Here is a 136,853-nt window from a genome sequence, read left to right on the forward strand (position 1 = left end):
CCGCAGCGAAGGCTTCAATCTTTCCAGACAGATTCGGCACGTATTGGTCAACCTAAAAGAAACAGAACATCTTAACAATAGAACCAACAGTACCCAAGATTAAGTCAAAACTGGTTTGCGCATCTGCGACATCCAATGACCTCATCTCCTCTTGCCGTAAAAAAATACTCACAAACTTGGCCACCACGGGCCACTTGGCACTGAAGTATCCCTTGCCGTTCTGGAAGATGTTGCAGGCGGCATTCCGCGATAGCTTCCACAGATCGACGCTGGTCTTAACCACGGGCTCGGCATACGGCGGCACATTCACCTCCGCCCACTTGTAGCCACGAGCACCAGCACCCATGACCGTGTACCAAGTTTTTTCCACATGAGGCAGAACTCCAGCGTTCTTCAGCACCTTACCGGTGGCCGATTTCTCGAATACGCCCTTGCCGTTGGTCTCCGTGTCGTAGTACAGAGCACCGGCGATCAAGGCCACGATAAAGAGGCTGCCCAGCGTCCATTTGCAGCATCCGCACTTCTTTTTCTGTGCCGCCGCATTCTGTTTGTTCTTCTTCTGTTGAGCACTGCTCTTCTCCTGGACGCTCTTTAAAGTAGGGGTAGAAAAATTGTCATTGTTATCATTTCGTTTTTACCTATTTTTTATATTTATTTTTTTTTGTGTTTACCTTCTTGGTAGCGGGAGCTGGTTTGCCACCCTGTTTGTTACTTTTCGGTTTAACCTGAGCCATTTTCTACTTTAATTTCAGTTAGTTTCGATTAGCAAAGAGTATTTGAGATATGCCTCAGCTGTTCACGAAAGATATTTAATTAATTATTGTTTTTATGAGACTGACTGAAGCGGGCTTTGCGAAGCTTTCAACTCAAGCTTTCAAAAGGAAAAGTACGAAGATTGCGAATACTTTTTGAACGGATAAGAGCGCGATGACCTAAGAAATCGCAAATGGCAGTAATTAAAACACGTATTCGTGCGCTTTCAATAGATTCAACAAAATATTTCACGTATGGATATATAATAAAAACATAATTAAAAATTGCCGGAAAAAGAAACTAAGCTCACAATAAAAACTATATTTTATATTTTTTTTTTATAAAAGCTGCTAGACAACTAGCTGGAAAGCTAACAAGTTGAATGAACTATGGCCTAAACGAACTTTAAAATTCTTTTGTGCGTTTTGAAACGCAAGAAAGAAAGGCAATCCAATGCCGAAGGGAGAAAGAAGAAAATCAGGGTCACTGTGGACATGCCACGTGTTGAAAGCAACCTAAATTGGGAGCTCTTCTGCTGCTGGTGCCGCTGCCGATGCCGCGGTTGCTGCTTTCGTTCTCTCTCTGCTTCTTCTTTGGCTTATGAAGGTTTGGTGGTTCTTGTTTGGACTTTCGATTCGCTATCGTGGCAATAATGCGTGTTTTTGGCTGGCAAGAAAAATGCCAAAATTGCATTAAGAGTGAAAAGAGGGCGGTGGTGGTGTGCGCATAATCAAAAACGGGAGAGAATGAGACGGAGACGGCAGGGCAGCAGGGTGGTGGAGAAAGGGAGGCGGCCAATCGCAGCTGGAACACATCAGTCAATAAGAGAAGAAGTGACGCCGAGACTAGCAGCGCCGGCGGCCAGCCAGATCATCGAATTGGGGCGCGGGCCGCGATGGCTGATAATACCGGAGTCGTATGTTAACTGATAAAAGTACACACTAATATATGATCCCGAGATGCCGATGGATGCCTTCTAATCTTTATTTTTTCGAAAGCAACACGTCCGGTCGAAGAAATTTAGCGGCAATTGGACGGATGGACGGATGGACGGCTGGACGGTGGCCCGCATGGCAACGCTATGGGAAAACTGCAGCTAACACACATACATACGCACAGACACGCATACAGACACAACCGTTAAAGATGACGAGCACACCTAGGGCTCCAAAACGAAGCGCACTTTGCACAGTAACTGCACGATAATTAAGGTGCGGACCATTAATTTATGCGCACAGAAAATAAGCTGAACCAGAGATGAAAAGCCAGTTGAGAGAGAGAGAAATTTTGAGGCGAATGCCGGCCAGCAATCAAGTTGGGTCGGCTTCTGACGCGTTGGCTTTGCGTCCCCATCTGAACTTTCTTATTGCCGTGAAGAACTTTAATTATTTGTCTGCTTCCATGAATTTACTAACACCTTTAGTTTTAGCTTAAGCCCGCTTCAGTCTTTTTGGTACCGTTTTCAGTAAATTATTCGCTTCGAAATTCCAATTCAAAAATTTTATACCTTAGTTTTTCTTTTCACTGAAGCAATGTGACCAGACTGAATTACTAGCACAATACTATGCCAACACAAAAATAATCAGACATTAGTGTGACCAAGCTTGACAAATAAGCCCGGGATATATAAACGGACAAACCAGATTCTAATTTGAAATTATATTTTAAATAATGGCTCAAATTAAAATATTAAAAAAAAATAATTATACGGTTCAGTACTTACCTCCAGTACTTCTTTCAGGCTGTCTAAACTGCTGTCTTTTCGTTTGCTGCCCTCCAATTCTTCGTTCAGGTTGTGCAAGTCTTGTAGGAATGAGTGGTAAGCTGAAGATGATGCTAATTCCTTGGTGGAACCGGACCAATTGTCATCTGCAAAATGAATCAAGATTATTAGGCTTTTAAACCATTATAAGAAGGGAAGATCTTTACGTACTTATAGCTTTTAAAAGCAAAAGACTCGGCACCTGTTGCTTTTTGTAGTTCATGCGCCACACTCGGAGGCAGTCGTCCCTCCCACTACTTAGCAGACAGCTAATACAGCCTTCGATCTCGTTGTTATGCTTAGAGGTAGCGCTTATATCGCGAAATAATGTCAGAAAAATATTGGCATGCTTTACGGGGCTATTGATATAACTTTGCTGGAAATAAAATCGTGATATTTAAAAAGATACAAATCATTTGAGTATAATCTTATCTAAAACTTACCAGCAATCCACTAGCACTGCGTTTCAGACTTTGTTGTTGCTCCTTGGGCAGATTAATGTACGTGGCGTTCAGAGCGTTATAGGCGGCGAAGAATTCTTGCTGATTTAACAGCAACGGATCCTCCTTTTTTCTTGCCGACGACTCCTTCAGTACTTTCTCGATGTATTCAACAACGAACTTGGAATACTGCTTCAGTTCCAGATTAGGCAGCATAAGGTTTTGCCAAACACGCACACCCTCATTCAACGACTGATAACCGCCCTGTCCAACAGCCCACAAGATGCTTAGGCAAATATTGCTACGATTTTGGTAGGAGTTCCGCAAAAGTGCAGTCTTAGCCAGGTACTTGGAGCAAATTTCAGGCCAGTTTTGGCCAATCAATTGTAGCAGCAGTTTGTACCCAATCACTGTCTGATTGTTGTTCAGTTCCGTAGCCATACTGTCCATCAAAGAATGGTAGAAGTATGCGAGATTTGTTTCCCCCACGCTGCCAAGGAACTCCACAATCAGAAACTTGAGGGACGGACTGGCCAGGTTACTGGGATATTGAGTCGATCGGCGGAGAATATGGGATCGCACTCGTAGGACAGGGCTCCATTGAAGAATAGTGTAATCTTTGCAGGAATATAGACGATTATTAGCTTAAAATGTAATTATTTTATCAATTTAACTCACATGACTTAACCAACGAAGCTCGGAATCGGGACAACTGAGTTTGACCTGCTCCACTTGAGCAGAAAAATCATCCGGTGTGATGTTCTTAAGAGCCTGCTCCAGAGTTTTTGGCTTTGTCGACGTGGGCTTTTTAGCGCCAGCTGCACCTGCAGTGCCCGCATTTTTTGCAGTGTTTTTCTTTACCGGTGATTTAGTTTTCGACGACGATGAGCCACTAGAACTGGATTTAGCCGGTGAAGAGGACTTGTAGTTATTATTGTTGCTAGAGCTGAATAACTGCGCTCGATGAGTTGGCACTAGAATGGCAGTTGGTTGGATTAATGGCAATCGGCTTAGATGCACTCAGCCTAAAATCTTACACAGTTCCTCCAGTTTGGGCAATTGGGCTGCAAGCCGCTTCTTCTCTGTGTGGGCTACTACCTTTTTATCCAGGTTTTTTTGTTTACGCGACTTGGTTACTACTTCCCATTGCTCCGACATGATGATTGCAATTGTTTAATAAATGAAATTAAATTAAATTAAGCAAATCAGGGTCTGCCGGCACGAATAAATACGCATTTAGAGTGGCCAAACTTTTTGTATCCTCCGTTTTGAATCATACGCCTCCAACTCGTTTTGCTCGAGTCGCCCTGTGTCGTCCTATCCTAAGTGTCTCAAACTATTCTTAATTTATGTTATACAATTTACAGTTTTCTATCAAGAAATTAACAAAAAATAAAATAATAAATAAACTATTTAGAAGACTAAATAGAGTTCAATTTTTTATAAAAATTTTAAAAACTAGGGCTGCAGTAATCATGGACAATTGAAACTATCTGGGGAGTTGACCGTAGGACAGCGTTGCCAGATGAATTATACTAATGCGGCTTGTTTACATTCGTAAACTCTCTGAAAATAACAAAAATATTTAATTAGTCCCTAAAAATAACATTAAAACATGGCTGCTTCTCGTTCCCGCCGCAATAATGCTGGCAATAAGATAGCAAAACTACTAGACGAGGAAGAGGAGGACGATTTCTACAAAACCTCATATGGCGGGTTTCAGGACGAAGAGGAAGACAAGGAATACGAGTAGGTCTTTGATTTTAATTGAAAATTTCCCATATTAACGTTGTTAAATACCATCTTCAGACAAAAAGACGAAGAGGAGGATGTGGTGGACTCGGACTTCAGTATCGATGAACAGGATGAGCCCATTTCCGACCAGGAGGAGGCTCCCGAAAAGAAGAGAAAGCGCGGCGGTGTCAACACAAAGGCCTACAAGGTAGAGCCTCTGTAATTATATTTTAAGAACTCTAAACATGAAATGATTTTTGCAGGAAACCAAGCCAATGGCCAAGAAAGAAACAAAGCCTACGCCGGCTCTTCACAAAAAACGTGGCGGTGGTGGCGTCGTCAAGCGACGGGTACTTCCTCGTTTCACTGTCCTCGACTCTGGCCGAAAATCAATTCGCACATCGACAGCGATCAAGACACAGGCCACAAAAATCCGCCTCAAGGAAATGGACGATGCTCGCAAACGTAAAAAGAAGAAGGTGCGGGTCGAGGACTATATGCCCACTCAAGAGGAGCTGCTGGAAGAGGCCAAAATCACAGAGGAAGAGAACATCAAGTCACTGGGTGGGTATCTTAAAAAACTAAAAAATATATCTATCTTATACATGTCTGTTCCATTTTAGAAAAATTCCAAAAAATGGAATTGGAAAAGAAGAAAACCCGTCCCACAAAGCGGACCTTTACTGGGCCAACAATACGATACCATTCACTGACTATGCCAGTGCTACGAAAACCTACGCGTGGTGGTGTTCCAAACGACACAAAAATGATAAAAGAACCACCGCGAAGTGCGAGAGGACTTTTGTTACTGTCGATAATGATTTTAACGATAAAGTGTTCCAGAGCATATTCCGCCCAAAAATCTTACCAAAAGCCAGCAATGGTATTTGTCCGATCACTAGACTGCCAGCCCGCTACTTCGATCCGGTAACGCAACAGCCGTATTATAGCATTCAAGCCTTCAAAATCCTGCGCGAAGCTTACTACATGCAGCTGGAGCAACAGGGTAATGGCAGCGACCAGCCCGAGTTGGCCAAATGGTTGGAGTGGCGTAAAATGGTCAAAGATAATCGTCTCAAGGCCACCAAAAGCGGAGATAACTAATAAAGTAACAAAATTTATTAAAATAATTCTATATATTTTTAGAATAAAGATATTGGATTTGGAAAATTTCAGAATGAAATTGGATTTAGATAGTTTGATACGTTCGTACAGAATGTTTGAATTTGAGGTAAGAAATTTTTGAAGTAACCCTCGAGGCAAACAAGATTCACTCAAGGCATGCTCCAAAATAAACCAATTGTCCCAAATTGTATATAGGGTATTTCCCAAACGTAATCACTAAATTGTTATTAATAATCTAGACACCGTCTGTTTTCATTAGAGAGTACATAAAGCTATGTACGTATTATTTATATAAGCTGACGTTTTGGGGTACAAGAGCAGCATCCGGATTATTGACTTTGCATATGATAACAAGGTTTACTTACAAAAAAAATCTATTCTAAAAAGGTACAAGAATGTATAATATATTTAAAAGGTTTATTAATTTTAATAGAAATTTAAGAATTATATTTAAAAGAAGGGGCATTTTAGAGTCGACTTTATTTTGAAAAGTTTTAGAAAATGTTTTTATTTTTATTTTTTTTCATTTCCGTAAACGGTCTAAATGATAACCAAGTGACCCCCAACTAGAATGCTGTGGTTCCGACAAGGTTTCATCATCTTGAGAATACAAATACACTAGTGGAACTCTATTTTGTAATTTTATGATTTTAATTCATTCAATAAAATATATTCATCGCGATAATATAAGAACATATATTTAATATAAAGATTATAGTAAGAAAGGGAATTAGTACTTCGAACCAGGCCGCACTTATTGTGATCTATACGTTTTGTCCACTTATCAAAAAAAATAAACACGCGCCTACTTTTTGGTCTGGATGGATGAGCAAGGTACTCTCATGACCAACGTTTAGTCAGATCTGAGATCTCAGGTTATACGAACGTCTCCGTTTTCGAAATGAGGCAATTTTTTGTGATTTTACTACTCCTGGTGGTGGGATGGCAGTGCTGTGGGGTGGCTCGGGCCGACAGTGATAGCGACAGTAGCAGCAGCAGTGGCGAGCACAAGCACAAGGGCAAAGGACATAAATACAACAACCCCGCCTACCCTGCTCCATACGGCTATGGCCCTTATACCTACCCATATCCGTATAATCCTTACGCCTACAATCAGATTATGCCGCAATACCCGCCGCCTGGATATAACCCCTATCCGTATAATCCCTACATGCAGCCTCCCCCACCACCGCCACCGATGCCCGGCTACCCACCCCAGGCCCCTCAAGGCTATCCAGGTCAGCCAGGCGGTTACCCGTCCCAGCCGGGAAACCCGAGCCAACAGAATCCCAGCCAACCTTGGAATGCCAACGCGCCTTCTAATCCGTCACAACCACAGCAGCCCAATGCCGGAGCTGGACAACCTCCAGCATATCCGCCACCAGCCTCAAGTGTCATTAATCACTCCCTTAAAGTCAATAAGGAGTACAATGAGGATGGACACCACAGAACATAAATAAGAAACTAGTTTCATGTGTAACTTGTATCCGTTTTCGACAAAATATTTCAAATAAAATAAAAATATATACATATTATCCTAATCCCTCAACTAATCCTCAATATTATAGGTCTATAATATAGACCAACACCTGTTGGTCTAGTCTAGAATCTAGTTGGAATGTATTTACAAATCACAGTGCGCTTTTATTTCAGTTACTCGTCTGTTCTACCACCGTGCTGTGATTATACAAATGTACATGGTATGCGTAACTATTCATACACTTCTGGATGCTGAGCACAAAGGGCTCGAATGGGTGCCAAATAAAGGCGCATAACTCCCGGGGTGACAGTGCGTTGGTTGGTCGACGCGCCTTGGCGTAAAGCCGAAACTTTACACTCTTCGTCATCCGATCTCTAAATACAATGGGTTCAGTGGAACAGGGATTTGGACGCTCTAGGGGCGATATGTGCCGGTCATCGTAGCTGAAGTCGTTGAACTGAAGATACGGCGATGGGGATAGGCTCTGGGAGCTGACAGGAACACTTGGATTGAAGCGCAATGCTGCATGCCGGATGAATGGTATGGATTCGCTGGCATCTGCAAAGTTTTGCTTGAGAAAAAAGTGCAGCGGCAGGGAGGGAGCATCTCCTGTTTGCATGGATCGAACATTGCTCATCTGGTCGTAAAATTGGAGTATGATCTGCAGCAAGTCAACGGAATCATCATGGTAGACCCCCACCACCTCCTCGCTGGCTATATTGTAAAAAACATACAAGCGGCGAGGAGTTGGTGTCAGAGGCATAACATCGCTGTCTTTTTGGCGTTCTTCGTAGCGCAACAGGAGGAGTTCCTTGTTCACCAATTGCATCCTTTCCATAATCATGTATTCCACCTGAGGGAGGAAATAATTAGATTAGAAAATAAACTAAGAGACAAACTAACAAATTCAAAGATCTTGTAAAAATCTTGCAGCTTCTGCCTCGCTGAAGGACTCTCCCCATAAATTTGGCGGTACAGAAAGCTTAGGACCCTTTGTTTAATGTGAGTAATTGGCATAACCGTTGTAGCGTCCAGGTTGCCAACATCCATGGACGCATTCTCGATGAAGTCTCTCGGCCGGGGACCAATCGTCTCCTGTTCAACCAAACGACCCTCCACTAGCTCGTAAACATAGATGCACTGATGCAGCCTGGACATGATTGCAATTGTAGAACCAAACACCGAGATGCCATGGTTATGGGCTATCACTATGGAGTCCTGCGACAAGAAGAGTCTGTGGGTGACACAACCCTGTTCCAGGTCGACCACGAAGAACACGTAAGAGTAGGCGTCTAGTTTGTCAAACAAATCCGGGTAGAGGATGTAAGACATGGTGGGCAGGGCGTTTCTCAAGACGGACATTGCAGCCAGTAGAACGTAACGGCCGTTCTCCAGGAACACGCTGAACTCCCGGTGCAGATAATACCGTCCGCTTTCGCCCTGACAGAGACGCAGGACAGTGGCATCCTTTGTGGCGAACAATCGGTCGAAGATCTGGTTCTGTACGTTGCTTTCCTGGCTCTTGAAGCATTCTCCAGTGCCCACATTCGCTTCCCGGATCAACTCTCCCACCGCCGCCGAGCCGAAGCCCTTGTACTTGTAAATATGCAGGCTGCGCTGATCCTGCGAGAAAGCCAGTAACTTGCTGCCATCTGGTGTAAACTTCCGCAGGTAAACTTGCGGAATCGAAATGGAATCAATGGTCAAGCAGGGAGTGATGCACTTGTAGAACTTTCGCTCGTGGGCAAACTGGGGGGTCCTGCTGGCAGAAGTTCCGGGAGCAAGGAAGCCTGATTCTCGATTCTGGAGCAGGTGCACGAGGTTCTGCGATTGCAGCCTCTCGCTGTAGGCCATTATTTCCACAGGTGTTTGTTTACAGACATTTTTCGCGTTTTCCAGCACTTAAAAGCAAAGGCCGTTTATGCGTGAATTCATTTTACGATCTTGTTTAAATAACTCCATTTTCACAAATTGTAATGCTAAATAACATAATTACGATTGATTTTTCAACTAAAACATTTAAACAATGGTTCAATAAGAAAAAAACATAAGCCCGGTATTCCAATCTGAAAGCTCACCAATAAAATAACAATAATGCTTTAATAAGCTATAAACACTATAATGCAAGATAATGATAGTGCTACACCGCTAGAAATTATCACCAAGCACTTATGAGTAACTATCGTGATTGATAAAAACAAGTTTAGATTCTTTATTAATATTTTAAAGCGCAAAAAGCAAACGATTGCGAGTTTGCTGATGATTGTTATCATCTCTCCCAACATCTTAACCCACTGCGAGCCAGAAACTACGATAATTATAGAAATTTGTATTCTGCTTTTAAATAAAGGGCATTCGAATAACTACTTTGTTTACCTGGTTTGGTTATCTTGCAGAGGAAACACTATTTAAATACTATCGTATTATTCCACTTTATTCAGTGTCGAAATGTTCACAATTAAGATTTTTTCAATCATTCCAAAAACTGCCAAGCATAGACTATAGTAAATTTAGACATTGTATCCCACAATGTGGCGTTTGCCGATGCACTCGCCAATGTAGAACCAGAAAATGACCTCAGCGGTCACCAAGGTGTTAAGCCAGGCCTCGCGAACGGTGAGGTTCTTGTAGGCACCGGTCTTGGCTCCCTTGATGATGTTGCCAAGTCCCTGACGGATGGCCGGAATGTCGGCTGGCGTTGGGGGCGTAAGCTCCACCTTGGCGTACTTCAGGAACACATCCAGCTGTGGCCTGGCCTGTGTAAGAAGCCCTGCAAAAAAATATTACATAATTTTTGATCAGTATGCGAAATGGCAAATCAAAAACAAGTTAGTTTTCGTTTGGAGAAACTTACTGTTTACAAGTCCTGATCCCTTAGTAGCCAAACTCGCCATTTTTCCGTATCGTTTCTGCAATCACTTCAAATTATAAAAGAGAAAAATAAGCGAAATGTGTAAAACCATACCTAATGTGCTATGAAACAGAGATGTTATGCATTGGCCAGGGCTGGATAAGAAGTTATCGAAAAGTATCTGTGTATTTTTTAGTATTTTTTTAGAGGTACTCTGCTGAAACATATAAAATCAAACAGTATAAGACATATAATTTAATAATAAATAAGATAAATCATCAGTCTTATTTTTAAAAGATAATCGTTTCAAATAAAATTATTTTACCCATTTTGTATGGATAGCTCCTAGATATATCGATAAAATGCACAAAATTTCCACTTCGAGCCAAACATAAAGTTGTTGACCCCCGGAAAACATTTGCAAAATGGCATTAGTTAGATATAAGTAGAAGCTTTACAATTCTAAAGAAAATGAATAATATAGTTGCATAAATGTGGAAGAATTTAAATTTAGCGCACTTTGGTAGTAGTTGCATCGAAAAACAGTGTTGAAAAACGGATGTAGACTTAGAAAGACCAAATGAAAAATACCAGAATTTAGCTGAAAAAAAATACTACGATATAATATTTAGGTGAAAACATCGATATTTCGATATAAATATACAACAAAGGTGTGGAAATCTAAGTTTCCACAAAAACGAGCAAATATTTGCATTTTTCAAGCCCCGAATCGGCTAATTAGAGTTTTTCGTCGGAACGGGAACCGATCTAACAGCGACCATCGGCAGCGGAAGTGGCTGATTAATGTTTTTTGTTGTGACTGGCGTGAAACGAGAAGTGTGACGGGCGGTGAGTGAATGAGCAATGCAATAAAGTCAGGAATAGAAAGTGCTTGCAGAAAAAATCTGTGTATTATTGCCATTTAGTTGCAAAGGCCCGACTGCAAACGCAGAGAATCGCGTGAAAATTAGTAATAAGAGCCACATACACACATAGAGGGGCAAGCGCACCTTCGTGTGTGCCCCACAAAACGGGCAGCTCGGCTCTTGCTTGGCACCCTGAATATCTAATTTGCGTTGGTGGGGGCCGCGATGTGTACGCGTACTTGGCGTATGTAGGTGCCACCACGTAAAGTGAAGTCTTTGAGCGATAAAGCCACTGAAGCGGCCACTTTATCGACTTATCTCGCCTCGGACTGTGAATGAATCTTGAAGGGGGTGGGATTTGGGCGTAGCGCTCTTATCACCAAACAGTGAATATACGTATATCCATGGGACCATGGGGTGTGGTCCAGACGGCAAACACATAAGCCGCGCATATCACAAAATATTTCAAGATAAAAAAAATGCACATCGAGTCTTGAATGAAGCCTGTGTTTTAGCCAATTAGAAGGGTCCTATTAATGGGTTATAATAAATAAACAAAAACTATAACTTAAAATTGACAATTAAGTCTTAGTTCTTTGAAAATAATTAATTTAATTTAAATTCCAATAAAAGAAAAGTCATAAAAAATTAATTCAATTTATAATTTTGTATATTTTTGTTCATTTTAGTCAATGAGGACACACTAATTCAGTGGTAAAGTTGGAGTTAATTGTCTATTGCGCCCGACCATGCCACTGCCGAAGCGATCGATAGAGCCCGTACATGTGGCCCGCTCCGTCTACCAGCAGGATGAGCTGCAGTCCGTGGAGCTGGAGACGGTGACCAACACCACCCTTACGAACATCATTCGCCAGTTATCCTCTTTGTCAAAGCACGCTGAGGATGTGTTCGGAGAGCTGGCCCGCGATGTCGCCAATATCGGGGATCGGGCCAACTCCTTGCAGGCCCGCATCGATCGGCTAGCCATCAAGGTCACCCAGCTGGATAGTACTGTGGAGGAGGTACCCCTGACGGACATCACGCGCAAGAAGGCCTTCAAGTCGGCCAAGGTGTTCGATCAGCAGATCTTCTCGCGCGCCACCATGCCAGCACCGATGCTGGAAACATACGCCCAGTGCGACAAGCCGCCGCCGCTGGACAAGCTGAATGTGTATCGGGACGATGGCAAGGACGGTCTCAAGTTCTACACCGATCCCAATTACTTCTTTGAGCTGTGGCGTCAGGAAATGCTCAAGGACACCGAACGGGTGATGCACGACAAGGGCAAGAAGATGAATCGACCACGGCAGGATGGCGGAGCCGGAGGTGCTGCTGGGCGTAGCAACAAGAAGCAAAAGACCAAAATAAGACAGCCCCACAATACGCGCGAGAAACAGCGTCAGCTCGTCCTGGTGCACGGCGAGACCTTGATGCCCAACAATGTTATATACCGGACACCGAATTCCATGGTCAACGAGGAAGCCGGCTACGGAAGTGAGTACATAGGACAGACTTCAAATCTAGCTAGAAGAATTGTTGAAATATTTCAGATATGGATAGTATCTGTAATCTATAAAGTGTCTATCTATTTCAACAATCTAAAATATAGAATGAATCCAAGTACTCAGTGCGAAGCCAATTGATGAATAGATTTTGAAATTGGAAAGCTCTTACCACGCACTGAATATTTGCACTTGTTTAGCATTTGATAAATGGAATCTATTTAATTATGAATTATGTACTGTCTGCTCGTGTAGTTCAGCTAGTCAAAATACAAACTGTGAGCGAGTCTGACACCGATGCCCACCACCAAGTTGTCGGTAATGTTAATGACGTAGGTACGATGATGGGCCCATGTGACATGCATTACCTACCAGCCGATCGATCTCCCATGTCCATTCCATGTCCATTTACTTTTACTTCTACTTCACTCCAAAGCGTCCCAGAACGATGTATTATTACGCCTTGTTGCTGTTACTTAAGCATTAACCTCCATAATCATTAGTCAGAGAAGGAACTATCTTAAAAGAAAGATTTATTATAATACTTTAAGTATTTTTCGAAAGAACTCTGATTAGAATCGACTCCCGATCATGTCCAAAGACTACTCACTGCTTAGTTTTGATTGCATGCCGTTTATTTATTGACTTATTTTAGTTATTGTAATTAGATCGGTAATCTTGTATGGATCAAACACGCATAATCATCTCATTTACAGATACAGTAAAGCCTTATAATATGCTTTCGCATTTGGAGAATAACAGTAATGTCACAAAGCAAACCGCCGTTGCGATTGCAGGTTAGACATCTTCACACCTTTAAGCAAGCCTCAGTAACTCTGACTATAAGTGTTATTTCACACGCTTCTATTCTTCTATATATACTATATATATATACATATATATTTACTAGCAATCCTATTTTTTTTTGTTAACTATATTAACTATGTATGTATGTATGTAAAACCAATGAATTCTGGATGAACTTTGATGGTAATTTTTGGAATTCATTGGCTAACCGCGCGATTCGTCATTGAGTTGCCAATTTTTGTTTAGGATCCTAAATACCTTTCTGTTGTAGTTCTCCGTCTTTACAATATCGTACACCTCACTCTAGAGCTTTACTAATTCCTTTCTGTCGCCACATCTTATCCTCTGATACTTTCTCCAATTCTCAAAATTCATTTCTGTGCGCAGAGCAGAGTCTTGAAAAAATTTCCAATCGGTTTTTGTTTTTTTTTTACTAAATTATCTGACTAATTGGCCTAAAAATGGAGTCTCGTCTGCACAGAAAGTCTCAATTGCTTGTAATTACATGTCCTAATTTAGTTTAAAAGTGTAATTACACAATAATTGGCGTGTTTTTAAATGAGATGTGTGTCCTGTATGAAGAATAGGCTTATAAGGTGCGATTCTAACTCTCATCTCGTCCACCCTTCTAGATATGGGAGTATACGACACACGCCCACCGCGTCCCAACTCGATCGAATTGCGTCACAGCTACCAGTCGGAGCAGATCGATAGTAGCACCTACGACCAGGTCAACCCACAGATGGGCAGCCAGTATGCGCCCTCGTTCGGCGCCAATGGAATGGGTGGAGGCCAGCCGATGCATATGCAGCACCAGCAGCAGATGTACGACGCCGGGTTGTACCAATCCCACTCCCTGTACGGTCAGACGGGGCAGGGGGTTATGTCACCGGAGCCGATTTACGGCCCGGGCACCCCGTCGCGCAACAAGCCGCGTCCCTCGCAACCGCCGCCGGCACCTCCATCGAACGGTAGCGGTGGAGGCACACCCACAGCCTCGAATGCCAATACTCCGACCCGTGGAAGGAGTATGTCGACCAGCCGGGACGCCTTGCCACCGCCTCCGCCGGTACCGGACGCCATGTCGCCCATGTCCGTTATGAATGGCGCCAACAGCGGACACATTGCGGCCAAGCTGCTGGGCCGGGCGAACAGTACATCGCGAGCTGGATCTCCGCAGATGACTCCGAACAATGTTCAGAGCGCCAACGACATGGTTATGACGCAGCTAAGCAATACATTCAACAACATGGGAATGGGAATGGGAGGCAACCAGTTGAACTCCCTTAGCGACTTGCCGCCCCCGCCTCCAGTGCCAGATCAGGTTCGTAACTCATGACTCCTCGCCAGATTCATGGAAATTAATAAATTTATGTTTCCCAACAGCACTCACCAAAAATGTCGCCTCCAAATGCTGCACCACCCCCGCCGCCACCGCCGCCGCCAGTCGAGGATGGAATGGGCGGTGGTAGTAACAACCAGCACACCATGCGGCCACACCAGATTCTACCCAAATCCCTGGCCAATGGCGAAATGCCAGGTCAGCAGAACGGTGTACCGCATATTGTGGCTGCTAAGAAGCTATTGCCTCCATTCCATGACCCACGCAACGACTTGATGAAGGCCATTCGAGATGGTAAGTAACAACTACCTACCCAGATGATAAATCTTGATATTAAAACATGTATTATTTTAAAGGCATTACCCTGCGAAAGGTGGAAAAGTCGGAACAGAAAGAATTTGAACGCAATACGGCACCGCTGGATGTAGCCTCGATCTTGGCCAGGCGGGTGGCAATAGAACTATCCGAGTCCGAGGACTCGGACAGCGATGACGACAGCGAGGGGTGGATGGAGCCCAACGAGACATCGGCTTGATCCCTGATGAACTCGCTAAAGCCGGAAATAATTCTAAAAAATAAAAAGAAAAAATAATTCCAAAGAGAATTAATCCATACGATGGTCTAAACCAGGAGTGGTATAAAATTGGATTACACAAAAGCACCAAAGCTTTTCTACCACCACCCTTCATTATAATATAATAAACCTAAACTAATTCCTAAATATTATACATATATCTAAAATCAAAACAACAAATTAATTGAATTGTAAATACATACACACCAGGACGAGTAATTATCGTTAAAGTAATCGCTATAGTAAACGCATTTGAATTTTGAAGCCTAGATGATGCTCCAAGAGGATTGATAATGGATGGATAGAACCAGGACCAGCACCCAGCATTAGCACCGCGTTTTATCAATTCTTTCGGAGTCTAGCTCTAAGTAAAGCTCTAGGGCTTCTGTATCATAGTAGTCGGTGTTTGGATATTATATTATAAATATTCGATATTATTACTAAACTCAATCCTAAACCCCCCCTACTTGCAATCGATACGATTAATACAACACACATTTATCCAAAACGAAACTTTAGAATTTTGTAAATACAATAATATATAAAATTAAAAAATTATACGCAGCCGTAGTAGCATTTCAATATACTCAACCAGCTATGATTATTCCCGAGAGATCGAAATGCCTATAATGACTATAAGGTGCATTTCACAAATCCATACATGGTTGCATGTATTTCTTTACAAAAAGTATAATATTTAATATAAACAATAAAATAATTGTACTCCAAAAATTAAACCCACTCGTTTCTTTTCAGATTAATATTTTTGTTTTTAATAAACAAAATGGTTTAGTAAGTAAATGAGATAGAAGGAAAGCAAAAAATTACATTCTTTTCAACGTAAAATGAAACTTGTTCTTCTTTAACTTAAAAAGAAGGGTTAACTTTATCTTAAACTAGTACGAGAGTATTTAATTATAGGTAATAGAACTTCTTCTCCAAGGCGTTTTGCGGAATGGCGTGTAAGTTGGTGCCCACAAGGGTGGCCAGCTTCTTGGCATACTGGCAGACGGCCGGAACACGGGTAGTGCCCGACCAGTTGTAGTACAAATGGCACATTTTGTAGGTCAACTTTTGGATTTGGTCGGGACTGAGACGAATGTTGCTATAGAGCACGTTGTAGGAGGTGGGCGACACTGAGCCCTGACGAACCTGCTGCGACACCAAATAGAAATCATAGCGTTCCGGGAGCGTGACAATGTCATCGACAACAGTGCCCGGCGGGGGGTTTCGGCCGTTGTTGAAGAAGCGGGTGTTCATCGACTTGGTGACCACAACGTAGGCCAGCATCGGTGGTCCGCAGTTGGCGCGCTTGTACTCCGCATCGAGCTTCTCCACAATGTCCTTTACTTCGAATTCAAAAAGCTGCTTCAGTGATCCCGGGCTCACACCGTCACGATAGAAAATAATGCGAGTTGGAAGCTTTTGATGTTCTCGTTGGTATTGGCGGAGAGCCTTTGCAATCATCGGCCAAAGATTATTGCCCAGGGTGTCGAAGGCACTGCACTCCGAGACCGTGCTGAAGTAGGTGGAGTTTTGCTGCAGATCCATGGATGCCACCAATGCCCCGTAAGCCCTCTTGCGATCGCGAGTGCTTTTGGCAATGTCGAATCCCAGGGTCATTAAGCCCGAAAGGGGCACTTCCACCATCCAGGGTGTATATCCCAGCTTGCAGTTGATCTGAATGGCTATCTTGGTGGCAATGCTCATCAAACCGCGATTCTTGGCAGTTTTAATCGTGACCACTTGGGTGGGAACGGCTCTATCTACATAGCCACGCTTCTTAATGGCCGAGTATCTGCAATATATAAGAGATTTTTTGAGTTCTAATAAAAATATATAAAGATATTCCCAACCTGTCAGCATTATTATTAGGAACCAGGCAAAGGATTAGCTTTGGATCCATTCGAGAGCAGTCATCCATGGCTCGTATGTATGTTGCCGTGCGATCGTCATATATTTTCATTCTGAAGAAAAAATTACCATGAAACAATGTCAATATAACCAGATTACACTATCTTACTCCTGGGGGGTCCTGATACGCAGACCCATTCCGCTGGCAGCTCGGAACAGACTTTCCATCAAGTTCCTTAGATCATAGGAGTTGCGTTCCGGAGCAATGACTGCCCAGCGATCGATACCATCACTCGGAGTGGTAAGCATACGCTGGTCCCGGAAGTATCGCGTCCAGTCAGCAGTTTCCCCAGCAGAAACCCTAAAATACATGACTCTTAATCAAAGAGTACAATTACCATAAAGCCGACATACTTTTGATTGTTGAACACAATTTTTTGCGGTGAAATGATACGACCAGCAACCTCAATGAGATTCTGGTCAAGATTCATGTTCCAATCTTTCAGAACTTTGACGCTTTCAGAAGTGGTTTGCAAACGACTATTAAAACGACGTAGCCGGTCGATGCGACGATCGGGATTCATTCGGGTATGTTCCGACATGGCACGCATCAATCTGGGAAATGGTTTAAATATTTTATTCCAATACCATGTCAGTATGGATACAATCTTACTTAAAGTCAGAACGCATGCTGTCTGTGAGGCCAGTCACTCGGCACAGTTCAGGAATGAGAACCACTATTTCACTAGCGTTTGCTTTCTGGGCCTTATCCCGGCTCTTCGATATAAGCAGCGGCTGGTTCTGGTCCCTGATGCGAATGTTGTATCTCTAAAATATATAAATAATTTATCCAAACTTTGTCCAAATAGGTTTGGGAAGCATTTTCGACTTACAGTCAAGTAGTACTCCACAAAGCTAATATCCTTTCCCTTGCAGCTGAAGGTGGACTTGGGTGTTTGACCAAAGTCGACATCATTGATGCGGTATGTCTTGTTATTATAGTCCGTCAGTACGACCATATCCAGCACATTCATACGGAAATCGTCCTGATGACGGGAAGGGTTTTGGGAGCACCGCTTCAAGATTTCATAGACAGTTTCCGTACGCATTACTTTGTGAGTGATTTCGGTGCACAAAAGGATGTCCTTTTCGTGCTGGCGAATGGAAGTCTCGTATCCAGGCCATAGCTCCATTTGGAACTCTCGAATGGGAATCTAAATCGATATTAACATTATTTTATAAAGATAGTTCCTATACACAAAAATGTATCTAGTACCTTGGCATGTGGATCGAACAGATTGCGGCCAACTAACTCTAGCTTGAGACCTTTCATTGATCGACGCAGTATGAGATTGAGAACTTGTAGGAACCGCGTCTCTGATGTCGATATGTATCCCACAAACTTGATCGTAATAGTGTATTCGGTGCCGAGCTTCGACTGTACCCGCAACACCGTCACATCCTGTGGATACTTTCGGGCCGAGAACAGCTGCATTCCATCGAACAGATACCCTTGCCCCAAGAAATTCGATTGGTCGGATAATATACCCATTCGTACGCGAACATTTTCAATAGGTGGCTCGAACTCCACATGGTAGTGAACGATTCGCCACTCCGGCACGGTCTTGAGTCGGAAGAAGTTCGACTGCAGTCGGATGGGGACTCCATCGGAGCCCTTCTTCGAGACCACATCCGCCGGACGAGTGGCCACAATGTCATAGCGATCACGGCGATCGGTGGGTCCAGCTCCTTCACGTTTTACATGTCCAGACGATCCAGCTTCCGATGGCGGCTTATCCTCGGGTGCAGCCCGTGGATCTCCTCTACGGGGATCGGTTGGCCCCTTGAATATTTTGGCACGCTATTTAGAAAATAAACAACAAATTTAATGAAATATTTTTTATCTTTCGTATAACGGATTGTTAGAATAGAAGAGTATATTGAAATATGGAGTATAGAGCATGAATACAGGGTATCATCACTAACCATACAGCATATAGACAAAAATTTCTTGCGACAGGCCCCAGCAGGCCGCAGAGCGAGTTCTTACTCTCTTTCCTTCGCTCATCATTCGTTCATCTTACGCTCATATTCTCATTGAATGCCTTTCTTTTTCTGTCTCTGTCTCTGAAAGGAGCACGACGAAGAATGTTGGTCTGCGCTTGGATTTTTCTTTGTATGTATGCGTGTCACACATTCACATACACGGGGGCATGTTTGCGTGCGATTTCGTTTCGAAGGAAGAGCTATAATAGCTTCCATAGGAGCTATTAACTAGAAACTTTGGGCCCTTTTTTTAAGTCCTAGGATTGTTCAAAAGTGTACATACATAAGTGTGCGTAGTATATATGTACATATGTACAAAAAAAAAATATTCTGTTATTATTTACCAATTTCCGACCCGATATTTTTTTTACGTTCCTTTTCACATAAAGAATACATACATACAAACATAGGCATATAAAATCGTAAATTAAAGACGGCGGACCAAGAAATATATTCCTCTGCTTCCTAAAAAGTTGCTTGCGCAGCAGATATTCGAGATGCCATGCTTCGCGCCCAAGCACACATACTTCCCTCTCGCTCTTTGTTTCTAAAATACAATGTTTGCTAAAATGGTTTCTTCAAGTACAAGCTTAAAGATGTGCTTTTTTTCTCAAAAAAACAAACGATTTCAGAAATTTGACGCCAATTTTTGTTTATTTCAGTATAGAATTGTCTGAAGCACCCACACAAAGAAGGCTTTAACGCTTGCATTCTAACGGAACTTACGCAGCCGCTTTAAGAAAATGCTTTCAAAAATAATGAAAAAGCTATAGGTTTATTCACCTTTGCAACAGTAAGATTTCAAAACTTTATTAGAAAATCGTCACCTACCGGCTCCTCTCGTGCCTCACGGGAAGTTGATGGTCCATCATCCTCAAGTGGACGCCTGCGCCCACGTCCTTGATCTTCGGCCATAATTTTCACTTTGATTTTCAGCGAAACACTCGGAAAGGAAGAGCTTTAAAAGAGAATGGCGGTCGAATTGAATGTTGCCACACTGACCGCGAATTGAATGTTTTGCAGAGTGACCGCGATGAACTCAGAGAAAATAATACCACCAATTGAAAGAAATGAAAAAAACATTTTATCATAAAAATAAATTTTAATATAAGGTTTATATCTTGGAATACTTTTAGTTTCTTATTTAAGCGTTTCTAGCAGCCTAGAATGGGAGTTTAGAATATTGGTTTTAAATATATTCTGTACTATTTAACTAATAACTACCCTATACAACCTACTGAAGAAGGCTTCTTTAATATATATCTATTTTATAAATCAATTTTTTATTTATTTCTATAAAAATCTTTAGCTATAACATGATTGTAATCGAATAAGAAGTCGTTGCAAGCGCCCTAATATATATTCAAATCTTTTTGGAATTTATCGATAATTCCATCGACGCTTATCCATCTCTAATCTGTAAAGACAACAAAACTTACAGATATGAGGGACTTACAAACCTTTGACCGGTCTTTAAAAGATTTGGAATACTTTGCCGACTTTCGAAGATTCTTGAGCGGCAAGGGCAAAGCTAGAAAGGTCGCTAGAGTGAGAAAAAGGCAAGCACGGTTCAATCCGTTAACTGATTTGAATGAAAATCAGTTTCGCATTAAATATCGGTATACAAAGGAAAATTTGCGCCGAATAATTGAAATTGTGCGAGATGATCTGGAAATTGATTATTACGAACCTCTGAAGAAGGAGCAAGTGCCAATAGATCTACAAATTTTATCCGCAATCCGGTTGTGGGGGGGAACAGAAGTAAGTTTTGTCCAATTGGAAAAGTTTGTGTATGTACAACAAAATGTTTGGCGCGAAAGCCCCCATAATTTGAAATTCCATATAATCATAAAATGTTTTGTTCCTTTTTAGCACCCTCAGTTGACTGCAATGGCTCATGGCGTTAGCTTGCGTACCTTGGGAAAAATCACTCGTCGAGTAGCTTCAGTTTTGTCGTCGAAAGCCTCGCGCTATATCAGAATGCCGGCTACTCTCTCAGAAAAAGAACGAATCATGTGTTCATTTCAAGGAGTTGCTAATATGCCGCAGGTGATTGGTGCTTTGCTTCAGACAACCGTGAGATTTCGGCCGGGAAACTCTGTTCCTAACGATTATGAGGATTTGTTTGAGGATATTCCACTCAACACAAGCGAACATCTTCATCTTCAAATAGTTTGTGATTCAGCACACAAGGTACGAGATCTAGATGTCCGATTGATCGAGGAAAACACCTTAGGTTCCGACATGGAAATGTGTGCACAGTCAAAAATAAAAGATCGATTTGAACAAAACGAGTTTCGTGGCCGTATCCTTTTGGGAAACGAGACGGTTCGATGCTCTTCGTCACTCTTTACTCCAGTGCAATTTCCAAGAACGCAGTCCGAGGAACTCTATAACCATTCCCATTCAGTCACATATGCCTCGGCATGGAAATGTCTGAACTTACTCATAAATCGGTTCGGCATCCTGGGAACTGAAATAATTGGATCTCATGGTTCGGCCAAGCAAACCATTACAGCTCTGTTCATTCTTCACAATATGGCAATGGAATGGGCTGATCCCAGTATAGGTGAGGTTTTAATAATATTTTTTAAATTTTTCGATTAATTAATTATATCCTTCTCTTTTAGACATGGAACTTAATATTTCGCCATTGAAATCATACTTTTTTAATCCTTTTAATAGTGAATTAAAAAAGGGTGAGGAAAGCAACCGAACCCAGTTTATAAAAACGCATTTTTCAAATAAATAAAAGTATTTAAATACGGTTTTGTATTATTCTTTATTATATATAAAAATAGCTTCCTGAAACCTGACCTTGATCTATTTATATGCCATCTGATTTTGACTTACTTTTCTTATCAAAGTTATCGAAGTCCTTTTATGGTCCAGATAGTCAGACGGATTATTAATTTTATGTTTGAAGTAAATGTAAAATTAAGAACTCTGTTAAAATACAATGAAATAGTTTATATCCTTAAGCAGGTTGCATCTTAAAATTCTGAAAACTTTAAGAATATCGATATATTGATAGTTCGATATCGACATAGCTAAAATATCTCAAAATACACATCTCTAGAAATGTGCACATGTGCACAGAAACATCTCAAAATAAAGTAGTTTAGTTTTTTTTTGTCGTAGGCTGTGAAATGTTTTAGTGAAAGAATTTGATTAAAAAAATTTCAACTGGAAGATACTATATAAGGAAACAACAACAATATACCCAACCGTGCATTTGCTATTAGTTTATTTTATAGGTATGCTATCGCATGTCGCATGTAACGCTGTAATTGCTGTCCTAACGAAACGAATGTTTCTTGTAACTATTTTTCAGTTTGCCTCTTTATACTTGGCGCAATTTTGGAGCTGGAAATGTAATCACATCTTGCTGGCTCACAATTGCTAGTGACCTAAATTACAGGAAACACTAAACCAAACCACCAATTCGAGCCTGTCCTGTGACCGAGTGTCATCGAGTTCTCGTCACCGTTGTCGTCGTCGTCCTTAAATCCCTTCCAGAGCGGCGAACAACAACAAAGTAAAGGTCACACGAGTCGCGAAGCAAGTGAGTTTTGGTTGTTTTTTTTTTTTTTTCTGCATTTGACCTGGTTTACGGAGTGAAGAGCCTGTGTGCGGGTGCCAGTGTGGGGGTATTTGTGGGGTTAATGTATACTATATACAGTTTGTTAAGTAATTTTGAAGGTGGAAATTCAAATAACACAAGTTTGTGCATTTTCTGATATGTGAGTGTGTGTTTTGTATTCACTTTAAATGAAAAATGTATTGAAACTAAACGTGCCATCAGCTAGTGGCACTTGGAGGAGTCTAGGTAATTTCCAAATATATAGTTTAAGGGACACCCACTTATGAATCACTTGACAGACTGTATGGGTATATTGTTTACCATCTGCATCCAGGCACCATCATGTGACTACTGACTACTTGCATTCTCTCTATCCACCAGATATGTTTAATCTGCATCAGTAATAATAACGCCAATCAAAAATCATTCACAGCTTAGGCTAATTTTAAGAGTTTTGTGTGTTTAGCCTGGTGAGAAGGCAACGGGAACGAGCTTATTACCACTTCCCATCCAAGAGTATTATAGCACCTGACATGCGTAACAACAGTGGCTATAGCCTAGCCAGCAGTAATGTGAACAACAACAACAACCATAACCATAACCACAATTACAACAACAGCAACGGCGCCAAAAACGTTCGCTACTGCAATGTGGACAATACATTTTACTATTATAACTATAACGACTATGACTGTAACTTGAGTCCACCCACGTGGAGTCGCCAAAATCAAAATCAGAATTTAAATCTTAGCCAGAATCAAAATCTCAGCCATCCGTCGAAGCGAATACCCACCAAGCCATCGGCAAGATTGCAATATCAGCAGCCAGCAGCTAATTCCGCACCGGACTCATCACTCTTCGCGGATGCATTTGGCCAACAGTGTTTGGTGAACCAGCGGATAGCTGGGGGGAACAAGAGCTGCGAGTATGTCTACCAGCCGATGCGGCGAATCGAGGATCAGTACCCCAATGCCAAGGGAGAGTTGAAATATCGGCAACAGCAACAGCAACAGCAGCCGTCGCATCAACAAATGCTACCACAGTCATCTCTCGTTTATCTCGATACGGATGTAAAAAAGCGAAAGCCACAGAGGGCCGGCCGCGTCACCGAATATTTGGACAATGGTCCGGATCGGTATCGTGGCCGTAATTCTCCCACGCCGGAGCAGACATGGGATGCTATACTGTAATTTTGAAAATGCATTTTTGTTAATTGTCCTGCTTGTTCAAATTACATATTACAATCTCCAGTACACGCACATTAACACGTATTTTGTTGTTGCTGTTGTGTTCGAGAATTCAAAAGTAAAGTTAAAGTTTTGGACAAAACAACCGATAGAAAACCACACACAAAGTTCTAGTTGCGAGTAAATAGCTCCTATATACCCAAACATATACCCCACATACATACACTCATTAAACCTACAAACAGACATGCATACATACATTTGTGTGTAAACAATACTATTCGATATCCCTATTGTTTATCCAGACAATATTAACCGATGCTCTGATTTCTTTTTTCAGCTCTGAACGTGCCGTGCAGTACCCGACAACGAATCAGCACTATCAGCATTATTTTTCGTATTTTTACAATCGTGGAGCTGAGAAGTTGTCGAAGCCGTCGTTTGCCGTCGTCAATAGCCGCAAACTGCCAATGAGTAAAGTTCAAAAGCCAGACTCCAGTCGACGGGATTCGAGGGACTTTGGTGACTCTATCACCATCTTTGGTCGGCCAGATGCTGCGGAGGACAGGAACTGGCAGAAATCGGAGAAGAACGTGCTGAAGGAGAAGCTGCCGAGCAATGACTTGAAACAGGGTTATATCGACGATGGATGGGGCGAGACGCTGGTCGGCAACGGCAACTCGTTGCGACTGAAGGCTGGGGAGGATTTGAGGGACATTAACGATGGCTACGATTCCCCATCCCTAGATGATGACGACCAATTCGAGCAGGTCCATCGTCGCTATTGCAAAGTTTCCGAGAACACCGCCCTAGACGCTGCCGGAGATCCCATAGTCAACAACAATAACAATGAGCTGAAACTTGTCCGCAAGCCAGTAGACCCGCTGCCAATGCCTCGCCTGCCGATGACACCGAGACGGGTCAAAGGTGGCACTGTATCCGCTAAGAAACCCCAACCCACGGTGCACCGAGTTCTGCTGTACAGCACCCAGAGCCCCAGGATGGGACGCAAGCAGCCAAACCAACGGAGTCTCAGCCAGAAATCAAAGTCGTTGGGTGGCGGGGACGAGGGCCAGACGGTTATTCTGCTGGAACCAGAAGCCAAGCCCGAGGATCGACGCACTCCCATCGACTTTGACAACAACGAGGACTTTGACGATGACGACGACCTCGACAATCGTGAGTATAGTGTTTGTTGAATTCTAAATCCAATCAGAAATAAAAATATCCACTCTTTACAGTTTCGAATTTTGATGAAAGCGATACGGCAAGTATTTTGTCGGACACCGAAGACGGTTATCGTGCCTATGCCTACAAGCTAACACACTCCGTGGATCGCTTTGCCTCGTCGCACAGCACCCCGAGCTTCGTGTCTTCCCAAAATTCTGATGAAGATCTCAAGAACCCTGACTCGCTGCTGGTGCCCAGCCTGTTTCCCTACGTTCCCCCATATCTGTCGTTCTCGTCGAACACTAAGAAGGGCCCCAAGGTGCCGCCCGAGCTTCATCGAGTGCTCAAATGGCGTGTTACGAACATAATGCCCAAGGTGGTTCGTCTCATCTTAGCGAACAGTGGGATGCGAATGTTAAAGAGTGAGATTTTCAATCTATAGATACCTTCCTATTTAATAAACCATTTTTTTAACAGAAACCAACGATTGGATGGGTGTCTGGGGCAAGCATTTAAAGTCGCCATGTTTCAAGACGATTCGGTCGTATCAGAAAATCAATCACTTACCGGGCTCCTTTCGCATCGGCCGCAAGGATTCGTGTTGGAAAAACCTGCAAAGGCAGATGATGAAACACAGTAACAAGGAGTTTGGCTTCATGCCACGCACCTACATTATTCCCAATGATTTGGGGGCGTTGCGACGTCACTGGCCGCGGTATGCCCAGCGGAACACGAAATGGATTATAAAGCCGCCAGCCAGTGCTCGTGGGGCCGGAATTAGGGTAATAAATCGATGGGGACAGATTCCCAAACGCAGGCCACTCATTGTACAAAAGTGAGTCATACTTTATTTTGTGAGATAATTATTATTTAAAGGTAATATTTCTTGCAGGTATATTGAACGTCCTCTTCTTATAAATGGTAGTAAATTCGACTTGCGCCTTTATGTGCTCGTAACATCCGTGAATCCACTGCGAGTGTTTATGTATCATAATGGACTAGCACGATTTGCTTCAGGTAATTATAGAGCTGGATATTTATGCTATAATTTTACTATTTACTTTATGTATCCTCAGTGAAATATAGTGCCAAGACGGACACCCTGAATGATCGTTGCATGCATTTGACTAACTATAGCATCAATAAATTCTCTTCGAACTATTCCAAGAACGAAGATGTGAATGCATGCCACGGTCACAAGTGGACGATCAAGTCTCTGTGGACTTATTTGGCCAATCGAGGCGTACGTACCGACTGCCTTTGGGAAGCTCTCCGCGGTTTAGTTCTCAGAACGATTTTATCTGGCGAGAATGGAATTAATAGTATGATCAGAGCTAACGTTGAGTCCAAATACAGTTGCTTCGAGCTTTTTGGCTTCGATGTGATTCTGGACGCTGATCTAGTTCCCTGGCTGTTGGAAGTGAACATATCGCCGAGCTTGCACTCTGAACTGCCATTAGATGCTCATGTGAAGGCACCTTTGGTGCAGGGTGTTCTCAACACGGCCTTGTATAATGTGAGATGTTTATTTTTAATATTATTAAATTATTTAAATATTTATTTTTATACTTCTATATAGGTACCTCCCAAGTTATCGCTGGATAAACAAAAAGAACTGGCCGCTGAATTTTCGTTTCCCCCTGGAACCCAAATGTGTTATGATAAACGGCTTTATATCAATTATCTATCCCGCGAGGAGAAAGTGAAACACAACACCTTCACAAGAAAGACCATGGAAGATCGTAATGAGGTAAGCTTAACACACAACACAATGATTTGGTTTCTAAAATATATTTATAATTTCAATAGTATGTTGATGCGATCTTGACTAACCTCACTCCCGATGATGTACGCTGCCTCATTATCGCCGAGGATGAACTGGCGCGATGTGCTCCTCTGGAACGCATTTTTCCAACCGATCAAACGTACAAGTACCTTAAATATAACGATAGTCCGCGGTATTATAACCGTCTGTTGGATGCCTGGGAGTCCCGGTATGCCAACAATCGTACAGAAGGCATTGCGTTGCTGCGAGACCTCTGCCAAAATAAATATCATCTTCAGGTTCCATCACCGCCAGCCAAAAGGTGAGATCTCTATTCATCAATGGTGCACACGCTTTTCACAAGACTCATTTGAAATTATCGTGAATACAATACTTGGAAAGGGGTATACTATTCATTAAGCAGATATTAATTTTGTTTTTCAGCTTATTATTTCTGCCAAAATTTAAAGAAAATATTTACTTTAGTTTTTATCCTTATACAACCGAGTGCATCTCGCACTAGGTTTGTATTATTTTTCCTATAGATTTTATACAATTTCTTATCAACCAATTATTTTATACACCAAAAATTATATGAAACGAACTACAAAAAGAAAAAAATCAGTTTAATATAAAAACATAAATTCTTGACTTTTGTTAAATTTTGAGGGCTGTTGGAGATTGATACAATCGTTCTTTTGGCGCTGCCGTGCTTTTTGCCATCGTAAGTTTTATCTGTTGACCATTCAGGGTCAGCCTCAAATCCTCAAATTAAAAACTCCAATATTAGTAGATAGAGAGAAAACCAGTAAGCTTGTTATAATATCGTATTGTCTTTATTTGAAATGATATATCCAGAGGACTACAAAGTGTATTTGTCATCTCTACCGGTTAACTAAAATAACGTAAAAATCTTTTGTTTTCTTTACCAGTAATGCCTAGGTAAATAACAAAGCTTAAATTAAATTTTAAATGTAGAGGGATGGTGAAATAGTGTTGTTCTCTATTGCCGCGAGGCCCCCCCATACTTAGTTTCTAAATCCAAAATATTCTTTGTAATCAATAAATGTTTTCATAGAAGTTTGAATAAAATTAAAAATAAAATTCACCGAAGCCATACATATATGTATTGCATAGAATTAAACCATTTTATGTTTTTTCGGTATCACTATAATTTCTTTTTATGTCTCCTATTATGTATGTACATGTATTTGAAGTATATTGAAGGTGATCACACTGCATACTCTTTACACATGAGCCCCGAACAAGAATTTCTTTCGACGCCAGGTGGGTTTTTCGATCAGTAATTCAAATGCAAACGGCTACCCATTCCTAGCTTTATCAATGCTGACCTCGGATCCATCACAATAGGCATATGAATGTACATTTTGTAATCAAGGAGCTTTACTAAACAAACAAAATGCGCCCCAAAATCTAAATCCATCGCCAAAGTAGTATATTATTTGTAATTTTAACTTTTCATTAAAATTCATTAAATGGAAAACTAATCTAGGAATTTATTTATACTGGATCTTGTAGAAATGAAATTTTTAATTTTATTTTATTTAAAATTGTAATCGTCTGAATAGCTTGAAAAGCATTTAAAAATAGTAACACCACAACATGGGCTAAAGATTAGATTACTGCAGTTTTAGCTAAAAAATTTTTAAACTTCAAAGCTATAATTGAAAATCATTCATTCAGATTTTAAGAAAATTTTAGCTTAGTTTGAACTCTGTTATTATTTTTTTTTTTTTATTTTTTTTTTCATGAAAATTAATAGTTTATTCCTCTCATAACCTTTTAAAAATGATAGCACTGCTGCTAATCTCCCAATTCCAATATCCTCCAACATAAACATCCACATATTCTTAAAAATAATCATTAACTTTACGTAATCCTCAAATCATTGCAAATATTCGTTTGATTTTTCTCTAATATATACAAAGTTAACTAGTACTTGTATTATCTAAAGTTGGATCCAAATAACAACAATATGTTTTGTGTGTAATTGTGAAATTGCAGGATTACTTCATCAAGTTTATGAGATGGATATTAAAGTGACAGTCGCTGCCATCGTATTATTGGTAGTCATTATTGTTATTGTTAGTGCAATTACCTTAGTGATAATAAAATATGTATATATTTGATATTTATACCCTTGCAGAGGGTATTATAATTTTGGTCAAAAGTGTGCAACGCAGTGAAGGAGACATCTCCGACCCTATAAAGTATATATATTCTTGATCAGGATCACCTCCTGAGTTGATATGAGCATGTCCGTCTGTCCGTCTGTCCGTCTGTCCGTCTGTCCGTCTGTCCGTCTGTCTGTCCGTCTGTCTGTTTCTACGCGAACTAGTCTCTCAGTTTTAAAGCTATCGTCTTGAAACTTTGCACACACCCTTCTTTCCTTTGCACGCAGTATATAAGTCGGAACGGCCCGGATCGGCCGACTATATCCTATAGCTGCCATATAACTGATTGATCGGAAATGGTATAACTTTGGTGTTTTTAGAGTTAGAGAGTTCAAATTTGACATGTGAGCTATTTTTGGCAAAACATTACGTCATGCCAAATTTCATAAGGATCGGCCGACTATATCCTATAGCTGCCATATAACTGAACGATCGGAAATGACCCAACTTTCGTGTTTTTGAAGATAGAAAGCTGGAACTTAGTACAGATTTAATTCTTGGTCAGTTGATCCAACCTACCAAATTTCATTAGGATCGGCCGACTATATCCCATAGCTGCCATATAACTGAACGATCGGAAATGGTATTTGGTAGAAATATCAACTTTCGTATTTTTGAAGATAGAAGTTTGGGACTTTTTTTAGATTTTGTATTGTAATAAATTGGATTATATATTCCTATTCCCATAAGGATCGGCCAACTATATCCGATGTTTGCGATATATATCCGGTTTTAACTGCAAGGGTATATAAACTTCGGCTCCGCCCGAAGTTAGCTTTCCTTTCTTGTTATTATTAATATTAATAAATTCAAAAATATTTGTAAATAGGTTATTGAAATATATAAGCCAGAATGATGTACTGTGTTTTGGGATATTTGCCCAATTGCGTAATTCGTAACTAAATTGTGATTCCCGTTTTTTGTAATAGATTGGACTAGTATTATTTCTATAAATGAATTTACTATAAAATTCTTAGATATTACTAAATTAATGAATATGTTGTAATCAATTAATTGTAGTAAACTGCCAATCATTTAAACCCAAAAAGATTGATGTATTTAAATTTAAAAAAATATGAAAATTTAATGAAATTAAATAAACTTCAACATTTGCGTTATAAGTAAAAAAAAAATATTGTAAAAAGCTTCAAAATTATGTTTTAAATTTTAATCTTTATTAAGATTGTTGAAAAACACATTTTTTTTTATTCTGGTTTTAATTTTTTAAAAGGGTCAGAAAATTCTGTAGTATATTAAGTATTTTTTCATTTTTCTAATAATTTTTAAGGCAAGAAAGGTTGAAAAAATTAAATCGATTTTAATGTTCTTAGAAACAAGATTTTCGATTATTTTAAAAAAAAATCTACACCTTTTTAAAAAGGGGACTTTGTCTAAATATTGTAAGAGTTAAGGTAAAAAAAAAAAAAATTTAAATATTTGGTAAGTATTATGTTTTAGTTGTTATTTTAAATGTTATGTTATCAGGCTAAAATAAATAGTCGTACCATATTTGATTTAATTTTGAAAATTTTGTAATCATACAATGGCGGCTACTTTGCTTATCACTTTATTCCCTTGATGTAAAAACTATAGTGAACTAATCTTTCATCTATTATCCTACTATCCAATATGTATTTACTTTTTTTTATCCCATTATTTCACTTTCCTAGTAGTATTTATATGTTGCAATTTTAGAATTATCTATAAACATATAGCTTATTTTTAAATATGTGTGTTATATTAATAGTAAATTTTAATTTTGGCTTGTTTTTACTCCTTTCTATCAAGCATGCACCAAATATGAAAAAGCTCGTTTATGACATATATTTTTCATATTGGCTCTAAATCAGAAACATACCTACATTTGTTTAAACTTTAAACTTTAGATGTAAAAACATCGGAATTCCGATGGTACCTTTATACTCTTCATTCCTCTTAATATTCATTATTTTTGTCTTAGTTATTGTAATTAACATTTGAAATTTTAAATTTAGGAATCGAACGTTGAAGAGAACGAGACTAAAGATACACCAACTACTGCTACTGCTTTTAACCAGGAAGATGCAAATTGTTAGCATCGGCATTTAAAATAATTTATAAACGTCACTGACATGCTCAGTTGTGCAGGCAAGTTATAATATTAATATTAATATTCTTAAATAATTAATTAATTAACCAATTAATTAATTTTATTATATTTATAGATACCATTGGGATAAACTTTTCCTACAAAATAGCATTTGGCGTAAACACCTTGAATTTTTAAGTGTAGAAGAATTCCGATATTTTCCCCATGTTCGGCACCGTAGAAATTAGAAATGTACCTAATGTATTTAGTAAGATGTTGATATATCCGAATTATTAAATTGTATGTTACAAAAAATAAAAGTCTTTTCTCATTTAGTAATCTAAGTAATATGAAAGAAACAAGTTTACAAATCAAAAAACTCATTTTATTCGTCGTTATCAAAATCAAAGGTCACACTTTATGTTTCTAAAAAATGTCCTTTATCTCAAAATCAATATAAAAACGTAAAAAAATAATCAGTTCTGTCTGATATGTGTCGTACGAGTACGCTCATCGTGATTAGTTATAAAAGTAGAATGGAATGATAAATGTTTAGTTGCCTTTCCAAAGGCAAAATGTTAATGATTACAAAAAGTATAGCTGGTTCTCCAATCCAGACGACGGCGAGCGATTGATGCTCTCGGCAACAAGGAACGCTAGCTTATGGGCGTACTGGCACACCGATGGAACACGGCAGGTTCCAGAGTAATTGTAGTACATGTGAGTCATCTTGTAGGCCAGCATCTGCAACTTGTCGGCACTCAGACCCATGTTGTCCTGAATGACGTTGTAGTTGGTGGGCGACACAGTTCCCTGGCGAACGGCCTGCGACACCAAAAAGAAGTCATAGCGCTCCGGGAGTGTAATGACGTCGTCAACGACCGTTCCTGGTACAGGATTCCGCTTGTTCATGAAGTAGCGAGTGTTGATGCGCTTGGCCACAACGATAAAGGCCATGCGGCAGCCATCCTCCTTACCAGCCGACTTGTAAATTTCGTCCAGTTTTGCCTTCAAAAACTTCACCTCGGTATTCACCACCTGGTACAACTGTCCATCACCGACACCATCGCGGAAGAACAGGATACGCTCGGGCAATGAACCGTGGTGCTCACGATAGGCCTTAAGAGCGTATGTCATGTTCATAGCCATCTGATCGGACAACTCTTGTCCCTTCATGTGCTCGGTCACAGACGAGAAGTAGCGAGTAGAGGTCTTCATGTCCATCGTCGCCACCAGAGCTCCGTACGACTTGTTCTTATTCTTGGACGAGTGGCACACATCGAAGCCAACGGTCATTAAACCCCGAACCGGAAGCTCAATCATCCAAGGAGCGCCCATTAGCTTGGCATTCATCTGGATTACCACTTTGGTGGCAATAGACATCAAGCCAGCTGCTTTCTCCTGGCGCGGAGCAATGGTTTTCAATGTCACCACTTGAGATGGCACCGGGCGATCAACGCAGGTGCGTTTCTTGATGCAAGAGTACCTGCCACATAAGGAAATGTTAATAAGTTTACCTTTTACCAATCAAGGAATGGTTACATACTTCTCCTCGTTGGGGGCCTTGAGAACGAGCATTACAATTTGCGGATCCTTGGCCACGGCATTGTCAATGGCTTGAGAATAGTTGCTGTTGCGATCGTCGGCGATTTCCTCACTGCAGAGAATTAAAATAAGTTACCTTCATACCTTAATTGATTTATGAACCAAACTTACTATCGTGGCTCGGCGATGCGCATTTTCATGCCGCTGGCTGAGCGGATGCACATCTTCACAAACTCCTGAGTCTCGCGCGAATTACGACGTGGTGTGATCACGTACCACCTCTTGATGTCCACATGGCTGAACATCGAAGATTGACGGAACTCACCAGTCCAATCGGCACGAGAATCGCACAAGTATCTCTTACCATCACCGAAAACAATACGCTCAGGGGGAAGAATTCGAGCCGGAATCTCCACCAAGGCAGAGTCGAGCTCAATGTTCCAAGACCGCATAACTTCCGTGCTCTCCTTGGATTGCTTCAAGCGCTGGTTGAACGCACGCAGGCGCTCAATACGGCGATCAGGAGTCAAGCGGGTATGTTCGCTCATTGCCTTCATCAAACTAGTAATATAATATTATTAAAAACTAAAGTCTAAGAAATAATCTATTTTGAAACAAACCGAAAATTGGCACGCATGGCATCAGTCATTCCAGTAGCCCGAGCCAGCTCGGGAATCAGCATAATTAGCTGATCTAAGCCGCTACGAATGTTCTTCTCAGTGGGACGAGACACAATAAGCGGTTGCTTGTAGTCTCGAATAATAATATTATAACGCTGTAATATATATATTATTAGATTTTTTTTTTTTCTATTTATTTTCATTTTTAAAATGTACCTTTTTATAATATTCTACGTAAGAAATTTTGCCCTCCTTGGTTTCGAATTTGGACAAAGGCGAAGATGAAAAGTCAACATCGTCCACACGGTAAGTCTTGTTATTGTAGTCAGTCAACACCACCATGCCTGAATATTGGAATTATTTTTTGTAACTTTCCATAAAATAAAATTAAAATTAAAACTCACCCATAACATTACGCTTGAAAGCATTTTGATAATCGTCGCTATCTCGAATATTTTCGGACAAAATGTTGTACAAGGTATCGGTACGCATCACCTTGTGAGCAATCTCAGCGCAAAGCAAGATATCATTCTCATGCTGACGAATCGACGTCTGATATCCTGGCCAGAGTTCCATGCGATAGTTTTCTAGGTTTATCTGAAAGACAACAAACATAATGATACTGTAATATAATTTAAACTTCATTTTGATTGTGTCTTCGTACCTTTGCTTGGGGATCGAAGAAATTACGAGCCACCAACTGCAAGTTTAAACCTTCCATGGCTCTACGCAAAATAAGATTAAGCACTTGAAACTGCTGGTTGTCGGCAGCCTCCACAGAACCGACATGCTTTATCTTAATTTCGATATATTCGCCAGCCCGATTCTTGGTAACAAGCTCCTGAACATAGTTACTATTCGGCAGCTGTTTAAATTGGTTGCAGCAGAATAGAATAGTTCCATCAAAGATGTAGCCACCAAAAAGTTGTTTATGCTCGTTCATATAGGCACGACGAAGGCGAGTATTGTCCACCTCAGGAACAAAATCAACGCGATACTGGTATATAGTCCAGCTCGGGCGCTTCATCACCCTATAGTAGTTGGTCTGAACCGTTACTTTGGTTCCAGAGCTACCATTTTTGGAAGCACATCCAGGAGGACGAGAGGGAACCACATCGGTGATCACACGACGACCACGGACGGAGCCACGTGGATCACCTGAATGCAATTAGAACATAAAATAACAAATATTTTCATAAATTTGACGATTTGGCGGCACATACCTTCGGAAGTAGGTGGCTCAGTTTCTCCAGAGCCTCCTGCAGATCTCAGCGTCTCCATAGATTTCAGATTTTCCTTAGCCCTTGCCAAATCCGAAAATTTCTTCATTTCGCCAGACTGAATAGTTTCCGCAGCCCTCTGAGTCTGCCGATCTCTCGGAAAATCTCTAGCTGCTTCACTACGAGATGTCTGCGACGAATGATCCGACCCTTGATCACCCTAAAATAAATGTTTTATTTTAAATTAAATTTGAAACAAAGCTTTCTACCAATTTTTAAAACATGGCGTAATGCCACATGAAACATGAACGGTCATGTTTGTAAAACAGCCAAGAACTGGCAACCATGGACGGCGTCTTCATTTTGACTTTTCCTTCTCCATTTTAAAACGTGTGTGTGTGTGTGTGTACCCACTGTTCCATTCCATTTCGTTTCATATTGCGCGACGAGGAAGCATCACAACTTTCCAAGCACTTGGATTTTTCTCAAAATTTGCACATTTTTTATCGAGTTTTTAAAATGTATTTAATGTTCATATGAGCGAGTATTGGATGTTTACATCTTTTCAGATACATTTTTTGGGTTTCTCTTTTTAATTCATTGAAATATGATCGGCGTAGTCATAATTTTTTTTTTTTATTATGATGCCGCAAGGCTAATGCCACTAAAACTTCTTTGTTGATCCGCACAATTTTTACAAAAAAACATAAATACATACATACATATGTATGATTGATGTATGTATGAATGTATGAATATATGGATGTATGTATGTATGTATGATGTATGTGTGTGCATTTGCATGTGGGATCACAAAATTATCTTTCTCTCTTCCACACTTTTTTGAATTTTCTTAATTATTAAGTTCGGTATAAGACTTGATGATCATTAAAATATTGTGGTAGGAATATTTAACTCGTAAGAACTTGAAGCACGCATTAAAGATGATGATTTTTCACGACAAAACGTAAGTTACAGAAGCTTATGTTCATTTTGGCGAAGATGAAACGTGTGGAACGTTAGGAATAGGAAAAACGGTACTGTGTGTGCGTGATGAAATCAGATTTTTTTTTCTGTTCAAGGTTACTTTATGAAAATCTTTTGAAAATGCAAGATTTAATAACCACGCTGACTGATTGTACAAGAACACTTCACTTCATTTTATCATGATTTTTATTTTTAATTTGAAAATTTAAACTTACAAGCATAGCAATACCGCGGTTGGCCTCATCCTTGTTCTTGTTACCTCGTCCTCGTCCACGTGAAGTACCAGCAGTTGGGGGCAAATTCATCTTCACTTCACTTAACTTCTTTACTTTTTTATTTTTTTTTTTGAAAAAGTTTTTTTCTTGCTCAGCTTTTTTTCTTATTTGCTCCCGTTCTTGCTTCCGCGCCGGTTGTCAAATAATGCATAGAAGGATGGAATATTCGATTCAAGAATCGAGTGCTTTTCTTGATATCGATAATCGATATGAGGAATTTTGGCACGACGGTTGATGCACCCTGTGCATAATAGCGATTATCCAATACATCTTTTCCAACACTAAATAATTAAATTTTCAAATATTTAGATTGCCCGGTAAATAACAGTTTTTTATTTAAAATATATATATTTAAATATAATAATTTGTGAAAAAACCTAATAAATTATTTTGTTCTAGGTTTTTCCTACAGAATAATTGGGAATAATAATTGGATCTTAAAATCGTTTTTTTGTATTCTGCTAAAGATCGGATAGGTACATAAATTAAATTAAATATAGGCCAATCGATCGATTTTCCACCAAACTGCATCAACATTTTTTTTTTTAGATTTTTTGTCAAATTTTTTGGGCAGTCCCCTTCAAAATGTTGAAAAATACATGGGGTACCAATATGAGCCACAGCGATGGCCATATCTTTGTCAATATTAATCCGATCGTTCAGCGGAATATCTTAAATGATTTGTAGATCGATTTTGCATCAATCTACATCAAAATCTGGGAAGAAATTATTTTTTAGATTTTTTGTCAAATTTTCTTGGGGATCCCCTTAAAAATGTTGAAAAATGCATGGGGTTTCCAATATGAGCCACACCGATGGCCATATCTTTGCCAATATTAATCCGATCCTTGAACGGAGTATCTTAAACGATTTGTAGATCGATTTTGCATCAATCTGCATCAAAATCTGGGAAGAAATTATTTTTTAGATTTTTTGTCAAATTTTCTTGGGGATCCCCTTAAAAATGTTGAAAAATGCATGGGGGTACCAATATGAGCCACAGCGATGGCCATATCTTTGTGAATATTAATTTGATCCTTGAGCGGAGTATCTTAAACGATTTGTAGATCGATTTTCCATCAATCTGCATCAAAATCTGGGAAGAAATTATTTTTTAGATTTTTTGTCAAATTTTCTTGGGGATCCCCTTAAAAATGTTGAAAAATGCATGGGGGTACCAATATGAGCCACAGCAATGGCCATATCTTTGCCAATATTAATCCGATCCTTGAACGGAGTATCTTAAACGATTTGTAGATCGATTTTGCATCAATCTGCATCAAAATCTGGGAAGAAATTATTTTTTAGATTTTTTGTCAAATTTTCTTGGGGATCCCCTTAAAAATGTTGAAAAATGCATGGGGGTACCAATATGAGCCACAGCGATGGCCATATCTTTGTGAATATTAATTTGATCCTTGAGCGGAGTATCTTAAACGATTTGTAGATCGATTTTCCATCAATCTGCATCAAATTCTGGCAGGGAATTATTTTTTAGATTTTTTGTCAAATTTTCTGGGGTCCCCTTCAAAATGTTGAAAAATGCATGGGGTACCAATATGAGCCACAGCCGATGTCCATATCTTTGCCAATATTAATCCGATCCTTGAGCGGAATACCTTAAACGATTTGTAGATCGATTTTGCATCAATCTGCATCAAAATCTGGCAGGGAATTATTTTTTAGATTTTTTGTCAAATTTTCTTGGGGATCCCCTTAAAAACGTTGAAAAATGCATGGGGTTCCAATATGAGCCACAGCGATGGCCATATCTTTGCCAATATTAATCCGATTAGAGCGGAGTATCTGGAACGATTTCCCACCTAACTGCACCAATTTGATCAATTTATCTGAGGGATCCTTTCCAAAATGGTGAGGAAACCATGGAAGGGACTATATGGCTCACAACCAAATGATCTTTGATCATTTTATTCTTAAGCGGAATACCTTAAACGGTATGAAAAGGTATGGGAATAAAAATATCAGCCTCAACAATGGCTGTTACTGTCAATATTCGATCAATATACACTTTTAAGAACCTATTGATGCTAAACTCCCATATTTAAGAGTTTCCAGCTGATGTAGAGTTATTTCATCTTGATTGTTAATGAATAAAAAAAGACTGATTAAGATTAGACAGATATTCATCCTTATTGAAAGTTTCGGCCGTTGGTTTTTATTAACATTTTAGGTAGAAACACAATATAAAAGTCTAAGCTTCCACTTTCACAACGGTTGTCTTCTCGGACACGTACAGACCGTCAAGGAATTTACGGATATCCTTGTTCTTAACGGTGGTGGACTGTTGGATGAGAGCGGCAGATCCGGAGACAGCTTCGATGTCGTTGCCCTCCACGATGAGCTCGTCCTTTTGGGCAGTCGAGTTGACGACGGTCACACCGGGTGCCATCTCAACGCGACGAATGTACTTCTCGCCCAAGAAGTTACGGATCTCAATGACTGTGTTTTGCTCAGAGGTGACGCAGTTGATGGGGAAATGGGCATACACAGCGCGCATTTTGTACTGGAAGCCGAAGGTGACTCCTGCAAGATAAATAAATTATTTAATTTAGGCAAAACTTTCCCAAAGACTGCTCCAAGACTTACCCTTGATCATGTTCTCGATGTGGCTGCAGACGGTGCGCACAGCGGCCAGCTCCTTCTTGGTGCCGAACCACTTCTCCACTTTCAGGGTGCGCTTGTCGGGCATGTACATGTCCAGAGCCAGATGCTTGAAGCTACGCTTCAGCGTGCCGCGAGTGCCGGTGATGGTCACGACACGGGCCTTGACTGTGGCCTTGATGTCCTTGGGGATCTTCACGCACTGGTTGGAGTTGATCGTTCGCATCTTGATGACAAACTAACGAAGAAATAGAAGTGATTAGACTCATTGTCTATGACATGGCATAAAACAAAGTATTTGCCCATCCAATCAACAGGTGAAATTTCGCATTTCACTCAATTCCACTGTTTATTCCATAATCACAACGAATCTTATTTATACATATTCGCACATTGCATGTCCATATGTACGCATGTCGGTCGTCCCAACCAAAAACAGACTCATAGTCGCTTTAAAGGGAAAATACACACAAAAAACGAATCCTGGCCATTTGCGCTTCCACATGACGCCCCAGGCGTTGACTCGGGTGCACAATTTCATCGAGAAAAGCCAATTTTTTACACAAATAACCCACGTGGAGCATAAATGCACATACCTAGCCGGAAACGAGAACCGAAAAGAAGGAAAATAGTGTGGCAGTAGCTAGGCCAGTATTGCCAGGTTGTGTCCAAAAATTTGCCCCATCTAGTATTTTTTTATTCCTAAAAATTATAATTTCTTGTGGGTATTTTTTTTAATTTGTCATTTATATTTGTTTTTACTTTGAATAAAATTATATAAATATTAAGAATAAATGTGGACAAAAATGTTTTCTGGAATTCCAAAGCACAAAGCAGGAAATCATTGATATGGCAGCATCGTTGGTTTTAAACAAAATTTAGTTGGCAACACTAAACCTAAAAACAATGTCAGTTTTCAAATATTTCTAAATACATATATTTAAAATAGAAACAAAACACTTAACTGAGCTTTTATGTACTTATAAACCATTAGCTTTATGTTTATCTGAAACGATTTTGGTATATTATTCATTTTATTAATATAAGGGACGGCTTTAAAAAAAACTATATTAAATTAGTTACTTACTAAAAAAATAATAAATAAATAGATTGTTTTTGTTACTCTTCATTTTAAAATAAAACTATTTAAAACAGATACTGTCGTTGTTTTACGCAAAAAGATACTATCGTAGCCATGGCGCAAAATCCCGAAATTAGTGTTGAAAAGGGTGGCAACATTTGCCTAAATGTCTCACCTTTAGGCGGGAGCGTGGGTTAGAGCTGGAAAAACATCGATGTTGGCCACAATCGATGTTGTCGATGTTTTGGGATGAAAACATCGATTATAATCGATTATCGAAAAAAAAAAACAAATATTTTTTTTGCCGTTTAAATTAATATTATTTAATTGAGATCAGAAAGGAAACTGTTTTTGTTCAAAAATAACAACTTATTCACTATATTTGGTTTTAGAGAACTCCTACGCTCACTAATGACTTGACCAGCTTTGCTGAAGATCCTCTCGGACGCCGTGGAGGATGCTGGAACGCAAAAGTATTGCTTCGCTATGCTTTTTAAAGCTTCCATGGAATCTGGGCATGTCTATAAAAAATAACCATTAGATTTAAAAGGATAAATTGTACAATTTCAAACCTTGTAGAACTCTAGGGGCTCGACGTTTTCCGGGGAATTTGGGGCCTCCAAATACTGCCTCAGAGCTATAATAGCGTCTGTCCTGGTCGACTTCGATTTAACAGCTACTTTTTGCTGTAGGAACGTAAATTTTTTCTTTTCCGGTTCTGGATTTGGTGGTGTTGGAGGATCGTGCTGTGTTTTGGACAATGTGTTGAACAACTCGTTTTCTAAAGCCTTAGCCGCTTGGTCTGCATTTGATTGAGACAGAAACCCATCTTTTTTAAACCTTGAGTCCAGAATAGTTGCCACTCTTGGGACTGTTCTTGCTTCATAATGGGCGAAACGCTCTGGCATACGAGCCGTTAAAAAATCGAAAATTGATTTCCCCTCTGTAGTTTTAATGTTTGGCTTAATATCAACCATCTTTTTATTTAATTCGCAAATGACAGGAATTAATATTGATATTGAAGCGTTCTTTTCTTGGGAAATTGACCTTGTAGCGTGCTCAAAAGGCTCCAAAATGTTTGCAAAGTCTTCTAAAAAAAAGATGTCCTCTGCTGAGAACGGCTGTGGGGCTTTTGGTGTGACCAGAAGCACTGTTGAAATGTGGTCATTTGTGGCTAATATGCGCTGCACCATGTAAAGAGCAGAGTTCCAGCGGGTGGGAACCTCTTGGACTAAGCTATATGCTTTTTTAGAACCTTGGGCCTGCTTAAACTTTTCATAAGCAATCGTGCTGCTTTTAAAAAAAGACACTATACGTTTACATTTTGATATGGACGGAGACACCATTGGGAGCTTCAGCACTTCCTGGACCAGCAGGTTAATGGTATGTGCGAAGCATGGCAAGTGCTTTAACTCCAAATTTCTACAGGCCTTTACCATGCTCGCGTCATTATCAGTGACAATAGTTGTCACTTTTCTAAGTAAATCCCACTCGGTTAATACGCTTTTTAAAGAAGCCGCTATTGTATCGGCTGAATGGCTTGTTGGAGTTATCAACTTATCCGTTGATAAAACTGCCGATTGGAGATCAAATTTGGATGAAATAAAGTGAACAGTCACTGTAATATACCCTTCATTGGCTTTTGACGTCCAGCAATCCGTTGTAATGCCAACGTGCTCCACTTGGTTTAAAACGTCTTGGAGTTTGATCCTTAAGGCCTCGTATTCGCTTTTAAGGGTAACATTACGCATATGCGTTTTGCTTGGCAGCTTATACATCGGATCCAAGGTTTTTACCAGGTATATAAAACCTGGATCCGTTACTACGCTAAATGGTTGCACATCTTTGGCTATCATTTTTAAAACAGCTTTGTCAATTGCAGCCTTCCGTGCAGAGCCATTTTCATATTGCTTCGTTTTGTTTAAGAACTTGTCCATACATGGCGACAGCGAACTGGGATTGTTTTGCACACTGTCTAAATGATGAGCAGTATTTAAGTGCTGCATTAAATTGCTAGTATTTCCCGAAGTCTTATAGACTTTACCACATTTCAAACAAGTCGCTGTTTGATTTGACCCTTTTTTGAAAAATTCCCATACCTTTGATATTTCCTTTTTTGTCCGCTTGGGACTCGGTATGTTTTCATCGTTCTCGTTGTCCAACACAGTTCCGGTTCCTGTATTAAAAGAAATAAGTGTTAATTAGTTAATTAAAGAATGTATGTACATATAATCCGTGTACTACATATGTACACGTATGTGAAAAAGGGAGAATACATACATACTCGCATGTACATGTACACATGCATGCATGCAAGTTTATTCGCACACTAACATATACATACATATACATACATGTGTACGCATTTTGCATAAAATTATGTATATTTCAGTTAACTTACTTTTAATGAACTTGTCCATAACGCAAGCACTTTGCCACCAACACCACCAATATAGTTCACTATAAAATCACTATAAATTCAAGTAAAATAGATTAGTTTTTGTAAAAATTGCGCAAAGATTTTTTCTCTGCTTACCACGCTTTCTGTTTCTCGCTTGCAAGTGACGATAATCGATGTTTCCAGAAAACAATCGATGTTAAAAATATTTTTGGCAACATCGATAACATCGATGTTACATCGATGTTTTTTCCACCTCTAGCGTGGGTACATTATCATTACCGGCCTTACACTACGAATTTGGACGGTTTATCACCGGCTTACAATATTTATTTACTGTCGTGCTTCGCCCAGTCCGCCCACTTTAAGTCTCCAAACGCTCCGCCACAAAAAACAATAACACAATGGCCGCAACACAGTCGCAGCCCGACTTTCTGACGACGGCGGGAAATATGCTGGAATTCCACGAAAATATGGACAGGAACAAGCCGGGACTCCTTGAAGTGAGTGCAGCGTGGGTATCTTTAGTATACCACTAATACTAATTAATTATTTTCCTGCAGCTAACAGGTGTCAGTCAACACGGCAGAGCGACAACCAGCGGGCTTAATGATTACGACTACCAAAGCCTTACATTCATGAAATCGGACGAAACACATAACCTACAACAACTGCGAACGATTAGCAAGTCCAGTATACCCAACGAGATCCTGGAACACTTCAAACGTACGAATAATTAAATTAAAAATGTAATTTTTGGTAAAAAACCATATAATTTCTTGCAGACATAAAATGCCACTGTACAATGGGACTCTTCCCGGAAATCGGTCGCGCCTGGCTAACCATTGACTCGGAGATATACATTTGGACCTTTAATCAAGCCCGGGATGTCGCCTACTACGATGGCCTAAGCCACCTAATCGTTAGTGTGGGTCTGGTCAAGCCAAGAGACGGGGTTTTTGTGAATGACGTGAAGTACCTCTTGGTGCTTACCACACCCATCGAGGTAATTGTACTGGGCGTCACCTTTGCGGAGAACGCTTACAAAGAAATGCAACTGATGAACAGGCCTATATTCGTCGTTGGTACGGACAACGTTTCCATCAGTGTAATCAAGGGATCCGAGGACGGACGAATTTTTATGGGTGGTCGCGATGGATGTCTGTATGAGTTTTTCTACCAGGCAGAGTCCACTTGGTTCGGCAAACGTTGTAAAAAGGTCAATCTCTCACAGGGATACGTGTCTCTCATGGTCCCCAGCTTTCTGAAAGTTTTTTCGGTAAATAATCTTAAAAAAAAACTATTTCTTCCATGATTTTGATTGATTATTTTGTAGGAAACGGATCCCATTGAACGCATTGAGATTGATAATAGCAGAAAGCTGCTTTATTTGCTCACGGAAAAAGGATCGATCGAAGCCTGGGATATTGGAAGGGATTACACGCATGCCAGAAGGCTGGGAAGAATGACACAAAACGATATGGCAAGCCAAGCAGTTGGTTTAATAACGTACGTTTTGTGGTGTCTATTTCATTGAGCAAAAGTAACTTTTTCTTCATTTTAGTACCTTGGATCCATCCATATTCAAGAGTGTCAAAGCCATTTGCCCTCTCACCGCCGATGACTCAGACAAACTGCACCTCATGGCCGTCACACAGTGTGGTGTGGGGCTATATTTCTCCACAAAATCGCTAAATGCACAAACCGGCCCGCCATCAGATAATGTCCTCTATGGTCAGTCCAACCAAGTATCAATATTGGCAGAAACAGAACCTCCAAAAGGACTATACTTGTATCATGTACGGCTCCCGCCCGGGCACACGCCCAACGCCACCACCAACAAACCAAAGCAAGTACATGCCGCATTTTACACGGAGGGCACCATGCTGATGATCACAACGCAACAGCAAGAGCAGGATCTGCTGTGGTCAGTTAGCTCGGCACCGTCAGTGAACTTCCCTTACCTGGTAGAATCCACGGCGCTGGAGAGCCTGGACGGAGTGGTTTGGGGTATGGCTGAAGTCGAAGAGCCGTCGCAGTCAAAGCTAAAGTCCCCTTTGAACAGCGCAAGATCCTCGAGGAAAGTGGCATTGTTGACCAATCAGGGCACCCAAATCATAGAGCTGCTGAAAATGGCCGACATCCTAATGCAGATCCTGCTGGCGTGTAATGGTCCTCATCACGAAGAGGTTAAAATGTTCTTCCACTCAAAGAACCAGCGCGAGGCCTGCGTTACCGCTCTTCTGCTGGCCACATCGGAGCGGTATCGCGGCGGTGAAATCCACCTGTGGGCCACCCAAGCGTTTATGCTGTACGGCGGTGAACCGTGCTTCCAGCACCAAAAGTTCGCCAGCGCCAATAACCGCAATGTGGCCAACCAAACCCTCGGTCCAAGTCCCAACGTTTCGGTCGCAAGGGATCGTTTACTTATGTACATGTCTACGCCCATGCCAAATACCGGAGCGGCTGGCAATTCTTTTCCAGCTTCGCAGTACAATGTGCCACTTAGTCCTAGTAAGTCAAGGGAATATCCTAAAAAAAGGATAATCTTAATTAAATATTATTTTTTTAAGTTGGAATCAATCAGCAAACGCAACAGCCATCCGTTAATAACGAAAATTCTCCGATCATCTTCTCTGCCAAACACGACGGATTGTACCTGTACGTTGGCAGGATGCTGCGTCCCATTTGGCAAATGCGTTGCGTGGATGATAACTTTTGCTCCAAACTGCAAGTGCAGGATTGTGATGGTTTGCTTTGTGATCTACTAGCCTTGCGGAGTTTCTTGGAAGCTCACTCGGTTCATGATATTTCCAGTAAGTTGCCACAGACATAAACCATTTTGTATCAACAAATAATATGATATGCTTGTTTATAGCTTCGAATCGTGCCCCGTTTGAAAGCCATATAGATCGGACCAGCGGGTACAGTAACATCTTAATAAACAACAGCCACATGCCCCTTACAGAACAAAGAAATTTAAGCGAGCAGGCTCAGGTGGAAGAGAAGCGATCCCTCTCGTCTCTCAATCTGTTTATAAGTAAGGTTCTAAGTCAAGATTCGAAATTCAATTTTCTAACTAAGCATTTCCTTACAGAACACGCCTGCGAGGTTATATCACTTTGGAGTATCTTAACCCACCACCCGTTCCAGCAGATATGCCTGCAACTTAGCCCCGAGCAGAAAAAGATGTTGAAGTGTTGCTCTTTCCGTGATCTCTTCCTGACCCGGTCGGAGGTGTGCGCATTTTTGATTATTTCGCTAATAAATCTATACCTCAAGGACAAGGCGGGTGTGAGCGACGTATCAGCCAAATTGCGCGACAAATGCCCCAATCTCTATAGACACGAGGACGCAGTGACGTCCAAGGCCACCGAGCTGCTAATGACCGCTAAGAATTCCACATCCCGAAGCGAAAAGGAGCAATGCTTGCGCACCACTCTGCACATATGCAAGGAAGCAGCTCCAACTCTTCCACTGCACAGTATTTGTCAACAATTTATTTCCGCGGACTTCTTTGAAGGAGTTGTCGAACTTACAGCCGTATGTGCAGCCAAGAGTGACCCCGAAGAAGTTGGTATACACTTCTATAATAACGGCGAGCCCACAGAGGATCGCGAGGGCTACACTTGTTATGCCACAAGGTGAGTTTAAACCTCTTACTAGTTGAAACCCTCGAAGTAAAAGTACCATTATTTTTTTTCAGAATGAATTACTATAAAGAAGTGCAAATGATGCTGGACCATGTGTACCAAACATCTTGCAATAAAAAAACTATGCAGGAACAAGCGCAATCTCACATTCAACCCAAAAGTGTTCCATCTACAAAGAGTTCTACGAAGCAAACGATCCAAAAAATTGTGTCACAAACTCTTCAAATCAAAGACCCTTTAATACATGTCACCCTATACGAATGGCTTCTGGCCCACGAAATGTTGAGCGAATTATTGGAAGTTGTGGAGCCATCGCTGGGCGAGTTCCTGCGACGCAGCGTATCGAGAAACGCTGAAAATGTTATTCTGATTGACTTACTGTGGAAATATTACGAAAAGAACGGGCATCATGCCCAGGCCGCTCAGATTCTGGATAACTTGGCAATGACTAGAAGCGAGAATATAACTCTGGAACAGCGCATTGAGTATTTGGTGCGGGCTGTAATGTGTATGCGAAATGGAAACGTTGGTTCTTCAATAACTAATGGAATCTTTCTCAAGGAACTGGAAGATAAGGTAAGTCACTGGTCTAACCTGAAGAAAGTCTTTTTATTGATCTATAAATTATTATACAGCTGGACATTGCACGAGTCCAAAAAGGTGTGCTGGCGGATATGAGAGCACTGGCCAGTAGAAATATCGAAGCCGCCTCAGCCGTTAAGGAGTTAAACTTTGCTCTGTACGATATCACACAATTATATCAGCATTTTGCGGAACCCTTCAATCTATGGGAATGCCAATTGTCTATATTGAACTGCTCCCATCACAATGATCCACTGCTGATTGAGTCAGTATGGGGTAATATAATAAACAGCATTGTAGAAGAGCCGGGAACAACGCATGAACGGAGTGTTAGATTGTTCACAAAGATGGAGCTTTTAGTTCGTGAATATGGAGAATCGGGAGCTTGTTTCCCGTTTGCATTTCTTATCAGGGAGCTAGAAATTAAAGCCTGCCAACTGAAATTGCCCGAAGGAATAGTGCCAGAGAAACTGGTGACAATGAATCTAGATGTTGAGCTACTTCTAGAATACTATTCAAGGTATTTACAAATATTTTTTGCTTTGGAAGTTTGATCTTTAATAGTCATATTACTCTTTCAGAATGATATCCATGAACGAGCGAGTGTGGGCCAACGAGGGTAACGAATGGCATTTAATACAATCCGCCATTCGGGTGGTCTCCCTTCTAGCAGACAACGCACAAACTATTTGGTACCGATCCAAGTAAGTTAATGAAATCAAAATTGTTTAAAGATCGTTCTAGGTAATATGTGAATGTGTTTTTTTCAGAAGAAGGATTATTGGCAAGGCCCAGGATATTGTGGCGGGCTGCTTAAATATTTGTTACCAAAAGCCCGATACCAATCGTCTGCAGCACTCTCTCAAGGAACTTCAAAGTCGACTGCAGCGGCTATTAATTTAAACTTTAGAGCCCCCCTTTTTTTGTCTTAAAGTGCATAATATGATTGAATTGAAAAAACTTGGATTAGATGTTAAGTTTGACTGAGATATATGTGTTTGTATTAAAGGTGTTAAAATAAAATGATTTCCTATATAACCTTATTTGTCCCATAATGCTCAGCACTCACGAGGTGTCCATCATTTTAAGGTGGGCTTCCGTCAAGATGCATTTGGTCATATGGCAGGAGCAAGGCACTGGGTGTTCCTCGATCTGCGGATCAAGTTGGTCCACCTCTAAGTTGTATTTCCGTGCATCGTCTCCACTACGCCTCATACAGATTTTGAATGCAACCGGCTCTCGTTCCTCCATATTTTCGCAGATCTCCTCGGGCAGCACCAGTACAACCTGTTTCCAGTGTGTCAACGGAGCGTCTGGCGCTGTGCTCAGCACAACAGAGTTTTCGCCTGGAAAACGCACCTCAAACCAAATACAGAACCCTTGATGGTTTCCGCTTTTTTGAAGAGCCAACACATCCTTGAACTCAATGCAGTCCAGCTCGTTAACAGTCACATCCAGCAGATTCATCCAGTGGAAAACTACGCCCTCGTGGAGCAGATCTTTCGGTTCCACCGGCAGTACCGAGGGTTTTGATGACTTTTGTGCTCTTAATTTACTGGCAAAGGTGGTCATTTTGATGCCATCCACATCGTTCCAATCATCATAGAGCGCCGGCACGGAGCATGGAGCCACGAAGATGGTGCATTCGCTGGGAAAGAGAAGTCCATCCTCCTTCAGAAACTGGTCCCTTGCATACAAAACAGAGTCCAGCATGCCCTCATGCAGCAGATAGAAGCCCATCCATTCGGATACAATGATGTCTACCTTCTCAGCATTGGATGGTAGCACAAATTCCTCTACTCGGGAGTTAATAACCTTGACAATATCTGTTAAGCCATTATCCTCGATCAGATCCAGGGCTACTTTGGTGGCCACATTGGAAGCCTCTATGGCGTAGACCAGACGAGCTCCAGCTTTGGCACAAAACGCAGACAGGATACCTGTGCCGGCGCCCACGTCCATTACGATCTTGTCCTTAAAAAGTTCTTTATTGCCCAGAATAGCTTCAAAGTAGGCGGCTTGCCGGGGACGATCCCTCAGCATTAGCTCATGGATCTAAAATTATGTTTATTTTGAATTACTTCTGATTACTCCAATTATTTTTTCAAAAAGCTCACCTCCAAGTTTTCATATTCTGTGAAATAGGTATTTGTCGCCATGTCTGCCCAGGTTACAGGACCTTATCAGAACAGGTAAATATTTCAAAACAACGTGCTGAGTTTTTTATGCACGTTTAAAAATGATGTTGCCAGACTGTTCGCTTAGACCACAAAACAATTAAATTTAATAAATTAAAATATAAAATAATATTACTTTTTATAATTCTTTATTGTTTTATGTATAAAATGGTTTATTTAAAAGGCAAAAATAGATTATAAATTATTTAAAATTTCTAATCCTTTTTATAACAGCACTTTTCAACACTACCCCAGCAGCTGTTTTCAGCGCTGACCAGCACAGCTTCAAGTATTTTGCTGAAAATTCTGACAACAAAAAATGCAAAATATAAAAAAGGGCTAAAGAAGTAGCCTGAAATGGTAATAAACTTTTCCAACTAATAAGCACCCGGCAGAGGCATGTCCAGGAAAATGCTCAAGATGTGGATTCTGCAGCGACCCGTGCACTGGGTGCTTTTGATCGCTCTGTGTGTTCTTACATGCGGTGGATATTGGTTGATCTGGTCGGAGATTCGCCTGGAACATGGTATACCCCATGAATATCATACTTTTATCGTTAATCCTAATTTAATTCCCTTTTTAGCGCTAAAGCCACTGTCCAAACTGACTGCTGGGGGCCGCGCCCTGGCTCAATCGCTGGTCCCTGATCCACGCGGCCCATCTGCGGATGATTTTGACTTTGAGGAGCAACTGGTGGTGCTGTACAATCGTGTACCAAAGACGGGATCCACCAGCTTCGTCAATATCGCGTACGATCTGTGCAAGCCAAACAAGTACCATGTACTGCATATCAATGTGACTGCCAATATGCATGTCCTGTCTCTGCCCAACCAAATTCAATTTGTTCGGAATGTTTCCAAGTGGCATGAAATGAAGCCAGCTCTTTACCATGGTCACATGGCTTATCTGGACTTTTCCAAGTATGTGCTTCTAGTTTGAATACCTTACTATGTATTAAATATTTTCTCTTCCAGGTTTCAAGTCGCTCACAAGCCCATATATATTAACCTAGTTCGTAAGCCTCTGGATAGACTTGTATCCTACTATTACTTCCTACGCTTCGGCGACAACTATCGACCGAATTTAGTACGCAAGAAGGCTGGCAATAAAATAGTAAGCACATATCTAGACACCTTGGTATCTAAGGAATATATATTTTACTTAATTTTCAGACCTTCGATGAGTGCGTGGTGCAAAAGCAACCCGACTGTGATCCAAAGAATATGTGGCTGCAAATACCCTTCTTCTGCGGCCATGCTGCCGAGTGCTGGGAACCCGGCAGCGCTTGGGCTTTGGACCAGGCCAAGCGGAATCTGGTCAACGAATATTTTCTAGTCGGAGTCACCGAGCAGATGTACGAGTTTGTGGATCTACTCGAAAGATCACTGCCCAGAATATTTCACGGCTTTCGCGAGCACTAGCAAAATTCAAATAAATCTCATTTGCGCGTGACGTCATCGAAGTTGCCGCCAAGCGAGTCAACCATAAAAGCGATTGAAAAGACAAAGATCTGGCAGATGGAAAACGATCTGTATGAGTTTGCGTTGGCCCAGTTTGAGTTCAACAAAAAAAAGCTTATGCAGCCGGACAACAAGCACTTGCAAAAGTTTATGTACGAAAAGATTCGGCCAAAATGATTGACAAGGCACAAACGAAGTCGCAGAAACCGAACTATGATGACTTCACTTTCTTAGAGATCTGACAGCTGGCAGCGCAGGATTTTTGCATTGTAAATACGTAACCACCACAGTTTGAGTTTGAATTCTACTTAATTCGAATTCATAAGTGAACCTAAAGACTTTAGCATTGAATATCGTTGGCATATTAATCAATCTTTTGTATGTAGTCTAAGCATTACCCTTGTATAACATCCAAAAAGGCTTTCTAGTTGAATGTAAGCAATATCTAGCAACAATTGTCTGCACAATATCTCTTGATTTAGTCAAATCTATGTTTTATACTCGACAATACAATGCAATGATGAATTAAGAGATACATTTTTGTAGAATCTGTAAGTGTAAGTTTATGAATATCGGATGTAAATCTTATATAGATCGATTCTCATTAAATGTAAATGACCCACAACTATATGATAACGATTCTATGTGGATCTTGACATTTAAATTAAATGCATGTAAATAGTTGATAATTGATTTTATATTTTCCCCGTTGTGCGTATCAACAGCTGTTGATGGGGATTGCGTGTTTGCAAATTGATTTATTCTGTCGTTGGATTACTTTTAACTTTCAGCAAGCTGTACTTTGTCTAAACTAATTGCAATTGGCTGGGTGTCGAAATTCCGGCGGACTTTAAAAGCTGACGTAGCTCCATGGGCGAAGGTGACTGACTGACGGATCGACTGGCTGACGGCAAGGCGGTCCGACACGGAGAATGGGCTCAAGCAAGTGCAAGAAAATAAAATTGAAATACATTTGTGAAACGGAAAGCAGCTTAATTAATTGCTCGCGCTTGAAACTAAAAGCAAATGAGCTTGCATTACCCATCGCCCGTCAGTTGATCACTTGATCGTGGATCGCGGACACGCAACTCGAAAGTAGCTATACTACCAGCCACACGGCTTAGATCTTAAGCTTAGACCAATCCCGCGCTGCCGTTAAAAGTGTGATAACCGAAGTATTAACAACCCGTGCGGCAAAAGCTTTATAACACGTTAGTTACTCAGCCGCCGAGGCGATTAGTCTTTGAACTACTTGTCTAAGGAGCGTTCAAAAGTTCAAGACTCATTACGTCCAAGTCGCGTTTAGTTACATAAAAGGTAACTAGCAGAAGCTTAATCGTGGTACACTGCGCCAAAAAGTTACAGTTTCACTATGGTTTTTATTGGAAAAGATACTCAAACAATGAGATACAAAGTTTATCAAAAAATATAATATATAAAATCAAGTGTTTATATTATTTTTTAATAAAACCCATAATACAATCGAGTACCAAGTGAATTAAAAGTGCTATAAAGAACAAATCTGATAACTTTTAAAGACCGATTGTGAAGTTACTTAAATATCACATTTAATAATGTTAATTGCTGTATAGAAAAGATTAAGTCGCTTACACAGGAAGAAATTATTCCCCCATTTCAATGTGAAACTGTTAAACATTTTATGGAAAAACTCCATTGACTTTTGAACTTGACTTTGGCAAAGAAACCCCCAAAAACTTAAAATCTCCATAGCTTATTCGCAACGTGCTGTTTTATGCTTTTTTTTTTTAGGTCTCGACTCTGACCACTTATAATGACCTATTAAATCGTGTTGGCCTTATAAACCCGACTATTCTGGTTGACGTACATTTCTTGATAACTTTGTTATATGTGTACTGACCGTCGTACATTAAAAGGGGCGGGTATAAAATGAATTGACAAGTGGCTTTATATTTCCAGTTCATAATCGCGATTCAAGCTCACTAGATCAGAGCCAGAAGAACTAACTGAAAGGCTACATACCTTAAAAAAGGTATACTCTTGGATTAGCTGACTTTTTATTATACGGTAAGTTTTAGTTTCGACCTTAAGACGTGTTTTTTTGTTATTTATCTGAATAATTAAATATTCAATGTTTGGTAGTATTTTTCTTAAATTTTGACACATGCTTATAAACAAGATATTTTGAAAAGGAGTGGTTGAAAAAAAGTTTTTTAAGAGTATATTGTCAAGATTATATATATTAAAAAGCAGTGTTTCATTTAAAGAGAGCCTCCTGTATATTATAAAGCTCATCACTGATTGAGTGTTTTTTCGCTATACCTTTTCCTAATCAATTTTGCGAGAATTCCTTTTTACACGCGTGGTTTTTTTTTGTTCGTTTGAGAACTGAAAAATAATGTAAAGTTCAGCAGCACATCGGCATTGACCCATTTAATGTCTGTTGTTCGATCCAATACTCCTGGCTTGAACAATTTAACAAAAAAAAAATCAATTATTTGCATTAGCATTTGCATTATTTATTTTCGTTAAAACCGCGTGTTCAGTGTGTAATTGTGTGGCATTTTATTGTTTATTCAATTTGCAACGTCATGACAATGTTGACCGCTGCAGCTGCCATGCACTGCCTGCCCAAATCGGCGGTGGCAGAGGCCCCCGCCTTTCGGGCCAAAGCCCCCTTCTCGGGTAAGATACAGTGAAAACTAGCTGAATAGACAATTATTTTTGGAGAAAAAATTAACAACATGGCATAAATATCATATACTTTTATAATCAATTGCTTTTGTTTAAGTAATTTTATCGCCAATATGAAAATTTTGATTATATTGCAACCTTATACAGATGCAATATTGCAACAGGGCGTGTGTTTCAAAAGTTTCATGTAAAAGTAAAGTCGTGGCAAGAATATTAGTTTACGTTCAACTTCAACATATTTGGTGATTTTTTAAAGAATTTCTTTAAAATTTAATTTATTGATACAATGCATTTAAACTCTTGTTCCAAAAAGATCTGCTTTTCAACCAGAGTGAATCACAATCTAAATATCATCCTTTTTTGATCCTTTTTAAAGGGCATTTCCCTTTACCAAGGTACACCTCTTTATTGTTCGAAAAAATTACTCATTATAGGATGATTACTTTTGAATGTAATGTTTTTTTTGCAGAGTAAGGTCAAAGTACTTGGTGCCTTGGGGTTGCCCTTGCCATTGTTCGATTTCTCAAAAAACAAGTTTCTCATGCGGGATTTTTTTGTACAGTTTTAAACCGAAGGGCGAAAGTTAACATTACAATGGATCTTAAACTACAGAATTTCCCAAAACCCTCAAGCTTACCAGATAAAGTCCATAGCTTTTATGTCCAAAGTCGTACTTTTGACGATTTTGTAGCCATTAGCTTTTGTTCGCTATCATATTAAAAATTAAAAATAGACCGTTCGTGAAAAAGGCCAAAACGAAAACGAGAGTATAACGAAGCGTAAACCATGAATGGCCGAAGTCTGGGCACGTGCGATCGTGCGTTTGAAACGATTTGGCCAAAATCGGGCGTCGAAAATCATCAGTCCACAACTGACAGGGTGCTGGTCTTGCAAAAGTGTTAATTGTACAAAATATTCGACACGTACTGATGGGGTTAGAAAAATAGCAACCATTATACATATATTCCAAATATGAAGTAATTAACTAGATTTAACACTAAACCTTAAAGTTTACAAAGTTTTTACGGTCTATTTGAGATAGTTCTCCATTAGGTTTAGTTTGTAGTTTGTGATAAAGTATAGAATGATTCTTTCGGGGAATATTTCAATATCTTTATTTAAATGTTAAATACATTGTACAGAGCATTAACAGCAAATTAAATACAATTAATAACCTATTTATTTAACCCCATGTGTGAGTTTATCGAACAGGTGTAAGCACTAATTGGCGGAGAGCGAGGCAGCTCTAAAACCGGATAGCCAAGTGTATGGCACAGAGTTTCAGGGTCAGTGTAGGAAATGCCTACCGACCAAGGGATTTTCAACGCCCTGTGCTCTGTGCAATTACACTCGAAGAAAACCCGAATAAATTAAGTGAACCGCGACTCGCCCAACGGCCGCCGTTGGCTGAGAAAATGTTTAAGCTGAAAGCGAAACTGAAACCGGCTTGGAGTTCGGAGTGGCATCATTTCCCAATGATGATGCACCCAGATTTACGCTCGCTCTCCCTCCAAGCGGAATGGATAACTCTCTGCCCTCCACTTGGTGGCTCTCTGGGCTTCGTACACGTGAATGTCATGCTCAAGTTCAAATTTTATCAGTGATGCCAAGTTATTGGTTTTGAATATTTTCGGGTTAAAAACAATGTTTTTTTAAATAAATATTTGGTATAATTTAAATTTATGCTTCAAGATTTCTTAAAAATATTAAATATCTGGGGATTAAACGTTTGTCTGATATTAAGCTTAAACTAAATGAAGTATTATTGAAAAATGTACCTAATCTTTTTACGAAATTTTATTTCTACCCATCATTTAATTGTCATAAAATCTAAAAATAAAAATATTGAAAAACAAAAGCTGGCAAGAATTTCAAATCCGGATCTATAATTTCAAAATATAACCAAAAAACGCATTGTAAGTTTGCTGAAAATTAGCTGATCAGACAGATCTGAACCTAAAGCACATAGGTTTTTGTCTCGCAATCTATTGACGCTCTCATCGCAAATCCAGTTTCAATTCTTGGCCTGGCATAAAATCTCCGCGGCGCGCTTTTGGCCGCAACAGTTTCATCTTGGCTTTTGACGCGTCGCGTTACCTGGTTACCTGGTTGCTTACCCCAGTCCCATCTGGCGGATTACTGTTAGCCATCATCGGCACAAAACAAGTTTCCGTTGGTGTTGTGCTTTGTGTGTACTATTTAAGCGATTTGATTATATTTTGTATTTTCCCAGACAACTGCTTGGCCAAAAACATTTACAATTCATAAATGTCGAGTGTGTGTCACTTATGAATGCCAAAAATATGCGGCTATTTTTTTTTAGCATATCACCTGGCCCATCTAACCACCATCCATGTGGGTAGACTTAGTAGAAATTTTCAATGTCAACCTTTTGTTGCTAATTTTAAAAACTTTTGTAGTTTTAATAGCTCTTTAACTGCGCAACAAGATGGAAAATTTATAACTCTAATTTCTGAATGGGAAACTTTGGATGCTCATTTCTGATTTTCTAAGCGACGGGTTTTCTCAATTAAAACTTGTTCTAGAGTCGAGACTATAATTAAGTTCAAGTAGAACTTGTCAACGCAGTCTAGATAGAGAATTCAGTTCAAGGGGTTTTCATTTATCACCTGCCAATGGAGGAGTCACTGCAAGAACTGCATTAACCCTGATCATCTCGGTAGCTTCAAAGGTGATTTCCGATTTTGGCAAATCTTTTGCTTCATCTTCCGTTATAAGTTGCGAATGTCAAGGTGAAGGTTGGCCAGGTGATCGATAGTTATTCAATGCAGTTTCCCCCTCACTGCCCCTTTGAGCCGGTTCAGAGTCACTTGCCTCATTAATAAATTTAAATTTTCTACCCTCTTACATATAAATAGCGTGCACAATTTATCATTAGACAAACTGAAACTTAAGATCGCGACCCGCTTTGAGCAAATATAATAAAAAAACAAAAAAAAATTAAAGATCAAACAAATTGAAAAATAATTTTAGTAGCTGAACGGAGCAACAACAATTGCAAAATGAGTAAGTGATTGTTAAGTGCAGCAGCCGTCATTATATGGCCAACTAATTGGCAATTGTTGTCAGATTGCTTAGGCATTTTAGTTGGCCAAAGTTCCATGTAAACATGGGACGTTAAAAAAAGATGATAATAACCTGCCCGGGCTTTGGCTCAAAGTACAGAAGCTGATCTGCTAATTGAATATTAATGTCTGCCCTTTCAGGAGTGCCAACGATGTTGTCGGATATCGACCAGCTGCCCCAGATCCAGATGGGCGAGTTTATCCTCCAGTTCGAGCTGGGTGAGCCCACGGCTCATGGCAAGGAGGTGGCCATGAAGGAGCTGCGAGAAACCCCAGAGCGTCAAAAGGAAGCCACCAAGGAGCTGGCAAGGCTTTTGGAGGGTAAGCTATGGTTTCTCGATTTTATTAAACTATATAAAATTATTTGTAGTAAGAATTAGTATGAATTGAAAAAATGATTTGGGAGTTCACAATATGTGTTCTTTATAAGTAATCTGAGATCTCTCATAGATAATTAATTCATAAGAATTAAAATTACATTCCAATCACATAGTTAAGGGCTTTTCTATTATTTATTGAAGCAATGATTATTAAAACTTGTTTAAATCACGTTATCAGAAAGAATTAAATTTTATTTTTAGAATGTTTTATAAAAGATATAGCTACTTAAATCTTTAAAAATGACATTGCCAAGTCCATTCTAAGTACTTATTGAATATCTATTTTTAAACCATATATAATTCGATCTGGCTGTGTGGTAATTCCGTGTCACTAATCACGGGTTGAGGTTAAATGTGGCATGCCCTCGATAAGATTATATGGTATCTACGATTGAACTGCATAACATTCGCTTTGTAATTGCAACTCTAGAACATGATTAGTTTAATAGCGGGGAATTTAAAAGTAAATTGTTAGTTCCGTATTAACGTATTTTTATTTTTTTTTAATCTCTTTTTTTAGCGGAGACTGATTTGCATTATCCCAAGGATAACGAGGAATGGCTGATCCGATTCCTGCGTCCCTGCAAGTATTACCCGGAGAGTGCTCGTGATTTGGTAGGTGTTACTATAAAATCTTTATAAAATAGGCATTAATATGATCCTTTTACAGATCAAAAGGTACTACTCCTTCAAGGTGAAGCACTCGGATGTGTACAACAATCTGAAACCATCTGGTGAGATGAACATTTTCAATCACAACATCCTTACTGTTTTTCCCAATCGCGATCAATTGGGACGCCGTATTTTAGTCCTGGAACTTGGAAGTACGTTATTATAATTTTTAATTAGGTTAAAAAAAATTATTAATTATATTAAAATTTTGTAGAGCGCTGGAAGCACAAGCAGGTCACCCTGGACGAGGTGTTCAAGGGAGCTGTGATCTTCCTGGAGGCCGCCATGCTTGAGCCGGAGACTCAGATCTGCGGAGCAGTCGTCATCTTCGACATGGATGGCCTTAGTCTGCAGCAGACCTGGCAGTTCACACCGCCGTTTGCCAAGCGTATTGTGGACTGGCTGCAGGACTCTGTACCCCTCAGGATCAAGGCTATCCACATTGTCAACCAGCCGAAGATCTTCAATGTGGTGTTCGCCCTGTTCAAGCCCTTCTTGCGGGAGAAACTGAGGAGCAGGATCATCTTCCATGGCACCGACCGCGAATCCTTGCACAAGCACATGTCGCCCAAGTGCCTGCCGGCCGCTTATGGCGGAATCCTCGAATCTAACCGGATCGACAGTGACCAGTGGTATCAGTTGCTTCTCAAATGCGATCCCGAATTCGATGCCATCAACTCATATGGCTACAAGAAGAAGTGATAGGGTTGTCGGCGGCATCAAGTGATAGGGAATCCCCAATTTCCATTACCAAACATATCTGTGCGGCACGCATGCGCACTTTATTGTTAAGCACCCGATCTGTTATACGCTTGTCCTGTTAGAGAATAGCGCCTAGAGTTTGCCGTAGTCATAGATCCTTCGAAGCTTCGATCGAACCCAGCAAAAGTGTTACACATACTTATTACTTATTAAAGTTAATCCGGGGTAAGCGTATTTATATCATACTCTACTTTTATACAAATTGTTGAAATATATAAACACGAAATTTATCCATGATGTTTGTTTTTCAGTTTGTAAGAGTTAGTATTGTTAGTTTTGACTCAACTTTCTTTTTATTTTCCATATAATTTGGCAATAGCACATATAATATATAAAAAATTGTTAAACATGCTTTAACTTGTACAGTTTTTGAGACATTTGTGCTTGTGATTTTATGTATATTTTTGAAAGCTTTTTTTAAAGGCGTGAAGTAACTTTTTTGGCTACAAAGGCACACTGAGATTTTATGTGGGGTTTGTTTTAGTATTATTTAAAAAAGCCTAATTCAAAAAAAAGCAAAAAGAAAAGTTTAAGATTGATTATTGACCATCATTGGTAAATAATTGATTCTAGCAAAGCTTACAACTTTTTTTTAATTAAAATTCTTCAAAAATGAATCTCCAAAAATGAATAAATTTCTTAACAAGGTACTCTTAGTTTTAACTAATTTTCCCTTTATAGTAAAACTAATGTCTTTCATTAACATCTTTGCTATTTCATTTGATTATTTCATATCAAAAGCTAGCTTTTATTTCATATAACAAAATAATATTCTTATTTTTCGTTGCTTTGCAAACAAAAAGTGTCTTAAAGCTATGTTGTATATAATAACAAAAATTTCATTCAGGTCCAATTTTTTTTTTACAAAAATTGTTCCTCTAACATTAGAATATATATCTTCGGTATAGATTTAAAAGTTAACCACATCGATTGTTTAGATTTTGGTCTGGAACGCCTCTCGAGTTTGGAATGCATTGAAAAGGTCATCCTGGAGGCCAGGCCCCGGCAAGTGGTTAAATTAAGCGTAAATTCCCGGACAACTCCCGTCAGTCTGCTCATAGACGATAATTGGTCTTTGGCGCCTTTGCATTATTGCGTTTCTGTCCGAACATTTTCTTTCCCGGGCTGCGCATGGCGGCGTCATCCACATCCGCATTGGTGTCCGCGGTCTCGCCACCCCCCGTGCAACAGATGCGGCGCTGGGCAAGGCGAATGGGGCGGGTAAGGTCGATAGTGTCGCCCTGCTGTCGGAGCTCTGACTCCGCCACGCACTCCATATGCCGCCATTGGCGGAGGCCAAGGGTGAAGGCCTCTGTCACGTTGGTGGCGGCCTTGGACGAAGTCTCGATGTGGGAGGCAATCTTCTGCTCGGCGCACCACTGCTGGACCCCCTCGTAGTTGACCTGTCGCTTTGCCAGAGGAAGGTCGTTCTGCAGAGTTACATATATTATTTAATATTTGTATAAGAAATTATCTGTATACCTTACCTTATTTCCCACCACAATGAATGGAAACTTGTCAGCGTCCACGTCGGCATACATGAGAAACTCCTTTCGCCACAGATCCAATCCTCTCAAGCTGTCTCGGTCGTCGAGGGCATAGCAGAGAAGGCAGATATCTGATCCCCGGTAGAACGGTGTTCGCAGGGCTCTGAATCGTTCCTGGCCTGCCGTATCCCATATCTATTTTAAAGAAACATTCAATAAAACAAATGCAATTAAGTTTAATTGAATGGCTAATTCAATTAGCAATATATTTGAATTTGAATTTGCCGCTAAATCGAATCAAAACTTTTGTTAAAAGTGAGAAAAATGGTGGGCTACAAAAAAAAAGAGGGAAACCTGATTCATCTAGATCACGGCACACATTTTTGAGCTTAAAGTAAATATTTAGTCTAGAGGGTAGTCAGTGACTATAACTGATAACAATGTGTGGCCGATAAGCAAATAAATCAAACAGAAAAATGTTTAAAGTAAACTAGAGACCTAGAAAGAAATAGGGCTTTAAGAGCTATGATTATTTTTTAGGTATTTTGTTTAAAACCTAATAGAAATCAAAGCTTGCAGAGAGGATAACCTAGAACTACATTTATAATTTGATTTGTTTAAAATGTGGGTGCTTCCATGGCAACATGAAAAACTATACACCACAAGTTGGGGGTATTTTATTTACATATATATGAAAATATATTATATTTGTGTGTATATCCCCGACACGGGGAGATTCCCTATTTTGCAAGTTCTTCTCCCAACAAGCCAACCGTGAAAAGTGATTATGTCTTTTTGTCTCTCGACTGTGGCGAATGATGGTAATCTGCCGGTATGGGGGGACTTCAAATTATGCGAAATACTCTGAGAATTAGTCATCAAAAAAGCCGCATTCTTTACACTTTCTATAGGGAACATCGATTGCTTCAATTAGAATCATTATACCGATTTGCTGCCACCTTGGATGCACTCACTTTGCTTACTCATTCAAAACGCTCCTGCATATTCATTAGTTTTCCAAGCTTGGTCGACTGTGAAAAATATTTTGTTTTGATTTTCGAATAATCCGCCAAGACAGCCTGGCATCAGCAGGAATGATAAAGAATTAAGAATTCAGATGAGATTGAGACCAGAAACTGTGGCGGCGGATGAAACAAAGTTGAGGCTTTGTTTTCGAGTCCACAAAGTGTCATTATTTATAATTTTGTTTGTTGTAGTTTTTTGTTTTCGCAAAAGCTCAACTGTACGTTAATTGAGTAGAAATTTGCTGGAAGTACATACTATGTACTGTATATGTATGTGTGGGCATGGGGCAGATGGAAGAGATAGGATCATAAATATATAGGTACAGTGGAGTAGATAGTTTAAGGGATTATTCCAAGAATTGTTTTCAAAAGAGTTCCTAAAATATAAATTGTTTGGAGTCTAATAGTCATTAATTTCAAGTCTTAGGTAGATAGAAATTTAATAGTTTATTTATGCTATTTTGTAATGCTCCTATAACCACTGTACTACGAATTGTAGAAAAGTAAAAACAAAGCTCAATCGTTGTTCACATTTTAAGTGTTTCGACATCAAGAAATTGCCGGTGGATGTGATCTTATTGAAGGGGAAATAATTGGATACAGAGGGGGAGTTGTAGACACGGCACGTAAAGGAAACACGCTTGGCTAGTCTCCCATCTTGACCAACTCTTAAGTTTTCTATAGAAACATAAAATAAATAATTAATTATTACCTGTAAGGTGTAACGCTCTCCATCGACCTCTATATCCTTGTTCATAAACTCAACCCCGATGGTGTGGAAATTGTTTTCCTCGTAGCGATTGGAAACGAAACGATTGAGTAGGGCCGACTTTCCCACCCCGCCGTCACCCAGTATGACGACCTTCAGCAGTTTGGATCTCTGCGGTGGGCGCATATTTGTCATGATGTGTGTTTGTTAAATAAACAATATTCCAACAATTAAGCCCGGCAACAGTGTGTCGATTTCTTCAGCAGTTTCTCAACTGCGCAACTAGAAACTACTTTTCGATTATTGGCTTAATTTCACCCACGACTTTACAATTTAGTGTAATGCACTTTTGTTTAATTACATTATATACTATAGCTGGGCACTTTACAAAAGGAGCAATTAGTGGTTTTTGTATGAATAAATTTGAAATTAAAAAAAACTATGAGCGTAACCGAAATCCGCGCCGCCGTGCAGGTCCAATTGGATGAGCAGTCAGCTGACAACTAACAGGGGCAGCTCGTTGGATAACAAGTGGTAGTGGCGCCGAACAGAGCTGTTAGCTTGTCTTCTCTTTGCATTTCCCAAAGCTCTGTTAGCCGCTTGGCGGGTAAATTCAAAAATAACATGGATTACTATTATAAATGTATAAAATATTTTTATATCTTCCTTGATTCAATCGTATATAAATAAATTATAATAATCTCAGCCCTTGATGACCGCAATGGGTCGCATTTTTATGCACTTTTTGCTAATACCCGCCGCATGGCAGGTGTCCACTACATCGGTCACGTCCTTGTACGACTCGGGGGCCTCCTCCATGACTAACTTGGGCGAGGCCACGCGAATGGCAATACCGATCTGGTCCAGCTTATCGAGCACCTCTTTGTAGTCGATATTCCGGCGAGACTTGGCACGGGAGAGAGCACGACCCTATGGATAGAAAGATTATATTAGAAATATATCAACATTAGGGGGTTTTTTTCAAAGAACTCACCGCTCCATGGCAGGTGCTGCCAAAGGTTTCCTGCATACCCTGCTCTGTACCAGTGAGGACATAGCTGCAGGTGCCCATGGTTCCGCCCACTAGGACTGGCTGTCCCGTGAGCTGGTAGTCCACAGGGATGAGTGGGTGATGTGGGGGAAAGGCGCGAGTGGAGCCTTTACGGTGGACCAGCAACTTGCGCTCCTTTCCATCGACTATGTGGTTCTCCACCTTGGCAATGTTGTGTGAAACGTCGTAGATTACGTGCATGTCGAGATCATCCGGAGTGGTGTTGAACATTTTCGCAAAGGCCTGCCGCGTAAGGAAGGTCATGGAGCTGCGGTTGACCCAAGCAAAGTTGGCCGCTGCCGCCATGGCCTTGAGGTAGTCCTGACCCTCCACGGAGTTGATACGAGCGCAGGCCAGCTGTCGGTCATTCGTTTCAATCTTGTCCCGTTTCATGGCCTTCTCCATTTGCACCAGAGCATCGGTGGCCACCTGATGGCCGAAGCCACGGCTGCCCGAGTGAATCATCACCACCACCTGGCCTTTTTCCTCAATGCCCATCTTCGAGGCGCTCCACTTATCGTAGATCTCGTCCACCACCTGAATCTCCGCATAGTGATTACCCGCTCCCAACGTTCCCAGCTGGGGAAGTCCTCGTTTCTTGGCCCGCATGCTAACCTTGGCAGGATCGGCGTTCAGCATTCGTCCATACTCTTCGCAGTGTTCCTTGTCCTCGGCCCAGACGTAACCCTCGCGCAGGGACCAGTCCATGCCCATTTCAAGGGCTTCCTCCAGGTCACGAGCATTCATCGGGATGATTCCCTTCGAGCCCACACCCACGGGAATGTGATCGAACAGCGACTGGGCCAGCTGCTCCTTTACCGGCTGCACATCTCGCTCATAAAGGTTGGTTCGGAGCAGACGAACACCGCAGTTGATGTCGAAGCCCACGCCACCGGGACTCACTACGGACAGGGGGTCGTCCATGTCAAAGGCTGCCATGTTGCCGATGGCAAATCCGTATCCAGAATGGATGTCCGGGAGACCTATGGAGCGTCCCACTATGCCGGGCAAGGCGGCCACATTGGCTATTTGCTTGACGCCGGGCAGAAAGCCCCCGACAGCTCCCGGACGACATGAGTTCTTCAGCTCTTCCAGCATCAGCCGCTCCAGTCGGCTGTTCACGTAGAAACATCCTTCCACATTCATGTTCGGCTGGAAGCCCTTCTTGATGCGCCAGCAGTGGTCGCTGATCTTCTCCAGGTACTTCAGCTCATCGTTATAAGGACGCACCACCATCGCACAGCTTAGGGGAATTACTTTTTCTGATTAATCTAGTCAGCTGCTATTTATAAGTATTTATTTCGCGATGAAATATGTTTGTTGCATGCCGGCATGAAATTAGGGTTGTTGAAAATATAATTATATCGATATTTGTCGTATTTGAAACGGTTTGTGTCTTTGCTGCATACATTTCAAACGGTCATACTTTAATTTGAACAAATTTAAATTTAAAAAAAATTTCAAAAATATTTTTTCTTTGAATTTTGATGCAGAATGGTGGAGAATCGATCCAGAAATCGTTTAAGGTACTCTGCTTAAGAATCGGATGAGGATTAGGGAAGATATAGCCATCCCTGTGGGCCATATGGGGAAAACCACATTTTCAAGGGATCCCATCATGAAAAATGGACAAAAAATCTAAAAAATATTTTGTCTCAGGATTTTGATGCAGAATGGTGGAGAATCGATCCAGAAATCGTTTAAGGTACTCCGCTTGAGAATCGGATCAGGATTGGGGAAGATATAGCCATCCCTGTGGGCCATATGGGGAAAACCACATTTTCAAGGGATCCCATCATGAAAAATGGACAAAAAATCTAAAAAATATTTTATCTTAGGATTGTGATGCAGAATGGTGGAGAATCGATCCAGAAATCGTTTAAGGTACTCCGCTTGAGAATCAGATCAGGATTGGGCAAGATATAGCCATCCCTGTGGGCCATATAGGGAAAAACCCCAATTTCAAGGGATCCCTCAAGAAAAATTGACAAAAAATCTAAAAAATATCCAGAAATCGTTTAAGGTACTCTGCTTAAGAATCGGATGAGGATTAGGGAAGATATAGCCATCCCTGTGGGCCATATGGGGAAAACCACATTTTCAAGGGATCTCATTATGAAAAATGGACAAAAAATCTAAAAAATATTTTGTCTCAGGATTTTGATGCAGAATGGTGGAGAATCGATCCAGAAATCGTTTAAGGTACTCCGCTTGAGAATCGGATCAGGATTGGGGAAGATATAGCTATCACTGTGGTTCATATAGGGGAAAACTCCAATTTGTTTTTTAATATTTCGTCTCAGGAAGTTAGCCCGAAGTTAGCTTTCCTTTTTATTTTTTAAATATTTTTAATTAAAACAGAAAGCATGTTCAGAATAATAATATTAATAGATTTTTGAAACTATCAAAAATGGTAAAATTTCTTATTTCCAGACAACAAAAGTTATTGTTTCTGGCTTTTCAGCTTCGCAGATATATTTAAACAAGCTCTTGTCATGGCCACTGCAAGGACGATCGTTCAGCTGAATTTCCGTGGAACTCTCATATATATAGCCCAAATGTATACAATGTTCTTTTCCTCCAGCATTATCCGGTTGCTTGGGAGCCCATCGATTAATATTAATCGGCTGGGCATTCGTAAACCAATTGTGGGTTCCTGTTTTTCCCAAATCATTTCCCGATGTCCAGTGTTCGGATCTTACTCCTATGGACTTCAAATAGGCGGCAATGGCATCGAATTCCTCAGGAGTCTCGAAGGTCACCAGGTCGGCTTCCATTTTACGGCATTTTTCATAGGCCACATACCAGTTTACATGTTCCGCTCCAAAGAAATAGAAACCATCCCGAATCTTAACAAACGGGCTCAAGTCAATTGGAACTTGATTGGGATTTCCTAAAAATATTAATATATTTTAAAAATTTTTTAAATTTGTTTAAATAGTTTCATTTACCGGTTATTATTTCTGCTGCATATTTATGTCCCCAGCTTAGTTCAAAACTAAACAAAAAGAGCAGGAGTTTAACGAATATCTTCAACATTTCACTTTTTTTTCTGACTAACAGTCGAAGATGTGGAAACTTATTTATACCCATTTTTTATCAGAAATTCTTGATAATTTTGCAATGAATGTTTGTTCGCAAAAATTAGCGCCCAAAATTAAAAGATAAAAGGGTTTTTTAGATAGCAATTATCAAGGAATTCATGTTAAGTGAAAGGTTATGATTAGAGTTTAATTGAGATGTTTCTTAATCACGCAGATTTTGTTTTATTTCGATATAAAATATTTATACTTTACATACATTAATAAATACAAACTATTCTATTATTTCCACACAACGATTGATATTGTTTCTTGCTGAGGAGCCTCACAGATATATCTCTTGTAATATTCACATCGACCATCGCTCATAAAATATTGATCTTTGGATGACATATAGACACATCGTTCTTTGTTTTGGTAATTGTCGGGTTGTCCTTTAGCCCATCCTTTAATTTTTATGGGCTTGGCATTGGAGAACCAATTGTGGACCCCGCTCTTGCCCAGATCGTTGCCTGATGTCCAGTACATTACTGTGTTTCCTTTTAATACTTTTTTTTGCAAATGGGCCTGAATATCACAGTACTCCTCTGGGGTCTCAAATGTCACCAATTCGGATCCCAGTTTTCGGCAGATTTCATAGGCCATAAACCAGTTGGCTGTCTGAGTGCTAATGAAATAGTATCCATTACCGATCCTGACAAAAGGACTCGTGTTGATTGGAATATCGTTTGGGTTTCCTGCAAATACATTGTATAATTTTTTTATCAGGTATTAATTTTATTTTGATTATAACAAACCATTCTTAAATTCGGTTGCAAATTTGTCATATGTTGAGCCCAGTTTAAAACTGATTAGGGCTAAAAGGAATCGAAATAGTTTCCGCAGCATTTGGACTTGGTTTGTGAAGATTTCCCGAATTTGTGGCTGCTTTTATACCCAAAATAGAAAATCAATTAAACTGCCTATCCCTTTTAGGTAGAACTTAAGACTTATTTTGGTTAATTGCTTAAATTACTGTAGATAATTTTATTTTCTTTGTTTATAGATGGACCTAGCTTTGTGTCTGAATTCCCAAAAGATAATTTACTTACTAAGCATTGATCATCATTAACCACAGCTGCAACATTGACTAACATTTTTAGGTAATTAGAAAGCTACCCTATTTATTCTTTGTACTTACACCATTGTGCATGTTCAATTTTTATGAATGCCAAAAAAAAACGTTCTTTCTAATCTGATGGTTGATTTTGAATTACCATAATATCCTTGCGCAATCAGCAGGACCAAGACTTTCCAAGGCATCCGTGCAAGGTCTAGAAAAGTCCTGCCCTACCACATGTGGGGAATGCACAGGAATAGTCCACATTTGCAATTCAAAAAAGCGGTGACCACCCACACCAAATGCCAGAAATGAAAACTAATGATTTTCATTTAATACCCACAAGAAAATGCATATAAGAAAAGGCAAAACGAGACTTTGGAAATCTCTTTTAGTTGGGAATGGCAGTCAATTAAATGGAAGTGGAATTACCTTGTCTACAATGGATTTTAAATAAAGACTTGGTAAAGAATTGCCATTTTAGGAGAATTTAAAAGAGAAAAGACCTTTCACAATTTAAAAAATATCATCTTATACTTTAAAAGTGGTAAGTTATTAGCTTTTTAGTTATTTTAAGAAAATTTTTAATTCTACAACAAATAAATTACCTAACATATGTCTGTTAAAATAAACACTGTTAGCTAACATTTAAGTGTTGGTAAATATCGACAAGGCGCCAAGAATTTAAATTTAAGCTTAGTGCATTGGCGAGCAATAAATAATGGTTCGACCATTCTATAGACATGTGTAGGATCCCAGCTAAAGAAAACTACTCTCCAAAGACTCCTATAGAAGGCATTCCTTGCATTTGTGTGCATATGTGAGTGTACTCCCAGTGGAGTAATTTGAACGTAGGGGACACGTGACTCCATTTCGAGTATGTTTTTGGCATCTTTACGACTTTTTGTCTGTTGGTTGTCACATTTTTTCTTGGGTTTTGTAGTCTTTGCGTGCCGACATTGTGTCGTGTGGGTTGAGTTTTCCATTTAGCCATTTGCCGATTTTGTTGCCTTTTTTTCGGTTTCGTGCTAAAAAGAGAAATTTTTTGTTGTTTTTTGGCGAAATTAAATCTAATTTGATGTGCAAATGTGTTGTGTCGGCATTGGCGCTTTGTTATTAGCTGCATTCTGGCACGTTTGCAGCTCTACACAAACTCCTACTCGAATTGAAAACTGGAAAAGTACAGTGGTAATTGGCTTAGTACATAAAAATTAAAATTAGTCATGGCTATTTATACAATTAATAACCCCTTTTTGCTTTGCATATTTATAAGCTATAAACTTGGCTAAAACTTATGTTCTTGGCTTGTTCTTACTGTACTTTCTCCACTGAATTAGCAGTTAACGAGTAAAATGGCTTACTTGCTTTTTTTTTTTTTGGTTTAATCCTCTTTCTATCCCGCCCCCTTTGTGGTTTTTCTCTTTTTCCCCTACTGCGGTTAGCATTTTCGCAAAGGGGCCAGGAAAACGCCAACGTGTGATAAGCCAATGTGGCGAAATTGTTGTGGAAATGGCTAAAAAGAAGGGCCTGAAGTCTGAGAAGTGGTAGGAGGAGTCTGCTGCCGATTGGCAGTTGCAATTAAGCGTTTGGCTTTTAATGTCATTGCTTGGCAAGCGAATTCCACAATTAACTTATCGAAAATGAAACTGATACTGGATCTGAGCTGTCACGTCACCTTTTCAAGGATAGACTCTTATTTAAAATTCTTAGTTGAAATAAAAGTATTTTTTAAGATATTAAATAAAGCATTTAAAACAAATATTCGAAACTAAGAGCCGAGAAAAAGTCACCATTTAAAACTCATAGCACAAATTCCATAAAAATATCAAAAATAGTATGGAATTCCAAACACGCCTTTTAATCTCATCCAAAAATATGTTTGCATTGCTATAATTTCAGACCATAACTGGTTTCAGCCATCATGCGAACAAAAATCATGGCAACCACTAATCATTTCTGTGGTCAGTGCAATGTCAGCCACTGCCAGGTCCATTCATCACGTGGGTGGGTCAGTAAGCCTGTGAAACACACGTAAAACCACTTGGCAGCACCACATTTCCCAACGTGCCTTGTGTGCCTCACCTGCGACTGCCACTCGTATTCGGGAAGCTGCCACAATTGAAATCCAAAGCCGAAAACTGTCCCGCAAAAGCCTGTCAAATTATGAAAATGGAATATATAGTCGGGTGTGCCTGACACTTTAAATGAAATTTGAAAAGCAATCAACAATACCCCTGCGCCATTCCAGCAGCCCCTTTCTGCTCGTTGCCCTAATTGCTCAATCAAAAAACGTATGCAATTCCATGGGGTAAATCAAGCTGACGTTGGAAAATGCATTTTCCAAGCCAAAAGAAACTAAACTTTGTACATAAACTTTGTTACAAAGGGCGTGAAGGAGTATAAGGTGAGCGAGCAGGAGGGGTGATAAACGGAAGTGTTTGGCGGTTTTCCGAAGGGGCTGGGCAGAAAAGTGGGCGGAAAACTGGTTGGAAAACTGGGGGAAAACGAATGAAAGTGATTGCCACAAGCAACAGCCAAAGACAACAATGCCAAACTTTGGGCAGAACCAAGGAGTTTCGCCAAAGACTTGGATTCGGGGTATGGATGCTGTGTGGGATGCGGTGGGTGGTGCGGCACGGATGCTTCAAGTGGGTAGCGGAAACGGAAGCGCATTGAGCAAAGTTGCAGTTGTTTGGCTTTTGTTTCGCCATCTCTCCAGTGCCAGCACCAACGCCGCTGCCAGAGCAAAGCAATTTAAGTTAAACAAGCGCCCTCCCTTCCTTTACCTTTTTCTTTACTTTTTTTCCCCGTTCTTCGTCCTTTGTCCTTGCATTCCTAGACATCATCAGTGTCCTTTTTCGCGTGCTGTGCGCAATGTAAATGTCAAATATTTTTGAAAATCCTTCTTGGCGCTCGGATTTGTTGCAAACGCTTTTGGAAAACTCTTTTTCCTGATTGACTTAAAGTTTTATTTCTTTTCTAGAAGTTGGTAGTTTTTTGCAGCAGTATGTTCGTATTATTTGGAAGTTAACAAATGGCTACATTTTTTGTGGGATATGCATTTTTCTGTAAAGAAGATATTTCTGTAAGGATAATAGAAAATTACGCCTTTGATTCACAGAATTTTAAAAACTGGCAGTTATCGGCTTGAGTTTTTAGGTTTTCAGCGTAATTTAAAAATAGTATAAATTTATAATCTTAGAATACGTACGTTAGTTAACATAACCGTGTAGATTTTTACTTTTAATTATGCTTATCGTTTGATTATAGAAACTTCCCTATTGTTGAAGAAAGCCTTATGACAGCTTGAGTGTTTTCTAGGTACTTCTTAAGTTATTGAATATTCAATTTCAATTTATGGCAAGACAAAGCCTAGTCCTAGCTGGGCCGAAAGTTTTGTTCGATAATTGTGGGGTGGATTCCTTTTCGGCTTGGCTCTCCCTGGGCTTCTTCGACTTGCAGCTCTGGCTCGATAATTATTATGTAAATTGCTTAAAAATTCACCGCAGGTATACCCAAAGGATTCACTTTGCCTCGGCGTCTGAAACTACTCCCTTCCTGCCCCATCGTCTGGCAGCCGTTGCGCTGCATTAAGCTTGATTGCATTAAGTTTGCTTTCGTCTTGCCAGAGGTGAAGCGAATGGTGGAGGTTTCTGGGGTCAGGGGGGGCCTGTGGTGGCAGGTCCAAGTGGCAGAAGTGGGCTTGGGCTGCAGGGTGGGGGGACAAAAAAGGAAACCCACCTCCCCCTAGTTTCTTGCCGGCTCTTTCCCATTGCCCTTGCCCGATTTCATTGCGCTTTAATCTATGCACTTTGAATTTCTTAGCCTGCATTCCGTATTAGCCAAATTTTGGCATGCTTCGTTGCGTTTTTTGGGGGGACAGGGAGTTTCGGGGCTTAGAGGGAAATTTTGTATTGAACTATCGTAGCACTGTGGATTTATTTTAGACTTTTTTATGTTTTATAAATACTTTTACTATTTAAATCACTCTTTTTTTAAATATTTTTTAAATGAAAATATTTGTCATAAAACAAAAAAAAAAACACGAAACAGAAACCTTGTTTAAGGAACTTTTTCTTTATTTTATTATTTAATATTTAACATTAATTAGAACTTATCTGTAGATAATATCTAATTTTCATTATTATCCTTCGCATAGTTATCCACGGTAAATTACTTAGAACCTGTGAAAATTTACCTTGTTGCGCTTGACAGGATATTGATGACCTGCACCTTCGCTTCCTGCCAGCATGCCCCAAAAAGCCACCTCCTCTGTACCTTCATCATCATCAAACATGTCTGTCGCTGGCTGTAAAACCAATTTAATCTTTAGAGATTTTAACACATTCCTCTATACTCCTACATGCATATATAGGGTAGGAACTACTTCCGTTTCCTATTCCATCGTCTTCCTGTTGAGCTTGATGTGATTACCATGGGCTTGCTATTGTTTTGCTTTCTTGCAAATAATTAATTTGTGTGCATTACAGCCAGTCTGACAAGTCGGCTGGCAAATTGCCACAATTCATTGAATTTCAATGAATTTTTTATGGCTGAATGGGCAGCCAAGTTTGTCATTCTAAAGTTGTTGACTTGTGCTAAAGTTAAGTTTTGATTTTACAAAAACAATTCAACAAAAACAATATTTAGACAATCATATATGTATATATTTTCATTTACAAGGTTGTTTAAATTAAATAATTATTGTGTAATCAATTGATTACACAATTAGCAGATATAACAATAAGGAACAGTAAAATACAATTTTGTTGCATATTTTTGGGAGCCCTAAAACAAAGCACTGAAGGAAGCCCCTGTTATAGCAGAATAAAACCTCTATAACTTCTCTATAAATCGTCAATTTGGCTGAATTTTGTTTCCTAGGATTAAATTTGTCCATGGAGTAGTTTGACAACAAAAACAGGTTTAAAAATGGATACAAATCTAAAGAATAAAAATAGTTCTCTCTAGGTATGAGGTTATCAAATCTGGGATAGAAAAATAACATCTTTTGTAAAGTTTAAGTCTGTAATAGATTGAGCTACCATCAGATTGAAAACTTTTCTACTCGCTCAAACTTTAAATCCAAAAATAAAGAAAATTTCGAAATATAAACCATGCGATTCCAGTTCAATTACTTAAACGGATTGCCCAGATTCATTGTAAGTTAGAATTCCGCACATGCATGAGTATCTTAATCCGTTACAGTAACTCCAAAGGATTCTAGTCCTCAATCCGCATTTGGCCTCAAGTGCCGCAGCGCAGTTTATGCAAATGAGGTAATGCCGCCGCCGCTGTTGTGGTTCCTTGTCTGCGTATCTGACAGTACGACTATGTATCTGTATCTGCAGTTGGTAGGGTTGAGAGTGTGTCGGCAGGGTGTGTCCTTGTCTTTGGGTAAATTGCCGACGGTCATGCCCCCTTCGAGCCATTTCTGTCTGGGTTCTAGCCCACTGGGCAACTAATTATTTGTTAACATAACACGAGTGGCAATTTAAATGCAATTAGGTTCAGAATCGGCAATGGCAATGCTTCTCATCCTGTCGTGTCCTAGTCTTGGACTTTGCTCATTAGAGGCATTGGGTCCTTCGATTGAGTGGGTATTTCAATTGGCAATTTAAATCGTTTCAATTGCTAAGTCGGCAAGAAACTTAATGAGCATTTCTGGATTTATGAGGGCTTATGAGGGCAGTTTCCAGACAATGTGCTAGTCATTATTGCAAATGTCTTTAACATAAATTACGGAAACGGAAGGCCAAGCAATTGATTAAACTTTAAGATATTGTTTGTCTTTAAAGTAAAAAGTTCAAAACACAAAACTGACAATCGGAAAGCTTATTTTCATGTAAATTAATTCAATTTGTAATCAACAATGCGTGACTACCAATTGACAATTTAATTACAAAAGCCAGTCAGTGTCACAAAAAGCTAAAAATTATGCCAGCATGTCCTGCACAAAAACCCATCCCAAAAAAAAACAGCATCCTGCAGACATTTATTTTGCCTTTCATCCTTCACAGCTGCATCTCCATTTGAATCTGCATTTTTTTTTTTTTTTTGGGAGTGTCCTGGAAAAATCTATTTAAACAAGTTCCTCCCAGTAAATTGCATTCGTCTGGACTTTGGTCCGAAGCTGACCAAATGCGATTACATGGGCCACAACACAAAAGACAAGACTGGGGGACTCTAGGACTCTTAGTTGAGGACGGGTGGGGTGGGTGAAAACAGGAGCCAAACTTAGCAGATGTTGTTCTCGTGTTTTTGGCATTGTCCTAACCAGAATGCAGTGACCAGAGATCAAGCCAGCAAATCTCTGCTCGTTTGTTGCATGTGTTTTGGTCTCCGTCACTCCGGGTATCAGGTATTTGTTAAGGAGATTTCTGGTAACACACCTGGCATTCGAGGTGAGGCACAAATGCTGACAGAAGGATAATGCTGAAGATAATTGGAAGTGAAACTACCAGAGAATGGAGTAATTTCATTGAGATTGTTTCATATATTTTCAATAAATAATTGAAATATAAGAGAGTGTTTAGATCAAATAAAAAACAAAATAGGAACATGACTAAGAAACTCATTAAGTGAACAAATAGGATGTGTCCTTTAATAAAAACTCCGAATGAAATGCATGCAAATGAGCTGAATAATGAGCAGTGGCCCTGCATCTTCTAACTATGGGGGGTCTGGACAACCCTTTTGTGGCACTAATTTCCTGAGCTGGGGCATTCGGTCGGTGCCTGTGTGTACCATCTACTGACAGAGTCCAAAGTGTCAGTAAGTCAACAAGAATGCACTCTGACACCGACCAACAAGCCCACACCCCCCAGAAAAGGACATTGTGACTTCAAAGATACCGAAAGAAATTAGAGAAATAGGAGATTCTTGAGAGGAGAAAAATATTCAAAAGTATTATTTAAATATCAATATATTTCTTCCCTAAAAAATTACTATACTACTTTTTAAGGAGAACCATTTTATTGTTGTATATTTTAAGTGTTTATCATTTTTTTTTCAGTGAAGCAATCTCTGCTCTGAAGGATTCTGTTGACCAGTTGGAGTCCTCTCGACACTTTGAATGTCATTAAGCTGTCCGTCCGGTCGGCAGTCGCCTACGCCCTGCCCTCCCACCTACAGCTATTGCCCTTCGGGTAACTCTTGCTCCGGACGGACACTCAGTCAATGTCTCACTAACAATCGTCAACAGGCTCAAGCAGCGTGAGGCAACAATTGGGGGCGTCAGCCCGGGTGGCCCAGTGTCCTGTTCTTGTCCTTGTTGTCACCCATTTGCCCATTGTGAACACCAAAATCCAGAGACCTGGTAGTTTTGTTTGTATGTTGTAATGCTGAATGCATTTCGGCCGGGGAACGTTTGTCAATTTTACGCTTGTCGACTCTGTGAATTGGCCTTTTTTTTATTCGGTTACCCAGAGACCCAGGGGTCTCTATGCAAAATCATCCTACGTTTAGTATTGTCCCCTGTCCATAAAGGCTGAACGTGAAATATGCCTGGAATGCCCGGAAAGCAGGTGTCTCCGATGACAGAGAAAAAGTCCCCCAAAAAAAAGGTAGAATTGTTGAAAAATAGATCTACAAAAGGGCCAATTAATTTTTGGTTTCGAGGGAGCTGTTTAACATGTTAATAGTATTTTTAAAAACTATAAATATTTTCTCAGAAGGTAGGGTCCTTTGACCCTTTGTTGACTTTAAAGCCATTTAACCCGTGACCTCAATCTGTCAAAGCCGCGAAACAAAGCAGCCATTGAAAAGCAAATCCCATTCCTAATTTCCGCGAAAAACTTGGCCTTGCCCTGCCCGGTGATCCTTGAATGCCTTCGCTCTGATGACACGGAGTATATCCCTAATCGCCGATGGCTGAGTGCAAAACGCAGCTCCCGGGGCGACAGCAGCATTTAGGGGCTTATTAAATTGCCATTACCTAAGCCGGACATCATCATCAGCGGAGCCCGTCGTCCGGCGTCCAGGGTCCCAGGTTTTGGGCATACGAAGGCGAAATGCGAAGGCTCGGCATTTGCCACTCAAGTGGGGGATTAGCGGCGATGATGACAACAGCCTGACAGGCAGAAGGTCCATTAGAGGAGGTGGTGCATGGGTGCGGCAGGTGAAGGTCCAGGTGCGGATGCGGATCCGAATCCGGATGGACGGGGATATTGAGGTCGCGCTGGATGGTGGGAGGGAGGTGGCTGGGGGCGACGACAATCCTGGTGAGCAGCGGATGCTTGACGAGATTAGGTGACCAGCAAGTGGCAAGTACGCACTCTCATACGTGTCACTGTTTCAAAAGATACCTAAAGGCATCGAAAAAAATATTAAGATATGTCTGAAAGATTAAAAAAAAATTATATTAAAAAATATATATGTCAAATTCCAAAGTATTTACCAAATTATAGTACCCTAAATGTTGTCACTTTATTTTCCTAATTTTTTTTAGTGCATAAAATAAATCCTCATCCCATATTTAACATTTAAATGGCCAAAAATTAACTGAAGCTGGCAGCAGAAAATCAGGGAAGGTGGCATTGAATTGGCTAAAGAAAAATGGTCTAAGTATGAGAGCAGCGAAGAGGTATGGTGTGTGGTAAGGTGAGGTAAGTGAAAGAACTTGCCACACAGTAAATGCGAAATAATCCACAAAAGCCGAAACGACAGCCCCAACAAAAACAGAGTGTTCAGTGCAAGTCTAAGGACTTCTACTCCTGGCGACAACAAAAGCCAGGTCTCCTTCTCAATGGGCTACCAACAGGACAGGTCCTGCTCTAAGTCCCGCAAAAGAGTCCCCAAATATATACTAAGGGCTAAAGGGCCAAATCCTTAATCTGCTTTAAATGGCAAAGAGAGATTTCTGCGTTCTTCAGGACGAGTCCCATTCAAACGGTAAATATCAAGTGCAGCATAGCCATCAGGAGGAGCTGGACAGGACAGTGCCGGACACTTGGAGATCAAAACAAGGACGAGGCCAAAACTGCATTAACTTGGTTTCATGCTTGGTAAATACACTGTTTTATGATTAAAGAAAATATTAATAAAAATGGACTTAAAAAAATACATTTAAAGTTTTAACAGATATGGAAGGTAATTTATTAATATTTTAAAGTAAAAATCTATCACTTTGTATATATGTTTTTATATAAAAATTCTTAACAAACTTTAGGTGGTGTCACTATTTTTTTGTTCACTGTCAATGTCCTTGGGTTGCAGCACAACATCGTTATTATCGCAATGAGCGCTTTTAAGTACCGAATAATCTACAGGATAATGAGCATGAATGAACGTGAACCGGTTTTTATTTTTATTTTCATTTCTTTTTTTTATATATTTTTTGCTTTTGAATGGGATATGGCGAATACTGGCTGAAGTGGGCGGTTTGGGGGAGAACTCCGAGGATTTGACTTTGCCCTCAAGTGCACTCAACTAAAGCTAAAGCAAGCAAAATCTGTCGAGAGCTCACTGAATGCTTGTTTAGAAAAAATAAATAAAAATAATAATCGTCAAGTAGAAGAGTCCTCTAAACGACGACAAACAAGAGACAATTAAGCGATAAAAAGTATTATTGTTTATACTCAACAATGGTTTTTACTAAAAGACTAGTTAGCTGAATTGCATTCAAGGACTGTTAAGTACAAGCTGAAATACTAATAGAACATTTTTAATTTAAATTGCAATGAAATGAGGAATATTTTGTGGCTTAATATCCTTTGTCCTCTTTCCTCAATGGTACTTTATAAATATATATATGTATATTTCACATGTATTTAATTTCTTGTTTCTCGTAGTTACATGATATTACATGAGATATTTATGATGCAGAACGCAGGCACTTTTGACTGAAACTTTTTACCATTTTGTCAACATATTTCAGTTTTTTCTCATATTTTATTTTTTGGCTTGTTTTATATTTATGTTTTTTCTATTTATACATATTTGTTGGAGCAACAAACCAGAACGAGTTCATTAGTTTTCTGCTGCTGTTTGGTTGAAACCATCAAAGGATCGTTCCGGGCCATCAGCCAGGACTCCTATCATCCTTTCAGCAAATGCTCTCGTCCTTCAGTTACTGCTGGTGCTGCTGCTGGTGCTGGGCCTTTGGTTCATTCATTCCTCTAGGAACTCCGGCAACTGTAATGGGAACAGACTGCGGCTGCTGCCGGCTTTTATAATGAAAAGTTGTGGCAACTTGTTGTGCCCCATGATTTGGAAGCATTTCCATTGCAGCCACACATGCCCCCTGAACTTTTAAAGTTTCCCAGACTAGAAAGTTTTACATTCTGATACCGATATGCGAGTCTGCCCTTATAGTTGAAAAATATTTTCGAGTATTTATGCATATTTCATTAATTAGCTTTTGCAGTTGTAATTCCTTACTTAAACGACTCCAACAACAAGGCGTATACGCAATATTACGTATAAGCAACATTATCCTCCGAGATATCAGAAAACGGAAAAGGAAAGTGATGGAATGGTGTGAGTGATTTGTAAAAAGGAAGCTTCTGCTATCAAGGCAGACACATCCTGAGCGTTTTTTCGTGTTTGTTAATCGTTTTCATTTATTTCATCACACTCCCACCCTCCAATCAAAGAAAATCAGATATGTTAAGTACTGTGTTTGCGTAAAAAAAACTGACTGACACACGCATTAACGAGAACCAAAATCAACAACAAATGTTGCGATGTACACGAATCAATAATGCGATTTTGACAACCTCCTTGTGCTGTCTGGGGAACATTTGTTGAGTTTTCAACTTTTATACGAGAAAAAAATAAACCAAAAAAAAAGTTTCTTCAGAGGGATTAGAGACAGATACGAAAGCTGCCAGCTCAGTGCACAATAGTTGCTCTCAGAGTTGTTTCAATTGCAAAAGTTTCCCCAATTCTCAGTTCGTTTGGTTTGTTCTTATTTTTTTTTTTGGTTCGAGGGTTATCTTGCAAGGTTTCTCGATTAAGTTGCTGGTGAATGGTATGTGATTTAAGTGGTTCGAGCTTGGTTCGGTTGCAACTCGATCTGAAAGTGAATTTTATTTTTTTCTCTTCATCTCTTCGAATCATAAACATCAAGCTACCGCAATGCATCATTGGGCAAATTGCTGAAGCAACAGAGGAGCCACTAAAATTGGGAAACTACTCGACGTGACACACGTACTTTTCTATTTCGTTTCTTTTTTTGTCGCAGATGAAGGAGACATCGATTCAATTTTATATCCTCGCATGCTTGTGGCCTTGTTTTTGGGGTATTTTATAAAAAAGGGTTGCTCTAGACAGGGGAATAAATAGGTTTCGAATTCGGAAATATCTAGTAATTATAGGAATACATATATGATACCCGACACTTTTCAAGAAAAAAAGCCTTAGAAAAAAGATAGAAAAGCCTTTCGTAATCAGTTCTAATGTTGACAATAATATCAACCTTTTTTGTTACCCTTAATAGATTCTTTAGAGAAATAAAATATACCTTTAGCCTCTCCCAAGTACCAGGTATCACAAATAAAATATTGAAAAAAAAAACATTTTTCCCTTCGACGTAGCGAGTTGCAATAAACTCGAACCTTTGCTTGGCGATTCAATTCAATTGATTCAATTCGTTTAGGTGTGTACTTTTGTGGGTGACATTCTCTCCCGCAAAAATGTAATGTTAGACGGGTGTAAACTTTTATACTCGTATTTTTAAGTTTCTAGAGGGATGGCAGGCAGGGCGGCAGGCAGGGCGCCTTTTACGAGCCGATAATGTTATTCGAGTTGGAATTTTATGAATTGACCATTTTGTTTTTGTGCCCGTGAGTGGGCGGGATATTTGATCGCTTCCCTATTGGCACTTGAATGCCATGACTTGTGCAATTTGCATCAAAAATTGTGTCATGACTAGTTTCGTTACACTTCATTCCATTTCTTTTGTGCATATTTCAGCAAGTTTTCAGAGGGGAGGGATACGAAGTCATGGGGCATCGGAATGTGGAGTACACATTGGCTTGCAAGGAATTTTTTGGCTCACTTTGAGCCTGGCCTTTTCTTGTCGGATCATCGTGTCCTTTTGCCGGGAGGACAAAATATTTGGCGATTTTGTGGATGGTTTCCACAGTGGTTGTTGGGGTCTAGCGAATGGAATTTGTCGGAAATATTTGATATACGTTTATGATAATAGGATGAAAAGCTGTTTATTTTATTAGGGGTTTTTATTTTTTAAATTTCGTGACAAGGTGAAGCTTGAAAGCGTCTGTTTGTAACACACTCTGTCCTTAAAATATTTCTTTTAACTCTCAACAAGTAAATAACAATCTAAACCTATTGACAAAACTTTATTTCTTAGTTAACTCTTAGTGGGAATGCCCAGTGCCTGCCGCCACATGTGTAAGTGTGTGTACTTTCGTGAGTGACTGTCTACAGTCGCCCAGAGTTGCATTCCTTCTGCCATTCAGCTATTTTTCTCAAGTGGCAACCAAAAGTTTCGAGCCAAAAATAAAAACTTCTCCCGAAGTGAGGAAAAAACTTTGGCAAGCGTGGCCAACTTTTTGTCCTGTTTGATGCTGCGTAGTATTAATATTTTTCTATTCCTATCGCTCCTTTTTCCATTTTATATGGAATTCCTGGGCGTTGTCTGTCCTCTTGTATTGGAAATGCAATTCTATAGAAATATTCCATTCAACAGTATCAAAATACGTCACGATTTGCTTTTCTCTTTCCACTTTCTAGTTTGTTTTTAGTTTTTCAGTAGAAATATACATTACTCTTGAGTTTTGATTTCAGGTCTTATACCATTTTTTTCTTCCAACAATATCAATTTTTATAAAATTTAATTTGTTTTACAATTTGTTGTTTACTGAAGTCTCAACGAAGTCTTTGCGTGTTTTATAATTACAATTCGCTTCCTGAAAAAGCCACATACATGCGAGCTTCATGTTTGCTTATATGCATTGTTTTTTGTCGTACATTAAGTTACCCCAGGACTCGTGTTTAAGCCCTTTCTTTCCTGGCTGCCACCATCCGCGCCTTGACATTTCAAATGCCCCACTAAATTACTGCAACACACCCGCACAAAGTACACAAATTTGCATGCTCAGAACTTCTTGCCCGCTGAAATAAGGCTCTCAAATATGGGTGTAACGAATATTTTGTATCTATTAATTTTAGTTTAAAATATTTATAAAAAATATAGAAGAGAAATATAGAATATAGAAAATATAGAAGTGTTTTTCAATCAAGAATTTTAGTTCACTTGATTTGTTTATCATTTAGTTTATCATCTAGATCAAGTATAAAAGATCCTTTACAATTCTGTTCTACAGGATACAGGAAGAACCTACTGCTGAGAATACAATTTACGCTTTTCCAGACATTTTTCATTTGGTTTGTTGTTGCTTTTTTGGCCAAACTTTTTATGGCCGCCCCCAGAAGACAACGAATGCGGTTTTGTTTTTGGTGTTTGTGTGTGTTTAAGCCGCAAACACCCACAGCCCACATGTGTGTTCCGCCTGCATGCAAAGTGCAGTGCATCGAGTTGACAAAAGTTCTCTTGAATCATTAAGAGGCAGGGCATGCAATGGATTAATTACAGAACTAACATACTTAACAAAAAAGTTAGGCACTACATTAAAATATCTAGGGATGAAGCTTGACTATTCAAACAAAAAATAATTTATAGTTAAGACCGTTAAAGCCAAACATCACATTTAGTTAAAATACATGCCTTTAATTTATTAATATTTAGCCAAAATACGAGTACAAAATTATAGATCCAAACAAATTTAAATAAATAGAATTCGAGTTGAAAATTAGAGGTTCTGCAAACGAGGTTGAATCATTAAATCGGTTCATATCCCTGGCGAATTTGTGAAGATTTTCAAACGTTGGTTCGCCTCCGAACTGCTTGATATTTGAGCCATTTTCGTACCAGAAAAAAGCCGGCACTTTAGCCACATCCAGTTCCTTGCACAGCTCGGATGCATCGTCGTTTTTACAGCTTAGTTCCGCAACACAGATATTTTTTTTCTTCTTTAAAGCTTCGGCCACTTTGATCCAAGTTTGTGCTACTGCCTGGCAAGCGGTGCACTCCGGTAAATAAAATTTTATATAGAAAAACCCATGCCTTATGGTTTCGTCGAAATCCTTAGCTCTTAATTGAAGCACATGGCCAGGAACACATTCATTGGCGTCCAAATCCACCACCCTTGGGTTTGTACAATTTTTCAATGATTTTGGAGTTGCACTAATTTCCGGTATGGGTATAAAAACCAAAAGAGTCATCAATAAAAGCCAAACCACAGAAATTTTTAACATTTTGGTAAATTTGTGTGACAAAAATTTTGGATGAAATTTATGATGTGACAATTTGAAGTTTTTTTCCAGGATTCCAGGACTGTTCTAAAATTTTATCACAAAAAAAGCCACAAATTAATTTTTTTTAAAATTTATTTTCTTTAAAAAATGCTTTACACTTGATAGAGTCAGTTCACATGATTGTGTTTTAGAAACTTGAGGAAATTATCGCTTATAATCTAGCTTCACATGCTCAGAGTATGTAAGAATAGGTGGGTTCGTGTTTTATGCATAAATTGAAATTGTCTCTGGAAATATTTATACTGCAAGTTAGTCTGATTCCTGGGTGTCATCCTGGGTGTTGCCAAGCTTTCGGGGATCGACGTTCAGTCCGAGTTTCTCCAATTTGCGAACTTTTCGCATTTGTTTGGTCAGCCGGCGCTTGAAGGTGATCTCTCTGTTGAGGTTCATGATCTCAATTGTGTCGTACTGCCTGATGTTTTTGATCGTCTGCAGGATCAGGTTGTCGGTCAGGTGGAGCTTAATTGTAGACATCTTCATAAAGGGGGCATCCCGACGCCTCAACTCCTCCCTGTAGGCGAAGAGCGTGTAGTGCAGCGATGGCAGCGACGGCAAAGGACGCTCCAATTGTGGAAAGAGTAGCTCAGCCATGGTGGAAGGATTTTCTGGTTTGACTTCAAAGGATGTTTGAATATGTATAGAGAGTGCCGCGTAACGATCTGATCGTCTCGAGAGTCCAGAGAGCAGTGCTGTTTATGTTCAGCTATCCCTGATTTTTATACCCTTAGCACCCGGCTACCTAACTACCTGCTCTTGATTCTTCAAGGGAATCCGAGACATCCTGCCACCGGCACGTTTTCTCGGGAAATTCCAAAAAAAAAAATACGGACAGCTGGCGCTTCCTACCTGCTGCGACAGCTGCAAATGACGGGTTCTCCTTAGCACGCGTTTATCCTGGGATTTCCTTATTCTCAAAAATATAATTTTGGTCCTCTAATGTACAGTTTAAAATTTTAATAAATCCTGGAGTGCAAATTTTCTGACAAAGAGTATGTGGGCAATGTTTCTTTTATTTATTTTAATTTGTGGCATTAATAAGTATCCAAGCAATAATTCGAAACGAAAATTCATTTTTTTATTAAAAAGTACCGATAATTTTATGATTTATTGTCATGATCCACTAACCTAATGAAAATGCAAATTAAAAGCTTGATTTGAGCATTCAATTTGTCATTTTAATTACACCATCGAATTAGTTTTATTTTATTTGTGTATTCTGTGTATTATAAGCTTTTTCATGGAAACTACCCAAAAATAAACTGCGTCGTTCAATTAGGCACAATGTTTCAATTACATATTTTAAATGGCAAATACTGTCACCGTCAAATAAGCTAATTAGAAAGGAGGACATATTTCATAATTTATAAATCGGGGTTTTCCGCATCAGGTTCTGTGGTCTAGCTGCCATCAAATAAGCCAAATGGCCAAAAACTAATAACCAAAAAATGTAATACAATTGTGGGTTTGGCCTGTGCAATAATGATTACATATTTCGTATAAATTGGGTGATGTGGCAACAAAAAATTATAGGAACTAACTCATTTTCAAATTTTAATAATTCAACGTTTTGGCTTAAGTTTCCTTAAGGAAGAAGTGTGAAATGTTATGTAGCGGCATCTTCATTTATTATTTAAGAGGTCTTATGCATTCAATATACCCAATTTCTAAGAAACTCGATACCATTTGGCAATCAAACAATAAACTATAAAAGGGAAAATTATATCATATAATTTTCACTTCAAGTTAAGACTTCTGGACCTCTAGAAAAATGTTGGGAAAGCTATTTCCTCATATAAAACCAAAAACTCTACAAGAGAAGGTGTACTCCCGAGACGCATTTATTTATTTGGATCGAGTGATGTGGTCTTTTGGCTGGACAGAGCCCAAAGAAAAAAGGTAATAAAATATTCAATTCTTAGAAAAATATTTAAATTACAATTTCAAGGTGGAAATGGTTGTATGGTCTATGGACCTTAACCACAACCATAGTGGTCTTAATCCTGTTGCCAATTTCGATGGTTGTATCATACGTGGACAGTTTTCACAGTTTTTCCGCTGGAGAGTTCCTCAGTTCCCTTGAAATTTGTGTTAATATTTATGGTTGCTGTTTAAAGTGCGCCTTTTTAATGAGAGGACATCGGATGTTCCTGGAGGCCAAGAAATTTCTAGATCGTCTGGATGAGAGCTGCCATGGAGATGAGGAAAACTTAACTATGCGTCGTTATGTAGCATGGGGAAATTTTTGCTATGTTATATATCATATATTATACTGGGGATTCGTGTTGGTCAACTTTACGGGCTATATTCTGATAAGAAGACACGCCTGGAGGATGTATAACCCTTTCCTAGACTCGGAGGAGAATTTTTATTCATCCAGTTTTGCCGAATTTTTTCTGATGAGTGCCGTAGTTACCATGGATCAGTGCACGGACGTGAGTCCGTTGACCCATGTCCTGATGGCACGCTGCCACATCACCTTGCTCAAGGACCGCTTGGGTCGATTGCGCCGGGACATTCGAAAAAGTGACGATGAGCACTACAATGATTTGACCAAATGCATCAAGGATCATCGATTGATTCTGGAGTAAGTATCTTAGAAACTATTTTTAAATTAAAGAACTAATCGAATACTTTCAGATACATCAACGTTCTGCGTCCTGTTTTTTCGGGAACTATTTTTGTGCAATTTCTTTTGATAGGAATTGTTCTTGGCCTATCGGCTATAAATCTTATGTTCTTCTCAACTTTTTGGACTGGACTAGGAACCTTATGCTTCATGTTCGATGTTTGTCTGGAAACCTTTCCTTTGTGCTATTTGTGCAATGTTATAGTTGATGATTGCCAACAGCTTTCAGACACTCTCTTCCAATCGAATTGGTTGTCCGCCGATCGAAGATATAAATCAACTTTGGTATATTTTCTTCACAACCTTCAGAGACCCATAATACTTATGGCAGGAGGTGTTTTCCAAATATGTATGCAAACAAATCTATCGGTATGTTTTTAAGGAAGTACAATTTAATGCATTTTTAAAATGTTTTTTTTTCTCAATTACAGATGGTAAAATTGGCATTTTCCGTGGTCACTGTAATGAAGCAATTTAACCTGGCTGAAAAGTTTCAATAAGTCGCAATATATGTATAGTTTATTACATGTTACCCTAGTGTCCCGACTATATCCACGTTTGAACTATAAGTGATATACAAATCAAAGCTACGGTTGAAAAGAAAAATATTGAACATTAGCCAAATGCCTTTATTAAATAAATAACTATGTTTAAGAAAATTTAATGAACGGTCGGAGGTGCCTAAAACATTTCTAAAATTCCTTTAAGTTGTTCACGGTGGGCGTTTCTTGAGGCTTTTGGTCACGATAACTCAATTAGATCCTTTTCAAAGGTGTCATTTATTACAGCGAGTGTTTCCCATAACTCAATAATTGATGTAATGATTTGTAAATGTCAAGAATTTCAAAACAAGCTAAAGATTCGAATAAAAGATATCTTTTATTAAGTATATTTTATATGAAATATTAAAATACTAAGTATTAAGTACTAAGTATTTCCAGTTATTTTTTGAAGAAAGAAATAAGTAATGTAGGTTCAGTATATTTTACTATAATAATACAATGGAATTTTTATGGTTCGAACTTTAAAGCACCTAGTAAATGTCCTATATACCCAACTTTATTGAAAAATTACACAAAATTCCAAACCAATATAAAAGGAAAAACTTATCCAGATATCTTCATATTTATAGCAAAAATGCTGAGCAAGTTATTTTCGCTCATAAAAGCAAAACCTCTTTCGGAAAAAGTACAATCCCGTGACGCATTTATTTACTTAGATCGGGTTATTTATTATTTTGGCTGGACAGAACCAGTTGAAAAAAGGTATTTACATTATGTAGACCTCTTAAACCTAAATACCATTACGAAATGACAATAATTATACTTAATATATGTTTTTATACCAAAGATGGAGCTCTGCCTATAAAATTTGGACTATTTTTACGACTATATTGGTCTTAATTCTACTTCCAATCTCAATTGTTGTGGAATATGTCCATCGATTCAAGAGCTTTTCGCCGGGAGAGTTCTTAGGTTCCCTGGAGATCTGTGTGAACATGTATGGATGCTCTTTGAAGTGTGGGTACACCATGATGGGGCATCGCAACTTCCAGCAGGCCAAGAGGCTGTTGGATCTCCTGGACAAGAGCTGCATCAAGGACGAGGAGAAGGCCAGGGTGCATCGCTATGTGGCTTTGTCAAATCTGTGCTACGTTCTCTACAATTTCTTATTCTCCAGTTATGTTGTCATCAGTTTCACAGCATTTTTCCTGAAGGGACGACACACCTGGAGAATGTTCATTCCCATGCTCGACACGGATAGTCATTTCTATGTGTCCAGTTTTGTGGAGCTAACCCTTATGAGTTCCATAGTCCTCATGCAACAGTGCACCGATGTCTGTCCTTTGGCCTATATGTCAATGGCTCGTTGCCACATAACCTTGCTCAAGGACCGGTTAAAGGCACTGCGTTTGGACCCCAAAAAGAGTGAGGATGAACACAGCAGGGAGTTAACGGAATGCATTCAGGATCATCGATTGATTTTGGAGTAAGAACTAAATTAGAAAACCAATCAATCAATCAACCAAATCTCAACTCCAGTTATGTCAATGCACTTCGTCCGGCATTTTCTGGAACCATTTTCGTGCAGTTCCTTCTGATTGGCATTGTTTTGGGTCTATCAACCATCAATGTGGTATTTTTTTCAACCTTTTGGACGGGTCTTGGTACTCTCATCTTCATGTTTGATGTCTGTTTAGAAACATTCCCATTTTGCTATCTGTGCAACGTTATCATGGATGATTGCCAGGAACTTTCAGAATGTCTATTCCAATCGAACTGGATATCAGCAAGTCCTCGTTATAAGTCTACTTTGGTATATTTTCTTCATAATCTGCAGCAACCAATAGTACTCATGGCTGGTGGGGTTTTTCAAATTTGCATGCAAACCAATTTGTCAGTAAGTTGTATTGAAATTCTTTATAACTTTTTAAAATAATAATTTTTACGTTTTAGATGGTTAAATTAACATTCTCGGTGGTCACATTAATAAGACAATTCAATATTGCTGAAAAGTTTCAGTAAACTGTTTTTTTTTTAATTAAGCGTTCATAAATGATGGAATAATAAATAAATAAAAGCTTTTGTTGTAATTTCTGGAAAGTCTCTTCTTCATAGATCCATAGTCTAGGATCCTGATTGAAAAGGTAAACATTTTTACTTTTCAGAATGAAAGCAAATTATTTATTTAGGCAAAGCTATTTAAAAGACAATCTTGATTATGTATCAAGTTTTTATACATTTTTAAAATGGCCAAATAATTAGTGTATTTAAAGATGATCAAGTACGTATATATGTATGTATGTATAATATATATAATGTATGTTTATAAACTTTAACAAAGTCCAACATCCATCTACTATACCTAAGTTTATATGTCTAACTAATCCAACGGATCGGCTATGTATATTTGTCTATACTTTAGACTTTAGTCTTTAGATCAAAAGTAAAATGGATAAAAAATAATATATCAAACTTGATAAAAGTTTTAAAGAATTTCTGGGGTGATACGCCCTCTGACCCCAAAATAGCATTTTTTAAAATTTCATTTGGGAGGCAGCTGCTGTCTTATTAATTATGCACTTTTTCCCATTTGCCAACAAAAAGATGCAAGTCATAAACCTTGCCACAACAAACCAGTTTCCTATAAAAGACCACTTCCGGTTACCTCTCCTTTATTAAAAGAGGAAAGTCGTCGAAATGTTGAGCAAATTTTTTCCGAGAGTCAAGCAAAAGTCACTGGACGAGCCGGTGCAGTCGCGGGATGCCTTCATCTATTTGAATCGAGCTATGTGGGGCCTTGGATGGACAGAAGCCAACGAAAAAAGGTAAGATTTTTGAAAATACTTCCAATTTTTAAAAATGTCTACACTTTCTTTTAATCTTTTCATTTAAAGATGGCAATATTGGTACAATATGTGGACCATGTTCACAACATTGATTTTTATTATCCTACTGCCGATGTCGATGGTGGCTGAGTACGTTCAAAACTTTCGGAATTTTTCGGCTGGCGAGTTTCTCAGTTCCCTCGAGATCAGTGTGAACATGTACGGATGCTCCTTCAAATCAACTTTCATCATTCTGGGCTTTCCGAAGTTCCAAGAGGCTAAAAAGATCCTGGACAAACTGGACCAAAGTTGCCAACGGGATCAGGAGAAACTGGGGATACGCCGATACGTGGCTTGGGGTAACCTATGTTTTATGCTCTACCAGATGTCATTCTCCTTCTTCGTGGTTGTCAACTGTGCGGGCTATATGATAATGGGCCGCCATGCCTGGAGGATGTACTTTCCGTTTATTAATCCCGATAAGTACTTTTTCTCCACGAACTTCTTGGAGTGTTTCCTAATGGGTTCCGTGGTTCTCATGGACCAATGCACGGACGTGAGTGCCCTGACCTTTATCCTGTTAGGACGCTGTCACATCACATTGCTTAAGGATCGCCTTACCAGACTTCGAATCGATCCCTCCAAGAGTGAGGAAGAGCACCTGAAGGAGTTGAACAAATGCATTGAGGATCATCGTTTAATTTTGGAGTAAGTCTTTGTTGCTTTGTTTGACTTTCTTTATAAACTTTTTTTTAATCTTCTAGCTATTTTAATGTTTTGCGGCCTGTCTTTTCAAAGACCATTTTCATACAGTTTCTATTAATCGGACTCGTCCTTGGCCTATCGATGATCTACGTCCAGTTTTTTGCAACCTTTTGGATGGGAATTATAAACTTTGTGTTTATGTTTGACGTGTGTCTGGAGACGTTTCCTTTCTGCTATGTCTGCAACTTAATCATCGATAATTGCCAGGAGCTGGCAGACAGTCTTTTTCAATCCAATTGGATGTCGGCCGATCGTCGCTACAAGTCGACTCTTATATATTTCCTTCACAATCTTCAGCAACCCATTGCACTCACAGCTGGAGGAGTTTTTCCAATTTGCATGCAGACTAATTTGTCGGTAATATTATATTTTAATCTATTTTTGTTTTCCGTATTTAATCATTTTTGTATTTTAAGATGGTCAAGTTGGCATTCTCGGTCGTAACAGTTATTAAACAATTTAATTTGGCTGAGAAGTTTCAGTAGGACAACCGTCAACAATATTCAAAAAATAAATCACAAAAACACCATGTTACTTATTAGCATCAAGCACATACATACAGTAGAAAATGTCCTGTTCTATTATCACTGTTCAAATTCAGCTTTCAATAAAGAAAATAATAAAAGAAATTAATAAACAAAAAATAAAAAAAAACTGATGCATTTTTTATTCCAACTTGCAGTAGGTATTAGGACGTAACCCTTCTTTATTATTCAGATTGAATTTATAATTCTCCTAGGTATATTGTTAACGTAATTTAATTAATACCTGCGACAAATTGTAGGGAAATTCACAATCGGAATTTTTCTATAAAAGAAACTTTTTGCGCAACTTAAATGTATTTTATTTGTTATAGATTTATAAGACATGTTAAGCCGCTTATATCCCCTGACAAAGGAAAAGTCTCTGGAAGAGCGAGTGCAGTCGCGGGATGCCTATATATATTTGGATCGAGCCATGTGGGTCTTCGGATGGACAGAGCCCAATAAAAAAAGGTTTACCTCGTAGTACCTGAATGAGAAAAAAAGACTACATATATTTAATTTATTTTTTAAAGGTGGAAATTATTCTATAAACTTTGGATGTTTTTCACAACTTTCGTGATAAATGTCCTGGTTCCCCTGGCGATGGTTGCGGAGTATGTTCACAGCTTCAGCAGTTTCTCAGTGGGCGAGTTCCTCAGTTCCCTTCAGATTTGCATTAATATGTTTGGTTGCTCCTTGAAATGTGCATTCATCAAATTGGGATACCCCAAATTCCTGGAAGCTAAAAGGGTTCTGGACAAGCTTGACGAAAGTTGCCAAAGGGATGAAGAGAAAATAGGAGTGCGCCGATATGTGGCTTGGGGAAACCTTTGTTTCGCCATCTACCACATATTATTCTCATTCTCCGTAGTCGTAAATGGTGCTGGTTTCATGTTGATAGGTCGACATGCTTGGAGGATGTACTTTCCTTTTATTAGCTCCGACGAGAACTTCTTGCTGACCAATTTTTTCGAGTGCTTTCTAATGGGATCCGTGGTTGGCATGGAACTATGCACGGATGTCAGTGCTCTGATCTATATGCTCATGGGTCGTTGTCACATCACGTTGCTCAGGAATCGATTGTCTACACTTCGAATGGATTCTAACAAGAGTGAGAAGCACCACGACTTAGAGCTGACCAAATGCATTCAAATTCATCGCTTAATTTTGGAGTAAGTTTGGTGGAAATCAAATATTTTATCTATATGTTATTTTTTTTTTTAATATTTTGGAACTTTACTTAGTTACTTTGATGTATTGCGTCCTGTCCTTTCTCGATCGATTTTCGTTCAATTTCTGTTGATTGGAGTGGTTCTTGGTTTGTCTGCGATTAACGTTATGTTCTTCACAACATTTTGGACGGGAATTGGAACGTTCTCCTTCATGCTTGGAGTCTCTCTGGAGACCTTTCCCTTCTGCTACTTATGCGATGTGATCATAGATGATTCCCGAAAGCTTTCCGATAGTCTTTTCCATTCAAATTGGTTCACGGCTGACCGTCGATACAAGACAACTTTAGTTTATTTTCTTCACAATCTTCAGCAACCCATAACACTGACAGCTGGAGGGGTCTTTCCAATATGTTCGAAGACTAATCTAGCGGTAACTATATAACTCTATATTTATTATTCAATATATAATAATTGTTATTATTGTTTTATAGATGGTGAAGCTGGCATTTTCTGTGGTCACTGTCATAAAACAATTTAACTTTGCAGAAATGTTCCATTAGGAAACTTTTAAGGAGTTTAAAAATTCTTTAGTAGATTTTAGAAAGGTGTATCCTATTTTCGGTTGACTATTTTCAATAAAACTTTCAAGTGGAATAAACATTTTTTCTATCTTGATATTCAGTTTTATTGATAATTTTTCGTTTTGCATTCCAAAGGTCATGTGCTTGTTGTTGAAAAGGACAAATGCTTCTTTTAGTGAATATTGGCATGCCTCCCTTAACTCAATTAAGAATTCTCGTAACTATATGTATGGGACACACAAATTAATTACTACCCTCGCCAAAAGAATGGCGCAATCCATACATCCTATCCATTCCTATATAAGACTCTTTCTGTCATATAATCGACTCTAGTTTAAGTATAATTGTCGAATGAAATGTTAGGTACCTTATTTCCATGGATAAAGGAAAAGTCCTTAGAAGAGAAAGTAAAATCGCGAGATGCCTTTATATATTTAGATCGCGGAATGTACCTAGTTGGCTGGAAAGAACCACTCAATAAAAGGTGATTATTTTAATAAAACTCCCAAAAATATTTATTTTCTTTAGCTATTTAAAGGTGGACGTTGATCTCTAAAATATGGACGGGTACTACATCAATAATGTTAATAGTTCTGCTGCCAATATCCATGGTTATGGAGTATATTCACAATTTCGATAGCTTTTCGGTGGGCGAGTTCCTGAGCTCCCTTGAGATTTGCGTCAACATGTATGGATGCTCCTTCAAGAGTAGCTTCACAATGTTTGGTCATTCGAGGTTCCAGGTGGCTAAGAAGCTACTGGATGAAATGGATTCGAAATGTCACAGAACAGAAGAGTGGACCAGGCTACATCGATATGTGGCCTTGAGTAATCTGCTTTTCATAGTCTATTTTATATTGTATAGCACCTATGTAGTGGTGAACTTTACAGGCTATTTGCTTATGGGAAGCCACGCTTGGCGACTTTATAATCCATTTTTAGATTCCGAGAAGAATTTCTTTGCTTCGAATATAGTAGAGTTTCTTCTTATGAGTGCTGTGGTTCTTCAGGCTCTGTGCGGGGATCTGTGTCCTCTCACCTACCTTTTTTTGGGTCGACTGCACATCACCTTCTTCAAGGAGCGCCTGAGTCGACTGTACATGGACCCGGGAAAAAGTGATGATGAGCATCTCATAGACTTGAACAATTGTATTCGGAACCATCGCCTCATCTTGGAGTATGTGAATAGATCTATTTTATACCCCTACTACTAATTAATCCTCCTCAGGTATGTTAACGTGCTGCGCCCAGTCTTCTCTAGAACTATTTTCATTCAATTTCTTTTAATTGGTGTTGTCCTGGGATTCTCGATGATTAACGTGATGTTTTTCGCAAACTTTTGGACGGGACTTGGCACTTGCTGCTTTATGTTTGATATTTGTATGGAAACCTTCCCGTTCTGCTATTTGTGCGACGTTATTATTAACGATTGTAATGACCTTGCCGACACACTTTTTCAATCAAATTGGATAGCTGCCAATCGCCAGTACAAGGTAACCTTAGTGTACTTTCTTCAAAACTTGCAGAAACCTATTGTTTTCAAGGCTGGAGGGATTTTTCCCATTTGTATGAAGACTAATTTATCTGTAAGTTAACAAAAAGTTATTTTTTAATTTCTTAGTTCAATTTATATTAATTTTAAATCCTTGTAGATGGTCAAGTTGGCATTTTCTGTGGTCACGGTTATGAAACAATTAAACCTGGCCGAAAAATTTCAATGAAATCGTTTCTTAAAAGGCAGAAATAAAAGTGTTTTCAATTAATTCAATACTTTTAATTATTGGGACACTCCTTGGCTTCACATTAAACCACATTCACATCCATAATGGAATCCTATTTAAGAGGGACATTTAAATATTTCGTTTAATTAACAGAGGCTACAAAAGATTTTCTCACACATTTGTTGTTTGAGTCCTTCGGATGCGTTTAATTTCCATATTCATGGATGCAGGTTGCAAGGTGTCCTTTTTTGTGCGGCACGAGTGCGTGAGTTGATGTCCTCAATGGCAAAGAGTCAATATTATTACGAGCAACTTTTCGTGCTGTTGGTCAGGTTGAAATGACCGTAAAACGTTGGCCAAAATGCTTTCAATTAATGAAACACCCGAAAAGCAAGGATATAATGAGAATGCAGTATGCTGTTGAAAAAGCAAGGGCAATAGAGTTTTTTGAGGGTAAACCCAAGAGTGGGGAGTCCTGAACAACTCAATCAACAATGATGAACATACTGGACATAATAATACAGAGAAAGAAATAATTAATACAAAAAGGATGGTTATCTTTGATATTATAATCAAAGAAAGAGTTAAATTATATATTGTTCTATAACTATGTTCTGAAAATATAGGTTCTTTTCCCCCAGTGTCTTTTGTCGCGTACGTGGCATGCATCTCATTAATAACACAGATAATGTGTTTGGCGGCAATAATTTTTCGTTTGGATGTCATTGTGGTGGCGCTGATTAACACGGAAAAGACACACCAAGTCACTGAATTGCCAGGATGGTGGTTGGAAAATTGGTGGACTTTTTCACATTCGACAGTGGAATGGTTGCATCGAGTTATTGGCGATATTGGTATTGTTTCAATCAGTAAATGCATTTAAGAATCGGGATAGTCCCTGAATCCTGAATTTTAATTACATTCCATTGGTAAACTTTATTAATATGGAATTTTAAATCGGAAAGTACATCCATGTTGTGTACAAAAATGCGAGTGAATAATTATTTATTAATTTCCGCATAAAGAAGGCTCATTAAAGATAATTTTTTGTGATTTAAAAATAACAGACGTACGAGAAGGATTTAAGCAAATCTTGAAGTTCGGAACAGTATATAATTAACTTAATTTTAAAGCTATTAAGAAATTTGAGCACTAGCCAAGTTGGTTAGGAAGTTGAAAAAGCACGAACCCTATTTTCCGCATTATTCTACCAGGACCATTAAGCTCAGCGATAAAGCCTTAACTTAAAGTTGGGTCAGTAAATTCACTGCACTTCTCTCCTTCTCTTTCGCCTAGAGCATGCTGTCTTTTTCGCTATACTGTCCATTTAATAAAGTGCAAACAGGCAAGTGATTATTTCACAGCTATTGTTCGAAACGGATGCGGGCTGGAGTTGGAACACAGAAAAGGACACGGTCGAGGGGCGGGGCAACAAAAGGATTTGCGTAATAACCAAAGAAAAGTAGCAGAATGCCAAAAAAAGGGATAAAAAATGGAGGAAAAAATACAATAAGGACAAACGCGAAAAATTGTGCAGGACGAATAAAAAAATATGACCAGGAGAACCCATACAATGGCGGAACGAAAGAGATAGCGGAAGAATATGTGAATGAGATGGAGTTAGTCCAGCAGCAGAAATTTACGAGTTGCTTTATGACATCAGAACATACACACACCCGCAAGCTGAAAATGGTCACGCAATAACACTCCTGGGAAGGTCCTTCGTATCCCTTAGTTAAGCCACCTACAAAAAATTGCAGAGTTTACTTTCATTTTCATTCAGAAATTCTCTTTGTGCTCTTTCAGAGTAATAAAGCTTTATGTCGGTCCATATATATGTGATTCTTTAACCGGATGTCCTTCAACGATCTATTTTCCATCAATCTGCATCAAAATCAGGAAAGTAATTATTTTAAAAATTTTTTTTAAATTTTTCTGGAGGGTTCCCTTCCAAATGTTGAAAAATGCATGGGGTACCAATATGAGCCACAGCGATGGCCATATCTTTGCCAATAATAATCCGATCCTTGAGCGGAATATCTTAAACGATTTGTAGATCGATTTTGCATCAATCTGCATCAAAATCTGGAAAGAAATTATTTTTTCCTTCAAAATGTTGAAAAATACATGGGGCTCCACTATGAGCCTCAGCGAAGCCCATATCTTTGTCAATATTAATCCGATCCTTGGGCGGAATATCTTAATCGATTTGTAGATCAATTTTTCATCAATCTGCATCAAAATCTGGAAATAAATTATTTTTTAGATTTTTTGTCCAATTTTCTGGGTGGTCCCCTTCAAAATGTTGAAAAATACAAGGGGCTCCACTATGAGCCACAGCGATGGCCATATCTTTGTCAATATTAATCCGATCGTCCAGCGGAATATCTTAAACGATTTGTAGATCGATTTTGCATCAATCTGCATCAAAATCTGGCAATAAATTATTTTTTAGATTTTTTGTCAAATTTTCTGGGTGGTCCCCTTCAAAATGTTGAAAAATACATGGGGCTCCACTATGAGCCTCAGCGAAGCCCATATCTTTGTCAATATTAATCCGATCCTTGGGCGGAATATCTTAATCGATTTGTAGATCAATTTTGCATCAATCTGCATCAAAATCTAGGAATAAATTATTTTTTAGATTTTTTGTCAAATTTTCTGGGTTGTCCCCTTCAAAATGTTGAAAAATACATGGGGCTTCACTATGAGCGTCAGCGAAGCCCATATCTTTGTCAATATTAATCCGATCCTTGGGCGGAATATCTTAATCGATTTGTAGATCGATTTTGCATCAATCTGCATCAAAATCTGGAAATAAATTATTTTTTAGATTTTTTGTCAAATTTTTTTGGGGTGTCCCCTTCAAAATGTTGAAAAATACATGGGGCTCCACTATGAGCCACAGCGATGGCCATATCTTTGTCAATATTAATCCGATCCTTGGGCGGAATATCTTAATCGATTTGTAGATCGATTTTGCATCAATCTGCATCAAAATCTGGAAATAAATTATTTTTTAGATTTTTTGTCAAATTTTCTGGGTTGTCCCCTTCAAAATGTTGAAAAATACATGGGGCTCCACTATGAGCCTCAGCGAAGCCCATATCTTTGTCAATATTAATCCGATCCTCGCGCGGAATATCTTAATCGATTTGTAGATCGATTTTGCATCAATCTGCATCAAAATCTGGAAATAAATTATTTTTTAGATTTTTTGTCAAATTTTTTTGGGGTGTCCCCTTCAAAATGTTGAAAAATACATGGGGCTCCACTATGAGCCACAGAGATGGCCATATCTTCGCAATATTAATCCGATCGTCCAGCGGAAACGATTTGTCGACCGATTTTACATCAATCTCTCTTCAAAATCTGGGAAGAATTTATTTTTATGTTTTTTTTTATCAAATTTTTTAGGCGGTCCCTTTAAGAAAAGTTTATGTTTAGATTCTAAACAAATTATTATAAACTTTAAAATATATTTTATGTTTCGGAGCCATTATTTATTCTAAATGTATCAAATTTCTAGGCTGAATACCTTCAACTGTGTGTGGACTGTGAATAAGTTTGTTTTCTTTAGTTGTGATTAGTTTTAATTTGTTTTTCAAAATTTCTACTGTAGTCTCTTTTGAAGGATTTAAAAAACGTCATTAGAGATTCTCTGTGGTAATCGATCATTTGACTTATTTCGCCAAACATTTATTTTTCGCAACATGCAAATCTAGTTCTCCATTCTATCTAACCCTTTCAAGGACTTGGCCACAAAAAAGCTCACAAATTAGCGCTCATCATCAATCAAATTCTGGGCCAGCAGCCTGGGTCGAGGCCAAAAGGGGGAAAACGCTGACGCTAATTGCAATTTGTGGTTTCAGCCAGTTGCAAGAGGAGCGATGTGTGTATTGTACACTTCGTACCACAGACACAGTGCCCCACACACAATCCCATTACAATCCATCCAAACCTGGATTTCAATCGAGGTGCAAGATGATGGATTTTGGACTGAAGTGCCGCGAAGCTGAAAAACCACACCGACATCATCACTATATATACTATAGTTCCTAGATTCCATGCAATTTCATTGAAGCAATTTCAGGACTTGAGCCCAAACCCACACGGAAACCACCTGGTAAACTCAATCAGCTGGGGCCGGTATCTGACATCAGGTGTGCATATTCAAATCAAGTGTGGAAGGCGGTGGCCTGGAGGCGGTTTCTGTTTCTGGCCTTCTGTTTAAGGATCCCTTCACTCCTTTGATCCTTAACCTTTAAGTTAGTATTCTTGAAGGTAAATAAATACTTAAAATATTCAATATACAATATCCTTTCATCTATACAATTTATGACTGGATGTGGCTGATTAAAATATTCAAGTTATTTAAAATGTTTTTTTGGAAAGGGCTAAGAATTTAAATTGAAATACTTTTATGCACAACGGAAAAAAATAAAATTCCCTAAATTATTTCCCTTGTTTGTATAAAAAATTACCCTACCTATACTCTAATTAAAAAGGAAAGAGAACAAATGAGGGGGTTATTCTTTGTAAATTTTTAATTGAAAAATGCATCTTATAGTAGCCAGATATTGATTTCCTACGAAAGTTTTTCCAGGCGAAACTATTTCCTAGGTTATTTTATTTGTATTTTTTTAAACCTTGAAACCTAAAAAAATAAATCAATAAATATTGTTTAATACATAGATGAGAAAGTAAACAAGTGCCTAGAGTAAAAATGGCCAACTCATGGCAGCTGCTAAAGGAAGTCTCGAGTCCCGAGCCTTGTGTCCTCCTTTTACGGAATCTCTCCTTTATTCAAGCAGTATTTGTGGCATTTGAGGCATGCGGCACACGCTGCGTATGAGCTATTTTCTTAAGCCTTCAGCTTCAGTTGCCTCCTTTAACCTTTTGGCCGCCTGACTTGGCTCCTTTGTTGCTGGAGTCTAGATGGTGTGCCTGTGTGGTATGTGGGGCATGTGTAGCTTGCAATGTCCTGCCCCCCAGGGCACTTCTTGTCTTATTGAAGGCATCCTGTGAGTTATTTTTATAGAGCTACTTTATGTCCCCATGTGGCATCAACTGGGTGGCTCGATTTTATTTATAAGTCTGACTAAACTATTTTAAGTCACGCAAATCATGCACTTCCGCATCGACTATTCTATGGTGACGTTATACATAAATTATTACAAAAGGATATATATGGAATAAGCTTTCATTTTATTAAATACAGAACTATTTAGTCTTAAAGCAATTTTTTTGCTAAACCTCTTTAGTATTTTTATTCCATAGTTCATCACTTGTTACAAGTGGTAATCAAATTGCTTTTGAGTTCTTCAATCTAGACAAATTACCCAGCCACTCATCTATTTTAGTTTTTTAATTAAAGCCAAGAGCTAGCTGCATCCCCGGGGCTTCTGTGGAAGTGGATCTGGATCTGGATGTCCCGAAACTCTCGCCAGACGCATCGGACATAAATCAAGTGAACGAGAACGCGTCGGACATGAACATGGCAGGACAACAAATCCAACAAAACTGCATAACTGCTATCCCTTTGGTCCTTGATAGCTCTTTTCCCATGGACATACAGAAATTTGTGAATTGCAGTTGCCCAAAAAGTCAGGATAATGGAAAAGGGAGCAAGGGCTCCAGGGCCTTGCCAGGACGGCGAAAGGCAAAGTTTTTGGCGAAAAACTAACGAGCATCAGTGTAAACTGTCGTCGATGTCATCAATGTTTTGTTGGTTTTGCCTCGTTCAAGTTGCTCATTTTGTTTGGCTTTAAATTTCTCATTTAACTTTTTAATATTTAACTTAATAAGTAACCAATATAACCCAATATTATATATAAAAAATTATAGATTTCACTCAGAAGTCTTGCAAATAAAAGCCTTGCAATTTCATTTGAAATCGATTCAATAGGTGTTTTCTTTAAAGTTAAATCGAAAACTATTATTTCTCTAAGTTTGTTAAGTACAATTAGTAAACTAATTGTCTGATGATAGAAATCGGATAGAAAGTTTCCCAAAGAAAAGGTTAAGGTGTGGCGGTTAATTCAAATTTTAAATAGTTCCCGCCTTTTTGAACCCTTTGCTTTTATGTGGCGGTTAATTCAAATTTTAAATAGTTCCCGCCCTTTGACCCCTTTGCTTTTATTAACATTGGTAATACTAATTTGGTATTAAAGATTATGTAATCCAGAAGGCCATGACTTGCATTAAAAAGTTAGATCCGTTTTCTATAAAAGGCGAGCATTTTCACATTCTTGTTCAGTTTCCTTAGAGGCCTCCAGTAGGAGGTTCTCAAAAAAAACTCACCTCTTATTTTATTATTTTTATTTTCGTTATTATATTTTTTTTATTTTTCGTTTTTTCTTTGTTTTTTTTTTGTTGAATTTTTCGATCTTATCAGATGAATTGTCAAAGTTCTCTCGGCATCTTCGTGCATACGGCATGAACCTTGACGGCAGCAGCTTATTTTTATTTTCGTTTTTTTATTTTTATACTGAATTGAATAATATAGTTCATAATTGCTCATTTAACGCACTAACGCCCCAGTTTTTTTTTATTTTCTTATTTTTTATTTATTTATTTTTTATTATTTATTATTGTTCAGTACTGTGAGTATCACTTGGCGCACTTTGCGCACTACAAGCCACTTAATATTTGCTCATTCTTATTTTCTTATTTTTAAATTATTTATTTTTTATTATTTATTATTGTTGATGGGCGCATCATCTCGAACCTCGTTCATCAACCTGGGTATATGGTCGGCAATGCTCTCCAGGATGTCGAGACGGTGCTATAGATCTGCGGCATTCCGGTCACAGTGTTCTCCGAATCTGGGTGCATACGGCATGAAGTTCACCTTGACGGCAGCAGCTTTTTTTTATTTTGGTTTTTTTATTTTAATATTGAATTAAATAATAGACTTAATATTTAGTTTAACAACGTCCCAAAGTTTATTCTTATTTTTAAATTTATTTTTTATTATTTATTATTGTTGATGGGCGCATAAAATCGAGGTACCCAGCTCACTCTCCTTGGAATCCGACACGGCGCACTATTTGAAAATAAATAATGTTGAATCTATAAATGTGTATAAAGGTCTTGAATACGAAAATAAAAAGAATAAATATATCGTACTTCCGACTCTTAAATTTCTTTAACCTTTGTTCTGTTGAGTCCAGTCTTAACTGGCATGGCTTATAGCCTTATAGCCAAATATTCCCATTGGTCCAATGTCCTACAAAACAGGACATCCACTAAAGTTGTAGACTGAAAAATCGCTCAAACTTTTGTTTTACGCACAGCCCGAGAATGTCGCTTTGTTGCATTGTCTTTTTCAAAATATTCACCAGAGACAGCAGCCGAAAAGTATGCAACTTTACAATGCAACATGAAAACGCAGCTGCAGGCGAAATCGGAAGCTCGGAATCTGGAGGAGTGGGGTCCTTCGCCTTTCGTCCTGCAGCGTGTTGGGAGCCAACTTTTGCGACATTTATCTTCGTTATTATGACGCTCGAATGGGCTATCAGCGCCAAAAAAAGAACGGCTGCTAAATATTTGGAGAGACGACGGAACTGCGTAGAGGCTAAGGCAAAAGGATGGCTAAGGATAAGAATAAGAACAAGGATGTCACTATTGTGGCAAGAGTAGAGTCCTTACTCTGCTTTCTTCGCTTTTATTCTTGGCTTGCAAGACGCTACGTCCAAAAATGTTACAACTTGTCCAAATAAGAAGGGTGGAGTATGTTTAGGAGATGATCAACATTTGTTTTAAAATTGCTTTCGAAGGAATAGTTTTTTTTTCATTACATAGTTTGTCAATTTAATAAGAAAATTGTGTAATATTTTATAAGGTAAAATGAGGAATAAAATATATACAAAATTATGGAACTTGATATTTATTATTTTGGAAATTCATATAGTATAACATTGATCACTGTAAATTTTTGATGATTAGTAGTATAAGTTTCCCTGGTAAATAAATTCTTATATATTTTATTTATTATATATTCATTTTTATTTTTAATACGAACCAAAAACTGTTTATTTCCAAGCCTCATCACTGATGTCCTTTCAGCATAGCTTCATTTAGTAATATCGGAGCAGACAAAGCTCGGCTGGATCTCAGCTGCTAGAGACACTGTGGCAGTTGCAACCAGGATGGCAATGGCAACTTTTTCCTGCACTTAATTAGTTTGGGCATAAGTGGAGCAGAAAAACTTTTTTCCCAAGAAGAGAGTGGCATCGGATGGTGGGGTGATGGGTGTGGGGATCCTCCACAGGGCTTGTCAACTGTCCTGGCTCTTCCTCTGTTTCTTCACCCTTTGCCATTTGTGTGCGTTCACTGCTAAGGAAATTGCCTCATAAATGTTCATTATACAAACTGGCAAGCAACTTAATGTTGGTCTGTGTGTTTTGAGTTCCGAATTTGGATGGATATTGTATGGCGCCATGTGGGTAATTTCCCTTTTCCCAGAAAACCAAAATTTATCCTTCATTCGTACGGAAAATGTTGTGCAATAAATTTATCTCTTGTTAACAAAAATTAAAAAAAAAAAAGGAAGAAAGGATAAACAGCAACTTTCAATGGTCATTTCCCACATCACCTAAACACAATCAGTTGCCATTAATCATACGCACTGTTGGTCGCATTTTGTCCAACAAATTGCTCATACCCCCCGGAATTCGAAAATGTTCTCAGATAATGGTGGTACTTCCTGAACTGCCAGCCATATTCTCGTTTCTTTTTGTGAAAACGACACCCACAAACACGGCATACTCGCAGCAATTCAAAAATATTAAGTGCCGCAGTTAGACAAGTACTTAGTGGCACAACAGACTGGGGCCGAGGTGGCTTCCAGGGGACTGGGAAACAGCCGGCTAAATGCCAGCCAAACAATGTGCAAACAATGGCAGTCGGGCCTGAAAGAAAGAAGCTGAAGGCACGCCTGAAAATGAACCCGCAAAATATTGCTCACAAATAGGGGAATCGACTTGAGGATGGGCAGAGTCGAATGAAGCCGATAGGGGAGGCTTCAGAGGAAGCCACAGCCCAAGGATAAAGCAACAGTGATGACTGCGTGAAAGAACTAATTTATGTTTTGGGATAAAGGATATAACGTTTTATTTCAATTATTTATTCGATAAAATTACATTTTAGGGCGAAAGATGTTTAAAGGTTATTAAATATAAACAATATCTAGTTTAAAACATTTTTTTCCAAAGGTATCTGACTTTTTATTTTAAAACCCAATTAATATTTATTATTTAAGCTATCACGTTAGCATCACTGGATGGTAAGATTCAAGTACAAGGACCAGCAGGACAAACCAATTGTAAATGTGGCTGGGAAACTGGAAAACTGGGGAGTTGAGTATCGGAGAGCCTTATGGAGGAGCGCCGTTTTGGGGCTATGTTTGTCGGAACTGTCACATTAAAATGGATGATTTATTTGCGCCGCTAATTTATTGCCCCACAGTCACCGGCCGCGCTTCAGAACACCCAGGACGACAGGATATTGAGTACGCGCGTTGCATGACCGAGTATTGGCCGGAATGTGTAAAATGGTAGCACAGCAAAAGGGAGTTGCGGGAGGGCACGCCAGGGAATGGCGGGAAATGCGGAACATGGAGTGAGAATGAGGAACCCTCGGCTAATATAATGAATTTTACACGACACCCGCGCACTTGGCACTTAATAATCGCATTAGGACGCTAAGTAGCTCGTTGACAGGTTGGAACGGAAGGGAAAACCGCATCCGGAAAACGGGAGATGGCCATGCACACCCTCCACTTCCACACTTCCGTTTCGTTCCGTTTTGTTTCATTCCCGCCCTAATCTCCCTAACATTTTATTGTTCTGTTTATCGCCCCAAATGAGCGAGATATCTTCGTTTCTTTTGTTGTTCTTTATTTATTTATTTAAGAGAATCCCTAATGCTGATTATAAAAATACGGATTCACGATCATGTGAATGGCGCAGGTGGCGGTAATTTACCTCAAGGGTCAGACCATCAAATGGTCAGGATAATTCAGTTAACAATGGAAACAATTGAGTGGAAATGGCCTTTAAATTACTGGCAGTTAGATAGTTGTAATACAGCAAAATTTTGAAATAAAGATACTCAAATCCAATGCATTTCCTCAAGGACTGTAGGATACATTTCCCTTGAGTACTCATTTCCCTTAAAATTTTCCTTTGGCAACACTGTCAGTGTCAGAAAATAATAAACAGCGCAACGTAAAAAAGAGACAACTGCCCAACTTAAGAAAGAGAGGGATGAGAGAAGGCTCCTCCGTTGACACCTCATATCCTTTGAACATTTTCCAATAGAAGGCATCAGCTTTCCTTGGTCCATTAGAAATATTGCGGGCCCTTCGCTCCAATTTCTTTATTAGAAAAATCATTCGTTTCTTTTTCGTTTTTTAAGTGTTTTGCTTTTTCCTCTTTGTACTTTCTCTGTTGCATTTTTTGTTTGCCGAAGTGGAAAGGAAATAGTGAAAAAGAAAGAAAGGCAAGGACCAGGTGAAGCTTTGATTGAAAAAAAAGACGACTGATAGACTCTGTAAATAGATGAAATACTGACCGAGATACACTATAGACCAGTACAAAATGCTATATATGTTGGGGGCAAGGAAAAAAAAAATGGAAAATAAAATAAAATAGATTGAAGTAGCTGGGCCACATCGCCTATTCAATTGGCTTTCTCCATTGCACTTTGCGAATTTGATCGACTGAATGGCGTCACAAAGCAGCAAATCGAAATTGAACTTTTTTCACTGTTTTCCACACTTTTTATTTGGTTTTTTTTAGAGGTCTACAAAGGGTATACTTAATGGTAGAAAATGTAATTACACTTGAGATAATTTTGGGGACTGACTAAGGCCTGTTTTATTTATCCTTATTTCTGTTTCAAGGTTAAATTATTCTATCAACTGACTAAAACTTGGCATTTTATTTCCCATGTTGGCAAAAACATTTTCATTTTGTTGCCAAAACGAATAAATCAAGCCAGACACATAAAACAGCTAAAAACGAACAAAGAATTCGGACCAAAAAATAGTGGCAAACAATTGAAAATGTAGCCACTAAAGTTGTTGGAAGTTCAATTGAATGGACATGCCCCCGGAAAACCTCCCAGGACACGTGTGAAAAGTGCATGGGAGAAAGAAAAACAAAATAGCCAAACAGGCCCGCAGAACAGTTGCCTGTTGGCAGGGCGTCCCTAATCAACATCAATTGCCGTTTTGGCCTCGTCTGTGGCTACCTCGTGATATTTTGTAATTAGAGAAAAAACATTTTTCGAATTTCCATTCGTTCGTTGAAATTTGCAATGCATTGCGGTGGCTAGGCTTTTTGGGCGGGAAAAGTAGCACCCAAGAGCAAACAATACGGGAATATGGTAAAACTCATTAGTGCCAGCGTGCAGCTGCCACACAATAATGGGAATGGAATGCCATCGCGCCTGAAAAGATAGAAAATGAACGAAAATATCAGTAGGTTAGAACCATGTACACTACGCACTATCCAATGGACTGAACATATTATTGTTAATTAGTTCCTGGGGATTAAAGTTTTGTTTGGCGATTGTATCTGGTTCGGTGCCTAAAATTTGATCCGTCATTTGCTTGTGGCCAAAAGCCATATTGCTGGTTGCCAATTTATATGCAATTTGAATGCCATATTTGGTTGAATGCTTCAAATGAACAATTCTATTGATGGCATAAGTCAACGATGGATGTTGTATACAATACAATGTTGATATCATAAGAAGACCCCAACATTAATTAACTTGAACTTGGATTTCCTGAAAATTCGTATTGAAAATCTCGCCCAAATAAAATCTCATTTTCCCGCATCTGGCAAGCACTTTGGCGTATAATGCCGTGAGTTTCACACATTTAATTAGTTTAATTAGTCCGCTGTTCACACTCACACTGACACATGCACACTTTTCAGGATTTGCCACGCCCATCAAGACGCCCTTAGCTCGCTTAATCATTAATCAGCTTTCATTTTCTTTGACTGCTACAAACATTCTTTTTTTTTTGTTTTTTGTACCCGTCTTGAGCTGCTCGCTTAATTTTTAACTTTTAACACAGATGCCAGCTTGAATGGCACTTTGCCACGCCCCGCCCAACGCCCTTTGCCCTCTCGTCCTCCTCATCCGGCTGGCTAATTTGCTTTGGGAACAAAGTTGGAGGAAAACAGGCCACTGACGTCATTACCATCCTGACAGGCTAAATATAGAAGCTAAGGACGAAGGGGCTGGGGACGAGAAACTTTTTGCGAAACCTTTGTGCGGCATTTTGTCACATCCAGACATAGAAAATTTGTATAATTTAATAATTTTTTTCGCTCTCCTTTTTTTTCCTATTCAGAGTAAAAATCATTTCGAAATTGGGTTAAGTTTTATTAATTTTCTGGAGAGAGCACAAATCGAATCGTATCCCAGCCACTGACTGACTGGGTCTCGTCCTTGGCGGCATAGAAGCAGCTTGGAAGGAAAAAGGAAAATCATTAAAATTAGATTACGGAATCCTTCTCACATTTCCGCCGGAAATTGCACTTTGCGTGCGGCAGAAGCTACAGTGCCCTGGTGACAGGATACGCAGAGTGCAGGCAGTACCCGACCTGACGTTGGGTGACGTCAATGGGAAAAGTGGAATCGTCCTGCGAGATTCGCACCGAAATGACAGATTAGTTAATAAAATCTTTTTTTTCCGCCCGCAAATGACTTTGGCGAACAGGAAGTGAGGGAAATGGCAGTGGGTAGCAGAGTGGCAGAAAATGCAATCCAAGGCACGTCTAAATTTGTCAACCGTCATGCTAATAAAATATGCAAATTTCTTCTGACACTTCAACATTTGAATTTTTCTCCTTTACCGCTAGCTATGTAGCTTTTATTATTGTTTTTCACAATTGCAAGTTTTTTGTTTACTTTGTGGCAATGTGATGCTTTTTCTCTTGTACTTGCGTTTGGTGGAAGGTTGCAAGGTTTTATGGAATTATTAATATGTTCTCTTACAAAAAAATTTAATTTTTCACAATGAATTAAATAAAATCTTCGATTAATATTGATTATTTAATTAAATATTATTATACTTTTTCCTATAAAATGGTTTATATAGCCCTTATTTATCCACAGTTATTTGTGAAGTAAACCGACCCGACCCGACTTGTTGAATGTTTTTTATGGAGTTGACATTTCCACAAAATTTTTTCGTCGCTTTGCATTGTTTTTGTGGGTTTTTGGGGGAAAATGGTACGTAGGACGTACAATACATAAACATGTTATAAAATATGCACATTATAAAATGTGAGTCGAGCTAGACAAAAAAGCCAAAAGGGACTTTGCACTCTCACGGTCGCTGAAACTAAAGGGACGACGAAAGGAAGTCACTGGAGCTAACATTTTATAAAAGTTTTTCGGTTTTTTTTTTACAACCATAGCCAGTGGCTTTTTGTTGTTGTTGAAGTTTCTTGTGGGTTTCATAATTTCCTTCCTGCTTAGGTTTTCTGCTGACAACTTGCTGCAAAATATATTTTGGCATTTATTTATTTGTGCCTTGCATTTTGACAGTTTTCTCTCTCTGGCACTCTTTTCTTTTCCTGTGCCCTGCAATCGCATAAATATTTCCCAGGCACGAACAACTTTTCAAGTGAAGTCAACGCTGCGTATGCGTAATAAAAGCCAATTTCGTGTCACTAAGAAATAGGACAAAACGAGAAAAGGACGAAGTCGAAGAAACTATAAGAACGTGTCGAGCTGCATACAATACATTTTGTGTTCCAAATTATTTTAAATAGCTTGGATGAATTAGAATGGGAACTAATGGGTTTTATGGATGGACCACACTGCGTATGCGGAATTAATGTATCTTTTGTGGCACCAAGAAATAAATTAATTAATATTAAATATATGCAGTTATTCATGTTTAATGATTTTAAAAACCTTTATCCTTCTGCTTAAGTTTATACAAAAACTTAACTCCTTCAAAGAGTATAAGAAAAAAGAGTATAAGAAACCTCTAGAATCCCAAATCCAGAGGCAACACTAAGTGCAGTGAACTGTGTACTCCACTTCCCAGATTCTCTGCCTTGGCTATGCAACCAAATTGCAGTTGAAGGCATTGGCTGTTGATGAGATGAGCGCGAACTGCCAGCCCAGCCAGCTGTGTACCACCCGGCGTATGTGTAATGCCGCCCTGCTGAACACACACATACACACTCCAAATGCATCCGGTTTTCCGGTCTTGCATGGCTGTTTCCGAAACATTTAGCTCCGGACTGAAGTCACAGCTGAAAATCAGTTGAACTCACAACATTTGAGACGAGAATTCTGTGACATTTCCAGTTTCCCCAAAGGGGATTTTCATTTTTATTCTTATTTATTTTTCAATGTTATTTTTATAGTTATTATAAAGAGAGAAGAGAATTTGTCAGTTGGTTAAATTTGCGAAAAAGGACATGTGTAGTAGTCCTCTTTTTGAATAAATTTAAGCTCTTTTAGGTCCATTTTCAATAAATGAAGCTGCTATTGAAAAGTCCTTCAATTGTGATATTACTTTGAGTTATCAAACATTTATTGGCGTTTTACAAGTCTTTAAATATTTATCATGTACTCGTCATATTTATTGAATTTATTTTTCAATTTACCTTTCACATTTAATAATATAATTTTGTTTATTCATTTGAGTTGCCGGCGAGGCTTTTTTATGGCAAAAAAAAAACTTGTTTGCAACGCATATGCAAATAACACGTTTGGCATCTGCTGCCGGTTTGGGACTGGGTCAAGCATTTGACTTTTAACACAATTTTCCGGTAGTACAGTCTGGGTCATAACTTTAAGCAATATCCTTAAAGTAAGTTTGTAAAATGGATCATTTTTGTATTAGCTTATTACTTAATAAGGTTATAAATAAACATTAATGTGCAATTCATAAGCTAGTATATCTTTTTATGATTTCCATAAATGAAACGCACAGTTTGGCAATTTTGGTAGAAAATATGGCCATTCCAGATGCCGCCACATTCCGCTAATCTACCTCAGCTGGTGAGGGGCGAGGAAAAAAAAACAGCAGCAACACCCGTCCCATCGGGCCCATTACCATCATCGGACCCAAAACAGTGAATATTTCTGTTGACTCTTCCGCTGATTGATTATTTATGGGCACTTTGTGCCTTTGTATGTGAAAATGCGGAATGCGAAATGCTTAGCCCGTGTGGATACGCAACCAGGCCAACAGAATCGAATCAGAGTTTTTGTTCACGTAGCCACATAAAAAGCCAATTTCATTTTGTTTCCCGACTCCGGATCCCTGACAAATCGTGCCCCAATGTCCAATGTCGTGATAAATGTCAGTCACTGTCATTTCTTTTCCTTTTTTTTTGTCATTTTTGGTTTTGTTTTTTGTGGTTAAAGTAAAGACAGTAGTGAGCTATAAAAAATAAATAAATTACCAATAACATCAGTGTGGCTAATCTTATGACTTTATGCGATAGGAATTTTTGTTGACCTCCTTTTTTAGCCCTTACAATCCGCCTTACAATTAGCCCGACTCCAGTTGGTTAATGACATTTTAACCATTATAAATAAAATTTAATAAAAGTCAACTTTTGACTGAGCGTAATTATAATTTACTGCAAAGGCACGCGTTGGCCAAGGACCCACTCTCTCTCTCCACCATCTGCCATCTTTTACGTCCTTTGGTGGTATATGCAGGTGTAATTGTAATTACTCCACGCACCAAACGACCAAGCATCCAACCATCCAACCAACAACCACCTACAACAAAAAAAAAAATAAAAACAAAAAGCTACCAACAAGCAGCGGGCAAAGTGACTCGGACCACGCTTTTCATTGCGAGAAATGTCTATTTAAATAGCTTGATTTATGCCAGCGTGGAGCTCCAAAACGGTGAACCAGCCAAAGGGACAATGGGTGAGCTTTAAAGGATTTCACTCATAATTTAAGAAGTTTAATCGTTTTTATATCAAATTAAAAATATTTTTTTAGATATTGAAATACTAAATTATAAATATATTGTACTATAATTGATAAACAATTGATATGGTAAAATATTTGATCATAGTTGATTATAATCAAATGTAATTTACTTAATCCTGAAATAGGGCAGGCTTAGGTAAATTTTTGTACAATATTTAATATATTTAAATCTGTACTTTTAATTTGTATTTCGATACTTATATTTGGCTTTACATGCTAAATCTTTTTAAAACCTTAAGTACCGGGTATCAATTATAATTGCTTAAAGCTCAATTATTAAGCTATTACCAACTTATTACAACCACTGTGCCTTTTAACTGTCCTGACCTAGTCACCGTCTCTCATTTTCGGCTTTTGCCACCGAACTTTGTCCGCTGGGCCAGCGAAAAAAGGGGCGTGGGTGTGGGCGTGATGGGGGAGTGAGAAGGACGTAATGCTTCCCCTCTCGCTTTAAGTGTATTTATTTGCGCTTTATTTTTATGACTGGGCCCCGTGTAATTGGCGCTGTGAGCGCTCCGGAGCGCATTTTGATGGCCGTATACAAGTTGGTGGGAATACGCCAGGATCAGAGGTGGAGTGGTGGCCAGGCGACTGTGGCATGACTCCTAGGGGGAGTCATAAAGTGCACGCTCCTTGTATTTTATACGCTTTATTTAAATTCTCCCGTCGCTTTGGCCTTTCGGCCTCACTCCCCATAGAAAGTGGTGCAGTGTTTGTTTGTCCATGTATGCTATTTGGAGTCAGTCGAGAGTTTGCTCAGTTTTGCGCATTTAAATTTTTAATTAAATTTAAAAAGTGAAGGATGTGTGCGAAGTAATTTGTTAAATATTTATGATATTTGACTTGCACTCAGCATGGCCAATGAATGCCCGGATATTAGCACACAAACAAAACCTCAAACTGGCCCGAAAGCAAGCAAATGCCATTCTTAATTACATGCCATTTAAATTGCATTTCCAAAAAGGCATTTCACAAAACCCATTTGCTTGGGAATGGGTGTTAATTGAAGAAATTAACTAAAGATATCAACTTGATGGGGTCTTAACAGTGCAATTATTCTAAATTTCAGACATAAATTTGGCTTTTAAGTGTGATAGAATTTAAGAGCATTAAGGTAATGTATAAGGAATCTTATTTTGTTTCATTTTAAACGATATTATGACTCGTACTGACCACAGACCAAACTACAGACCGCACAAAATTTAAAAAATATAATTTTTTTATAATTAACATTTTCTGTTCAATATCAAACACGAAACTTAACAACCACACAATTTTTAGTGAACACTGATTCACTCACAATCTGTCTTTTTGCTAAAGGACTACATTTTAGGACGAGACTGCTTTATAGATATTGTATATTGGATTAAGTTATGTGTTTATATTTACTGTTATAATACTCTTATTTCATTAAATTTTTAAACCATTTTATGCCTCCCTGTATTTAATTATTTATTTTTTCTGCACATCTATTGTTAGTTGTTTACAAATAAATTTCCGGTAAACAAGATCGCAGTTCCCACCCAGATTCTCAATTAAATTCATAAAGTTCGTTAAAATCATGTGTAACCAGAATGCGGCGACAATCGGCCATGTCTCTTGCCATAAATCACAGTCAATAAAAAGAGAGAGAATATGGCAATGAGAAAGAAACGGGGGAGATGGGGGAACGATAGCAACTAACAACAATGACAGCCGCAGCTGAAGAACGAGTGTGGCAAATGGAATTCATTTGCATTCAACACGTTGCCGTGTGTGCAAACTGCAGTAGGTGGCAGTGGGAGTGTGAGGCAGAGTCCTAACAGGGCGAAGGTAAGGTGGCAAGTGGAGGATGGGGTAGTGCAGTGCAGTCTAGTAGGCGTTGTCGTGCGGCAGATGAGCGACGTGTACACCATGGCGTATGTGTAACGTATGGCGGCGACACATGCCAGGCAAATGCAGTTACACATGAGCCGGTTGCACCCTGGGCCGGCCGAAATACAAAAAAAAGAGAGCCAACTTCAATGCAGTTTACTAAACAAGACCTGGTCAACGAGCAAATGGTATTTGTATGTTGACAGAATTGGACAGGGATGCAGTGAAGGAATTTTCAATAAAAAGCTTCTAAGCCTAGTAAAAAAAATATAATATTTTATAGGAAATTAAACCTACTTTTAAATAAAAAGATAGCAAACTTTAGATAGAATACCTCTCCATCTTAGTGACCATCCCTGGTCTTCACAAATCACGCACAATCGGACATGAGCACGCCCAGACAGTCGCAAACACAAACGGTGTAATCTAATTGCCGACATGGCCAGACAACAGCGAATGGGCCAGACCAGAATCGAGACCAGAATCCAGACCAGAATCAAGAACCAGAATCCGTAGCCCGTACTCCAGACCGGGTCATCATCATGGGGACCTGTGCGACTGGCTGGAGAGTGGTGTGCGAAGAGGAACGGTATCCAAACCGATCAGAACCGGATGCCGCGGTTAAAATTATTGTCACCCAACCACATTGCAGTATCCACAGCGTATATTCATTATAGATCGTGTCTGGCATTCGATGCAGAAGTTTCGTAAACGAGAGCAACTTAATTTAAACAAGAACATTGACACATTTCTAGCCGGGGAGCGTATTAAGTTGATTTAGTTTTTAATTCTAATGCAGGGCAAAGTTGTCGAGTGGTTGAGGGAAGTACTTGCCACTTGCCGGTTGCCAGTTGCTAGTTACCAGTTACCAGTTGCCACTTGCTAATTGCAACGGTGTGTGCGGCATGCGTGGGTGGTTGTGCTTTTACCATGTGGGCTGCCATTCATGAGCTGAATTTATTAGAGGTAACCTCTCGTACACTTTTAGTTAGTTAGTTAGCTGCCGCAAGTGCACACACAAACACTAAATGCACTGCGACCCTGTTGACCTTGCCTCCAAACGAATGCGGCATGTGGGGCAGCTGGCAGCTCGATTCTATTTGCCATCATCTTGAGTGGGTTGGTGCGGGTCGAAAGTTAAAGTTACTTACTCTAACAAGTAATCACAACATCACCTGAGGTCAGCTAGGAATTCCAGAAAGGGGGAATTCAATAACAATTCCATTTCATGTTGTCGGGCAGTGATATGATATTAATGGCAAAAATCCAATTCTGGCCATCGAACCATTCAATCAATTTATGTAAGCGTAATAAATTAGATGACTGATTTTCTATGTTATTAAATTCCATTACAAGTTGTTGGCATATTTCCATTGAAATTGAAACAATTACAAGTGTTGTTATGGCATTTAATGGGCATTGTTTTATTGTAAGAATATCGGAGATTGCACAATTTTAATTGCTTTACATAATTTCAAATTATAGAATGCACGCTCTGGGTTTTCTCTTTTCTTTGGATGGAAGTTGTATCTTAAAGTTTCAGATGCTCATATTAGTTGAAAACTTACGCTTGGAAGTTTACGCGGGGATTTGGCAGCTAATGAGAAAACTGCAACAGACTTGGAAGTTACAAGCCAAAAGACTCCCCCACGAATGCTGTCACAGGGTTCAAAAAGCTATCCACAAAATACCTAAGGGTACTATATTTTCTTGCTTCATTTATTAAATAAACAAACTATTCAAAATCATAATTTAACCTTGAGACCTACTCTTCCAAAGACTGCTTCCTTATTACCTCCAGATCCGATTTATTTTCTTTTATTTCTTGCCTTTAATGACAAATGCTTATTGCACTTAATGTTTCACTTTTGCCTTCTCATCGAGGTGGAAGATATATGTATGTATTACTTGGAACTTGGAAGCCAAGGCCCCAAGCTCATTACGGCAATGACAAATCAGTTTTCTTGTCAAGAGCAGCGATGTTGTCAAGTGTGTCTGTGGACTCTTGGAAAATTGTCTGCGTGTGGCTGGCGTTTTCCAATTTTCCAGCCAAAGTCGCTGGCCACAAGCTAGGTGGGATTAGGGCTCGGGCCAAAGCCAGGCTTAAGGGCTGAGGTCGGAGGGCTGAGGGCCAGAGGACGTGCCACAGTTCATTTCGTTTGTCTGTCGACATTTATGACACGCTGCCGGCTGCAACTGAAGTTGCCAACAAATGCAATTTAAATTGAGGCATTACTTTGGTCAACACAATAATCTTTCTATGGGTTTTTGAGTGGGTTGGGATTTCGAGTTCGTTGAAGTAAGAAATTCCACAACGCCAGTCACGATAATTGCAATCTTTTTACCGACTGAAGACATATTTTCCTTCTTTAAAATGGAACGTTGTCTTACGCCCATGAATAATTATGTTCTCTGAAGTATTTAATGCAAATTTCCATTTCATGACATATTTATGACCAACTCATTATTATTATTTAAATTCACTGACCTCTCAAGCAAAAGTCTAATTGTATGGCCCAGCTTTACTCTGCTTTCCTTTCCATTTCATTACAATTTCATTTCAATTTTGTGGACAAAAGTCTCACTCCAACTCTATCTAATTTTATTTCTACTGTGGCCTCGGCCCACTCATTTCCATTTCCATTTGATTTTCTTTTCTTATTTAGTTACTTCTCTTATTTTTTTTTGCACAACTTTTATTCGCATTGAAATGATTTTAATGACAGCAATTTGTGTTTGGAAATCGCGCAACATTAGCTTTGGAACCCAGATACATGGCCCGAAGGCCTGGACGGAGAGGGAGGCGATGAGCCGGGCCTGGCGTTAAATGAACGTGTTTATAACGCTTAACTTTCAAATTAAGGCCCTGGCCCAGGCTGACATGAGGCGGAAGTTTCGATTTGTTGTCTGCGGCTAGCCGGAGGCCTCGGGAAATTCTGCGACGTTTTTCTTCGTCTTTTCTCCACCTCCTGACAAAAGGATAGAAGGAGGATTCCCGCCAAAGCCCTCAGTCGGGTCATTACGTCAGCAAAGTCTCATCATCATCGTCTTTAGTTAAGACGTCATCCTCATTATTATTGTGGAAACTCCACGAAATTGTGGGTTAGTGGAGCTCTCATCTAGTTGAAAGAAATGTTTTGTGATTTCTCTGGCTCGTTATTATCACACTAAGATTTTGATTGATGAGATTTCGTAAAGCCGTCAGCCAAAAGCACGTGATCCGGGCCCAAAGCATCCAAAGGAAAAAAAAAACCATCACGCACCACCCACCCATCTAGGCCTTGATTTTGGCCAACATTTCGCGCTCGCTTAATGGCGAAGCTGTGGCCAAAAGCCGCGGGGTTCGATTAGTTTTTTTTCGCTTTTCTTGGTATCTGGTCGGCGTTTAAGGGCTGAAAGTGACACGAACTTTTTGGTTGGCCCTTTTTTTGGTTTATGTCTTTTAAATGGTTTTGACTGGAAGGGAAGCCACAGGGGTTACTTGTAGAAAGGGTTTAATAGTTGAAAAGAGTCTTTAATACTCTTTAAATAAAATATCTATGTAGTAACTTGCTTGCACTAATAAACTAGAGTCTATTATGTCTGGCCCATAATAAAAACATCTGCAATAAACAAGTTGCTACAAAAGCTACAGCACTTGTTGCCGCATCAACCACGCCGCACACAGACACCGCGTGGGGCACGAGCTATACAACAGGTAAGTGGCAAAGTCAACACCAAAAAAAAAAAAGCCAACAAAGTGGAGAAAAAAAGAAAACAATTTTTGCGATTATATTGTTCACGTGTTGCCAAGCTTCGTCCCTCTTGGCCTCTTCGGGAAAAATGCCTCCAACGTTGTATCTCTGCATCTGTTTTCAGCTTTTTCCCCATCATTCCTTTATTTTTTTGGTCATTTTACAACCATTTTCCCATATTAAATCATAAAATGTACAAAGGTGAGGTGGATACAAGAGGCGCAAGTGCTCGTAATTTATTTGTGCGGCATTTTTATTTACTTTTTACCTCTATTATTATTATTATTTTTATGACTGGCGTCTGACGGGCTTTGGGGATTTGTGGAATTTGAATAAACGAAGATTTCGATGCTCTTACATTTTATTGTAATTTTGTTTTATAAATGGTACACTGTCTTGTTTTAATTTAATGAATATTTCATTATATATTCGGCTTACATTTTCTTACATGTTTTAAGATTTATAAAGCCCTGTTTTTTCGGGGAATCATAATAACAAATTAAAAAACCGTATACGGGTTCAAAGCTTCAGTTTATTTATCTCTGTCTCTGTTGCAAATTGCTCGGCGAGTGTTGCAAGAAGCTGCGGCAAGCTGTGTGATAAGTTGTTATACCACCGGCAATAACAATCCACTAACATCTCTCTTCTCTGAGGGTGGTGTCTGTCGAAAAATACAAAACGAAGAGATTTACATTTTTCATTCGTTTATGTTGCAATTTCAGTGGAATTGCCGATGTTGCAATTCAAAAACTGTGTGAGCTTAATTATGAGGAACTACCAAAAAAGAGATGAAAACTGAATAATTTCAGTATTTCAGCAAGGTATTCTTCAGAACTTGATAGTCATCATCATCTTTAAAGTTATTTTTTTTTAGCAAAAAGCATCTTTAATTTAGGAAATTCCTGCTTGCTTTGTTGACATATTATCCGGTTCAAGTTTTGCATTTCAAATAGAATTCATTAAGGAAATATTTATGTAGACGGTGCCTTGTAATAGCTGCCAACTTCAGGCAGATGCCCAACCCAGAACTCGAGTGCCCACCCAGTTACGAACAAAAAACCAACTCATCAATGAAATAATTTAGTGGGCTGGCCACGCCCCCTATCCATGGCACACTTTAATTTATTGAGGCTGTGCGTGGAAAATATTTGGCTTGAAATTTACGTTTGCTTTTGACGGTTTTCTCTGCATTCATTTGTGTAATTGAACACCTTTGCCGGCTAAGGAGGAGTGTCTATCCAGAAACAGAAAAAAAAGACAGAAAGACATTGTGGGCGAAAGAGATGTATCTGTATCTGAGAGATACACAAAGTTATAGACAGAGATGGCCGAAAACTAATTATACAATTGTCGCGCCGAGACGCCGACGACGGCTGCTCCTCTTTTGGCATGTGAATTAATTAAAGCTCCAACCTTGGAAAATTTTGCATACTAAAGAGCCATAGCCACCTCCCTCTTCTCAAAAGACAAGGTGTGTTCATTAGACTTGCCGGGGTTTTGGTTTAATTTAAGTGAGAAATTCACTTCAAGTTGGTATTCTGTAGGCCTGCTCTGCGATTTGTCAAAAATGGCCCCAGAGGCCATTTGGCCTTTAATGACTTTGACAGCTAATAGCTCTCACTAATTGCTCTGATCTCTGACACGATATACTAACTTTCAGTCGCGTTTTTGGCTTTCGGCAATCGGCCAAATACAAAAGAAGAAATTATATAAATAAAAACGGACACTAAAAAACGCATTTTTCATCACCGAACTGCTAACCCAAAAAAGTGAAAACTATGGCACTAGTATTTGGCTTAAATGCTGCTAAAAGTCAACCTTTGCAACTATATTTCATTTTATTTAAATGGTTTTTATTAGCAAATATTTACAAACAATTAATATAAATTGAATATTTTTTAAGGCAATTATAATTATGTAATTTTTTCCATTAATATTTTTCTGTTTAAATCACTTTTATATTCATTTCTCAGCTTGAATTTATTTGATGTTTTATTTTTGGTTGTGGTTTTCCCCTGGTGGGCAGAAAGACATTCTGTCTCTGAGTTAAAATGCCAGTTAACAGGCAAATTGCGGTCTGGGCCAAGACGTTTGCTGGCTGACTCTTGACGGTAATGATGACGCCCTGGCTAAGAAAACAAAAAGCCAGACAAAGTCGTCAATGGGGATGTAGTTGAAGCCATGGCTTAAGCTGCAAAACACTTTGAAAAAATGTCTTGCGACAGACTTTTGCTGAATTTTAAACATGAAAAGTGTGAGAAATTGTTAAGAAATTGAATTAATTCTCTAGATATTTTTCACAGTGCAATAGTTATGGGTGCACACACCCAAATTGGGTCCAAAATCGGCTGCTGCTCCTCGAGAGCTTTTTGACTGACCTTATTCCGGGGGCGGGGGACTTGAGGCTCGGTAGTGGGTGTGGCAATCGCTTACAGCGCGTGCTTAAGTAATGAGGCCCAAAAAAGAAGCTCAAGACCGGGCCAAGAAGATGAAGAAGTCGACGGCAATTAGAGAAGACGTCGAAACGAAAAGGAAAACGATGACGCAGGCGACACAAGAACACGACGATGACGATGACGATTACGATTACGATGACGGAGGCGGAATGAGTTGAATCATTTGGTGGTGGGCGTGGCACAGATTGCGCTGACACTGGGTATTACTTGGGGGCGTGGCCCTTTGGCCATTTCACAGCAATGTAAGTGCATGTAAAGGTTAAGCTTTCAATTAACTCGAGTGCAGTAGAAAAAGCAAGACCAGGAGCCACTACAATCAAACGATTCAAACTTAAATCTAAACGAACAAAAAAAAGATATATATATACATATAGAAAGGAAGAACAAATAGCACGAACCAAAAAAAATCATCAAACTGACCAAAGTAATAAAACGAAATGAAATGAAACGGAAATGAAACTTAACGGCTTCCAAGTAAATACACAAACAACAGCCAAAGGAGAAACTTTTCACATACCGTTACCATGCACCCGTTTCTCACTAGTAAATTTTTAGAGATGGCACGCAAAAAGCCATGTCCTTAGGAGCTTTTTTTTGGTTTTCAGCTATACTTCATGAATTATTATATAATTTAAATAATATTCAACGTTAATCGCAATTTTCAAGTGGTTTAATTAACCTTTAGGATTTATTATTTAACTTTATAGCTTAAACATTAGTTTTTCAATACATTTTTTTAATGAATTTTATATTTATATTTTTAAATGGGGATAATAATATAACAAATGTTGTCTACTATTATTGATCCTAAAGAAAATCCTTCACAATTTAAACATTTTTTTGAGCTTATAAAAGTGGTACTAAAAGTAATTATTAGTACAAAGTATAGGTACATAAATGGGTAAGTATGAGGAAATAAATGTATATAAAAGGAAGTAAGTCATAGAAAACTTATTTATTTCAGTAAAATTGTTTACCTAACTTTTGTTTTTAGGCTTGTGATAGATCTAGATTCTACATTTATTAAAATAACTTCTTTTTATAATATTTCTTCTAAAATTCTTAACCTTTTTTTCTATTTTATGAAATATAAAACTATTTTATGAAAAACTTTATATTAAAGTGAAAAAATGTCCTGCTAAAAAAAACCAACAAACCATCACTAATTCCTTAGCTTATTGCATTCCTGTAGCTTCTTCCCACTTTATGCGCGAGAGTGTATTGTGTTTGTGTTGGGCGCTAGTTAAACTTTGCCAGGACATCATCGGCCAGAGGGGAAAATCGAGGCAACCATTGAAGATACGAAGATACAGCGGCAAAGTTTGCGCTAAAAACAAGCCATGCTTCCTCCTGCAATTTTCTCCCCTTTCTTTTCAGTACTTTTCTCTCTCTGTTTCATACTATAAGTCCTCTTTGGGAGTTTTTGACTTCTCAAGTTCAGGCTATGTACATACATACTTTCCCCGTCTCAGTCGCGTTTAATGCCAAGTTTTATATTAGTAAGAAAAACAGTAGCATGCATTGGCCCGCTTTTTAGTTTCGACTCCATTTGGCCATATGTCGTCCCCCACCACCCTCACATCCTCGAACTTAAGTTAACTTTAGTTTATTTTATTCGATGCAACACATATTTTTCTTGTCTTGTCTGTTTTTCTTGGCTGGCAGTGTCTCTAGTTTGGCTCGAATGCGTAAATTTTGTTGGCCGGTCCAAGTTCTGTTGTGTTCTGGCCATATAAAGTTGCTAATGAATTGAAAGGTGCCGCAAAATCGGCTCGGTACACCATACTTTATACAGTAATCCAAGCAAGGGGCCATAGTCCCATCCTGCCGGAAATGAAACGGAACTGATATTAAAAGTTCATAAAATAGTCAAGTCTCGGACAAGTTGCCAAAGAACTTAATCGAATAACTCTTCAAAGTTTTAAAGCCAACTAAAGCCAAGTTTTTGGGTATTAAATTACCTGATTTTATTTAATTCTAGAGAGCTGGGCTTTCTCTAAAAAAAAGTGCTACAATTTAAATAAAATGTAAGCCCTTTAACCTCGTAAATCCAATAAATATATATTAGAACAAAAAGCAACAAATAATAAATTGTAAACTGATAATTACTTAATAAGTCCTGGCATCCGAATAAAAATCAAATTAAATAATTTAATTGAATTTATTATGAAAATACCGAACAATGGCAGTGTCATCATTTATTATGCAAATCGAATTTGTTGTGCAAATTTATGAAAAGTCTGAAAATTCAAAGTCAACAGACAAATAAAAACGTGTAATGGTTCATTGCTTGCTGTTTTTAAATCAAATGGCTTAAAATCCTATGAATTGAAATTTATTGATTGAATAAAGTTTGAAATTTAAAATCTAGTCCAAAGGCATTTTTATTTTAACCCTCTTAAAGTGCGTGAGAGTGTCTCTTACAACCATTTTGGTTATATTTCAGTATTAACGGCTTTATTGGCCATGTGTGTGAGAGTTGCAGTCCAGACCAGACCAGAAGTCAGTTTATGACGCTAAATCCACTGCAGAATGCAGCCACAAAGTGTTGGCCATTACTTCTGGGCGAAAGGGATGGCTGTGGAGGGCAGAAAAGAGATGGAGTTGGTCCTGGGTTGGTGGCCAAGATTATAGCACACTTTAAAGTGGCCCGTAAGCTTATATTGCACTTAATAGCACATAAAACTAGAACGTGATAATGCAACGCACCAACCGAGAGTGGCCATAACGGGAACGAGATGAAAGCCAGGCCAAAACAAACACAAAAAATGGTAGCCAAGAAAAGCAGGAGCTCTAAAATTCATAACCAAGGCCAGGTGAGAACTAAAATGGTATATACCAGCGCATAATTGGGGTTATTAACATACAATTTACGGCTAATACAGGCAGCTGTTTGGCTGAGATAAAACTAAAAGGAAAGTAAACCGTGGGCAAAGAGCGTTCTTGTTTTAAGGGGTTTACCTTTAACTAACTAGGGAGAAAAATCTGCTTCAAATTTACCAGAAAAATCAACGAATAAAAACTTATTCCCCAGACAATCTACAATTTCTGAAATCCACTCTGTGTGATTAGTTTATTCACAGTCTTTCGATGGCCAACAGCCACAAACAACATTTCAAAGTCCTCGAAAATGAAATCCAACCTTTTCTCGCCCTCTAGCATATATTTATATATCTCATCTATCATCGGATGTAAGCCCTGAACTTTGGCCACACCAACCACATCATTCATTATTCGGGGTGGGTGCATTCGAGGGTTCTATTTTTTGCTTAATTGACAACTATTTTGTTTTTTGTGCTTAAAACTTCCACTCACATGTCAAATGTCAAAGTGTCCTTTCGCTCGCACATCTCCTCCCCTTGCCCCCCGAAAAAGGACATCGAAAACAACAACACGAGTGAGAACAAAACATTGTCAAGCCAAGAGAAGAACCACAAGAAATCGAAGTAAACAAAAGGACGGAAATCCAAGACGCATTGCACACATCAGCAGTTCAAACAGAACTCAATTGAGCGTAACTTATCGACTGAAATGGGCCCCCCGATGACCACGCCCTCAATCAATCACACGCCCACATTAAGGACAATCGTACGTAGCGGTACTGTAGATACACATACAAATTGGTCGTTTCGATTGAAATTTTTGCCACTTTCGGTGAGGAAAACTTTTGGCAAGCAAACAAGTGCAGAAATGACCCAAAATCAAATCAATTTACGACTTGAAATCTGGTAAACATTTCACTCCACAACAATAGCCCTACATGGCACACTTTAAATAGTCCTTTTTGTCAGTCTACCAGGCAGTCAGTCAGTCGGTAAGTCATTCATTCGGTACTTCATTCACTTGGTATGCCATTCATAGGAAGCCATCGTCCCCGACCACATACACAAAAAACATTTTACTATCAATGTGATTCTCCTATCGCCATCGTCCTTTCCTCTGAGTATCCTTGCTACGAGTATCCTTTCGCCATTGCTGCTTCATTTGTCTGCTTAAAGATTTCGGTTGCCGCTGTGATTTTTAATGTAAAATGTGGAATGGAAAGTAAAAAGAAGATGGCCTGATGGAAATTCAATATTACTTACATAACTCCGATATGCTAAAAAATTCTCTATGGGAAAAGTAACGATAAGGACATAATTTAGAAAAGCCATCACTGTGAGCCATGTAAAGGAAACCCCATTTTCAAGGAATGCCATAAAAAATGGACAAAAAATCTTAAATATATTTTGTCTCTGGATTTTGATGCAGAATCGATCCAGAAATCGTTTAAGGTACTCCGCTTGAGAATCGGATCAGTATTGGAGAAGATATAGCCATCCCGGTGGACCCTATAGGGGAAAACCCCATTTTCAAGAGATCATGAAAAATATACAAAAAATCTAAAAAATATTTTGTCTCAGGATTTTGATGCAGAATGGTGGAGAATCGATCCAGAAATCGTTTAAGGTACTCCGCTTGAGAATCGGATGAAAATTGGGGAAACCCCATTTTCAAGGGATCCCATCATGAAAAATGGACAAAAAATCTAAAAAATATTTTGTGTCAGGATTTTGATGCAGAATGGTGGAGAATCGATCCAGAAATCGTTTAAGGTACTCCGTTTGAGAATCGGATCAGTATTGGAGAAGATATAGCCATCCCGGTGGACCCTATAGGGGAAAACCCCATTTTCAAGAGATCCCATCATGAAAAATATACAAAAAATCTAAAAAATATTTTGTCTCAGGATTTTGATGCAGAATGGTGGAGAATCGATCCAGAAATCGTTTAAGGTACTCCGCTTGAGAATCAGATGAAAATTGTGGAAGATATAGCCATCACTGTGGGCCATATAGGAGAAAACCCCATTTTCAAGGGATCCCATCATAAAAAATGGACAAAAAATCTAAAAAATATTTTGTTTCAGGATTTTGATGCAGAATGGTGGAGAATCGATCCAGAAATCGTTTAAGGTACTCCGCTTGAGAATCAGATGAAAATTGTGGAAGATATAGCCATCACTGTGGGCCATATAGGGGAAAACCACATTTTCAAGGGATCCCATCATAAAAAATGGACAAAAAATCTGAAAAATATTTTGTCTCAGGATTTTGATGCAGAATGGTGGAGAATCGATCCAGAAATCGTTTAAGGTACTCCGCTTGAGAATCGGATGAAAATTGGGGAAGATATAGCCATCACTGTGGGCCATGTAGGGGAAAACCCCATTTTCAAGGGATCCCATCATGAAAAATGGACAAAAAATCTAAAAAATATTTTGTGTCAGGATTTTGATGCAGAATGGTGGAGAATCGATCCAGAAATCGTTTAAGGTACTCCGCTTGAGAATCGGATGAAAATTGGGGAAGATATAGCCATCACTGTGGGCCATATAGAGGAAAACCCCATTTTCAAGGGATCCCATCATGAAAAATGGACAAAAAATCTAAAAAATATTTTGTGTCAGGATTTTGATGCAGAATGGTGGAGAATCGATCCAGAAATCGTTTAAGGTACTCCGCTTGAGAATCGGATGAAAATTGGGGAAGATATAGCCATCACTGTGGGCCATATAGGGAAAAACCCCATTTTCAAGGGATCCCGTCATAAAAAATAGACAAAAAATCTAAAAAATATTTTGTTTCAGGATTTTGATGCAGAATGGTGGAGAATCGATCCAGAAATCGTTTAAGCTCCGCTCAGCTCCGCTCAAAGTTAGCTTTCCTTGTTTTTAAGTAATTAAAGATTTTAATTCCTACAAAACATGAATTAATGGATAACTTTATAATCTTTTTCCTACCTTAAACTAATCTCTTTTCTAAAAATTGAAGCCTAATATCAAAACCCTCATGGAAAATAAACTGTTCACTTCCTGAATAGTTTCCAGAAATCTGCTACTGAGATTACTATTTTTCAGGTTACAATACAGTTCTGTGGCTTATCTCTGCCATTGTTTCACCCAATTGCTTTTGGCCCTTCAAACCAAAAAAGAAAAAGAAAACCCTCTCACCGACATTTTTCAATGTGTGACAATAAAGTGAAGTGGAGGGTAGTAGAGAAAGAGGGCGAAGTTGGGTGGTTTTGGAAATCCTTTAATTGACTTTGGGGTTTTGTCCCCAGCTATCGAGAAGTGGGACGATGAGTGGCAAAACAATTTCTTTGCCCCGAGTATCCATCGATGAGTCTCCACAATTTTGTAGCTCAAACTTTTTCCCCATTTTCTCTTTTTTTTTGGCTCTACCCTGCTTGATTTCTGCTTTGGCAAGCATTTTATTCTATTTCATTTTTATTTTTGCATAATCGATTAGCAAGAGCTGAGCTAAAAGCCGTTCTAATTCGAGGCTGACAGCTTGCCATGACACATGGGAATCATCAGCCGGAACATACCCACAATAATCATCATTATTCCTCATCATACCAAAAATGACGGTTCCAAAAATGCAAATGCTGGAATTGGGCAACATTTGTTGACAATTATAGATTTTCGCAATGATGGCCTGCAGTTTTTGGGGAAGTTGTAAAGATAGTAGAATTCAGCATTAGAATTTAGCATATTCCATTTTGTGTAGCTGGGTTTTTGGCTATCGTGCCAATAAAAAGAACAATGCCAGCCACAAAATCGACGGTTTACAAAGTTTTTGGGGAATCCATTGTTCGTTTAACAAAGTGGGAAAGTATGAAAATTATGATGAGATAAAAAAAGTTAAATATTGAAGAATTTGTAAATATTTTTAACTCAAACAATTTTTATCTATTTTTATAAAAGTTACTGTGTCCTGTAGCTGACATACCACACATGCACCTATAGATAAAGCTTAATATTACCTTCCAGTCTTTTGTTTGGATCTCTCCTTGCCTTTGGTTGAACCTTTTGTTTCAAGCATCGACTAAAAGGGTTTCTGCCCCTTGACCTGATAATTTATGAGGAGCAGCCCACGCCCTTTATGACCCAAAAATTGAGAGCATTTCCTGTTTAGCAAATTCGGGCTGACCATTACCCAGTTTGAGTTATTGTGAGGTTTAAAAGCGGGCTTTCAGGTACTAAAGCTTTGGATGATAAACCTAGAAGTACATTAGATTCTACCAAAGGTGGATTTTAGTAAAAGTAGTTGAATGGCTTTTGAATTTATTAAACCTGAAATCAGTTTCTGCACGCCGTTTTGTTCACAACGACTTAATTCAGTGTACAGCTCTCTCCACTTCCACTTTTCATCAATTTAAATATGTTACTTAATTAAATTATAATTTAGTTGGAAATTCAAATTGATGAGCACTCCACTTAGCTGGACAGTTGCAGTGAATAATTAATATCTATTGCATTTCAATTGCTCAATTATGTATACGCCATGTTGGCTGGCAGCTTATTCATAATTTCGCCATTAAATGTGACGAGGAAAAACGGAGAACAAAAAGAAACGATCCAATTATTTATGTACAAATAAAATACATTACCTCTGACAGACATTTCACTTTCATTTCAATTGGCAAGTGGCCAAGCGAAGTCACTTAAATATCGTGTTAAACATTTAAATCAATTAAATTATGTTATGAGACGCAACGCTATAAATCAAGGTAGGGAATATTGACTAAAAATTAATGAAATAAAATCAAAACTACTCGAGTCCCTAAGGACTACTAACTTTGTGCAATGAACACCTGAACAGCAAATTGAAATCAAATGATAACTTACGCCCCGGTCCGCTTGGAAAAATTAATAAATAAATCACTTCAATTGGCCAAATAATTGATATACACAGCCATGCTCGCTAAATACAAACACCAACAGGCACGTGTGTGCATACATAAATTATAAATGAATACATATTTAAATAAATAATTGGGCAGGATTTGTTGCTATTTTTGTTTTTTTCTGCACTTTGTTTCTGCCATCAGACTTTCTAAATATAATTGGCAAAATGTGTAATTTTAATGGCCAACTGCTGTGTGAATATTTTTGCGGTTTGTTTAATTATATTTGCATTTCAGCGACAAATTTCCCCACGGGCACCACCTCCAATGTCAAATATTGAATGGGAAAGGCAAACATGAAACAAAATAAATCAGATTTACTGCGGAAATTGCTCTATGTTGGTCACAGAGAAATTATGTGTTTAAATATGGTTTATGGTCTTTACAAAATTAAAAGAATTGTCTGGTTTTGACTTTGAAACAGAAAGGGGGAGTAAATTATAGGCTTTTGCTGTTTTAGGTTGAAAGATACTGTTTCCAATGGCTTTCTCTTTAAGCCCCATAATGAATCCTCTCTGATTCAGCAACTCTGGATCTTTAGAAATTGATGCATGCCACTCAGTGTTCGGAAGGGCAACTGACATTGATACGCCTAATGAAGTGATGTATGCACACAGGATGCAACTGAGGCATACTGCCAATTTCGTGGCTAATGGTAATGGTAACAGGAGGCAACAAAAGCAGGAGCTAAGGACGCGGACAAGAGTATCCTTTGTGAAGCGTATAATGAAAGCTCCGCGAAATTCTTGTCCAACGGCAATAGGCATGGCAATAAGCCAAGTACGATGAGCAATGCACTTTGAAAAAATCTAAAGGAACTAGATATTTGTTATATTAATAACATTACATTAAGTCCACGAATTATTAAGGGTTTTATTGGCAACAACAATGGCTTTGTTTGTTTTTATTTAATTTACGATTCAATTATTTTAAATACACAAACTTAACCCTAACTTAAACCCATAATATCCTATTAGTTCTACCCCAAATAAAAATGCTTTCGGGGTGGCAAGGAAATGAAATTGACCGCAACATTGCCAGTGGCAAGTCCAGGGGATTTCATCAGGTGTAATTGTAAGTGTAAGTGTATGTGAGTAGGAGTGAGTGTGTGGCAAACAGGGTCAAAGGTTGGCCCTGCGAATGGCGGTGGGTGAAGCGGAAGACTGTAATGCAGGATGGGTCCTTTGCGTGCTGCTTGACAGAGTTAACATTTTAATTGTCATGAAATATTCATTTGCGGGGAGTTGCAGGACGATGTCCTAACATGAAAATAGTTTTTGAATGCAATGTCAACCCTTGCTTACATGAAAATGGGTAGATTAAAACAATCTGATACATTTATTTAAATGTTAAATAAAATAGTATATAAAAAAACTTTAATAAAGGTAAGTGAATATATAAGGGCAGATACGAACAGCTTTTTTATAATTTTTTCAGAATCCTGCTAAGCCACAATTAATATAAATACCTTAATGGAATTGTCACCAACACCCTTAGAACTTTTAAATCTCCCCTCTTACTGGCATTTCTCCCTATTAACTATTTAAGGCGTGACAATAAAGGAGAGACAGCATGTCCATAGCCAAATAGCCGAGGAGTCTTTAAAGTGACTTTGGGTCGCCATTTAAAACTTAGGACAAGCATTATCCCTTCTGACTTTCTCCTCCCCCCTCCTTCCTACACCACCACCCCCGTGACTTTTGTTGTAATAGCTGTTTATGTGGGGGCGTCTGCTTTGTTTGTCAAGCGATTAAGTTGTAATTATGCGATGCTACGTGTCCACAGACTTGGAATGAGTTTTGGTTTTCAGACCCGGTTTTATTTTCCCTCTCTTATTTGTGGGTTCTGCCGGTTGTCCTCTGAGATATCGGTGGCAGGGGATTATGGTTAGCGGCGTCTAATGAGTTTACGTTAATGGGCGTGGCATTCGGACTCAGACGAGAGATCAAGTGTAACAAAGTCAGATGCAATGAGCCGAAGGTGAGAAGAAGGAGCTAAAGAGCGGACAAGTGAAGCGAATGGGCCAAGGGATAAAGGACGACACAAAGGAGGCTTGTTAAATGCCAATTAGAAAGACGGATGGCAGAGCAAAAAATAGAAAAATGCCTCAGAGTCTGTGTTCCGACAACAATAAGTCAAAATTGAAAAGAAGAGAAAAGGAACACAAGCTAAAAAAAAACAATTGTACGTCAAATAGACATAGATAGGTACTGAGTAACAATTTCTTTGAAAAAAAAACTAAACAAGAGTTTTCTAAAAGTAAGAAGGACTAAAAAATTATAAAACTTTCAGCAAATAGGGAAATGCAATATTTCATAGCATACTTTTATGGGCTCAACCGAACACAGACCAAACTTCCAATCCGTTTCCCTCTTATTTAAAGATAATTCTAAATATATATGCTTAAATTTTTAAGCCCCTCAAATAACCGATTATCAATTAACAATATTATGCAAACTTAAACCGACAAATTGCAGACTAAATAAATAGATTTTACGCTTAAATTAAATAAACATTTCACCTACGCCTGGGATTAGATGATAAATAAATAATCTACTGCCTAATTAACATATTGAAAATGTACCCGACAATAGCAAAATTGAATAGATAATGCAAATCAGACAGAGTTTGTGTCTCTCCAAAATTTTCGGAGCAAACAATTTACGCAATTAAATATGAAATGTAAATAAGAAATCAGCTTAATGTCGACACATTAGGGAAATTTTTGTAGACACATTTTCGTATTGGGTGGCAGAGAGCCGGCGTCACGTATGCCATATTAAGATATCGCCTTAGTCATATACATTTTTAATGTGCTAATTTTTCAAAAATATATTTTCCCGCGCTCGTAATCTGCCAGAGCGTGAAAAAGACAGGAGGAGATAAAAAAAAGAGAAGCATACACATACGACACACGTTGCATGCCCCACGTGCTGCTGGTAGCATTTTCCTGCTGGCGGTGCTCCGTCAGCCGGATATCCTTTTGTTGTTGAGCGTCTTTGACTTTTATCGCTGCTAATAGGCCACGTCACCTGCGAAAGCGGAAAGCAGAGATGAGGCCAAAAAGCGAGTAAAGCAAATCGAAGGCAAAACAAAAAAACGAAAACAATAAAAAGATGGCAAGTGCAGCCTGAAGGCCTTCCTTCGACTCGACTCACAAGCAGCCGCAACTCACTCGGCCCAAACGAAGATAACCGAAACAATAACAGCAGGCAAAATACGGAAGGAAGTACAGTAAAGCCTGAATAAAAATAAAGCTTTATTTATTAATTAATTCAAGTAGGTTGCGTTTTTAGCCTGTAGTTGTGGGACTGTTTCAGGGTGAGTTTTAAGGTTAGAACTTTTCTGTAATTACTGTAGCAAAATTTCACGCATACAAACTACGATTTACGGGTAACATATTTGAAAACTTTTATCGTTCCAAACTGTGAAAGGAGAGTGGGTGGTGGCAAGTTTAAGCTTATGGAAAAACGCATTCACATAACTTGCAAATTCCCTCAACTTTCGGAGAATCTTTGATGCCTCGCCTCGAACCTGAATGGGAACTGTGGAATTATTTCAGGTATTTCAGAGTCTCGACTTAACACTCAACTATTTAAAGCTCCAAACATGCTCGTATATTTCCCCCACATAATTAGTTGCGCTTAAAGTTTGGTTTATGCTACCATTTTTGTTTTTTTTTTTGTGGAGGAATGGGTGGGGTATTCCTTGTGAGGATGTTAGCCATGTAGGTCAGAAGGGCGGCTCAGGCTTCGTTTACTCCCTTTTGGCCATAAAGTGCGTGGTCTCTGTTACGGTTGCAGTTGGCCAAAACTGCTTACAGTGAAATGTTGCGGCAATAGTGAAATATCGTTTTAGTTATAGCTTGTTATTTTTAATAGTATCTATAACTATTTTAATTGTTTGTTACCTCTAATAATAATATAATTGGCTTTAATTTTGTAATGTAACTTCCTTTGAATTCAATATTTACACTTAAATAATTTAGTTAGCTATTGGCAAGATGTTGCATGTCTGTCTGTAAGCTTAGTTTAGGCGAAAAGTCTCTTAATTTTGGGGTTAATAATCCCACAAACAAATGCAAACACGAACCTTAACAAACATTTAATTTTCTACATGCAACAAATGCAGGTTAACAGACTGTTAGTTTAACAGCAGCCTCTCTCGAACCTGTATGATGTTTGAAGAAGTCGTTCCAACTTGGTTCGACTGAAATTTTAAATTTCCTAATAAAATAATAGTTATTATCTAATTCTACGTAATGATCGCACATATTTTAATCGTATATTTGACTAACTCCTAACTCCTTCCTTAGATATTCTTAATTAACTGTATTCTTCTATGATTTCTAGAGGAAAACCTGTTTGCTTATAAATTTTCATTGCCTACTTTTAAGGGCGCCAAGAAGTGGGAAGTCGGATTAATAAGCGGGATTATTATTAAATAGAAGTCTTTGTTTCTCAATTACTGTTTTTAAATAGTTCTTCTTATAATTAAAAAAATTACCTTTATTTTATATCTCATAAGCCTAAGCATTGAAGCACCTGTGCCTAAGAACTAACAGTCTCGAGTAACCCCTTCCAATGCATTGGAACATTGCAATGTTGAGTTTTGGCCAACAAATCGGTTCGTTTGGCCCACAGTGACTTGGCTTCGTGTGCTGCTCTGTTATTGAGTTAACAGCGGCCTTTAAGCCAGCTTCGGTTCTTGGCTTTCAGCCTGCTGTTTTCTGGTTTCAGTTTCAGTCACCTGTGACTGTTCAAGCGCTACGGACGTCGTCGGTGCATACTCCGGAAAAATTCCGGAAAAGCGAGGGAAATTCGCAGAGAGAGTTCTTACGCCGCATTGTACGTGTGTGTGTTTTGAGTGTTTGTGTGTGTTTGCCTGTGATTTTGGTGTTAATTTTTGCATGCTTTCCGCTTATCATTTGCACTTGCAACAAACAACAAAAGAATTCAAACCAATCCTGTTTAAGAACCTGTTTCATTTTAGATTTTTGGTTTTGATTTTATTTGATTTGATTTGATTTGGATTTGGATTGAATGCGAAAAGCAACGGTTTCTAGTTAGAATTTAAAACGCGCGCCGTGACGTCGCCATTGCCATTGCCGGTGCTGTGAATTTGTCTATTGATAGAAGTTTTTTATTTGGTTTACCGTTAGGCGGCGGTCCAATGTTGTCTCGATTCCGAGCTGTTCTTCTTGTTGTTGTTGCTTACCTCAAGTGGGCAGCTCCAGCAGAGCGTGCATCTGTGTTTAGAAAGCCACTTTGGCGGTGGCTGGAGACCAGACCCCACCAGTCTCTCCATCTTTGGCAGTTGAAAGCCAGTAAAGAGAGAACCCGCTTAGAAGACTTAATCAAATTTAAAGCACACTCTGGCTCGAAAAATGCGCCTTAAAGCCAGACTCTACAGATTGACCGACTTCTTGTAGCGAAACCTAAAAAAAATAACCAGAAAATAAATGCTGATAACCGTTAATTGATTTGTTTGTTTGTTGTTTAAATTGTTGCGGAAAATTGGATAAATACTTCAGCCGGAAATGTTAATAAAAAAGTACCAAAAAAAACAAGAAAGAATCTGCAAAAGTTTTGTCATTTATTTGCATACAATTATCGATGACAATAGAGATCTGTTCAGAAACTGAAAATACATTTAATTTGTTGGAAGGAACAAGAAACTTTTTTGAATAAAATTCAGATAATTTTTTGGCTTTTATCATATTTTCACAGTTGCTATGATAATAATAATTTAACCACAAAATCTCTAAAATTTATCTTTTCAATTTAAATAGAATTAGCGCTTTGCAAAAATAATCTTATTATGTATTTCCAAATCTAAATGCCACAAAAAAAATATACATTCATACATATATTTTTTGAATGCAATCATTCATAATTATTACTGTTGGCATTCCATTTGAATTTTCATTCAGTATCCGTTCTTTTGGGAAAACCACATGAAAACATTCCGGTGGCAAACAGGTTGCCATAAACCCCCCCACCAACAAAAACAACAACGTTGCCAAATCAAACACGTGCACGGCAACGGAAAAGGTTAACGAGAACAGCAACAGCAACAAAAAAAGGCAACAAAAATTGTTAACAACATTACCTCTTTTATTTTTTTGCTTTTTATCAGACAAAGCCAAATAAACCAAAATTTAAAAACCACGCGCTAACTGAAATAAAAAAAAATCGACTCCGGATAAATAAAATAAAACGGATATAAAAAAATTTTAAGCGTTTGGCATTTTGTCAACCAGTAAAGGGCCAAGCGAGAAACGAAACAAAAAAAAAATAATAAAAAAAACAGGGAAGAGTGGTGCACAAGTGGCTGCAACAAAAGGCTGCTCCCAAACCACCGACCAAACCAGCGACCTCTGACCCTACAACCGAAAAAAAACGAAAATCTCCCTGGCCGGAAAACGCTTGTTTCGATACGCGAGCGAAAGTGACGGGTGAGAAGAAGAAGAAGCAGCCAGGCCAGGCTAGTGACAAGAAACAACAGCACCAACAACAAAACAAACAGGTGAGAAAGGGGGACCTGCATGAATGAATGCGAGGTGGAGGGTGAGGGTGTGTGTGGGTCTGTGTCGGAATGAATGAATGAGACCCAGAACAGTGAAATGTGGCAAAGTACAGTGATTATATAGTATAAGAAATCCATAAAATGATAGTTTGAAAATAAATAAATAAATAAATAAATAAATAAATCAAATAAATAAATAGACTCTCTCAGTGGTTTGCTAGAACCTGTTGGGAATCTTCTAAAAAAAACACATTTCTAGTGTTTCCCCTGCCAAGACTCTATTGGAATGCCTACTGTACCACTTGCCCTGGGCGCGATGAAGTGATTGAAACTGATAAAGAATAATAAAAAAAAGGCTTTCCCTCTGCGCGAGGATTTTCCCAAACAATTCTTTTTGGCTGTTGGATGTTGGCTGGTTTTTTTTTTGTATACTTGGTATCCCATCCGAATCGACTTCCCCACTGCGAAACAGAAACAGGGGAAGCCTGCTCAATAAGCAATTAATATGCACAAGTGTCTGCCGAGAGAGTTCCTCCCAAAATCTTTGAGTGGAAATGGGCGCGGGTTTTCCACTGACTTGCTGTGTGGGAAAATACAAAAAAAAACTGAAAAGAAAAGAATGAAAAACCATGCCCAGCGTGGCACATTGTTTCGGTTTACCCCGCAGTGTTAAGAGCTTAATTTAGTTTGAAAAAGGTTTTTCAACTTGATGAAAATTGAGTTTGGTTTGTTTTTTTTTTCTCAAACAAAATTAAAGACCAGAAAAAATCAGTCAAATTAATGAAAAGAAAAAAAAAACAGGAAACACTTGAATTTAATTTAAAATAAAATTGTAAATTCTATTGATATTGAGTCCTTATTTGTGTAATTTAATAAACTGATGGCAACGTTTTCTCCCAATTAGAACACAAAAAAAATGTGTTCTGCGAATGGAAATGAATCATGGAAATGGTAGAGCATTATCATTAATTTCAACGAAAATCAGGTTCTATTATCTCAATTGAAATTTCCCTTTGAGTAATTTGAGACCAAATTCGATTCCCTTCTTGCCAGCCAGTGACTACCATTTTCCTTGCTTGTTTCGCCATTTTTTTCGCCCCAGTCACGACTGCAACTTTAATCTTTGGCAATTTATATTTGCTTTTGTTGCTACAGAGTACTAACCAAATTCATTCAGAACACACACAGAACTATTATTCCGGACATGAGCGTAGTTTCAAAATCTATTTAAATTTTATTTAATTAAATAAGTAGTCTACAATTTGTTTGACCTGCCGCCATTTTTAAATTCATTTCCCTCTCAAGATGGCGGTTAAAATGGCGGTATCCCTTTTTTCAGTAAGCCCATGGCTTTGCTGCAAATAGCAAGCCAAGTTAACCAGGAAAAGTTGCAAAACCGTCGGAAGGAATGCCAAAAATGGTAGAACAAGAACGAAAAACGTTGAAAGAAAAACGAATTTCGAAAAAGAAAAACAATGCCACAAAAGGGCACAAATAATGCGCTACGTATTGTTGTAGTCAAGACTCGATTCCGGCGAGACTCTTGTGAAATATCGCACTTTGCTTATAGAAATTGTTATCTATGCTGGAAATAGAAATTCAAGAAAAGTCCGTATAAACAAAAACACAAACAGAAACAGCAACGTATGGCAAACAAAATGGTCCAAGGGAAGGGGCTAGGAAAAAACCAAAGTAATGTGAAACATAATAAAACACAATAAAAGTGTCTAACTGTATGAAGAAATGAAAGTTAAAATGTGTGTGTGTCTGTGCGTGTTTTTGAAGGGGGAAAAAAGGTGGTAAAATGGAAGACCCTCTTCTCTGTGGAACCCCCGTCTAATTTTTACCATCTTACTTCTCACAGCATCTTCTCGCCGGCTTCATTAGCGGCAATTGAGTTGAATCCACTGCCTCTATATATTCTCTTTCGTTGATCTTGATCGTGAACTCGAAAATATTTAGAAAATGTGTTAAAGCCATGGCCAAGAATCAGTGGTGGGGCTTTGGAGAGGGGAGACTCGTGTCTGGGTTTTGAGAAGAAAGCGTGCAAATTATGGTTTCTAGGAAACTGGGTGCCTACCACCTGCTCGATCATAATCCGCAGATACAGTGGTTATTTTAGCAATTAATGGTGTGTTTTTAGACTATTATTACCTTTCAAGGTGGTTGAAAGTGATAGAGAAGATTAAAAAAAAAAAAATAGTTAAGATTCCTAACCATTTATCATCTTTGGAAACCAAATCATAGCCCAACCAAGCCCATAAAATTGAAAGGCAAAGTGTTTCCTCTGTTAAATGCCAACTGTTTCCTTTCGGCCAACTCGCCACTGGCCACAACCACTTCCTAAGATTGTTACCACTGCACTATGGGGTTTTTGACCTGTTTTTGTGGCATTAATTAATAACTCGGTCAGTTTTGGAGATATCGACATGAAACTTTACCAATCGTTATTATTTGATCCTAGGCACATATAGTATGAAAATCGTTCGGATCAGGAAACTATATCCTATAGCTCCCATAGGAACGTTTTGGTAAAAGTAAAGATAAATTAATGAAATTTAAGGAGCTGATATTTGTTGCTATTTTAATACGATATAGTAATTTTAAACCAAATCGGACAACGCTTTCCCTGGGAACTGTCAGTTTAAAATACCGGATTTCAGTGTTCTTCCATACAAATGCATATAAAAGTTGAAAAAGAAAAATTCCTTCATACAGTAGTATTAATCTTATTATTCTTTTTTTTTCATTTTCTATAATATGTCAATATTATCTAAAAAAAGCTGGAATCGTTAAATTCGTCATCTTCGAGACAAACATTATTTTCGTATTCGTCAATACGAAATACCTCAATTGGAAGTAAAAGACTCTTTAGTTTTTTATGCATCTCGATAAATTAAGGACGAAATAATTGGATCTTATGTATCCATAGCTCTGTTGAACACATCAGCGATGGAATGTAATCGGTAGTGTTTTCTTAAATGGTGACGCCTGTCTGATTTATACAGCTTGTTTCAGGACTCAGACGCTTCTTCTCCAAAATAGCCGACTGGAAGCACCGTATTTTCCATTACTTCCATTAAAAACTGGTGGCTTTTTTTCAAAACGGCATTATCCACATTGTTATTTGCATGGCGTTAAAAAAAACATTGTACAGCCATTTGATGCTCAGCCCGACCCCTTTCCCTGTTCCAAGCAGCGACCAAGTCGGCTTTTGGAGCAAGTGAGGTTATCTAAGAAAAATTCAAATTGCGCCAATAGTGGAGAAAAGTGCACAATAAGACTAACAGCCTTTGCTCAGTATTGACAACGCTACAACATACACTTGGACGCATTGAAAACTTTTTATTCCTTCTATTTCAAAACTCTTCCCAAAATTGAAATTTGTTTCCCAAAATTCAGCTTAAGGTGCATCTATAAAATGACAAAATTTTAGTATAGACACGCACAATTTAAACAGTTAATACATTTAACATGTAGTACAAACCTGTGAAATCAGTGTCCATTACTATTTTTCTTTTTAAATGGAGTTTTAAACAAATAATCTAATTTCTCAAATCACTATTTGAAAATTGCAAACTTAGCGCACGTGCTTTCGAATGCAACAGCTGACTTTGCAGCTGTTATGCTAGCATATGGTGCTAATAATCAATATTTTGAGTATGAGGCATAATAGTTTGATGTTTTCTTAATACATTCCGATTAATTTTTTTTAAATCAGAGAACTTTCCAAAAATGATTAAATGCCACATAAAGTGGTCAAAAACCCCATAGTGCACTGTCTGGTATACCCCCCTTTCTGGTAATTCAATTATGATCAGGGAGTGTGTCAAGAGCGGGTCTGGGGAGCTTACAAAGCTAATGAACACACTCTGAAGGGTAGTCGAGTGAGTCAAGACGACAAGCCACATCATTATGAGGTAGAAGAGCTCCAATGTGATAATGATGTTGATGTTGCTGCCACTCGGAGGAGAATTTAAAATTCGTTGGAAAGAGAAAAGAAATAAAACAGAGCCGCGGCAATGAACTCGAAAGAAGAAATGCTGGCAAACAAATGCAGACAAACAACGAAGTGGTAGAACCAGCGTCCGCACCAGAATGCATATCTAAAGTGCTGCTGCCAAAGCAAGAGATGGCTATAACAAAGACGAAAGAGATGGCCAGATAACGCAGCCTGCAGTTGCAGTTGTTGGGGCATCATTATTATCCGGCTAAGATTTTTGTTGGCCTATTAGAGAGATGGCCAGTGGCACAAAGTTTTCATCTTTGCAGCTGCAAAATAAAGCCAGAAATGCACTTGACATAAAGTTTGGAAAATATCGAATATATAAACTATATTTATGGATATCAAATTATATTATAAAAGAGGCCAATCAAAAGATTATCAAATTTTAGTGTTTTAAAAATAAAAATTACTTTTAAAACTACTAAAAACCATTTTTTCAAGTGTCCAACTTGAAGATGCATCTGCTTTATATATTTTTTTTTACTTAAATGCAGTTGGCAGTGTGAAAGAGAGGGTGGTGGAAACGAGGCAGATAGACCCAACACTAGACGTAGAGGTCATTCCTCCGGCGTTTATCACGTTTAGCTATGCCGAACCCCCAACACCCCCCACCTTAGGCACTTTATTAACATATTTTTTCTTTCCCTTTCTGACTACCTGGTTTTTATTTTTGTTTGTTACCACCAAGTGTGGTTGCGACTTTAGTTATTTAGTTAGTTGTTAGAGAGGCACTATCTAGTTTAGATTAAATAACGCTTAAGAATCAAATAATACTGAAAAGCTTTTGTCTTTGTGCCATCATAAATAATTTAATTGATTTCAATGAACTTTGGTATTTGTTTGGTTACTATTTGTATTAAATATAAATACATTTTGAAGGGTATAGTATTCCCTTGACGATTACGCTTGTCAGTTGCATTTTGTTGCCCTTTTTTGCGGCCATTTTGCGTCCTCATTTCCTTTGGTGCGCCCACGAGCGACCTCAAAAAAAAAAACTAGCAAGGGAAATAGAAGCTGTCTGGAAAAGAAACCAACTTGGGGTCCAGGGCACTCTCCCCATGTCCAAAGTTCTCACTATCCCCAAGCTTCTTTTGACTGTCGAGCTGCTGGTGACACGCCTGCTTTAATGCATGCCCGTTTTTCCTTCCGTTTTGTTGTTGTATTATTTTTTTTTGGCCTACGGTTTTTGGCCAACAGGAAATGGCCGACATTAGACCGGCTGGCACGTGTTTATGTTGCTTTGCTGTTATTTTATGCTCCACGCTGGGTCAGGAAATGCGACAGAAAAATGCATTTGCAGTTTCCATGGAATTTTCCTGCATTCATGGGCTAAAAACTGTTGGCATTTTCGCATCTACTTCTCTCGTTCTCGGAGTTTTTTTTTTTAGACATTGTTTTTTAAGCGATCCGTGTTTTTGGTTGGCTTTAAATTTTATTTTCATTTTGGTTTAATCTAGCAGAGAAATAAACAGAAATTCCAACTATATCTTTTATATGGGCACTGAGCTGAAGAAAATTACGTTTTTATGTTCCTGCACCTATAAACCCAAAATAAATGACAATATTCGTTTAATTTTTGTGCTTTTTTTGGATGCTGTTGAAACTTCAATTTTTATAGCAACTATAAAGCGTATATCGTATTTTAATTTAAATTTTAAACGTGGCTATTGTGGATGAATTGGGCTGATGAAATATAAAACTAAATAGGTTATATTCTTGCTTTTGCAGCCACAACTAAAAAGATTCTATCCTTAGAGCCTTAGAACTCCTTAGAACATATCGACCATAAAGGTACTTCTGCAGTTTCTCACGAAATTAAAATATTTAAGCCATAAGTCAGAAGATAAACCAAAAATTTAGAATTCTTTTTCCACTAAATTTATCCAATTATTTTAAGCCCTTTTCCCCATAATTTAAGCAACTTCTGCACTCATTAAAATGATAATCTTCAACTGTATCTTTGAGATACATTTATTCAACTGCACCGAAAGGCATTGGCCATCATCAGGGCGAAGAAAGGGCTACAAAAATATGTAAAAACTAAAATGGAAAACTTTGTATCTTCGAGTTCTATCACCCTACTGGTTTTTCCGGTTTCTAGACCAGCTCATTTGCATTATTTTAATTTATTTCATTACCCAAAAAGAAAATGGAAAAGAAACTTGAAGAGAACTTAAAATTGATGTTCTGTATCGATAAATCAGAATGAAAATGAAAATGTTGAAGTGAAAATTGTTACGGTTTTCGTAGAACAGCCGTTATGCTGACTGCCTGCACTTAATTAATTTCCAAATGAAATAGAAAAAAGGAGGAAAACCCACAAAAGTTGCGACGGGGCAGAGCAATCAATATGGCAGAACTTTCAACTTACAATTCAATTTATTTTTCAACATAAAAACAAGAAAAACTGAAAGTAGAGCAAGATAAAATACAAAAAAAAAACAAAGGCTGCGATAGAGCAAAGGTAAAAGACAAATTGCAACTTTTCGAGGCACAAAAATCACAGTTAGCAGATAGTTTTACCCCCAAGCCCCCGAATCTCACCTTCCCTGGTCCGTCCCTGCTCTCTTCAGGACACAAAGGCATAAGAAAGTTTGTCCTGCTGCCAGGACACTTGAAACAAATTGCAATTTGTGCCTTTGCCAACAGATAGCGAGGGTTAAATGGTTTCCCTGCTGGTGTCGTGGTGGGATGTATGGTACATTGGGGTCTAGTCCTGCCTATAAATTAAGTGCAGCAATTAATAATTAAAAAAGCGTGTTAATTAGAGAGCCACATGTACGGCACAGAGAATAGTGAGTGGGTGGCGCTTGCCAAAGGGAAAAGTAGAAAAGCCAATACTCCGTAGGGCCCGAAATTCGTTTTGACTAATTGCAATTTCAATTAGGCGCATTTGGCAAAGCTCTTGGTAAATACCATACTTAGAACAGTAATTTTAATCACATTTCCACACAAAAAGTCTATAAAGTTGTAGTTCAAAAAAGAATTTTAAAATAAAAGGTACGAAACTTTTGATAGTTTTTCAATTATAGTTTTTCAGTTTTTCAAGATTATCCTTAAAATTCTTCTTAAATCTTAAAAATTTAAAAGTAAACTACCTGAAACAACTGTAAAATTTAATAAATTAAAGTCGTGTATTAAAATAAATGTAGCTTGTCGCATCAACGCAACTAACTGCTTTTGTTATGCTCACTTATCTTATGTTCATCGCTTTATCTGCTTCGCTTACACTGACTAAACTAAGTTAATTCACACCTTCCCCCGTCTGTAAGGCATGCGAACACTTTTGGCCAGAACTGTCCAGTGTATATTATCATTAAGGTGGCCATTTCCGCTTCCTTCCGTTTTGTCTCCGTTCTTCGCGCACCATTTCATCTCCAAAAACATTTTTCGCTGACAATTCGCTTGGCCAAGTTAGTGAGAAATGGTAGGAGGATATGCTCCGCCCCCTTTCAATTGCACCCCCCTCTCATATTTCATTTCATTGTGTCCGATTTTTCCTTTGCCAGATTGGATGCACCCAGACTAAAACGTCGACTGCTGACTGCTTAATATTTCACAGAGATTCCACTCTTTGGGCAACTGGCCACCGACTCTACTTACTGTTACTGTTGACTGGTTCTTTTATTACATAACTCGGATTAGATTCACTCGGAGTTCCTCACCGATTTCTGGCATGCCCCTCACGTCCGTGGCATTGCCTAATTTAGTTATGCATCCAATGGCTCCAACTCACTATATGCTATATACGTAGCCTGTGATTCATAACCGAG

At 38.8% G+C, this 136,853-nt stretch overlaps 23 protein-coding genes, 2 long non-coding RNA genes and 2 pseudogenes across 32 annotated transcripts in view; 15 read left to right on the forward strand and 12 right to left on the reverse strand.

The window, feature by feature from the left end:
- Positions 1–4: 4 nt before the first annotated feature.
- Positions 5–4,304, reverse strand: LOC138927533 (transmembrane protein 214-A-like; the record flags this gene model as incomplete). Its single annotated transcript, XM_070282789.1, is given in 8 exon segments — positions 5–52; positions 173–589; positions 2,477–2,622; positions 2,687–2,891; positions 2,959–3,518; positions 3,521–3,572; positions 3,634–3,929; positions 3,993–4,304. Coding segments are annotated over 8 exon segments (1,845 nt in total), but the record flags the coding sequence as incomplete, so codon positions are not given.
- A 211-nt stretch (positions 4,305–4,515) lies between these two features.
- On the forward strand, positions 4,516–5,793 carry LOC138927539 (vacuolar protein sorting-associated protein 72 homolog; annotated as a pseudogene).
- An 833-nt stretch (positions 5,794–6,626) lies between these two features.
- On the forward strand, positions 6,627–7,355 carry LOC108126829 (calcium-binding protein P). Its single transcript, XM_017243557.3, has one exon. It carries the CDS (start codon positions 6,716–6,718, stop codon positions 7,268–7,270), a length of 555 nt encoding a protein of 184 aa, XP_017099046.3. The 5' UTR covers positions 6,627–6,715; the 3' UTR covers positions 7,271–7,355.
- Positions 7,356–7,445: 90 nt separating this feature from the next.
- LOC108126827 (de-etiolated protein 1 abo) lies at positions 7,446–9,199 on the reverse strand. The gene is made up of 2 exons (XM_043212632.2): positions 8,198–9,199; positions 7,446–8,147 (listed from the first exon to the last, which is right to left on the reverse strand). The coding sequence occupies exons 1-2, from the start codon at positions 9,146–9,148 to the stop codon at positions 7,464–7,466; spliced, it is 1,635 nt and encodes a 544-aa protein (XP_043068567.2). The 5' UTR covers positions 9,149–9,199; the 3' UTR covers positions 7,446–7,463.
- Positions 9,200–9,707: 508 nt separating this feature from the next.
- On the reverse strand, positions 9,708–10,354 carry LOC138927536 (ATP synthase subunit g, mitochondrial-like). Its single transcript, XM_070282793.1, has 3 exons — positions 10,260–10,354; positions 10,149–10,203; positions 9,708–10,064 (listed from the first exon to the last, which is right to left on the reverse strand). The coding sequence occupies exons 2-3, from the start codon at positions 10,186–10,188 to the stop codon at positions 9,805–9,807; spliced, it is 300 nt and encodes a 99-aa protein (XP_070138894.1). The 5' UTR covers positions 10,189–10,203; positions 10,260–10,354; the 3' UTR covers positions 9,708–9,804.
- Positions 10,355–10,786: 432 nt separating this feature from the next.
- SCAR (wiskott-Aldrich syndrome protein family member 3 SCAR) lies at positions 10,787–15,973 on the forward strand. 4 transcript variants are annotated; one of them, XM_017243617.3, is made up of 6 exons: positions 10,788–10,994; positions 11,701–12,505; positions 13,230–13,310; positions 13,953–14,644; positions 14,707–14,956; positions 15,019–15,973. In XM_017243617.3, the coding sequence occupies exons 2-6, from the start codon at positions 11,761–11,763 to the stop codon at positions 15,195–15,197; spliced, it is 1,947 nt and encodes a 648-aa protein (XP_017099106.3). In that variant the 5' UTR covers positions 10,788–10,994; positions 11,701–11,760; the 3' UTR covers positions 15,198–15,973. The 4 variants fall into 4 exon arrangements, with proteins under 4 accessions (XP_070138893.1, XP_017099106.3, XP_017099107.3 ...); XM_070282791.1 differs by lacking the exon at positions 10,788–10,994 and adding an exon at positions 11,099–11,115; XM_017243618.3 differs by lacking the exon at positions 13,230–13,310.
- A 114-nt stretch (positions 15,974–16,087) lies between these two features.
- On the reverse strand, positions 16,088–20,107 carry LOC138927542 (protein piwi-like). Its single transcript, XM_070282801.1, has 8 exons — positions 19,968–20,107; positions 18,367–18,951; positions 17,984–18,304; positions 17,764–17,918; positions 17,505–17,705; positions 17,260–17,451; positions 17,093–17,203; positions 16,088–17,034 (listed from the first exon to the last, which is right to left on the reverse strand). Exons 1-8 carry the CDS (start codon positions 20,049–20,051, stop codon positions 16,152–16,154), a joined length of 2,532 nt encoding a protein of 843 aa, XP_070138902.1. The 5' UTR covers positions 20,052–20,107; the 3' UTR covers positions 16,088–16,151.
- LOC138927543 (uncharacterized) lies at positions 19,465–20,185 on the forward strand. The gene is made up of 3 exons (XR_011444009.1): positions 19,465–19,734; positions 19,799–19,929; positions 20,073–20,185. It is a non-coding gene; the product is annotated as an uncharacterized lncRNA (long non-coding RNA).
- A 346-nt stretch (positions 20,186–20,531) lies between these two features.
- On the forward strand, positions 20,532–21,894 carry LOC108126722 (putative nuclease HARBI1). The gene is made up of 3 exons (XM_017243396.3): positions 20,532–20,897; positions 21,009–21,705; positions 21,767–21,894. Exons 1-3 carry the CDS (start codon positions 20,580–20,582, stop codon positions 21,886–21,888), a joined length of 1,137 nt encoding a protein of 378 aa, XP_017098885.3. The 5' UTR covers positions 20,532–20,579; the 3' UTR covers positions 21,889–21,894.
- A 314-nt stretch (positions 21,895–22,208) lies between these two features.
- LOC138927532 (tubulin monoglutamylase TTLL4-like) lies at positions 22,209–27,478 on the forward strand (annotated as a pseudogene).
- A 3,989-nt stretch (positions 27,479–31,467) lies between these two features.
- LOC108126816 (piwi like RNA-mediated gene silencing protein aubergine) lies at positions 31,468–35,893 on the reverse strand. Its single transcript, XM_017243542.3, has 9 exons — positions 35,692–35,893; positions 34,493–34,709; positions 33,934–34,427; positions 33,674–33,866; positions 33,486–33,613; positions 33,270–33,424; positions 32,821–33,210; positions 32,651–32,761; positions 31,468–32,590 (listed from the first exon to the last, which is right to left on the reverse strand). The coding sequence occupies exons 1-9, from the start codon at positions 35,779–35,781 to the stop codon at positions 31,690–31,692; spliced, it is 2,679 nt and encodes an 892-aa protein (XP_017099031.3). The 5' UTR covers positions 35,782–35,893; the 3' UTR covers positions 31,468–31,689.
- Positions 35,894–37,877: 1,984 nt separating this feature from the next.
- On the reverse strand, positions 37,878–39,116 carry LOC138927541 (large ribosomal subunit protein uL6). The gene is made up of 3 exons (XM_070282799.1): positions 38,970–39,116; positions 38,359–38,611; positions 37,878–38,295 (listed from the first exon to the last, which is right to left on the reverse strand). The coding sequence occupies exons 2-3, from the start codon at positions 38,597–38,599 to the stop codon at positions 37,964–37,966; spliced, it is 573 nt and encodes a 190-aa protein (XP_070138900.1). The 5' UTR covers positions 38,600–38,611; positions 38,970–39,116; the 3' UTR covers positions 37,878–37,963.
- Positions 39,117–39,749: 633 nt separating this feature from the next.
- On the reverse strand, positions 39,750–42,033 carry LOC138927534 (E3 SUMO-protein ligase ZBED1-like). The gene is made up of 4 exons (XM_070282790.1): positions 41,991–42,033; positions 41,856–41,925; positions 40,027–41,630; positions 39,750–39,975 (listed from the first exon to the last, which is right to left on the reverse strand). The coding sequence occupies exons 2-4, from the start codon at positions 41,872–41,874 to the stop codon at positions 39,778–39,780; spliced, it is 1,821 nt and encodes a 606-aa protein (XP_070138891.1). The 5' UTR covers positions 41,875–41,925; positions 41,991–42,033; the 3' UTR covers positions 39,750–39,777.
- An 86-nt stretch (positions 42,034–42,119) lies between these two features.
- Nup154 (nuclear pore complex protein Nup154) lies at positions 42,120–47,125 on the forward strand. Its single transcript, XM_017243743.3, has 12 exons — positions 42,120–42,355; positions 42,416–42,578; positions 42,638–43,131; positions 43,189–43,361; positions 43,417–44,366; positions 44,426–44,668; positions 44,731–44,892; positions 44,950–45,496; positions 45,559–46,081; positions 46,141–46,607; positions 46,669–46,791; positions 46,858–47,125. The coding sequence occupies exons 1-12, from the start codon at positions 42,257–42,259 to the stop codon at positions 46,988–46,990; spliced, it is 4,077 nt and encodes a 1,358-aa protein (XP_017099232.3). The 5' UTR covers positions 42,120–42,256; the 3' UTR covers positions 46,991–47,125.
- On the reverse strand, positions 47,093–48,338 carry LOC108126951 (Arginine methyltransferase 8). Its single transcript, XM_017243744.3, has 2 exons — positions 48,205–48,338; positions 47,093–48,142 (listed from the first exon to the last, which is right to left on the reverse strand). Exons 1-2 carry the CDS (start codon positions 48,244–48,246, stop codon positions 47,153–47,155), a joined length of 1,032 nt encoding a protein of 343 aa, XP_017099233.2. The 5' UTR covers positions 48,247–48,338; the 3' UTR covers positions 47,093–47,152.
- A 189-nt stretch (positions 48,339–48,527) lies between these two features.
- On the forward strand, positions 48,528–50,413 carry LOC108126850 (Heparan sulfate 2-O-sulfotransferase). Its single transcript, XM_017243591.3, is given in 5 exon segments — positions 48,528–48,790; positions 48,848–49,184; positions 49,239–49,377; positions 49,437–49,757; positions 49,759–50,413. Coding segments are annotated over 5 exon segments (1,071 nt in total). The 5' UTR covers positions 48,528–48,663; the 3' UTR covers positions 49,906–50,413.
- Positions 50,414–51,520: 1,107 nt separating this feature from the next.
- Positions 51,521–57,527, forward strand: LOC108126851 (alpha-tocopherol transfer protein-like). Of its 5 annotated transcripts, none has more exons than XM_070282795.1 (6): positions 54,450–54,585; positions 55,277–55,424; positions 55,625–55,804; positions 56,384–56,478; positions 56,534–56,687; positions 56,750–57,527. In XM_070282795.1, exons 2-6 carry the CDS (start codon positions 55,421–55,423, stop codon positions 57,235–57,237), a joined length of 921 nt encoding a protein of 306 aa, XP_070138896.1. In that variant the 5' UTR covers positions 54,450–54,585; positions 55,277–55,420; the 3' UTR covers positions 57,238–57,527. The 5 variants fall into 5 exon arrangements, with proteins under 5 accessions (XP_017099084.2, XP_017099081.2, XP_070138897.1 ...); XM_017243594.3 differs by having other exon boundaries at positions 54,451–54,569; XM_017243595.3 differs by lacking the exons at positions 54,450–54,585; positions 55,277–55,424 and adding an exon at positions 51,521–51,770.
- A 464-nt stretch (positions 57,528–57,991) lies between these two features.
- On the reverse strand, positions 57,992–61,021 carry LOC138927538 (ras-related protein Rab-9B-like). The gene is made up of 3 exons (XM_070282797.1): positions 60,522–61,021; positions 58,785–58,979; positions 57,992–58,727 (listed from the first exon to the last, which is right to left on the reverse strand). The coding sequence occupies exons 1-3, from the start codon at positions 60,711–60,713 to the stop codon at positions 58,353–58,355; spliced, it is 762 nt and encodes a 253-aa protein (XP_070138898.1). The 5' UTR covers positions 60,714–61,021; the 3' UTR covers positions 57,992–58,352.
- Positions 61,022–61,110: 89 nt separating this feature from the next.
- On the reverse strand, positions 61,111–62,946 carry LOC138927537 (RNA-splicing ligase RtcB homolog). The gene is made up of 2 exons (XM_070282794.1): positions 61,513–62,946; positions 61,111–61,448 (listed from the first exon to the last, which is right to left on the reverse strand). Exons 1-2 carry the CDS (start codon positions 62,803–62,805, stop codon positions 61,221–61,223), a joined length of 1,521 nt encoding a protein of 506 aa, XP_070138895.1. The 5' UTR covers positions 62,806–62,946; the 3' UTR covers positions 61,111–61,220.
- Positions 62,947–63,992: 1,046 nt separating this feature from the next.
- LOC108126623 (C-type lectin 37Da-like) lies at positions 63,993–64,608 on the reverse strand. Its single transcript, XM_017243278.3, has 2 exons — positions 64,521–64,608; positions 63,993–64,462 (listed from the first exon to the last, which is right to left on the reverse strand). The coding sequence occupies exons 1-2, from the start codon at positions 64,606–64,608 to the stop codon at positions 63,993–63,995; spliced, it is 558 nt and encodes a 185-aa protein (XP_017098767.3).
- Positions 64,609–80,150: 15,542 nt separating this feature from the next.
- LOC138927544 (uncharacterized) lies at positions 80,151–80,651 on the reverse strand. Its single transcript, XM_070282802.1, has one exon. The coding sequence runs from the start codon at positions 80,641–80,643 to the stop codon at positions 80,302–80,304; it is 342 nt and encodes a 113-aa protein (XP_070138903.1). The 5' UTR covers positions 80,644–80,651; the 3' UTR covers positions 80,151–80,301.
- A 1,169-nt stretch (positions 80,652–81,820) lies between these two features.
- Positions 81,821–83,178, forward strand: LOC108126718 (odorant receptor 22a-like). Its single transcript, XM_017243392.3, has 4 exons — positions 81,821–81,948; positions 81,998–82,636; positions 82,690–83,047; positions 83,110–83,178. Exons 1-4 carry the CDS (start codon positions 81,821–81,823, stop codon positions 83,176–83,178), a joined length of 1,194 nt encoding a protein of 397 aa, XP_017098881.3.
- Positions 83,179–83,815: 637 nt separating this feature from the next.
- Positions 83,816–85,203, forward strand: LOC108126715 (odorant receptor 22a-like). Its single transcript, XM_017243387.3, has 4 exons — positions 83,816–83,943; positions 84,029–84,667; positions 84,721–85,078; positions 85,135–85,203. Exons 1-4 carry the CDS (start codon positions 83,816–83,818, stop codon positions 85,201–85,203), a joined length of 1,194 nt encoding a protein of 397 aa, XP_017098876.3.
- Positions 85,204–85,878: 675 nt separating this feature from the next.
- LOC108126713 (odorant receptor 22a-like) lies at positions 85,879–87,281 on the forward strand. Its single transcript, XM_017243385.3, has 4 exons — positions 85,879–86,006; positions 86,076–86,714; positions 86,771–87,128; positions 87,188–87,281. The coding sequence occupies exons 1-4, from the start codon at positions 85,879–85,881 to the stop codon at positions 87,254–87,256; spliced, it is 1,194 nt and encodes a 397-aa protein (XP_017098874.3). The 3' UTR covers positions 87,257–87,281.
- Positions 87,282–87,638: 357 nt separating this feature from the next.
- LOC108126791 (odorant receptor 22a-like) lies at positions 87,639–89,027 on the forward strand. The gene is made up of 4 exons (XM_043212600.2): positions 87,639–87,766; positions 87,829–88,467; positions 88,540–88,897; positions 88,959–89,027. Exons 1-4 carry the CDS (start codon positions 87,639–87,641, stop codon positions 89,025–89,027), a joined length of 1,194 nt encoding a protein of 397 aa, XP_043068535.2.
- A 377-nt stretch (positions 89,028–89,404) lies between these two features.
- On the forward strand, positions 89,405–90,769 carry LOC108126792 (odorant receptor 22a-like). Its single transcript, XM_017243488.2, has 4 exons — positions 89,405–89,532; positions 89,587–90,225; positions 90,277–90,634; positions 90,701–90,769. The coding sequence occupies exons 1-4, from the start codon at positions 89,405–89,407 to the stop codon at positions 90,767–90,769; spliced, it is 1,194 nt and encodes a 397-aa protein (XP_017098977.2).
- A 36,534-nt stretch (positions 90,770–127,303) lies between these two features.
- Positions 127,304–136,853, forward strand: part of LOC138927540 (uncharacterized) — a 13,743-nt gene continuing 4,193 nt past the window's right edge. The window contains exons 1-2 of the long non-coding RNA XR_011444008.1: positions 127,304–127,393; positions 128,685–129,074. This is a non-coding gene — a long non-coding RNA (uncharacterized lncRNA). The remainder of the gene's footprint in view (positions 127,394–128,684; positions 129,075–136,853) is intronic.

Source organism: Drosophila bipectinata, unplaced genomic scaffold, assembly GCF_030179905.1.
Source record: "Drosophila bipectinata strain 14024-0381.07 unplaced genomic scaffold, DbipHiC1v2 scaffold_301, whole genome shotgun sequence".
Classification (NCBI taxonomy): Eukaryota; Metazoa; Arthropoda; class Insecta; order Diptera; family Drosophilidae; genus Drosophila; species Drosophila bipectinata.

Coding starts and splice junctions, on each gene's coding strand:
- LOC138927538 (XM_070282797.1), bottom strand. CDS start 60,713: ATGACAAATATGCGCCCACCGCAGAGATCCAAACTGCTGAAGGTCGTC. Junction 58,980..60,521: donor GAGAGCGTTACACCTTACAG/GTAATAATTAAT, acceptor TCTTTAAAATAG/ATATGGGATACGGCAGGCCA. Junction 58,728..58,784: donor TCATTGTGGTGGGAAATAAG/GTAAGGTATACA, acceptor GTAACTCTGCAG/AACGACCTTCCTCTGGCAAA.
- LOC108126713 (XM_017243385.3), top strand. CDS start 85,879: ATGTTGAGCAAATTTTTTCCGAGAGTCAAGCAAAAGTCACTGGACGAG. Junction 86,007..86,075: donor ACAGAAGCCAACGAAAAAAG/GTAAGATTTTTG, acceptor TTTCATTTAAAG/ATGGCAATATTGGTACAATA. Junction 87,129..87,187: donor GCATGCAGACTAATTTGTCG/GTAATATTATAT, acceptor TTGTATTTTAAG/ATGGTCAAGTTGGCATTCTC.
- SCAR (XM_017243617.3), top strand. CDS start 11,761: ATGCCACTGCCGAAGCGATCGATAGAGCCCGTACATGTGGCCCGCTCC. Junction 13,311..13,952: donor AACCGCCGTTGCGATTGCAG/GTTAGACATCTT, acceptor CCACCCTTCTAG/ATATGGGAGTATACGACACA. Junction 14,645..14,706: donor CGCCTCCAGTGCCAGATCAG/GTTCGTAACTCA, acceptor GTTTCCCAACAG/CACTCACCAAAAATGTCGCC.
- LOC138927542 (XM_070282801.1), bottom strand. CDS start 20,051: ATGGCCGAAGATCAAGGACGTGGGCGCAGGCGTCCACTTGAGGATGAT. Junction 18,952..19,967: donor GTGAGGCACGAGAGGAGCCG/GTAGGTGACGAT, acceptor TTTTCTAAATAG/CGTGCCAAAATATTCAAGGG. Junction 17,035..17,092: donor CCTAATAATAATGCTGACAG/GTTGGGAATATC, acceptor TATATATTGCAG/ATACTCGGCCATTAAGAAGC.
- LOC108126722 (XM_017243396.3), top strand. CDS start 20,580: ATGAGGGACTTACAAACCTTTGACCGGTCTTTAAAAGATTTGGAATAC. Junction 20,898..21,008: donor GGTTGTGGGGGGGAACAGAA/GTAAGTTTTGTC, acceptor GTTCCTTTTTAG/CACCCTCAGTTGACTGCAAT. Junction 21,706..21,766: donor ATGGGCTGATCCCAGTATAG/GTGAGGTTTTAA, acceptor CTTCTCTTTTAG/ACATGGAACTTAATATTTCG.
- LOC108126718 (XM_017243392.3), top strand. CDS start 81,821: ATGTTGGGAAAGCTATTTCCTCATATAAAACCAAAAACTCTACAAGAG. Junction 81,949..81,997: donor ACAGAGCCCAAAGAAAAAAG/GTAATAAAATAT, acceptor TACAATTTCAAG/GTGGAAATGGTTGTATGGTC. Junction 83,048..83,109: donor GTATGCAAACAAATCTATCG/GTATGTTTTTAA, acceptor TCTCAATTACAG/ATGGTAAAATTGGCATTTTC.
- Nup154 (XM_017243743.3), top strand. CDS start 42,257: ATGGCCGCAACACAGTCGCAGCCCGACTTTCTGACGACGGCGGGAAAT. Junction 42,579..42,637: donor GATCCTGGAACACTTCAAAC/GTACGAATAATT, acceptor AATTTCTTGCAG/ACATAAAATGCCACTGTACA. Junction 43,362..43,416: donor CAAGCAGTTGGTTTAATAAC/GTACGTTTTGTG, acceptor TCTTCATTTTAG/TACCTTGGATCCATCCATAT.
- LOC108126829 (XM_017243557.3), top strand. CDS start 6,716: ATGAGGCAATTTTTTGTGATTTTACTACTCCTGGTGGTGGGATGGCAG.
- LOC138927537 (XM_070282794.1), bottom strand. CDS start 62,805: ATGGTGGTGCGTCCTTATAACGATGAGCTGAAGTACCTGGAGAAGATC. Junction 61,449..61,512: donor GCAGCACCTGCCATGGAGCG/GTGAGTTCTTTG, acceptor TTCTATCCATAG/GGTCGTGCTCTCTCCCGTGC.
- LOC108126851 (XM_017243592.3), top strand. CDS start 52,295: ATGACAATGTTGACCGCTGCAGCTGCCATGCACTGCCTGCCCAAATCG. Junction 52,389..55,624: donor GGCCAAAGCCCCCTTCTCGG/GTAAGATACAGT, acceptor CTGCCCTTTCAG/GAGTGCCAACGATGTTGTCG. Junction 56,479..56,533: donor CGGAGAGTGCTCGTGATTTG/GTAGGTGTTACT, acceptor ATCCTTTTACAG/ATCAAAAGGTACTACTCCTT.
- LOC138927544 (XM_070282802.1), bottom strand. CDS start 80,643: ATGGCTGAGCTACTCTTTCCACAATTGGAGCGTCCTTTGCCGTCGCTG.
- LOC108126715 (XM_017243387.3), top strand. CDS start 83,816: ATGCTGAGCAAGTTATTTTCGCTCATAAAAGCAAAACCTCTTTCGGAA. Junction 84,668..84,720: donor GATCATCGATTGATTTTGGA/GTAAGAACTAAA, acceptor TCTCAACTCCAG/TTATGTCAATGCACTTCGTC. Junction 85,079..85,134: donor GCATGCAAACCAATTTGTCA/GTAAGTTGTATT, acceptor TTTACGTTTTAG/ATGGTTAAATTAACATTCTC.
- LOC108126623 (XM_017243278.3), bottom strand. CDS start 64,608: ATGTTGAAGATATTCGTTAAACTCCTGCTCTTTTTGTTTAGTTTTGAA. Junction 64,463..64,520: donor TGCAGCAGAAATAATAACCG/GTAAATGAAACT, acceptor TAATATTTTTAG/GAAATCCCAATCAAGTTCCA.
- LOC108126791 (XM_043212600.2), top strand. CDS start 87,639: ATGTTAAGCCGCTTATATCCCCTGACAAAGGAAAAGTCTCTGGAAGAG. Junction 87,767..87,828: donor ACAGAGCCCAATAAAAAAAG/GTTTACCTCGTA, acceptor TATTTTTTAAAG/GTGGAAATTATTCTATAAAC. Junction 88,898..88,958: donor GTTCGAAGACTAATCTAGCG/GTAACTATATAA, acceptor ATTGTTTTATAG/ATGGTGAAGCTGGCATTTTC.
- LOC108126827 (XM_043212632.2), bottom strand. CDS start 9,148: ATGGCCTACAGCGAGAGGCTGCAATCGCAGAACCTCGTGCACCTGCTC. Junction 8,148..8,197: donor TTTACAAGATCTTTGAATTT/GTTAGTTTGTCT, acceptor TTCCTCCCTCAG/GTGGAATACATGATTATGGA.
- LOC138927536 (XM_070282793.1), bottom strand. CDS start 10,188: ATGGCGAGTTTGGCTACTAAGGGATCAGGACTTGTAAACA. Junction 10,065..10,148: donor GGGATCAGGACTTGTAAACA/GTAAGTTTCTCC, acceptor ATTTTTTTGCAG/GGCTTCTTACACAGGCCAGG.
- LOC108126951 (XM_017243744.3), bottom strand. CDS start 48,246: ATGGCGACAAATACCTATTTCACAGAATATGAAAACTTGGAG. Junction 48,143..48,204: donor CAGAATATGAAAACTTGGAG/GTGAGCTTTTTG, acceptor ACATAATTTTAG/ATCCATGAGCTAATGCTGAG.
- LOC138927541 (XM_070282799.1), bottom strand. CDS start 38,599: ATGCGAACGATCAACTCCAACCAGTGCGTGAAGATCCCCAAGGACATC. Junction 38,296..38,358: donor CATCGAGAACATGATCAAGG/GTAAGTCTTGGA, acceptor TTTATCTTGCAG/GAGTCACCTTCGGCTTCCAG.
- LOC108126792 (XM_017243488.2), top strand. CDS start 89,405: ATGTTAGGTACCTTATTTCCATGGATAAAGGAAAAGTCCTTAGAAGAG. Junction 89,533..89,586: donor AAAGAACCACTCAATAAAAG/GTGATTATTTTA, acceptor AGCTATTTAAAG/GTGGACGTTGATCTCTAAAA. Junction 90,226..90,276: donor AACCATCGCCTCATCTTGGA/GTATGTGAATAG, acceptor AATCCTCCTCAG/GTATGTTAACGTGCTGCGCC.
- LOC108126816 (XM_017243542.3), bottom strand. CDS start 35,781: ATGAATTTGCCCCCAACTGCTGGTACTTCACGTGGACGAGGACGAGGT. Junction 33,867..33,933: donor TCTTCGATCCCCAAGCAAAG/GTACGAAGACAC, acceptor GTTGTCTTTCAG/ATAAACCTAGAAAACTATCG. Junction 32,591..32,650: donor AAGGCCCCCAACGAGGAGAA/GTATGTAACCAT, acceptor CTTATGTGGCAG/GTACTCTTGCATCAAGAAAC.
- LOC138927534 (XM_070282790.1), bottom strand. Junction 39,976..40,026: donor AGCCCCTAGAGTTCTACAAG/GTTTGAAATTGT, acceptor TATTTTTTATAG/ACATGCCCAGATTCCATGGA.